The sequence below is a fragment of the Amphibalanus amphitrite genome, unplaced genomic scaffold (assembly GCF_019059575.1).
Source record: "Amphibalanus amphitrite isolate SeventyFive unplaced genomic scaffold, NRLGWU_Aamphi_draft 000649F_arrow, whole genome shotgun sequence".
Lineage (NCBI taxonomy): Eukaryota > Metazoa > Arthropoda > Thecostraca > Balanomorpha > Balanidae > Amphibalanus > Amphibalanus amphitrite.
The window spans coordinates 186,679-329,427 of record NW_024882143.1 but is presented as its reverse complement, the minus strand read 5'-3'; the positions used below and the strand labels follow the sequence as shown (position 1 = coordinate 329,427).

General features: G+C 50.9%; 6 protein-coding genes across 12 annotated transcripts in view; 3 read left to right on the top strand and 3 right to left on the bottom strand.

Annotated features, from left to right (window-relative positions):
- Positions 1–14,638, bottom strand: part of LOC122363965 (NGFI-A-binding protein homolog) — a 53,885-nt gene extending 39,247 nt beyond the window's left edge. Inside the window, exon 1 of the mRNA XM_043333843.1 lies at positions 14,472–14,638. Coding sequence (XP_043189778.1) covers positions 14,472–14,616 — 145 coding nt within the window. The 5' untranslated portion in view covers positions 14,617–14,638. The remainder of the gene's footprint in view (positions 1–14,471) is intronic.
- A 30,465-nt stretch (positions 14,639–45,103) lies between these two features.
- LOC122363967 (probable 26S proteasome non-ATPase regulatory subunit 3) lies at positions 45,104–68,422 on the bottom strand. 2 transcript variants are annotated; one of them, XM_043333851.1, is made up of 10 exons: positions 68,183–68,422; positions 62,437–62,575; positions 60,141–60,331; positions 59,594–59,750; positions 58,707–58,827; positions 54,689–54,983; positions 54,196–54,310; positions 52,542–52,765; positions 50,017–50,223; positions 45,104–45,525 (listed from the first exon to the last, which is right to left on the bottom strand). In XM_043333851.1, the coding sequence occupies exons 2-10, from the start codon at positions 62,534–62,536 to the stop codon at positions 45,445–45,447; spliced, it is 1,491 nt and encodes a 496-aa protein (XP_043189786.1). In that variant the 5' UTR covers positions 62,537–62,575; positions 68,183–68,422; the 3' UTR covers positions 45,104–45,444. The 2 variants fall into 2 exon arrangements, with proteins under 2 accessions (XP_043189786.1, XP_043189787.1); XM_043333852.1 differs by lacking the exon at positions 68,183–68,422 and adding an exon at positions 68,021–68,045.
- Positions 68,423–68,642: 220 nt separating this feature from the next.
- LOC122363966 (25S rRNA (cytosine-C(5))-methyltransferase nop2-like) lies at positions 68,643–75,672 on the top strand. 6 transcript variants are annotated; one of them, XM_043333847.1, is made up of 2 exons: positions 68,643–68,758; positions 73,506–75,672. In XM_043333847.1, the coding sequence occupies exon 2, from the start codon at positions 73,532–73,534 to the stop codon at positions 75,596–75,598; it is 2,067 nt and encodes a 688-aa protein (XP_043189782.1). In that variant the 5' UTR covers positions 68,643–68,758; positions 73,506–73,531; the 3' UTR covers positions 75,599–75,672. The 6 variants fall into 6 exon arrangements, with proteins under 6 accessions (XP_043189782.1, XP_043189783.1, XP_043189780.1 ...); XM_043333848.1 differs by lacking the exon at positions 68,643–68,758 and adding an exon at positions 68,766–68,815; XM_043333845.1 differs by lacking the exon at positions 68,643–68,758 and adding an exon at positions 71,945–72,132.
- An 8,400-nt stretch (positions 75,673–84,072) lies between these two features.
- LOC122363956 (HAUS augmin-like complex subunit 5) lies at positions 84,073–105,504 on the top strand. The gene is made up of 12 exons (XM_043333837.1): positions 84,073–84,165; positions 86,535–86,684; positions 94,742–94,865; positions 98,449–98,581; positions 99,272–99,459; positions 100,371–100,603; positions 101,416–101,596; positions 101,912–102,085; positions 102,324–102,550; positions 102,862–103,064; positions 103,269–103,401; positions 104,452–105,504. Exons 2-12 carry the CDS (start codon positions 86,545–86,547, stop codon positions 104,576–104,578), a joined length of 1,863 nt encoding a protein of 620 aa, XP_043189772.1. The 5' UTR covers positions 84,073–84,165; positions 86,535–86,544; the 3' UTR covers positions 104,579–105,504.
- LOC122363964 (ubiquitin carboxyl-terminal hydrolase 2-like) lies at positions 105,204–106,196 on the top strand. Its single transcript, XM_043333842.1, has 2 exons — positions 105,204–105,253; positions 105,716–106,196. Exons 1-2 carry the CDS (start codon positions 105,204–105,206, stop codon positions 106,194–106,196), a joined length of 531 nt encoding a protein of 176 aa, XP_043189777.1.
- Positions 106,197–107,352: 1,156 nt separating this feature from the next.
- Positions 107,353–115,620, bottom strand: LOC122363963 (zinc finger CCCH domain-containing protein 18-like). Its single transcript, XM_043333841.1, has 11 exons — positions 114,944–115,620; positions 114,132–114,309; positions 113,445–113,698; positions 112,796–112,892; positions 112,488–112,651; positions 111,941–112,069; positions 110,480–110,601; positions 109,564–109,897; positions 109,118–109,446; positions 108,691–108,905; positions 107,353–108,169 (listed from the first exon to the last, which is right to left on the bottom strand). The coding sequence occupies exons 1-11, from the start codon at positions 115,585–115,587 to the stop codon at positions 107,795–107,797; spliced, it is 2,841 nt and encodes a 946-aa protein (XP_043189776.1). The 5' UTR covers positions 115,588–115,620; the 3' UTR covers positions 107,353–107,794.
- Between the last annotated feature and the right edge of the window lie 27,129 nt (positions 115,621–142,749).

Sequence of the window (142,749 nt, the reverse complement as noted above, 5' to 3'; positions counted from 1 at the left end):
GAGACGGCGGCGTGCCGCGCGCCGCGCGCCGCCCGACTCCAATCAATCCCCCTAGATAAAACCCCAAACAAAAAACGGCGCGCGCAAAAAAGACACGCGCGTAAAAACGCGCGCGCCGACTCGCCGGCTGGCGGTGCAGGGGCGGCGCGGCGCGGGGCGAAGGTTGACGAGGGGAGGGGAGAGTTACGTGTGCGGTGCGTACATGCAAAGTGGCGGCGATACGGCCAGGTCGGACAGACGGAGCGGTCGGCCGTCTCGGTATCGGCACACGTGTGTAGGTATGTACAGTCACCAGCACTTGCTACTAATCACCTCGTTTTTGTTCAGTAGTTTGAAGACCGATCAATTCTCAGCCGCGCAAGATACGTCAAACGCAGTGGCGCGGGAACTTCTTCAAGACTGGGGGGGGGGGGCTCAACCGTAATAGAGATCAACCTAGGGTACCCCCAAATCTAGTTTTCTCACCGCTTTTAGGCCACTTATTTTTCAGACCTTGGCCTTTTCAACGAAAAAAAACGAAAATATTTGCAAAAAAGTGAGGTATTCCGTCTCAGCTGAGTGAAGAAACTGCCGTTTTGGCAACATGGAATAAAGGTTTTAATCTGCCAATGAGTTGCCGAGCCAGTGAAAGAGGTGGATTTTTCACTTACATGCTTTCTTCCTTTGTGACCCACAACCCCTTATTTGGGGAGGACAAGCTGCCCCAACGGTTTCTGGCCTCATGAAAAGTTGTGGGGCACCGCCCCCACGGCCCCAGAGTTGTAGGGGCAAGCTTCCCCCTCTGCCCCCTCCCCCGGTTCCCGCGCCTATGTATGAATCTATGAAATTATGTTGGTAGATTTCCGATTTCGATTCCTCCAGCTGGGGGGGGGGCTCAAATACATTACAAGCCCCCCCCCAGCCGAGAAGTTGGAGGGGCTCAGCCCTCGCTAGCCCCCCCCCCCCCCCCCCGGGTTCCTGCGCCACTGGTCAAACAATCCGTTTGGTCCACCGCTTTTCGAATATCTAACTTGTTTTTGTATATTCGAAGCATTTTTGGATGGGGAGCCAAAAAACCTCTTTTCTGCCCTAAAGTGTGCCCCAAGAAGTCGTACTCTGATCCACAGACCACTAGTGCCATCTCTTGTCAGCCGAACAAGCCGCAGAAGTAAATAATGTCACGTGACCTTTGCACGCGCTACAATTACTACGCAGCTGTAGTGGGGGAAGCGGGGCAGAGGCGTGGAGAGGGACGCGATCGGTCGGCTGGGGTCAGGTCGCCGAGGTCAGAGGTCATCCGCCGGAGGGTGTTTGAGCGGTTGGGCCGTGTGGGCTGGGGCCTGCGGAGTGGGGAGCGCCGGGACCTGTCTGGAAACAAGCCCTACAACGCTGTGACAGTCGAGAATATTGTGAGGAGAGAGAGAGAGAGAGAGAGAGAGAGAGAGAGAGGGAGGGAGAGAGGAGAGAGAGGATAGAGAGAGGGAGAGAGAGAAAGAGAGAGAAAGAGAGAGAAAGAGAGAGAAAGAGAGAGAAAGAGAGAGAAAGAGAGAGAAAGAGAAAGAGAGAGAAAGAGAGAGAAAGAGAGAGGGAAAGAGAGAAAGAGAGAGGGAGAGAGAGAGAGAGAGAAAGAGGGAGAGAGAGAGAGAGAAAGAGAGAGAGAGAGAGAGAGAGAGAGGGAGAGAGAGAGCGAGAGACAGAGAGAGAGCGAGAGGGAGAGAGAGAGCGAGAGAGAGTGAGAGAGAGAGCGAGAGCGAGAGAGCAAGAGAGAAAGCGAGAGCGAGAGCGAGAGCGAGCGAGAGAGAGAGAGAGAGAGAGAGAGAGAGAGAGAGAGAGAGAGAGAGAGAGAGAGAGAGAGAGAGAGAGAGAGAGAGAGAGAGAGAGAGAGAGAGAGAGAGAGAGAGAGAGAGAGAGAGAGAGAGAGAGAGAGAGAGAGAGAGAGAGAGAGAGAGAGAGAGATCTGAAAAGGAAAACCAGAGAGGGTAAAATGAGAAAGAGGGCAATGGGTAAATCATTGAGAGGGAGCGAGAGAGGAAATATTTAGTTGTGTCAGCTTGTTTCACATGCAAAATGTAAATTTGCTTTCCATCATTACAGCTTCGGATTGGAAATTAAATCTTAGCATCCTTATGATAAACCCACGTTGACGGGATGCAGTAGCGGCGGAACACCTTCAATTAACCCTATTAATGGCGTCCTAAAGTTTTGTCGTTTTCCGATATTTAGCGTTTCTGATGTCACTGAGCATGAAACGCAACGGCAAATTAGCTAAACAGAACCTGCTGTCATCCTGAAACATGAGTACCATGTTAATTATGTAGTCCCTGACCGGTTTTCGGTCCTATATATTCGGTCCTATATATCGGATATATCGTGAGGAAACTATGAAACTCCAATCTATGATTCACTTCTGACGCCACTTTGACTTCATTTGAAATGAGACCCGACACCAAATTTGGACACAACTTCGGCTAGCTATGAAGGAACATATGTACAAGGTTTCGCTTCTCTATCCCCACGCATTGCAACGATATCGTCGGAAAAGTAAAGAAGCCCCCCCCCCACCCCCCACCCCCCAGCGGCTGGCGGATAGCGCGGAGGCCCAGCGGCCGCCTGGTTAAAGTGACCATCCCACCTAACATTAGTTTTGAGTTGACATAGCGTAAATGGGGTCCCTGGCTTGCACTTACCGGTTTGAGCACTTACAAGATCGAGAAATGCCTCAAATCGAAAAATCTAGTTTCAAAGTTGCAGCACTTGGATTCAGAGGGGCTAATGCATTAGAATGCCCCATCTGAATGTGTGACGTCAGCGCAGATCTAACGATTTTAAATCTTTTACTAAAACGTTTGGTAGCACGCGGTGGTATATGCTGCTTTGCGCGCAACAAGTGCCGCACTTTCAAATAAAGTCGCTATGGAACAGCGGAGATCCGAAAAAGTAAGCAAAAGTAAAAATCTAATAGGTATCTTGAAAACCGGTGAATATTTTTCGATGAAATTCGGTAGACATTCGTTTTCGCTATTTCTGAACCGAGCGACATTACTTTCATGCCAATTCATTAACTTTTTGAAGGTGAGAGGGTCCCTTTAACCTTCCAGGCGGTGGGGGGGGGGCATTTTTTTGCCCCCCCCTTTAGTTTTTTCGGTATATCTCGAGAACCGCTGCGCCGATCGTCACCAAACTTTCAGTATTCTCCCGGGAGCAGCTAGCGCACATGGTGACCAAAATTTTTTTTCCAAAGGCTATGATAGGTTGGCCGCTAATGACGTCAGAGTGACGTCATTTTTGTCGTTTTCGACCCAAAAAAAGGTTTCGCGGGAAGAGCTGTCAGGCCTACAGCCTTAGAGATACAGAAAAATGTTTCAGACATAAAAGGTGTGGAATTAAAAGGGCTACAAAACTGCTATTTCGGTTTTTCGAATTTTTTGGATTTTGACCCTCAAAAATCAAAAAATAGATTTTTTGAATATAATAGCCAAAAAATCCAAAAAGTTTTTTGATTTTCGAAAAAACCGGAATATATGTGATAGCCCCTATCGCCTTCTATCTACATACCAAATTTGACATCGATACCTCTTTTTTGGCCAAGTTATAGCGAAAAAACTGTTCAAAATTGATGACGTCAAATTTTCAAACTTAATTTTTAGCAATTCTAGACCTCGTAGCGCAAAACAAAGACCACCATTAGACTCCTCGTGACGAGCTGCATCGAATCGATACCCATTTTATGCAAAAATATCAACTTTGAAATTTGACCTTTTTTGACCAGACCTTGACCTGACCTCCACCAGAAAGTGACCTAAACCGTATCTGATGGTCTTACAACCAACACCATTGAGTTGTAAATGAAAAACTGGCCATAAAACATGCATCGCATAACCCTAGTAAAGTTGGGCTCATGTGGTGACCCTTGGTGACCTTTGGTGACCTGACCTGTGACCTGACCTGGTATGACCAGTGACCTCTAATAGCAACATATGTACTAGACAACTGACGCCTTATCGCTGATTTTCGACAAAATGCGTTTTACTCGGTGTTTAGCGCTTTCCCTAGAAGCCCCGTGAACGGTGAAACATTTTATCTTTGACCTGACCTGTGACGTCATCGGTGACCCCGAGGTCAATGAAATTTGGAGTCCCTCGACAAATGTGACAGGGCTATCGAACGCCGTTTGAATTTTCCGGATCCGTCCAGTAGTTTCGGAGATACGGGGGGGGGGGCAAAAAAGTGCCCCCCCCCCCCCCACCGCGCGGAAGGTGGCTGGTAGGCCCACCGCCTGCCGGGTTAAAGGTAGTGTGCCAGCTTTCCTGGACCGTATGGAGTTAATGGCCCAGATAAGGAGAACCGGATTTTTAGAACTTATCCATACCTTCAAAACTCATGGAAACGTCTTAAATTCTTTAAATTTTGAGTACCCCAGTGCGAAATTCGCCCCGACGGGTTGTCGGTCGTACCCCAACCACATTTCACACCACTATGAACAATAAATGCACACACTGAAATCGCTATTATCGATATGCTCATCCAATCAAGTTTCGATAAACCCGTTCATCATCAGCTCCTGCGGTTTCGAACACGCCTGTTAGGTGGTGCGGTAGACCGCGCCCAAAGCCAGGGCCCCGGTAACGTGAGGTAGCCGAGTCAGGGCAGCGTGCGCTGACCCAAGCCGGAGCCGCGCGTCCTCCCGGTGTCATGTGATAGCCCGGGGCTGCCCGCGGGGATGCGGTAGACCGCGCCCAAAGCTGCGGCCCCGGCTTGGGTCAGCGCACGCTGCCCCGACTCGGCTACCTCACGTTACCGGGGCCCTGGCTTTGGGCGCGGCTTCTGCTCATACTTTGTGGTGCGGTGGTGGTGCGTCGGGCTGCGCGCTCTGACTTCGGCCAAGAAAAATGCGTCAGCTGATCATTGTCATTTCTGCCACTTGCGTGTGGTGAAATGGGGTCATAACTTATGAGACGGCTTTTTCATATCAATTATTTTACATAAAATAATATTTCAAATCATAAATAATGTTCGACAGCCAAATAAAAGAAACAATACCAATACAGGCTTACAGTTTAAGGCTCGACATTGTGTTGTCTACGATTAGACAGCTGATAACTCATTCCCGTGCGTCGTATGGTCGTAACACTATAATGACCTTTGCTTATTGTCACATGTGCGCCGCATTCGCGATTGTTGCCGACGCCTGTTTGCAGGTGAGCCCACTACAGTTGTTATACATATCTAAAAACCGATAAACTTTTAGGCGAAAAAGGCACTATTCCAGGCCCATTTTTGATTTTTTTGCGACTATATTAGGTAAAAACAGAAGCTTCTTATCCTAGGAAAAATAAAATGGGAAATCTTTCAAAAGTGGCACACTACCTTTAAGTCCAGTCCTTCTTGGGTTTGCCGGACTACAGATTCTTGCGATCGGTTTTATCCAATATCCATGCTGCAGGCCTTTCACATCATTGGTCAGCATGAAAGAAACATGACCTGATAATATCCCTCGCAGATTGTACGGCAGTATCACACATTTCGTTCGAGACCTACAGCTTCGTTTGTGTCCCACAATGTTTCCACGATAGCATCCCTATTCCCTGGTCAGTTTTTGAGTCGTGGAGTGATGCAGTGCGCTGCTGCGAATACAAAGCGGGAGTCCAGCTGAAAAAAAACGGCAGCGGATCGGACCACCCAGGGTACAAGCCGCTCCTGACATCCTGCCCATCGTAATGAACATTTGCAGCTGCAAAATGGACCATAAGAATTTCTTCGTGTGCTTTAATCTGACACAGTCGTGTAATAGTCTTTTTTTTTTTGCTTTGACGCTTTACCATTTCTGAGGTGTGGACATTCCGATGACAGACGAGTCTTCCTAGATATACAAAGAGTGATGGGATATCCAGCAATACCAAGGTCATTGGTTGCAATCTTTACTTCTGGAACCTGCTCCAGATTGCTCTTTCTGCACCATCGATAACGGAGTAACTAGCACGTTACATAGAATACCGGAGAGCGGCCAGTGCGAGTTTCGCTAGTGCGTCTGGCCATACAATGTTTAATGTACCTACATACATACCATATTCCGGGGATTGTCGCACAAAGGGGAGTCGGGGTTTCAGCCAGTGGCGCGTCATCGGAGCCGACCGCGAGACCTGCACGGAGGCCGCCGCCCTGCTGAGGTTTGCCCCCCCCCCCGGCCTCCGACAGCGAGACGGCTGGCAAAAAAGGCCGGCTCCCCCTCCCCCTGCCGCGGCTCCGGCCATTCAAATCCAGCCATTGTCCATCCAGAGTTCGAATATGCAGACGAGCCGGTGGCACCGAACAAAAAACCAATAATGCCGACCAAAAAACCATACAACCGAGGAAAAAATGCGTGAAGATAAACCAAGCTGTGATCTGTTTTTTGCTCTCCAGGTGTGCTGCCGTGCCGTGAGAGGGTGTGATTTTTATTTTCCGTTCAAATCGCGATATAAAAAACCGATTTGCCTGCTGCCGGGCCGGGGCGGCTCAAAGCGAGCACGCTTGGTCGGAGTGGACGCCTGTGGGGGGGGGGGGGGGGCACCAACGGGGCATGAGACGCCGTCAGCCACCGCGGGGGCACCGCCGGGGCATGAGACGCCGACAGCCACCGCGGGGGCACCGCCGGGGCATGAGACGCCGACAGCCACCGCGGGGGCACCGCCGGGGCAGACGCCGTCAGCCAGCGGCGGGGGCAGCGCCGGGCCCGGGCAGACGCCATCACCCATCAGCTATAGCGGCGGGGGCACCACCGGGGCATGAGACGCCGTCAGCTATCGGCGGGGGCAGCGCCGGGCAGACGCCGTCAGCTAGCGGAGCATCAGGAGCGGGCTGGGGACTTTTGATGTGGGTGACCTAAGATAAGGTTATTTTTCGTTCTTTCCATTAAAAGTCATTGAGAGAAAATTGAGCTGCGCTTCTTTTGGACGAAAGCCATGCTAAATGCTCAAACATCAGGGAACAGATATGTATAAATAACATATTGAATCGAAAAATTGCACCAGTGACCTCTCCTCAGGCCCATCTCCGGTCACGAACTGCCTCCGCAGCGATTTTTTGGCAACAACTTTTGATGGAGACATGCTAGAGCAATGAAATGACCTTGGATGTGTTCATCTAAACAATATGTATGTACGGATCAACTGGTATGGAACATGACCTATTCCAGTCAGATCATTACCTTGACCCTAGTTGAGCTTTCATGAAATGATTCCTTGGACCGAGTTACAATTCATTCGACGCGTCTTGGCGAGAGGAATACGATGCCGCTAAAGTACATGTCGCAGGCATATACGATCCTCCGGGATAGGTGCCTAATCTACCATACCGTTAGAAAGAGAAAATGTAATTCAGGTGGTAGATGTGCATCGAAAACGTGATGAAGACCGCTGTCTTTCTCTGCAAAAACTGAGACATCCTTAGTAGGTACCTCCCGGATATCTAGCATTATCAAAAATACTTTCGCTTCATTTATGCCATTTTAATTGCAAAGCTCATTTTCGGTCGTCGAAACTTGTACAGACATTCCTACAAGTTTTTCAGACCTTCCAAAACTTGTACAGACTCTATCCGTAGTGTCCGTAGTGGTGGCGATGCTCATGGCCTATCCTAATGGGCAGGTATGATTGATGTGAAAGGGATAAGGCAATGCAACATCGACATAGGTTCATTTTTTTCTGAAGTTGTCTTGCTGATGAAGGAAAAACTGATATCGTCAGTCATCTGTAACAACTAACAAGTGTGCAAGCTCCCCCTACCTGACATTAGTTAGTTGTCGGACTTTCGTCCCCGTCTTGAGTTGAGATGTTAGCTTCACAACGTTTCGGTCAGTTACTTCTCCGGCCGTCGTCAGGTGTTCTTTGGCCCTTAGAAGGACCTGGACGTTAATGGCATTGCGCCGTACGCGCAGGGAGTGCAAGACTCATAGCAGGGAGTGCCGCGACTCATTGCGAGAATATTGTATTTCTGATGGGATAAAGTGAAGGCGTCCGGTTGGCGTTCTTTGTGTGACAGCGGCTGGCGCCGGCGACACAACTGAGACGCACCTGGCGCGGTAGCTACTAATTGCGCAATCGGCACGGCCGGAAAAAAAAATGGAGGGGCGTCTGCAGGAAATACCCACTGCGACCAACGACTTTTAAAGACTAGAAACCGAGCACAAAAGTAGGGGAATGAAAATTATCGCGTGCCTTTTTTCAGCCGACCATGTAGCTGCTGTGCTGCCTGAGAGCACAGGGCCAGGGAGCTGGCATGCAGTGTGAGCTGGTGCCCATTTCCTTCTGTGCCGGCCAGGGTAAGACAGTCCCGTGCAACTAGTGCCATGCAAGCAGGTGGGCAACCTGGGCGTTATCTTCGACGGCACCCTGTCCTGGGACGCGCATGTGTCCGAGCTCAGTCGCCGGTGCACGGGTCTCCTAATTGGCCTCTCCCATGTCCGCCACTATCTCCCCGACGGTGTCACCAAGACACTAGTGGTGGCTCTCGTCATGTCACGGATCCAGTACTGTCTCTCCGTATTCGGTAATGGTAGCCAAAAGAACTTCGATCGCATTCAGAAAATTCTTAACTTTGCCGCTAGAGTCATTTTCGGTCGCCGTAAATTTGATCATGTCTCCCATCTCCGGGACCAACTCGGCTGGATGGCACCTAAAACAATGGCTGAATACCATACCCTTATCACGGCGCACAAGGCCATCCAGAGAGGTGAACCCGAGGAGATTGCGACCCTATTTTCCAAAAATTCCCAAACACGAGCAAGGTCTACTCGCCAAGACCACCTCTACCACTTACCGCGACCCCGACTAGAGACCGGAAAACGTAGATTCGCCTACCGTGCCGCGGCGCTCCTAAATACTCTCCCCCTCGAGCTAACGCAGTTGCCTCCAGCCAGATTTGCCCGTGCTGTAAAAAAGGAGCTTAAGCCTAGCCAGAGTAGCCATAGTAGCTAGCCTCATGACTCTTGGACTATGAAAGGCAAACGAGTCTGTGTGTATGGTTATGAACGCGGCTTCGTGCGGGTTACTCCAAGTATGTGCGTGTTCGGCGTTCGCGTTGTGCATTTTCGTATCCGTAAGTGTGTGCGTTTTCTGGTATAGGTATTTCTTGTGTTATCTTCAACCAGCTCGGACTCGGAGTGTAATCGCCACGCCGATTGTGGATTGCTCTTGATCGTCAATACATACATACATACATACATACTCTTGTCCCTTGTATATGGCCAGTGACAGTACAAGATGGATAGGCTTGCACCTACATGGAAGTGAACAATAAGACTCACTGTTGGTATCAAACTTCAGCCGACGTTGGGTGGGACAGCTTCAACAGCGCTAAGGCTAAGGGAAAACTAAAACAGTGGTACCTAATGGGACGGGCTCAAATGGAAAACTTAAACCGAGAGACGGAACGGGTTCAGTGTGAGAACTACATACGAGCAGAGAGATGGGACGGGTTCAATAGAGGTAGAACATGTGGGTTGGGTTCAGTGGCGCTAAGAGATAGCTAGAACAGACGGTTTGGGTTCAGTGGGATTTTAGAATCTTTAGGATTTATGTGTTGACAAAAACAACGGAGCATCTATGATCTCGCTGGATTTCAAGAAAAAAATAGACTCGTTGTTATGATACCAGTAGCTTTTTCGACAAAATAAAGAGCTGGAACTTATCATCGCATCGAATCCGAGATCAGGATTCATGGGATGAGATACCAGATCCATGTTCTCGGGTCCATGCACATTGCACGTGTCGGGTATTTTCTCACACCAGATTACAATGTGCATTGACAGCCGTGAAAATAATGAAACAGCGCAGTGGCCCGATATCTTATTATCGTCAATCTATCGAGAGCACACCCTGTAACGATTTATTTCAAGGAGCGCGTCGCACCAACGTTCCGGGTCTGGTGTCGAGGGGCCTTTCGGGGTAGGCAGGTACGTAGGGGAGGATGGGGTAATTTTGCCGGCAGTAGGTATAATTTGGCCGCCCCCACCTTTACGATACCTGACACAAGTGAAGGAAATAATTCTAGCCTCTATTCATGTGTCATTGATGGAACTCATCCGTGGAAGGTTTTCAAAAATATCCCCTTCATAATTTTCTTCAAAATCAATAACCCATGAATTTGATTAGAAAATGGTAACTTTTACTTCCGTTCGAAAAATTGTATAGCATGTATAATTCGCGCTGCAGACAGATTTCGACGTTGTGGTCCCATTGCTTATGATGTTTGGCGTTTGCAAGGGTAATTTCATGTAATTCCGTATAACCGTACGACTTAAATAGACAAAACTTTTCAGAATAACAATGTGGGGTAATTTGGCCGGTACTAGTGGAGTAGCTTTGACGGTGCTCTTAGGATCGCTATGCTGGGACGGCCGACTTGATAAGGTCGTCGTGCCGAGCTGGTTGGGTTTATAGCCGTTGGCGGTCACATTGCGGCACAGTCTGCCTCCTAGGGGCTCATCAAGAACTGCGCAATGCAACACGACGAAGATGCTAGGGATCTGCTCAAACCAAACTGATAGTCACATCTCCAGCTCGCAATTACTATCGACAACTTGTTTGCAGGCATCGGAAGGTTAACCCGCGCGGGGCTGGGGTCTCCAGCCGAACGCGCGGGGCTGGGGGGGGGGGGGTAAATTTTACCCCCCCCCCCTGTTATCTCCCAAACTAATGGTCCGATTTGGAAAATTCAAACGCCAATCGAAAGATCTCATCACGAACAACTAAAAACATGTACTTAATTTTAAGTTTGAGGTCAAGGTCAAGGTCAGGTCAAGGGTACAAATTGCAAGTTCCTTCAGTATCGGCCTTGCACCGTAGTTGCCGAAGAATGGAGTCATGGATTGAGACTGATCGCCCAAAACGTGTTCTTAGGCTACCAAGACAATATTCGTTGCATACAATATCATTCAGAGGTCAAGGTCAAGGTCAGGTCAGGTCAGGTCAGGTCACCAAAAACAAAATATAGAAAAGGGCATGTGCGACACATGTTTTATGGGTCATTTTACTCATAGAATTCAATAGGCACACTCAATAAGTGATATGGACCACCTCTGGATGAATTTCAGGTCGAGGTCAGGTCAAGGTCAGGTCAAGTGAGGTCAAATTTTGAAGTTGGTTGTTAAGGCCTAAAAAGGTGTCTATCTGATGCAGTTTTTCACGGCGAATCGAATGGTGCTATTTTCGTTTCCGTACGAGGTCTAGAACTTCCAAAAAAGTCATTTTTCAAAATTTTTGTGTGTCGTGACGTCATACAATTTTGAATAACTCCCACATTTTTGAACCGATTCTTCTAAAACTTGGTATGTAGGTGCACATAGACCACTTCTCTGACATATATTCCGGTTTTTTTCGATACACTCAAAATTTTGGATTTTATAGCTATTTTCCCAAAAAAGTCAGTTTTTTGAAAAAATTTGGGCTAAAATAAAATTTTTTCAAAAAACCGAGATAGCCATTTGATAGGCAAAGTAGAATTACGTATATCCTTTTTTGTTACGTCTTGATTCCTTTAAAAATGAAGATGTTAGCGGCGTTTGAACTTTTGCCGTTTTTGAGGCGAAAATGCCGAACATGACGTCACTAAAACGTCAATTTCTCAAAAAATTTCCGACGGATTTCGCTCAAATTTTCAGGGAACGTGTCAAATTGATGTAAGAAAAGGTACTGAAAGTTTGGCGGCACTGCGCGCCGCCGTTTTTGAGATATTGCAAAAATTCGCGAGGGGGGGTAAAATTTACCCCCCCCCCCAGCCCCGCGCGGGTTAAGAGATGTGTGTTTTTGAGTCTGAGTTGAGTTATTTCATTGATTGCCAATAATTTTAATTTGAAATTAGTCGATTATGTCCTTACTAGAATAAAAAGTTAATGTTTTCTCAAACAGTGCCCTCTCACTATTCACTAATTATTAGTTGCATTGTGAAAACATTTTTTATAGCAAATGTTTGATTGAGCAGTGTAACCGAAGGTTTGTTGTCAATAGTTAAAGCACTATTCTTTAGAATTGTGTTTCTATTGAAAAACAAATCTGAGTTCCCTGACAATTTGGCAAATATGCAAAGGAAGCGCATTTTCAGTTGTGCAGGAAAATGCTGACCTAAAACCTGAGTCAAAATCTTTCGATTCAAAGTCCGACACCGAGTCAGCCTAAAAATGCGCTTAGGACACATGTCATTGCTGACGCTGAAGCTGACTCGCCCGTAACATAAAATACCTACAGGCCTAAAATTAATTAGGACACCGGCCAAATTGCCCCACCCCACCGGCCAAATAACCCTGCTAGCAGGGCCATAGGCGGCGCCAGAGATTTTCGGTTGGGGGGGGGGGGCAAAATCAACTTTTGTGTTAAATCTTGCCTTTCCCCAGTAGCTACTCACTCGTTTTATATATCATTCGACGCGCAATGGTGCGAGGAATCCGATGGTGACAAAGTTTTCCACTTCAGCTTGGAGCCCTCGGATAACAGTGTGAACCATCGGGGTCTCTGTCGAATCCCTAAGGACCCTACGTAGGGACATAAGAAACATGTGTTACGGCCCTCAAAGGGACACGTGAGTTGTGACCCCTCAGATGCCGGCTTGGGGTTAGCAAAGTCTGTCGCCTCAAAAGTTCGGCTGAGCTATTAGAGGCCAGTTAACCTTCCAGGCGGTGGGGGGACATTTTTTTGCCCCCCCCCCCTTTAGTTTTTTCGATATATCTCGAGAACCGCTGCGCCGATCGTCACCAAACTTTCAGTACCCTCCTGTGAATAGCTATTGCACATTGTGACCAAAACATTTTCCAAAGGCTATGATAGGTTGGACGCTAATGACGTCAGAGTGACGTCATTTTTGCCATTTTCAACCCAAAAAAAGGTTTCGCGAGAAGAGCTGTCAGGCCTACAGCCTTAGAGATACAGAAAAATGTTTTACACACAAAAGGTGTAAAATTTAGAGGCCTACCAAACTGCTATCTAGGATTTTTGAAATTTTTGGATTTTGACCACCAAAAATTAAAAAAATAGATTTTTTAAATATAATAGCCGAAAAGTCCAAAAAAATTTGAATTTCGAAAAACCGGATAATATGTAATAGTACCTACCGCCTTCTATCTACATACCAAATTTGAGATCTATACCTCTTTTTTTGGCCAAGTTATAGCGAAAAAAACTTCAAAATTGATGACGTCAAATTTTCAAACTCAATTTTGAGCAATTCTAGACCTCGTAGCGCAAATAAAGACCACCATTAGGCTTCCCGTGACGAGCTGCATTGAATCAATACCCATTTTATGCAAAAATATCAACTTCGAAATTTGACATTTTTTTACCTGACCTTCACCTGACCTCCACCAGAAAGTGACCTAAACCGTACCTGATGGTCTTATAACCAACACCATTGAGTTGGAAATGAAAAACTGGCCATAAAACATGCATCGCACAACCTTAGTAAGGTTGGGTTCATGTGGTGACCCTTGGTGACCTTTGGTGACCTGACCTGTGACCTGACCTGGTATGACCAGTGACTTCTAATGGCAACATATGTACTAGACAACTGACGCCCTATCGCTGATTTTCGACAAAATGCGTTTTACTCGGTTTTATAACGCTTTCCCTAGAAGCCCCGTGAACGGTGAAACATTTTATCGTTGACCTGACCTGTGACGTCATCGGTGACCCCGAGGTCAATGAAATTTGGTTTCCCTCGACAAATTTGACAGGGCTATCGAACGCCGTTTGAATTTTTTGGATCCGTCCAGTAGTTACGGAGATACGGGGGGGGGGGGCAAAAAAATGCCCCCCGCGCGTAAGGCATGGCCGGGAGGCCCACCGCCTGCCGGGTTCAGGTTCTCAGAAATTTTCGAAGGCATCCTCAAAGATCCGTGTGGCCCTTCAGAGGTCTACGTATGTATAAGATCCTCAAAGATCCCTGTACGGGCTCTCAGAAAACATGGCCACCAGTCGAACTCTCCGAGGCCGGTTTGGGCCCTCTGAAAGCTTCTTAGAGCTCAATAGAGCTCCTTAGGAGCCTGTGTGAAAAGCAAGCTCATGAGCCCTGCGACACTTGAACAGTACCTACTTGAGCCTGTCGCAGACATTTGACGAGAATTGAGAAAGGTCCCGAAGATTTCGTGTCACGCTTTGAACGAAAATTATCTGTCAGCACTCCAAAGCTTATGAAAATCAGCTATAAAATGTAATAAAGAACCAACTAGGAACAGGGAATGAATCACAGCATTGATCTTTCCGAGTCTGGAGTCGGAGTCTTGAAGATTTTGGCGACTGCGACTCCGACTCTGGTTTGAACTGCACGCTCCAACCGAGTCTGACCTCACAGGCATTCTCAGAAAGGTACCATTGTCCCGACCCCTAAATCTGATCGGATCTGTATCGATCTCAGGGGTGCCCGGTCCGAGGTTGGGGGGGGGGGGGGGCAAGCGGGGCTGGCCTCATCTTTCCCTACCTGTGGTAGTTTACGACATAGCCGCACGCACGGCGCACCAGTAGGCCTACCTTGTCCGTATCTGTTTCGGCTGAAGACCACGCCGCGGCCGGTGGGCGCCGGGCTGGCTGCCAGGCTGGCCGGCGACACGGACGGGCTGACCGCCGCCGGCTGGTGGGACGGTGGGACGGGGGCACCGCCGTCCCTCCTCTCCATGGCTGGAGACGGCCCGCGGCGCCGCGGCGACTCAGCCGGGGCCGTCACACGGGGCTCGACCGTCACAAGGGGCCCGGCCGTCACACGGGGTCCGGCCGGGGTCTGACCGTCACACGGGGTCCGGCCGGGGCCGTCACACACGGGGTCCGGCCGGGGCCGTCACACCGTCACACACGGGGTCCGGCCGTCACACACGGGGCCCGGCCGGGGTCTGACCGTCACACAGGGCCGGGCAGCAGCGACCCGGCCCGCCCAGCCGGTGTCTGCTGGTGTGCCCCTGACCCGGCTCGTCCAGTCGGTCGGTATCTGCAGTAGTGGGATCCGCAGAGCGGGCCCGCCGCGGCCGCCGCCGTCTCTCCGCCGGTCCCGGTCGGCGGCCCCCGTCCACTGATGGTTACGCGTTCCTCCGGTGTCGGTCGGCCGGTGGGCAGCTGCCTGACCCTCCACCAGACGTGACAGCGGCAGCACACCGGGCTGCTGGAGGACGGGCACAACAATCAGCGCACCAATCACCAGCGCACCAATCACCAGCGCACCAGCGCACCAGTCACCAGCGCACCGTCAGCCGCGGACGCCCGGGCGCCGCGCTGGCCGCGCCCGCCGTCCTCTGCTCTGTGCTCCCGGTGCACGTGCCGCCTCAGCTGGGTGGACTGCGGAGCCACTCACCACCCCGCTGACCTGCAACGCAATGCAACGCGCCCACCGCCTGATCCCGGCGCTCCGCCGCTCGGCGGGGAAAAACGGCAAAAAACGGTGCGCCGCCGGCAGCGCCACACTGCGGCTTGCAGGCGAGTTCAAGGCCGAGGCATGCAACACACCGACGGGGAGAGCGGGGAAGGAGCGAGAGGGAGAGCGGGGAGGAGAAGCTACCAGGCGCCGGCGGCGGCGGCTTGCGCTGGGTCAATAACAAAGGTTTGATGAACGAAGTCAAAGAATGAAAATGCATTTATTTATGTACTTAGATGAGGATGAACTATGGAATGTTTCATGAATCGGGGATGTTAGATTGGATTAGGTGCAGGTGTTGATCAGATCAGGTAGGCACATACCTACCTATATCGCAAGATAACACCACCAATAACTGGGAATCCGGTTTTAAGCATGCGAACGCAAACATTGTCGGAGCCGCAAGCACTCGAGCTACGCATGCTGAGAATACTCCGCTCAAGCTCCATAAGCGTAATCTCATTCAGCTCAAGCTTGTGTGATCTCTCACACAAGTGTTATCTCATTCTCACTAGTCACTACCCCGCCAACACGGGTAATACTTCGTCGATATTTGCTTTTAAGCTGACGTTCTCATGTGGAGACCTTGTTGGTGACATTTTTTAGTGTTGTGTGACTCATTTGAGCCCTGCAGGAATTTTTCTCGTCATTTATTCTCGTTTTAAGTGTTTTTTTAAATGTGAACCATATCATTATCAATCCGAATGATGCCGCTCGAGGCCCGGTTGGAACTTTGAAGCGCAGACGGTGAGAAGCGTCGGTGAGATGATGTCTCCAAAATCATCTCACCGAAGTCTTAGTGCAACACGTTTCCCCAAAGAGCATTTAAATCGGATCCTGAGTGATGGTTGTTATGCTTTTTGCGTTTGACATGTTTGTGGGTACCTAAAGTAAGTACAAGCATGTCACTTTTTGTCAGCATGGGTAAACGTTTCTGGAACACCCTGTATAAAAGAAGCTGGGGAAGCAAAACCGGCACCAAACAAAAGGTCTCAACGAGACAATCCCAAGTCACCTTAGATTATTGACCACAATTACATAACTCAATTGTAACTCAATAAACACAATTAACTCCATTAACACAATAAATTCTCAAGGGTTCAGAACTCAATGTGTCAAGTTTCAGTTGAGTGCGCCTTGCCCCGGTCTACCCTGCCTTAACCCGCGCCCGGCTGGGGGTCCTGGATTTCCACGCCCTGCTGAAGGGGGGGGGGGGTGTTTGAACACCCCCCCCCCCCTGTAACTCGGCTCCTGGGCCACGTAGCGATACGCGGAAGGCGGTGTTCGAAAGAGCGTCAAAATAATGACGAAATCACTCCGGTCATTTTTTGGTCAGGTCAAAGGTCAGGTCCCCAGAGGTCATTGAAGGCAAAATTTCGCCGATTTCCAGGTCCAATGTCGAAAACTTCCAAGAAGCCAACGCATAACTCGGGAACCAATAGAGGTATAGCGCCGCGGAAAAACGCATTCGATAGCCCTATTAACGCCCTTTCTGGGTAATTCTCTCAGATTTGACCTAACTTCAACGGTTTTGCCTGCAGGGGGCAAAAACTGCAAAAATAGCCGATTTTTTCGGAAACAGTTTTTCTGCAATAACTTTTGACCCAAGCCCTGTACGAGCTTACTTTTACCGGCATCGTGTTCCTCTCGTCAAGACGCATCGAATGAACTATAACTTGACCTTGAAAGGTCAACTTGAAAATTTGACCTCAGGTCAATGTCATGACCTAACCGGAAAGGGTCATGTTGCATATCAGTCGATCCGTATCGTCGAGCTGAACACATCTAAGGCGTTTTCATCGCTCTAGCATGCCTCTATCAAAAGTTATTTGCGAAAAACTGTTAGATACCATTCGTGACCTAAGATGACCTCAGGGCATAAACAAGGGTCACGGACACCATTTTCATGTTCAGTGTGTCTAAACCACTTGTAATTCGGTGTTTGGGAGTGATTATAATGTCTTTCGTCCAAAAGAGGCGCATTTCAATTTTCTCCCATTGACTTATATAATGGGGAGGTCGCAAAATTGACCTGACCTTAGGTCATCGATATCAAAATTCTGAGATATACATTTTGTACATGCTATTGTTGTTATCAATCGCTGAACATTTCAAAGCAATCGGTCACTCAGTGTAGCTATGGCAGACATGGAAACTTTTGATGAGGTGAGGTCACTTCAAGTGACCTGGTGACCTGACCTTGAATGACCTTGGTCTAAAATTTTCACAACATGTGTAGAATTGATGTATGATAAGGTGTAACAAAAACGGCGGCGCTCCGCGCCGCCGTTTTTGAGATATTCGCGAAAACCCACAAGGGGGGGGTGTTCAAACACCCCCCAGCAGGGCGCGGGTTAACCCGCGCGCCCTGCTGGAGGGGGGGGGGGCTGGATAGTAGGTACCCCTCTGTGGCTTGCCCACGACTTACCAGTCGTCTTTTAGTTTTATGCAATTGTTGTAAAAAGTTTAGAGCCAATCCTTTCCAGGCTAGGTCACCAGGTCACGTAAAATGACCTCACCTCATAAAAAATGATTGTGGTCGTCATAGAAACACTGTCTGAATGCTCGTTCTAAAACTTATAGCGACTGTGATGGCATTGGTGCTTTATATAAAACGTCAATGCCGGCATTTTGACATCGGTGATGAAGCGTTAGGTCAATTTTGTGACCCCGTCATTATCAGTGAATGCACAACGGGAGAAAATGAACTGCGCTTCTTTTTGACAAAGTTCATACTAAGCACTCTCAAACATCGGGCAACAGGTAGGTAGGTAGGGGAGACCCGGGAGGTATGGGCCCCCTGGAGGTATGGGCCATCGCAGTTTTGAAGAAGTGTTGCGTATTTGTACACATTTGACCGCGTAAATTGGTAGCAGCCATTCCGTTATACAAACCACATTATTTTCAAAATTTTCCTCAGTCTTTTTTGGCAATGAGCGGTGAAAAAGCGTTTTTGCCCTCATCGAGTAAAATACGGTACATACAGAAAATTCGTGATAAATTTGAACCACGCTCGTTTTATGATGTCAGAACAACGCTAACATGAAGTTTAAAGCATGCAAATTAAGACTGGATAGACAATTTGAAGCTTTCTTGCAAGATTATGAGCTGAGATGCTACGCAAATTCTGGCGTCCTTACCGGGAGGTTTGGGCCACCCACCCCCCTTGAGCCTAATTCAATAAAAAGATGTTTTCATTGAGTGTCATCTTCAATAAGTTTTATTTTTGTCGCGCAAGGTCGAAAATTTAATTTCAAATTTCATTGGAAAAGAAAAATATTTATTTTATTTCATGGTGTATGATAGAGTTTGCCAAAATACATATGTGCCTAAGTGACCTCCATGAAGTAAGCTGTTAGCCGGTTATGTGGTTCCTGGGCTCTGAGAGAGATCAAGGTAGATACCAGTTACGAGTATTGTTCTCATTGTCGAGAAAAAAATGTGAAACATGGCACCGGCCCATACCTCCCGGGCATGGCCCATACCTCCCGGTGTATTTTGATGGATCGAAAAAGCCCATTATTTATTGGAAGTTATCTCGAGACAAACTAGTTGATCCCATATGCCTAATATCAGGCACACTTTGCAGGCGAAAGGCAATTTTACGTGCACAGAGTGAAAAACCGGGTCTAGCCACTGCCCACTGGAAGAAAATTGCCTTTTCACAAAACCGGTCCATACCTCCCGGGTCTCCCCTATATATGTAAGATAAGTGTAACAGATAACAGGTAACCCCTCACCGTCGCGCTCAGGGCCCCGACCCATCGCCGCGGTCCCTCCCCCCCCCCACCCCAACTCCGCCGCAATGTTGCCGACTGCACGGGGAGAGGGGTGTGACCTCTGACTGCCCGGGGAGGGGGCGTGGTCTCCGACTGCCCGGGGAGGGTCGCCCCGGGGAGGGGGCGTGGTCTCCGACTGCACGGGGAGGAGGGCGTGGTCTCCGACTGCCCGGGGAGGGTCGCCCCGGGGAGGGGGGTGTGACCTCCGACTGCCCGGGGAGGGTCACCCCGGGGAGAGGGCGTGGTCTCCGACTGCCCGGGGAGGGGGCGTGGTCTCCGACTGCCCGGGGAGGGTCGCCCCGGGGAGGGGGTGTGACCTCCGACTGCCCGGGGAGGTCGCCCCGGGGAGGGGGTGTGACCTCCGACTGCACGGGGAGGGGGTGTGACCTCTGACTGCCCGGGGAGGGTCGCCCCGGGGAGGGGGCGTGGTCTCCGACTGCCCGGGGAGGGGGCGTGGTCTCCGACTGCCCGGGGAGGGTCGCCCCGGGGAGGGGGTGTGACCTCCGACTGCCCGGGGAGGTCGCCCCGGGGAGGGGGTGTGACCTCCGACTGCCCGGGGAGGGTCGCCCGGGGAGAGGGCGTGGTCTCCGACTGCCCGGGGAGGGGGCGTGGTCTCCGACTGCCCGGGGAGGGGGTGTGACCTCTGACTGCCCGGGGAGGGCCGCCCCGGGGAGGGGGCGTGGTCTCCGACTGCCCGGGGAGGGGGTGTGACCTCTGACTGCCCGGGGAGGGCCGCCCCGGGGAGGGGGCGTGGTCTCCGACTGCCCGGGGAGGGGGCGTGGTCTCCGACTGCCCGGGGAGGGTCGCCCCGGGGAGGGGGTGTGACCTCCGACTGCCCGGGGAGGTCGCCCCGGGGAGGGGGTGTGACCTCCGACTGCCCGGGGAGGGTCGCCCGGGGAGAGGGCGTGGTCTCCGACTGCCCGGGGAGGGGGCGTGGTCTCCGACTGCCCGGGGAGGGGGCGTGGTCTCCGACTGCGCGGGGAGAGGGGTGTGTGACCTCCGACTGCCCGGGGAGGGTCGCCCGGGGAGGGGGCGTGGTCTCCGACTGCCCGGGGAGGGGGCGTGGTCTCCGACTGCTCGGGGATGGGGCGTGGTCTCCGACTGCCCGGGGAGGGCCGCTGCCTTGGCCCCCTGTCGTCGGCGGACATTTGCTTTTGTTTTCCGTCGGGCAGTAGGCCTAGGCGGCCGGCCGCCATTTTGTTCCAGAGTCGCCGTCACCTCTGAGCGGAGGGACAGGCCGGGGAGGGGAAGGGAGGGGGGCGGCCGACCGTCCGCGGCGAGGACAGAGAAATAATGGACAGGGAAACAGAGAAACACTGGACAGAGAAACAGAGAAACACTGGACAGGGAAACAGAGAAACATTGGACAGGGGAACAGAGAAACACTGGACAGAGAGCCACTGAACAGAGAATCATACCTAAATACACTGAACTTGGAAACAGAAGAACCTGCAAACTGCACAGGGAAATGGGGGAGACCGGGGCAAAGCGGCCACCCCAAATGTTTGTCTTTATGCCGCGACGCTTCATTTTCAAACTTGGAAATATTCTTCCTAAATCCTATGTCAACATGATTCCCATTTAATTACCTTTCATTTCAACTTCGTTTTATGTCTAAAGGCGTTCACAAGTAGGAGATATTGGCAAAACTTTACAACTTATGCATATGGGCAGAGCGGACAACATCGATTTCTTGGCCTCGATATGAGCAACAGGATAGTTATTAGTTACTCCATGTATGACTTGAATTGTTGATGGTGCCAAGGTTTGACGAGGATCAACGTTTATTTTGTCATCTTGCCACCCGTAGAAAAACAATGCAAGAACATTCATGAAAAAGCAGTGCATTTTTTAAAACCAGTATAGGAACCCTATATAGGTACTAACCGAAAAGTGGCCAGAATAAACGCTTGACGAGGAAAAGTTGAAAGTTACTGGAAAAGTTGTGAACCGATTTTATTTCTTTGCAATAGAAGCTGCGCGATTAAATTATTGACAGGTAGCCATAATTTCACATCAATATTATGTTTACGGCGCCAGTTATTGGCGAAAAACAGGAGGGGTGGGCGAAATCCCCCCCCCCCACTGGGCGTGTTAATTCTCAACTCGGTGAGTTAAGAAAGGTAGGTACGCTATATGTTGTTTGAAAGTCATTTTTCCCAGGAAATTAGGTATGTATGGTTACTTTTTCGGATTATCATCTGGGATAATAATAGGGGAGAGGCGGGAGAATTGGGACTTATTTCTCAGGCCATGTTCATTGAGGTATTATTTGGAAAGTTTTGAAGCCAAGCTGCTTTGCGCAGCACCAATACAAGGTCGACCATTTCTCTGCATTATGCCATCATAAAATAGCGAGCCTGTGTAATGATGTAGTTATATGTGGACCAAAACAAAAACACTCATTTTCAGGAGAATAGGGACACATGCAAGGAGACAAGGGACAGACACGAAGCTGAATTGGGACATATAAGAATTGGGTATTGGGATGACTTTATCTCGAATTATTTGTCGTGTCTATGTCTAGACAATTATTTGATACATTGGAACTTATCTTCACACTGTCTGCTTCGTTTAAGGCCGGGATTGTCTCTCACGATTACGATGTTCCCATAAAATGTACATTTTCCTACCAGAGTTAGACTTTCTGGTCTTCGCTTTGATGTATTTGTGGTCAAGTGTGCAGCTGCAACCCCATCCAAAACACGAAGGTAAAAACACATCTTTTACACCACTTTACCGTTTTTACCATTTGGTGTCCCTATTCTCCCACAACACCGCCATACCAAATCACGCATTTTTTTGTCATTTATCAGTTACAGAGCGTGTTCATTCAAACTAGCAATCGCATAAGGACGGTGTTAAGCTAACATCGTAATATGTTGAAAGAAAAATTGTTTGTCATATGCAAGGCACAGACAACTCAGAATAGCGCTCGAAAAAACAAGTTTTTTGGTGCTCAGCCAGCACAGCCCAAACGATGGCCACAAAAGGGCTGCTGAGGCTTCCCATCGTTGCACGACACATATAATCAAAAGGTAAAGGCAATAATCGTGCAAAGATGCTGTCCATTTTTTAGATATTGGCATGTCCCTATTCTCCTGCGTCCCAATTCTCCCGCCTCTCCCTATCTAACTCAGAAGTCCATATATTTCGGATGATGTTGTTCACCCTTGTTCACCCCTTGTTAGTCTATACAAGGAAGAATACTCATTCATGTTGCAAAAGCACGATCAATTAGTAAGTCTAATGGTAGGTAGGTAACATGTTTTTCAATGGTTAGGTTTTACAATGAATGAATAAATGTTAATGACAACATTCCCTAGCGGAAAAGGCAGAATCAAAACACCAAAAATAACATTGTTTGGAAACTATAGCTTTGTGATTATATGGTCAGAGATATGGTACTCTACAAAGAATTTGACACTGAAAATCCAGTTGAGAAGACAGGTAGGGGAAGTTAAGGTGGGGCATAATGGCCTAATGGGGTACCGGGGCAATATGAGAAAGTGCATTTTATTCTAATCAGGTGTTGCTATCTGGAATCACTTCTGGCAATTTGAACTTCGCTCGTTTGCCGCCCTTTTCTGGTGGACGCCGGCGGGAGGTGGCGTTGCCGAGGGTCGTGAGTACTGAGCAAGGTTTTTTCATGGTGCTTATGTATGTATTTTTCAACATTTGTTTGGTAACCTACTAGGTGAAAATCAGCTTGAGTAGGTTTTTGATAGTCAGTGAAAGCAATGACTATCGTCCTAGCCAACCTTTCGCTGCAATAGAAAGCTGCCGGCTGCTTTGATAAACATGAACGATAGGTACGTAATGCTAATGTCCTTCGGGGGGTAAAACGGGTTTCCGGTAGATGCGATATGGAATGTACCCCATTTTACCACATTTACCTCATTTACGTGCCCAGGAGTGCTTTTTGTTACACTGTTAAAACTAGTGTCTAGTCGCCTTTATTGGCCCTCTCACGTTTCATTAACCCGCGCACCGACGGGGGGGGGGGCGGTTATCCACCCCCCCCCTCCTGAGGATTTTTGTAAATAGCGGGAAAACCGCGGCGCGTAGCGCCGCAAAATTTGGCATGACTATTTTCTAATCAATTTTACACATAGTGTGCAAGTTTGAACCTCCTAAATTTTAAGGTCAGGTCACCAGGTCACTTTGAATGACCCAACCTCAAGTCACTTTTTTGCAACTTTGGCACCGTGCCAGAGCTACAGTGGATGTCGGAGGCCTTTGAAAGTTGCAGGATGTTATTAAGTCATTGGTAGCTACAATTTGTTGATCTCGGAATTACGATATCGATGACCTAAGGTCAGGTCAATTTCTCGACAACCCCATTTTAAGTCAATGAGGGAAAATCAACTCCATGTTTTTTTCCACTAAAACGCGTCGGAATGGCCCCATATACCATACATGACTTCATATACGATCAACCTTCACTACCTTGAGGCCTGTTTTGCTGTTGGCCAGTTGCAAGGTCATGTGACGTCATCAAAGGTCACCAACGGTTTTTTGCCCATAACTCCTTACAGGAACGAGATACAGCCGCGCGGATGGTCTCATTGTGTTCAGCTAATCAAGGCGCATCGAATGATATGCATGATGACCTCGAGATCACGTGACCCGAGGTCAACCTTTGACCTTGACCTTTCGAGGTCAACATATATATGATTCGATGCGGATTGACGAGAGGATCACGATGATGCCCTTAGTTGTGTTCCTGAGCTCAAACTGCATGTGATAGTTACCTACCTTTTTTGTTGAAAAAAATAACTTTGAAATTTGACCTGATTTTTACCTGAAAGTGGCCTGTGACCCTGACCTAAGTTTAATTCAACTCAAAATGACCTCGAATGATATAAACGACACCAAATTTGAAGTCTATGACCTAGATGGACCGTAACCATGTGCCAAGTGACCGATTCATGATATAAGATTTCCGTGACCTGTGATGACCTGACCCTGACCTGAAAATCAAAGTACAAGTTTGGTACCCTCAGGGTACCTATCTAAAGCATCTATTCACAAGTGCGTAAACAAAAAATGAGCCTTATCTGACTTGTAAGCCGGCGGACAGAGCCCAGAATGTGAACAGGCCAAACATCGATAATTTTTAATTTGGTCTGACCTGTGACGTCACCGGTGACCTCGAGGTCAATAAAATTTGGTTTCGTTCGTCCGACAGTTTTTCCAGGGCTATCAGACGCCGTTGGAATTTTGACGATCGGCCCAGAAGGTTCGGAGTTAGGAGGAGGGGCTATGAATAACCCCCCCCCCCCCTCCCAATAGGGCGTGTTATACGCAGACCCCAGTGGGGCGCGGGTTAACAATTCGATCAAATAGGTTCCCAATGCTCCAATGTTCCGTCATGGAAGGGACTGCCTACTAGCTGCTTTCTATATGCATATAGTGTAGGTACAGTCCACAGCAGAAGTAATGTGTGGTTTCAGTCATGGGTATGTTCTGCTTCTGAGGTTTAGGAACGATTAGCCAGACTGCAACGAAACTTTGAATGTAGCTTACATGTATCCTCACCCTTGCAGCTGCAACTTTATCTACTGGCGTCTTCTTTTCGATCACTCCTTCGCCCCGGTGGGGGGTAGGCATATGTTACCACCCTGTCGCGTTTTTCGCGTGTGAATAAAAAACCGCGGCGCATAGCGCCGCGCCGCTTGGGGTAACTTTTTGCACATCAATGTTGGACAATGTGTGAAATTTTTGACCCCAGGTCATGTCAGGTCAGGTCACCAGGTCAAGTTAACTGACCAAGCCTAAAAAAGTTTGCAATCATGTCCAGCCTGCAGTGTTTGTCAGAAAGGTTTTAAACTTGGTGGATTGCATGATGTTATGGGCGCCTACTTATTTGTATATCTCGGATTTTTTATATCCGTGACCTAAGATCAGGTCAGTGGCGTGACCTTACCATTATAAGTCAATGGAGAAAAATGAAAATGCCTCTAGATCCGTGTGTACGCATAGAAACAGTCCAAATATTTCAGAATCACAATGATTTGGACCACCCGTGACGACCAGGGTGTCGTTTTTGCTGATAGCCTCTAGAAAGGTCATCCGAGGTCATTTGAGGCTACAAACAGATTTTTGCCAATAACTCGATTGGAAAGAGATAGAACGCTGGGGATGGTCTCATTGTCTTTGTCTTGTCGAGACGCATCGACTGATATGCAACATGACCTTTTCCGGTCAGGTCATGACCTTGACCTGAGGTCAAATTTTCAAGTTGACCTTGCAAGGTCAAATTATAGTTCATTCGATGCCTCTCGGCGAGAGGAACACGATTCTGGCAATAGAAATGTCGTGGCTTTTTTTTAGTCAAAAGTTATTGTCGAAAAACACTTTTCGTAAAAACAGCTATTTTTGGAGTTTTTGCCCTCTGAAGGCTAAACCGTTGAACTGAGGTCAATTTTGATAAATGACCTTATCGAAAGAAGAGTTCAAGAGCTATCGATTGCTTTTCCATGCGTTTTTATAGCTATCATACTTCCTGAGATAAATGCATGTTTTCGGAAAAATATAATGACATTTGGCAAATTTTGACCTTTGATGACCTCCAGTGACCCCAATATTGCTCTAAGATTAAAAATGACAGAAATACTTTCAAACGTACGCATTGAGAGCTATCGATTGCTTCTTACCGCGTCTTTCTAGCCCTCTTAGTTTTTGAGTTAGAGGTGGGTGGTAACATATGCCCCCTCCCCCCCACTAGGGCGAAGTTGGCTGAGACCGCCACTGGGGCGCGGGTTAAAAAATCGCCAGTCAAACCCGTCCGTTGATATTGGTAAAACCGCACATTACTTTAGCAGTGGGCTGTACCTGATCTGTCAAATTAACAAACATTTTTTAAAACATTTAAATGAATTCATGAATCATTCGAAGATATTTGCTGTAAAAGACTTTGATCAAAGTTTGATCAAAGTGGTCAATGTCAAGGACTTGGTTAGACTTGGTCAAGGTTTGGTCATTGGTGTATTCGCCAGATGAGCCGTTGTGAGAACGGCTTCTATATGACATGTAGGTGTAGGTAGGTACAGGGACCCGCAGTTGCTTCTGTACACACTAGTATTTCAGCGTATTCTTTGCCTGTCACACCGTTGGAGGCGAATTGGGAAATGATTGTGTGCTTATTAAAACCACCATCTGAAGTGCTTTAAACTGATGTGCTGCTCTCCTAATCCGGTGAACTTTTTATGGCTATATCAGCAAAACATTGTTTTCAGCGCTTTTTCCTGCCCCATTCCTTCTGAAACCTGGAACCGCTTATTCCATTTACTCCTGCCATCTGACGATGGTCGTGCTGACTACTAGTTCCGGCGCTAGTTACTGCTCCAGTTTTGCACCCGGCACAAACCCAGGCGGCACCGGGCCGTGGCTCGACCATGGGGAGGGTCGGACCGAGCCGACTGCCTGGGGCGCGGTTAGATCGGACGCCCTGCTGGGGAAGGGGACGGGAGTGAGGGGGAGTGGAGGAGGTGGTCACGTGGTCCGTCCAAGCTCGCAGACGACCTGTCCTGCGCCCAGCCATGTTCCGCGATCCAAAATGGCACGAGAGCTGTGGAATGCCTGGAGGAGACGCTGCGAAAGCGAACTTCAGCATGGCACTAATTTACCATATTCTGCGGAGATAAATTAATATTATCTTAATGCAGAAAAAAATTGTGTGCCCAAGCTGTATAAGCTGTATCTCTTTAAAAGTTGTAAATATAATTATTTTTAGCCTTTAGGGACTTAGTATAGGTTTCGTATACACAGTGAATTGTGTTACAATAAGCCGTTTCGCTGTTATGGTTACTAACTGAAGAGTTATCTTTTTTTCTCACAGGGAATGACAATACAATAACAATACGAATAAAACCAGACGTTTCGCACAAAAAAAGTGCCTCCGTCAGTGGCAAGAAATAAGTAATTAGGCATACATGTTTTCTTTCGATAAAATCGATGAAGTAGTTATCTTTATTTTTTAAAAGATATATTTTCAGCAGTTTTTAAAGCACATCATGGAAGCTTATAAACATTTGTGTATTTTATCGGCAACCCGGCTGGCCAGACCGAGACGGTGCCGCATTTAGTTCTCATCGATGTTAAACCTATACACTTCTTTTTCTCCACTGACGAAGGCATGTTGTTGTCCGAAACGTTTGATTTTATTCGTATTGTTTTTATATTGTCATTGTCCGTGAGAAAAACATACTCATATGGACTGGCATACTGACTGGTCTCAGTTCATATAGAAATTGTTCCACATTCATCAACACAGATAAAATGAATATAAGCCCTCACCACACATATAAATAGAGGCAAGTAGACCGCGCCCCCTGTTTTTCACCAATAAATCGCGGCAAAGCGAAGGATTGTGACGATTCTTTGGTGCCCTGGAGTTAATCAAATTTACAACTTCCCGGAAAATTAAATAGCCCTTATCATTTTTGCATCTTGTCTGAGAATTTTAAATCCCTGAACCAAATTACCTTTAACCTGTGATTATTTTTCTCAAGATCGTGTCAGGCCAGAATAGCAATTGAAAGTCAGCGCACATCTTCTGTGCGTTTCCATAGTCGTTTCTTGATTAGCAACGTGACAAAATGTGAAATATACCATCTAATGTTTGTCTCATTGGTTGTTGTGGGTGCCAAGGTCACGTGAAACTCAGGTTAAGGTCATTTACTTGAAATGATCTCGATTAACTTCCTTAAATTTACACCTTTTTACTGTGGTTTTTAGGAAGTGTTGGTTTGAAATTTAGCACCCATTTTAGCATTTGAAAACTAGGCATACTTAGGTATCAGTTATAGTGCCTATGCAATATGTTGCAAGGCTGTAAGTGCTGGTTAACATTCTATGGATAGCCGGCAGAACGACTAATGGGTGATCTGGCGTGACCCGTCCTACCCCAAATGCTTTGATACATCATCTTTGATCAAAGCAAGTGCAAATTCGGAGTCAGAAGCAAGCCAAGTCCCAGCAAACTTCACTCGTAGAAATTCTAGCAGGACCCAATTTTCCGTGCTTTTGGGTTATTAAAACCTGATCTGGGAGGTCAACCAGTGACCTAGGATCTCAGCATTGACCAGGACATAAAAATAACTGGCTTTTTCTCGTCAGCGATGACCAGGACTCTCAAATCATCGGATTTCTCTCGTCACGAGCAGCTCGCTCTTTTTTAATTTTCAGCGAAGCTCTGGCTCTTTTTATCAAGGGCCGAATGGCTGAGGGTTTCTACGCCCCTCCGCTACATGTAAGACGCTGAAAAGAAATGCCTAAATAGGTGAGGGTTAAATATCGATTGGTTTTTAAGTGCCCAAGCCCGAAGCACTTTAATTTACTTCGATAGCAGTTTTTAAGACCAACGAGCTCGAATACTATGTATAACTTCTTGAACAATGTAAGCACCACATAAAATGAATCGTGAGAGAAGCGGCTCAAGATTAAGGAGCTATGAGACACTTAATAAAAAACGGGATAGATTAGAAACTGCACCTAACTTGCACTGGTTTTTAAACCTTTTCATTGCAGACTGGTAGATTAAATTTTAGGATTGATTTCAGCTGATGCTCAAATGGAGCTATTCATTCGTTCATTCATGCGACCATCCAATTCCATTAAAAAAGAAGCCAGTGACAAAATTGTTCATTTTAGATAAGTGTGAAATACAAACTCAATAAAAGTTTAATGATACGGCAAATTTGACAGATCTTTATAATGAACAGACGAATAACTTTAACAAATCAAGGCTGAGAGCCCCAAATAGGGGAGAGTGAGGTAAGATGAGCCAAGGGGCAAGTTTAGCCGCCCCATGTTTCTCAGCTCCTATGGCGCTAATTGACTTGAGCTTCCATGTGCCGTTCGTTTACGATGCTGCAGTCTTTCACGTTGAGACGGCAACGTTCTCACGCTCAGCACCCGGTAACATTTGGTATCGCCCCTGATAACTAAGACATGTTTTGCCTTTAAAATGAGATGGTTGTTATCTGCGGTGCATGATTATTTTCCTTAGCGGGTGTCATTAATCGAAAATGGCCACGGGTGGGGCAAGATGAGCCATTTTCACCTAGGGGAAGATGAGCCGGAATAAGGATAAGCCATTGTTGTCTCCGCTGGCGAAAACCAAACTGAGCTGCGCTTGTTTCTGCTGAATAAAAATGGTAGGATATTGTTTTTCTTTGTTGATTACACAAGTTGTAAGTGATTTGCAGATTATCTGAAGGATAAAATGATTTCTTCCGTGATAGAAAACTTGACGAGTTATTGGAAGGCTTAAAACAGTCACTTTTTGATGGAGGAAAAAAAACTTTGCCATAAGTATGTATGCCATGGAGTAAATAAAAGAGCCCACTCTTCGCCGCGCCCGGGAAAAGAAGACGTTCGCTTTTTCTATCCATGCTCAACTTTCCCCACGACGTGTCTCAACTTACTCCGCCCATGGGGTAAGATGAGCAACGTGCAAGATGATTTTTGACGTAGCCTTTCAGTACAAAAATAAGCGGTATGAAACATTTCTGGCCACCATTACATGCGCAATGACCACTCTGTCCGTCCAACCCGTAAACGCCGAAAAATGATCAGTAAGTTAGCCTGTAGCTTATGAAAAACAAAAAGAGGCTCAACTTACCTCATTCTTCCCTACGTTACACAATTGAGGGCATTTTTTAGGCCATCACAGTATTTGTCAACAATTGTTGTTTGGGGGACTGGGGAGGGTGGTTACTGGCTCATAAACTGTCCCCCCCCCAAAAAAAAAGAAAACGAAACCGATCATCCGCGAAAAGAACTATTGAGCTCGAACCAAGGTGACGAATCGATTTATAGGTATGCAGGATGACTAACGATGACACTTTTTGACTTCTTGTGTCAAATAAATTCCATCATCTGGATAGCACGTCAATATTCTATTTGACATTTTACAACAAACGTATACTATTTGGCGCGACTAGCCTCATAAATGTCCTGAAACTAAAACCGTTTCTTCGCAATTAACTTGGACCACGTCATCCCAGCTTATGCACGACAAAAATAAAATAATGCTTCAGGATCACTGGCCTGAATTCCAATGCTTAAAGTTTACTCAAAACCGGTGTGGCACTCTTCGCTACATCTCGTGACGGCCACCATTGTGTTGCATTTTTTCGGTAAGCTATAAGTTAATAAGGAAATGATTGGTGAGTGGGTTGAAAATAGCCCTCATCCTCCACCCTCCCCCTCCTTTTTCTGGAAACATAAGTAACCGAAAGATCTGGCGATGGTTTATCCACCTCTTCTGCCGCCGCGCTGCGAGGCCTCGATTCGTTCGGTATGTGGCTTACTGAGCGGTCCTCCCCGGAGGCAAGGTGAAAGGTCATGGCCTGTATCAGAAATTTATACGTTGCTGAATATGTTTTATAGTTCTTCCAAGGCCTTGGACACCGTTTTATTTATATCGGATAAGCATTGCACTTTCTTGTCAATCAATACATTTAAAGAAAACTTGATCATAATCTTATACTGCGGCAATTGTAGTTCTGCTTACGGTTGCCTCTTTATGATACGGGCCACCACTACCTCCACTGCGCTGGAGCTCTGGCGTTCTACCCCTCCCCGCTACGGACCGGCCCTCGGGCTAGGTGTGTTAGTACTGAGCGCAAACCTGTAGTAGTCACGTGACTTTCATTCACGTAGCGGGAACGGAAGCTATAGGCGATACCAAGGACGGGCTCTGGGGAGGCAACCGGCGCGGAAAAATAGCACGATTGTAGTTTTGGAAGAATATCTGGTGCGGTAAGAGGAATTATACAAAACATAAGTGCTAGGAGCAAACATGTGTTATTCCTCCATACTTTGCGCTACATTTTCTTTCTCCAATGGCCAGCACTTAGCAAATAATAGCGCAATTCTAAATTGGTAATATATGTGTACAGTAGCAACTGCGGGTCCCTGTACCTATGTGTATTGTACATATATCGAGTGGCAGTAGCGGCGGAATACCTTCAAGTAAGGGGGGGGGGCACTGCCGACTTTTGGTCCCATTCTTTCTATGCAACGCCCATAGGGCTTATGTTAAAATGCCAAAATCAAAGGGGGCACGGTGCCCCGGTGGCCGGTGCCCTCCCCGTTCCGCCGCCTATGCATAGGCTTGGAGATGTGCGGTACAGCATAACTTCAGGCGCAAACAGTCGTGACATCTAGCGGCAGTGTATAACATAGGCTTGGAGATGTGCGGTACAGCATAACTTCAGGCGCAAACAGTGATGACATCTAGCGGCAGCGGTATAACATAGGCGAGTGGAGCCCGTGGTGCCGCAGATAGACCACTGGCCAGTCTGGGAGTGAGCCGTGACGTCATCCCCGTCCGGGCACGGACAGTACGGGCTACGGCCGGAGCTGCAGACGGGGCAGACAGACCAGTTTTTGCCGCCCGGCGCCCGCCACGGTGGGGGAGTTTTTACCAGTCTGCCGCCCAGACAAATTGACACACAAAAAGCGGGATACAGTGCGGCGCGCGGCGGTTTTTGGTCGCGTCTTTCGTGACATTGTCTGACCTCGCGGCTCCAGTCCGGTGTCGGTGGTTTTTAGTGGCTGATGGGCACCACCGACAACTGCGCCAGTGACACGGGCACCAACTGCACCACCGACAGGGGCACCAGCTGCACCACCGACCGGGGCACCAGCGGCACCGACACTGACAGACGGCAGCCAGGCCGCCACCGTCGAACGTACCTTCTCGTAAATGGGGAGGGGGTAGGTCAGGTACCCAAAGCCCGCTTATACGAACGAATATTTATCAGTTGCCTGTACTTCTATAAAAGGTGGCCTAGCAAACCTCGACCGATAAGGGTATCTAGGCATCAGACATCAACATTACATCTAGTTTCAAACTCGCTTTTCCTCTACCACAGTGTCTTAACCCGCGCCCTGATTAGTGGTGTCAATTTCAGAAAACGTATGTCCAAAGTCTGTCCAATGTCCAATGCTTACGTCGATTGTCCGTCCAAAAATGTCCAAGCCAGCCATTTGTCCAAAGATGTCCGACACCTACGCAATAGTTTACACTCAACACTGTTATTCAATTTGCTTTTCATGTACCGTTACAAGCTCAAAAGTGTTAATCATATCGAAAGCTGAGCTTTCTAATAGCCAATCAATGTTAAACACGACTACTTTTTAAAAATGTTGAGGTGTAGCAAGCGATGGTCCAAAGTTGTCCAAAGCCTGCTGCCATTGTCCAACCGAATTCCGAATTGGACATTGGACAAAATCGGAATTCCAAAGATTCAAGTTCCGATTGACACCACTAGCCCTGATGGGGGGGGGGGCATTTTGGCCCCCATTGGTTTTTATTAACCCGCGCCGTGCTGGGGGGGGGCGTTTTTACGCCCCCCCCCTCAGGTTTTTCGCGAATATCTCAAAAACGGCGGCGCGCAGCGCCGCCGTTTTTGGTACACGTGTTCCTACATCATTTCCGCACATGTTGTGAAAATTTCAGACCTAGGCCGTTCAAGGTCAGGTCACCAGGTCACGTCAAGTGACCTTACCTCAGAAAAAGTTCAAAGGCTCGCTATAGCTACACCGACTGAACGATCACTTTGAAACTTTCAGCGATTGATATGAGTAACAGTATGTATAAAATGTATATCTCAGATTTTTGATATCTGTGACCTAAGGTCAGGTCAATTTTGCGACCTCTCCATTATAAGTCAATGGGAGAAAATTGAAATGCGCCTCTTTTGGACGAATATCGTTCAAAACGCTCTCAAACATCGGTTCATAGGTAAACATGACACACTGAATAGGAAAAATGCACCTGTGACCCCTCTGTGTGCCCCTGAGGTCATCTCAGGTCATGAACGGTCGCCAGCAGTTTTTTGGCTATAACTTTTGATAGAGACGTGCTAGAGCGGTGAAAACACGTCAGATGTGTTCAGCTCGACGATACGGATCGACTGATATGCAACATGACCCTTTTCGGTCAGGTCATGACCTTGACCTGAGGTCAAATTTTCAAAATGACCTTTCAAGGTCAACGAATAGTTCATTCGACGCGTCTCGAGGTGAGGAACACGATGCTGGCAAAAGTAATGTCATGGCGCTTATGAGTCAAAAGTTATTGACGAAAAAACGTTTTTCGTAAAAACGGCTATTTTTGGAGTTTTTGCCCTCTGGAGGCTAAAGCGTTGACCTGAGGTCAAATCTGAGAACATTACTCAGAAAGGTCTGTAAAAGGGCTATCGAATGCGCTTTTCCGCGGCGCTGTAGCTCTATCGGTTCCCGAGATAGCCGTTGGCAGTTTCCAAAATGTTGAAATAGTCAACATTTTACCTTTGGTGACCTCTGGTGACCTGACCTTTGACCTGACCCAAAAAATGACCGAAGTGTTTTCGTCCTTATTTTTGACGCTCTTTCGATTGCCGCTTACCGCGTGTCGCTACGTGGCCCAGGAGCCGAGTTAGACGGGGGGGCGTGAAAACGCCCCCCCCCCCCAGCACTCGGCGGAAAGTTCAGGCCACCAGCACGGCGCGGGTTAAATAGCGCAAATTTTCAGTACCTTCCCGGGCATCAACCTGACACCTTCACACAAAATTTCATGTCACAGGTCACCTTGGGTCAGGAGTTATTGAGGTCAAACTGAGGTCATGTTCGAGTAAAAATGAGCAAAAAACATGACATATTGAAACGCTCACCAAATCTACAGTTTACAAGCCATTTTAAAGTTCTTTATGTGGTTGTGTAGAGAAAAGACGGCGCTACGAAACTGCTATCTCAGATTTTCAAAATTTTGGGATTTTTAACCCTTAAAAAATGATATTTTAAAGAAAAACTAAAAAAAATTCATTTCTACGAATTTCGAAAAAAAAACGGAATATAGGTATGTGATAGTCCCTGCGCTCTTCGATATACATACCAAATTTTAGATCGATATCTCATTTTTTGGCCAAGTTATAGGGAAAAAAACTGTTCCAAATGGATGGCGTCAAATTTTTGAACTAAATTTTTAGCAATTCTAGACCACGTAGCGCAAAAGAAAGACCACCATTGAACTCCCCGTGACGAGCTGCATCGAATCGATAGGACCCATTTTATGCAAAAATATCAACGTTGAAATTTGACCTAATTTGACCTGACCTTGACCTGACCTTCACCAAAACATAATATCAACTGACCCCAAGGGCTGCCTGCAGAGGCGGATCCAGCTCACAGTTTTTTTTTGGGGGGGGGGCAAACCATAACAATTTATCGATTCTTTCCATGCCTCGTCCATACCTGCGTAATGTTTTATGCCGTTTGGGAGGGGCAAATACCCATTTTGCCCACCCCCTGGATCCGTCACTGGCTGCCTGTCCCACATAATCGCATTTGGCATATAAAATGGGCCATAAAACATGCATCACATGCTATTTTTATATTGTGAGTTTTGACCCTCAGTGACCTGACCTCTGTAACCTGACCTGGTATCAGTGACCTCAAATAGCAAAATATGTGTTTGACGAGCATTTCCCCATCGATGATTTCCAATCAAATGCATATTACTCGATTTTACCACGCATTTCTTGAAATGCCTGTAAACGGTGAAAATTCGACCTTTGACCTGACCTGTGACGTCATCGGTTGGACCGAGGTCAATGAAATTGGGTCAGAAGGTAGTTCCCAGTTGGGGCTATCCAACGCCGTTTGCCGCTTGTCGCTATGTTGCGTGGTTCTCGAGATCTTAACCCTATTCCTGGCGGGCTCCGCCGGGACAAGAAACTGGCGGGGGGGGGGGCGATTCGGCCCCCCTTCAGATCTAAAAAAAAAACTACACATCGCAGCGACAAACGGCAAACGGCATTTGATAGGTCGTTTAAAGATCTGCAACTTTTACATAAAATATTTTCAGGTCAGGTCAATATTGAGGTCACCAGAGGTCATCAACGATAAAATGTTTTGGAATTAGTTACCTATACCGGGTGGCCCAAAAAAAACGTTCCGAACTTTGGAGGCCTATATCTCAAATTCGAGTGCAAATAACGAGCCAAAATTTTCATCAAGTTTGCGTCACTTCTTTGCGCATTGGTATGCTAAATTATAACACTGTACCATCATTTTCAAGCCAGCAATCTTATGTTGAATCAAGTAAGACGTTTTTGCTTTTTTTGCCGTTGTTGAACGGAAGTAATGATTGGCTTGGACGTACCATGTTAGAAAACAAAAAAAATAGAACGGCTTGAATGATACCAGCGGGTGTGTTGCTATTTTATATATTTTTGTCACACTTATGTGCCAAATATTCAAATACTAAGCAAAAGTTGTGTTAATGGATGCCATTCGTTTCAACACAAGTCCTGTTTCGAGGCGAAGGAGTGGCACGGTGCATGGGTTACTGCTGATCGCCCTCCCTTCAAGAAGATCAAATAGTAAATCGACCGAATAAGGAAAAAAGCTAGAGGGAATGTGTCACCCTGAGGCCTGAACCACCAATGAGACTAGTTGCCAGTAGCAGTCATGGCTGTAGGCCGTGGTGCCGAGATGGAAGCGGCCCGTTCACTCACATTTTTGGTAAACATCAGAGCAAAAAAGTGATTTTTACATGGCATGCTAGAAACACGAACCGTTTAACCCATTTATGCCCAGGAATATTGAACATCATGAAAATCGACGAAATCAAAATATGTCATGCTCCTACCAGGGCCTTGCATGGAATCGAAAATAATTTTTGCCTGCAGCAAAAGTTTTTCGAGAAAAACGTAAAAAACATGCGTTGCGAAATCGCAACGAAGGGCACACCGGGCGCCATCAGCGTTGCGAAAACGCAACGACGGGCACATCAGACGGACATAAAGTACACTGAACTGCCGTATATGCTAATATGTTTTGACAAAATGTCAATCAACTGTTGACAACTATTGCTTGAAAATGCTGAACCAACATCCGCCATGCTCTATAACCCGCCTAAGAGCCTAAGTGAGGGAGCATAACTTCATGATTCGCGAACGGGGAGATGGCAACACGGTCATTATCAACCATTTACGTTGTCCATTGCTGTTCATTTAAAGTTGTGGCCGACACGTATCCAGGGTGATGCTTTCTTTTTGGAAGCTAGACAGAGCCATTACCCCCACCTATCAGACCCCACACTGAATACAATTAAACGGAGGATTGGGAGTAAACCAGTGCCTCAGGTATGCGCGTATATCCGCAATCATTGTTAACCACCCTCCTAGGAGTTAAGTTAAATTCCATTGCAGGTTAGTCGTACCCACTCCCAGCAAAAAGAAAAAAGGACCGATCCGGCTCTAACAAATTAACCGCGTAAGGCGTAGCGCATAACAACAAATCGACTCCCAGTTTATCATGTTTACACCTAATCCAAAATTTTCATGGCCCCACTCTCAGCGACCTTCACGTGTAACCTCTTTCTCGAGACAATGCCAGGACAGAATGGTGATTCGACGTCAATCCGTCCTTTCCATCTTCAGGATAGTCGAATCCTCCTCCACGCCTCAACCCCCTGTTCCGGGCTGGACCGGCAACGTATATCGCAATCGGGCAGCTCACATAGGAGCGCGCCTGTAGCCGGGTGCAGTGAGTGCTTGGGAGGGGGGAAGCGGGTGGGCGATGGATGGCCTGCCCACTGGCCATGGGCTCAGTCTCCAGTCTACGATTAACCGTGTCCAGTCAGACATATGTCTCCCCTAATTCCAATAATCCTGCTAGCTCTAAAAATGGTCTGATTAGATAAAAAGCATATCAAAGTAAGAAAACAAGCGTATACTCCACATCAAGCTTTTTATGAATCTATGCTAGTTATGAATCCTAAAAATCACTTTTCCCAGGTCCACCCTCATTTCCCCTGCCGAAAGGCTCAGCTACCCCCATGGAGGGGGCCTATCCCACTATTTGCCGACCCTCAGTTATCTTTTCTAACGTAAATAGTCAGCAGATTCTATCCAGAGAATGGCGATGCCTATCTGTCGCCTGATACCAGAATACATCCCCGTTACTCATTATATATGCACAATGTAGGTATGTACATAGTAGATCCAATTTCCAAAGGACCTTATTATCTCTCAGCTCCGTTAGCATCGCCGACTGTTTGATGCATGGGTCCTTTCCCTATACCATGCGATTTTCAGATGCATGGGAACACATTGCTTAGTGAACGAACAGCCCGAGGCCGATAATCTGCGAGAGAAAAAAGGAGTGTTTGTGGCTGTTTGAGCCAGCAAATATGAAATGTGTCGCAACATTTTACGTGCGAACGCACCTTGCACTAAACATACCTATACACATGGCATAGGCGGCGGAGCGGGGGGGGGGAGGGGGCACCGGGGCACCGTGCTCCCCTTGATTTTGCCATTTTAACATTATCCATATAGGCGTTGCATGGAAATGGAAAGAATGGGACCACAAGTCGGCAGTGCCCCCCCCCCCCCCTTAATTGATGATGTTCCGCCGCTACATCCTCAGGGCTACAAAATGAGAGAGAGAGAGAGAGAGAGGGGGAGAGAGAGAGAGAGAGAGAGAGAGAGGGAGAGAGGGAGGGAGAGAGTTGTGGAACGAGGAGGAGAGGGAGGAAGATGGGGGAGAGAAAGAGAGAACCCACAGCGTATCACGAGTGAAGTCTATTGTTGATATTCATACTTCCGCTACCCTGTCAATGTGCCCATCGTTGCGTTTTCGCAACACCGCTGTCTTTCCGATGTGCCCTTCGTTGCGTTCCCGCAACGCGACCGTAGTCATATTTGAAAATAGTCACAAACCCTTTTTGTAGCATTATTTCTTGACAAAATGCATATGTAAGCTATTGTAGGGACTCTGCAGAATATGTTTACACAATTTTCATTACGATTTTATTAAGCAATTAGCCTACGTATCTTGGTTTTCGTGACGTCATCACTCAGAAAACCTTTGACTTCCCTCTGGGAGCTCTAGGCAGTAACTTACCGGCCGCACAGACTTGTAACTGCGTAGCATCATGCGCACAACCATGCCACACACGCTGAAACTTATCTCATCGGTTAGTCTCTTTTACACACTTCTCAAGCTTCGATCACGTCGACGCTTGCTTGCGTTGCGAAAACGCAACGAAGGGCGTAAATGGGTTAAAAAGTAATTGACCGAATAACATAAAAACCATACCATTCACTGAAAATATATGTCGCATTGAATACTCGAAGTTTCAATGTTGTATCTTTATCACTTTCTGAGAAATATTGATTTAAAATTGGGAACGTTTTTTTCTGGGCCACCCGGTAACTTTTAAACTAAGAAACATAGAGACATAAAACCAATACATTTTTTGTTGCTCTCGCCGAGGCGATGCGAAATAAGCATGTGATGACCTTCACAGGTCAATTTGAAATTTGACCTGAGGTCAAGGTCAGGTCATTCATCAATGAGGTTGTGGGGTATGGTCATGCTGCATACCAAACGACGCGCCTTGACCAGGCGAGCAGTTTGGTACCACTTACAAGTCTTTAGCATCATCATGTCGTGATTTATTGACAGAAAAACGATTTATGACGTCACATGATCTCAAATGACCTTTGCCGGTGTCCCTGTCAATTAGCGGCACCAGGATCATCACCGATGAGATAATCTTCCATAATACTGAAAGAATTGGGTGGTTTTGACTCGTTTACACGAATCAGGAGGCGTTTCAATATTTTTCCATAGGCTTGCAATGTAAAGGTCACGAGTCTGGCCTGACCTCAGGTCACAGATATGAAAATTCTGAGATATACAAATTGCACATACTGGTACCCTAACTAAAACCTGAAGAGAAGAAATTGATCGGTCAAAAACTCTAGCTCTGGCGTGATTGCAAACTTTTCTGAGGTGGGGTCACCAAACCGCCTCTGGTGACCTGACCTGACCTGACCCGGCAACTTTTTTTGTCAAAATGTACGCAATGAATGTTTAGAAAAAGCCACCAAGTATGAGCTTTCAGTCTTGCGGCGTTTGGCAATGGCACAAGAAAAACCTGAAGGGAGGGCCTTAAAGGCCCCCCGCCAGGAATAGGGTTAGGGGGGGGGGGCGCAAAATGGCCACCCCCATCAGACCGCGTTGCCCGGCAGACCGCTGCCCCCATCAGGCGCGGGTTTAACCCTCGCCCGCACATGGGGGGGGGGTGGTTGCCCCCCCCCAGGTAGTCTTTCTGCTCTGCACTCAACATTTTTAGAGCTAGATGGCTGATTTTTCGTATAGCTGCTCCTCTATCCTTTTTTGATGTCCACTGAAAATTTCAAGTTTCTGTGATTTTTTGTTTCGGAGATATGACCTTGTTTTTCAGGTCATGTCATGACCCAAATGGCCAATTCTCAACATCCTGCGCTGGCTATGGGCCTTGTGAGCTTTTGACACCTTGATTTCGGACTTTTTTGCCAGTCTTACCTCCCAACTATCATGGAACATGCTGTTCGACGATGTACAAAAATCTGGTCGGGTAGTGTGATAAAGAGGTTCTAGCTGGCTTGGCACCAGAAAACAGCATCGTCATCGGTATATGGTAAGCAGCGCACTTGATATCCAACGGTGACCCAAAATAGCAACATTTTTTAGTTTGACCTGACCTGGAAGGTCAATGACTGACCTGAGAAGGTAAAACTGGGTATCATTGGATTCGTCTCTTCCCAAAGAATCTTTTTGGTCTTTACCGCTAAGCTCTATCTCAACAGGAACGAAATGGCGCGGGGGGGGTGGCAACCCCCCCCCCCCCCATGTGCGTTCTAGGATGGGAAAATGGCATGTGCGGGCGAGGGTTAAAAGGTACGCTTCATCATATGATACGGGGCAAGGCGAGCTGTCACAATTAAAAATCAATTTATCTCTAACGCTGCCATATTTCCCAAATATTGCGTGTGAACGTAGCAAATTGTAACCATACTACGCTCCTGCCCGGCGGCTGGTTCCAAATTCCAAATGTCATGTCCGGCCTGCACCCCAAAAAGGGTTGCCGACTCTTGGTTTAAGCCTCGCCGGTATCGGGGGGGGGGGGGGGTCAAACGGACCCCCCTAGGGTTTTCGCAAATTACTCGCGTAAAAAGCGGCCGATCGCGACGAAACTTTCATTGCCCTCGATTTGATCAATTCTACACCTACCCTGAAAACTTCATGACCCTGACCCAAATGACCTTTGACCTGTGACCTACTTTTCGAGACCATGTTTGACGGGAATCGCAATTCGGCGTATATGTCGGCTCGCATTAGCCGCGCGTTTGCATTCTTTTCGTGGTTGCAAGCGTTCACAGATATGAAATGATGTTGGTCCCATGCATTGGGCTGGGTGTCAAGGTCACCTGAAGGTCAGGTCAGGTCATTGACCTTGAATGACCTCGGTTCACTTTTTCGAGTTGTACATGTTTCTAGGGCAGTTTTTGGAGTTGAATTCGAATTTTTGAACCATATGAACATTTACGAAATAGTTTTAGTGCCTTCGTAACACGTTACGAAGCTGTCAGAGGCGGTTGGCACCTACTACGAATACCCGGCGGCCGGCAGGACCCCTACTGGTTGACCTGACCCGACCTGGCCTAAATGCATGAAGACATCATCGGCAGTGATCAAAACTAACATAATATTCGTGATCAGCACCCCAAAAAAAAAAACTCATAGCAGCCACACTTTACGACGTTCTACCAGGTCCCGATTCCCCGACTTTTCGGTCATTGACCTGACCTTCCCGACTATTCAGTCATTGGTCAACCAATGACCTAGGACATTAAGATTGGGTATCATCGGCTTCCTCTCGTCACGGGCAACACGCTCGTTTTTTTCCGCGAATCTCTAGCTCGATCAGAGGCGAAACGGCAAGGGGGGACCCAACGGACCCCCCCCCCCCCCCTTATACGTTCGCGGCTGGAAAAACACCAATACGGGCGCGGGTTGCGGCCTGCGGTGCCATTTCGGGCGATCCGTTCCGGTTCGGATGTGTCCGCAGGTGCTGCGCGTTGCACCGCTGCACAGTGGGGATTTTTCCGATCTAGCGCCTATTAATTCAAAAAATATTTTTTGGATTTTTGTTTATTTTTTGTGTCAGTAGGGCTAAGAAATGTCTGAATTTTTCATATATGGCATTGTTTTATCTGTATGTCCACAGCAAAACTAGGAAAAATGCGCCCAAAGTTCACACTCATGCGTGATTACTCAATGGGCTCAGCAAGGCCCGAAAGTATAGCTCAATTTCATTGTCCTGTCCTGTTGGTTTTAATCTTGCGAGGTCTTAAAGTTGCATATCGTCTGAAAGGCACCTTTATTAGGAATGGAATGGCAAACAGAAAGTATGCCACAACCTTACTAAGGTCACAAAAATGCCGTTTACAAAAAACCCTTACAGGCACCATATTGAAGGAATGGTAGGGGAGAGCGGGGTCAAATGTAACACGGGGCAATTGTAACAGTGTTAATAACTCATAAACTTACCAATAGAATGAGCTGATGTTAAGACCGAAAATGTGTAATTCTATACTGCCTTTCCCAACGGAGTTTGAAGCGAGAGTGCCGGGTATGTCGATGGCTGTGCACAGTAATGTGTTTTTGAGAGCATTTTGTAAATTCTTATACCGTTATATTTGATAAGCTCATTCCCGCCATTGAAATGATATCGACTTCAGACTTTGTGTTAGCGTTGGCAGGCTTGTTGTCCATAAATTGAAAGCATTAAATGCTGTATATGCAACATCTTTTTTGCGCCAGTTTCGTCTAAAATATGTCAAGGCGCGATGGGGACAATTGTAACATTTTTGCAGGGGTCAAATGTAACAGGTTATAGGTCAGTGACCATTATGTCAAAGTCGTCAAATTTTCAAGGGAGATGAAACTTTGCTAGAATTAAGAGAACTGTAAGTTTTGTCGCAATCGGCAGCTTTTTACGCGATTTATTTGCGAAAAACCGAGGGAGAGGAGGTCTATCCAACCTCATGTATAAGTGCGACGTTTTAAGCCTTTTTTCCTCAGAAGAACCGTACCTACCAAGTCTGGGAAGATGAACAAGTGTTCAATGCTTTTGTTAAATCAAAGTTTTGGAAAAAATTGTGTTGCTGTAGCCTGTAAGTTAACATGTTACAATTGTCCCCGGGTGGTGTTACTTTTTACCCCGTATCTGGGGTGAATTGTAACAGCTGAATTGACTTTTTCGGACCACAATTTTGACCCGAAAAAAGAAGTTATTTCGCAAATGTTTTAACTTCATTTTAAAGACAAAACATCATAGTTTCTGAAAATAAAGGAAAGAGCTTTATAACTGCAAACGTGTTTGCACCAGATGATAAAATGCAAAAAATGTTACAATCGACCCCGTTCTCCCCTATTCTAAATAAATGTAGGAAATCAACAATGTTCTCCACACTTTTCCACTCCGAAATATATCCTATCGAATTCGCCACTTTCTTCTGCACAAGACAACGCCTAGTTTGGCTGCCGAAACTTGCCTGAACACGGAATATTCACATTAGAGTATCTTAACACCCCACTCGAGGAGCGCTAGGGCAAAGAGCACGATATAGGAACGTTCCGGACATAGGCGAATAATTTTACTTCGTGATTTATATGATGCATATTTTCTGAGACACATTCATTAGGAATAGGATGACAAGCGTAAATTATAAATACCGTAACCTTATTAACCATCGCACTTGTGGGGAGGGGGAGGGGGAAGGGGTCGGATAAAACCTCATGGTTTTCCGCAAATTACTCGCGCAAAAAGCGGCCGATCGCGCCGAAACTTTCGGTACCCTCGAGATCATCAATTTTACATCTAACCTAAAAATTTCATGACTCTGACCCAACTGACCTTTGACCTGTGGCATATTTCTCGAGACCATGTTTGGCCGGAATCGCGATTCGGCGTATGCCAGCTCACATTATCCGCGGTTTCCAGTCTTTTTTTTGGTTTTAAACGTTCAAATATGTGAAATGATGTTGGTGCCATGCATAATGGTGGGAGTCAAGGTCACGTGAAGGTCAAGACAAGGTCATTGACCTTTTGATGACCTTGGTTCACTTTTTCGAGTTTTACTTGTTTCTTGGGTAGTTTTTGGTGCTGATTTCGATTTTAGCAGCCATTTGAATATTTACGAAGTAGTTCTAGTGCCTTCTTTCCATGTTACGAAGCTATCAGTAGTAGGTGACACTTCTATGGATGGCCGGCAGGACGCCTACTAATTGATCTAACCTGACCTGACTCGACCTGGCCTAAATGCATAAAGACATCGTCTGTGATCAAAACTAACATGAAATTCGTGATCAGCACCCCAAAATACCCCGTAACACCCTAACTTTGCGAAGTTTCAAGAGGTCTCGATTTCCCAACTTTAGTTGGGTCATTAAACTGACTTGGAAAGTCAGCTTATGACCTTGGACTTTGAAATTGGATATATTCGGCCTAATTTCGTCATAGGCAGCACGCTTGACTTTTCCGCGAAGCTCTAGCTTGATCAGGGGCCAAACGGCTGAGCGGGGGTCCAATTGAACCCCCTTTACTATGTTGATTATGCACATTTACAGGTAAAATTCTCACCAGGACACACCAGCCAACATCTGTGCACAATCTGGCTACAATTCTACCTATGGTTTGCCCTCTACGAATAAATACGTGCTAGATCGGAAAAATCCCCACTGTGCGCTGCCCTGGTGTGACCGGTGTCGGGACGGCTGGGTCGGCGTCGCCGGCAGCACTGTGCCGCTGACCGCCGATCCGGGTCACACCGTCAGCACCAAACGCCAGTCGGCGCTCCTCCGCGGCTTCTTCTCTGAAGCCTCCCGGCCGGAGGCTCGGTTTGCTGCTTTTTCCGCCTTGCAAAGCTAATTTTGCCAGCATCAGAGTCGCAAGTAATGACAAAAACAGCTGTGGAGCGTTCATTTACTTCGGCAAGCTGCTACGTGGGCGCGCAAGAAACTGTAATCCCGCGACAGATTCTCGGTCATCGGAGCCGGCGATCGATATGCTGCGGAGGCCGGGACGGTCGGCTTCTGTTCAGGGCGACCCAGAGCGACCCACTGCCTACCCAGAGCGACCCACTACCTACCCAGTGCGACCCACTACCTACCCAGAGCGACCCACTACCTACCCAGAGCGACCCACTACCTACCCAGAGCGACCCACTACCTACCCAGAGCGACCCACTAACTACCCAGAGCGACCCACTACCTACCCAGAGCGAGCGCTGTCTACCCGGAGCTCCCAACCGAGTCACACGTTTGTGCCCTAGGCAGCCGTGTCGGAACGCTCGGGACCAACACTAGGGCGTACAATGCATCCAGCGTGCACCTTGCTACGCTACCAGTACCTCGGCTGGTCGCTGGCGGAGCTGGCCCCGTCCGTGGCACGTCTGCCGTTATCTTACTCTGTCTCCCTCTCCCGTGCCCCTTCTCTCTCCCGTGGTCCCAGCCTATCTCCCGTGACCCTACCCTCTCCCGTGGTCCCAGCCTATCTCCCGTGGTCCTACTTTGTCTCCCGTGGTCCCAGCCTATCTCCCGTGGTCTCAGCCTATCTCCCGTGGTCCCAGCCTATCTCCCGTGGTCCTTGCCTATCTCCCGTGGTCCTACTTTGTCTCCCGTGGTCCCAGCCTATCTCCCGTGGTCCTACTTTGTCTCCCGTGGTCCCAGCCTATCTCCCGTGGTCCTACTTTGTCTCCCGTGGTCCCAGTCTATCTCCCGTGGTCCTACTTTGTCTCCCGTGGTTGCGGTCCATCTCCCGTGGTCCCAGTGCGTCTCCAGTGGTCGTGCTCTGTCTGCCGTAGCCCCAGTTCGCGTAGTCTTACTCTGTCTCCAGAGGAGGACCATGTATTGAAAGGACACTAACCATAAGCGTGTGATGTACACGGACTGGCGCCCTGATCAGGACCTCTGTGAGGCTGACAGGCTTTGGTTCCGGCGGAGACAACAGCGTTCTTCTCTAAGTGCCCATGCCGACAGAGGCCGACGGCCGGTAAGCAGCTACTGAAGTACTTGGCGTACCTATCGGATAGCCTAAATGGAGGTGGCAAGCAGGCAACCCATTAAACGGTTATGAAAAATCACGCGACTTTAATATTTATTTGCTCGCAAGGATAGAGATGGTTACTTACATCGCATATAGCGCGCACATTGGAGAAAAACTAAACCAGAAAACCGGCGCAGTGTTCCCGCCGCCGAATGGAGCCCAGTTCGGCGGGCGGGGCCGCGGACAGGCCGAGTCTGTCCCCGGTCCCGGTACCTCGGTCGGTCTCCGCTCAGTGGCGGCGGCTCCGGCTCCGGCTCCGGCTCCGGCCCGGCCCGGGGGCTCTGGCCGGCGGCGAGGGGCGCTGCCGAGCGGCGGCGGCGGCGGCGCGGCGGCTGGCCGCGGGGTGGCCGGCGGGGCGGGGCGCGGCGGGCCTCCTCACAGGAAGCCGTCCTCCTCGTCCTCCTCGGCCATCTCGTTGACCAGCTCCAGATCCTGCTGCTCCCGCTCGCGGCGCTCCTGCCGACGACACAGGGCAGAAGGCAGGGTCAGCGGCGCTCCTAGATGGGTGAGGGGCGCTCCTACAGCCACAATCCACATAGCCTTGCGGCAGGTCCACCACAGTATCTGACAGTGCCCAACAAGAGTAGGGCTATTGGCTGACAGGGAAGCCCAATTGCCATCAGTTAGTAATCGGTTTTCAACACCGATCTGCTCTTCGTCAGAGAGCCAATGGTGTGAATTGCCCAGCCCGTGCCATCGCTACTGAGTAGCACACCAACAGTCCCTGGTGAAGTTACCTGTAGACACAGACACACAAGGAAAATGTGGCACTCGCGGTACATACTACACATCCAGCAAGACCAATCGCGACTAAGAAGCAAAAAGAAGTCACAAGATGCTGACTGATTCTCCACAACCATATTTCGAAAAAAAACAACCACAAAACAAATCAAACAAGCCGAAACCAAGGGACGGTAAGGAAAATTCATATGAATGACACTGTTTGCTATTCATAGGGTCCAAGTCAGCACTTTTCGGAGTTCGTTTGCGGGACCGTGTATTTTATCTGCAACTTTTCCTCGTGGCGACCAGCGACTGGGGCGCAGGTGTGCAGGCGTGCCTATTGGTGCACGGATACCAGTGAGCCCAGTTTTGGCGTGCATGAACAATGTTGGCGAGGAGAGTCCACCGAGGGCGGACAGCACACCGACGGAGCTCAGTGCGCCACTCTCGGCAGCACACGGCTCCAAACACACCCACCGGTGCGGGCCGGCCTCGGCACGCCGTCCGCCGGCCGGAAGTTGCAGCCCGCCGCCCTCGGCAGCCGGCGCGGCACGAACGGCGCGCCGAGACGAAAAACGGCGCGCCGCGGCAAAAAGCGGCCTTGTACCGGCGGCGCACGCCCGACGAAAACAGACGTGCGTGCTGCGTGCGCTGCGAGGCCGGCAGCGCTGGCGCACCGAGGTCGCCGAGTCGCCGCGGCCCCGAGGTCCCACCGCCGACCGCGGGGTCCCACCGCCGACCGCGGGGTCCCACCGCCGACCCTGAGGTCCAATACACCCCAGCCCGAGGTATGAGATCCGACACGGCCAGAGCCGCCACTCTGTGTGACCCGTCCGTCCGCGTCCAGCAGCGCCACTGCGCGGCCGCCCGCCTCCGCATTACCGAGCCTCACTTCCTCGGCGGGCACACGGTCAAACCGTGGAAAAACGCGGAACCAGGCCAGTTTGGCAGCCAATGGGGAGTTTCAGCTGATCGCGCTCCGCACAGGCGCCGCCGCCGAAGCTGGCGGGTGACGCAAAGGCGCCCAGCGTGGAGGTGGGTATCCGCGCAGGAGCAGACCCCGCTGCCGTCAATTGACAGGCGCTCTTGCCCGCAACCAGCGCGCTTCGTGCAGAGCAGCGAGCGGCCGCCGGCCTGGCACCGAGTTCCAGGGGCGCAGCAGCCAGCGGGCCGGTGCGGGAGTGGCCCGAGAGCTGACTTATAGCGGAACAAAAACGATACGGCGTTCACAGCCGCGCCCTTGACGCTGTCAGCATTAAAACAATGTCCGATCCGCTAGGACAACAATCGTGAACCAATTTCCCACCCATTCACCACTGAGCGGGATATAGCCAGAACAATTTCGCCCAATATACTATTCGTAGGTGGAACTGTAGAGATACAGTTCTAGTAACACTAATTGCTAAAGAGAGGCGGCTCGGAGACGTGGGATCGGATCAGTTTACGGACACCCCACGCCGTCTCATCCATCGCTGTGTTGGTGCGTGCATGTGTAAGCGATGACAGAGTGTAGAGCGATTAGACGCCAGGAGAAAGGCGGCCGACACTGAAGGGCGGGGACGGTGTCGCGGAGACGGGACGGGGAGTGTTGAGTTGAGAGGGCACAGCGAGTCCACTGGACTGGAGGGGGAGGTCACAGCCGGTGGGCCCCAGGACGGGACGGGGTCCGAGAAGGCCACAGTAGGTGGAAGAACAACGGTAAAAAGTGGCCGGCACCGGCCAGCGCACGGGAACACCCTCAAAAATCGCCGACAGAGCCCCACCGGTCGACGCACTTTCCACATACGAGCGGCGCGCACGCTTCCAGAGCACGACAGTGCGTCCGATGGGCGCGATGAGGCACGGGCGGGGGAGGCGGAGCCGGACAGCCGCCCGATAGCTCACGGCGAGCGGCGCGCCGCGCCGTCCCAGCTGCGGCAGCGCGCCCGGTGGCGGGTCGGCCGGCGGGTCACCGGCGCCGAGCCGCCGGCCGTGACGGGCCGTAACCGACGACTCGGCTGTGTGCGCCGGCGGACTGCACCGGCACCGGGCCACGGCGACGGCCGGCCGCCGCTCCGCCCACGCGCCGCACAAAAACCCACCCTCCGACTGCTGGAAATCGCCCGCCGGGCACCTGTAATCATCCCCAGACCGCACAACTCCGGCGCCTGGCTAGTTTATGACGGAGATTGGGGTTTTAGGGCGGCCGAATAACATTGTTAGCGGCACCGCGCGGCAGCCCGTCGGTGGCCACGGTCCGGTACGCGCCCTGTGGACACCGACACCTCACCGGGCCAGCTGAGCCGCGGTCATCCCCGGCACACTGTCCTCAGTCCCCGTGTGTACCCGGACCGCGGCCGAGTCGCCCTCCCCGGGAGGCGGGCCGTCAGTGTACCCGCCGAGCCCGCTGTAAGCCGCTCCGCGACCCGACTCTGAGCTAGCCAGTCCGCCCATCGACCGCCACCGCAGGCCTCAATTTTCCCTCCAGCGCCGCACGCAGCCGCAAAAAGCGACCGGCCGCGTTTTTGACGAGCGCGTCCGTTTTTGGCGCGTTGGCCGCCATCGGTGGATCAATAGGGCGCTGTGCGTGCCCGTCGAGCCGCCGCTCTGACGGAGCTGCTCCGAGAGCCAGACTGGTGGACGGCCACCCCTCACGGAGCTGCTGTGAGAAGCCAAACTGGCGGGATGGTAGACCCACGGGATAGGGGTTCCTAAAACTACGTTGGAGACGACAATAAACCATGATATCTGAGCGTGGAAACAAAAGTAGAACATTGCCGTCAATCACTAAGCTCTTGTGCAGCCGGAAATATTATAACAAACAATGGTGAGCTGCCGTGTTGATGTCATTTGATCAGCAATAGGGCTGAGAGCAGAACCCCGGGGCCGCTAACGTCAGCGGCCCCGGGGAGGGAGCCAATGTCGACATCCCTAACTGCTCCAAACTATCCCGGCGTCCGGTGCACCGTGGTGCCACTGAGGCGGCGCGCGATCACCGGCCGGGAGGGTACCTACCGACGGAGGGCCGGGGGACGGGAGGGAACCGGGTTCCGACGCAGGGCCGGGAGTCGGGAGGGTACCCACGGAGGGCCGGGGGTAGGGAGGGTACCGACGGAGGGCCGGGAGCGGTACCGATAAAGGGCCGGGGGACGGGAGGGCACCACTACCAACAGAGAGCCTCCCGAGCCGCTAAGTTGGCGCAGTCAGCGGTCAGTGTGACGTGTGACCCGCTCAGTCGGCGGTCAGTGTGACGTGTGACCCGCTCAGTCGGCGGTCAGTGTGACGTGTGACCCGCTCAGTCGGCGGTCAGTGTGACGTGTGACCCGCTCAGTCGGCGGTCAGCGTGACGTGTGACCCGCTCAGTCGGCGGTCAGTGTGACGTGTGACCCGCTCAGTCAGCGCACCGTGGGGACTTTTGCGATCCTAGCACGACATAAGTGACAAATACGAGCATTTTGATTTCCAATTTCTTTATATCCTTTCTACGCAGAATTGTTCAGTGTATCCGAATCCGACCTTAAATCGCTTTAAAAATGATGACTTATACATCAAAATACGTCACAAAGTGAAGGGTTGCGCTGACTAGCACCGTGCTCCTAGGATAAGGCGAAAAATTACATGACAACGAAACGCCTGCTCACTGGTTTAATCAAGCACCAATTCTATGTTGCGACATGTTTTTATAATCTGTATTCTATCAGGAATATAGACATATGCATGAAAAGTTCGAAAAATAATCTAAAGGTATGATTTTTGAATGAAATACGAAAAATGTTAATATGCCACTTGTCTCGGATATTTGACTCGGCAAATCATAGCCTTACAAAGTTTGATACGCGGTGGTACGTGTGGAAACACATATCAAAATATTCTCCCATAAATGCTGCATTGGAATCAACTCTTATCTTTTGCCCAATTTTGCCCAAACAGCTACTACGAGACATCAAAGCAGAAGATGTCACGTGGCTCCCAGTGCTCCGCCGCGCTGCCCGGCGCCGCGGCGGTCAGCTGACTGCGGCGTACCGCCGCAGGAGTAATGTCGTGCTAGGAGGGGCAAAGTCCCCACAGTGCAGCGGTCAGTGTGACGTGTGAGCCACAGGTCACAGGTCACAGGCTGTGACCCGCTCCGGACCTGTGACCGGCTCAGACGGCAGCCGGTGGTCGGACACACCGTCAGACCTGCGGAGGGCGCCGGCTGAGCTCTGTGACCGCCGGCCCCAGCCCGTCCGCGGTGGCGCCACCTACCTCGGCCGACTCCAGATCCTTGCTGTAGCTCTTGGGCGGGAAGCGCATGTCCTTGACGCTCTGGTTGTGCATGTTGAGGCAGAACTTGATGCGCTGGTGGAAGGCCAGCTGCGGCTCGCGCGTGCAGTAGATGTCGACCAGCTCCTTACTGCGCACGAAGCCGGCGTCGTGGTCGATGGTGGCCTCGATGACACCGTCACGGATCGACTGGGGCGGGGGGGGGGGGGCAGGCGGTCACACTCGGGGTCCGCGGGGTACCGGTTCGGGGCCGGGGCGGCCGACACAGCCCCTATTGACGCCGACACAGCAAACACCAAACGCGACAGAACACCGCAACCGACAGAAAGTCGTACAACTAGGGACGCACGCGAGTGAAAAAGGGCAGAACACTTTGAAAGGAAGTCTTCAAAAGACTGCACATCTACGCTTTAACCCTCGCCGGCACAGGCCATTTTGCGTCCTTCGACGGCACAAGGGGTTGGTACGACCCCCCCCCTCGCGTTTGGCCCCTGATCGAGCTAGAGCTTCGCGGAAAAAACGAGCGTGTTGCCCGTCACGAGAGGAAGCCGATGATATCCAATTTTAAGGTCCTAGGTCATCGGGTGACCTTCCAGGTCAGGTCAATGGCCCGAAAACCGGGAAAATCGGGACCTGTTGTCGTAAAGTGTGGCTGCTATGTGGTTTTCCGGGGTGCTGATCACGAATATCGTGTTAGTTTTGATCAGAGATGATGTTTTTAAGCATTTAGACCAGGTCGGGTCAGGTCAGGTCAGGTCAACCGGTAGGGGTTGTGACGGGTATTCGTAGTACGTGTCAACCGCCTCTGACAGCTTCGTAACATGTTACGAAGGCACCAAAACTACTTCGTAAATGTTCAAATGGTTCCTAAATTCGATTTCAGCTCCAAAAACTAGCCTAGAAACATGTAAAACTCGAAAAAGTGAACCGAGGTCACCCGAGGTCACCAAAGGTCAATGACCTGACCTGACCTTCAGGTGACCTTGACACCCACCCTAATAATGTATGGGAGCAACATCAAATCACATGTTTGAACGTTTGAAACCACGAAAAGCTTGCAAACGCGCGGCTAATGCGAGCCGACATACGCCGAATCGCGATTTCGGCCAAACATGGTCACGGAAGAGAAGTCACAGGTCAAAGGTCATTGGGGTCAGGGTCATGACATTTTCAGGGAACGTGTAAAATTAATCAATGCGAGGGTACTGAAAGTTTCGTCGCGATCGGCCGCTTTTTACGCGTTATTCGCGAAAAACCTTAGGGGGCATCAACCCCTATGCCGGCGAGGGTTAAAGGAAGGGTGCCACCTTCCGAAATTTTTGTTCTATGAATCTATTTTACTTATTTGAATTTTTAGACGTGGTTAGCGCGTCCACAATATACAAAAAACCGAAACATTGCATTTAATACATTGGCAAAAAAAAGATCGTTGTTTATATCACCACTACAACTCAAGGTCGTTTGATGTGGCAGCTAGGACGGCTGGCATATCCTGTTGTCATGGCAACATATCATTCTGCCATTTGCATTGATGGCGCAACTGAGACAAAAAGATGAACAAATAAAAAGGAAGAAGATAACATGATTTGAACTAAGTTGTAGGTAACCAAGTAGGTAACTGTTGGCCATATTATAAGTCGAGTAAATAAGTCGAGTAAAGGTTTTTCCTTTACAATGCTTAAGAGATCTATGGAACCCTTCACCCTTCATGCAACTTACTAGAAAAACTTCCCAATCAAAATTTTAAAACTCAAGTGTATACCATAAAGAAAAAATATACCCTTTCAAAATGATAAAACATGCTTCAAAAGTATAACTTTTATACATACCTTTGCTGATTTCATGTTTTATAAAATACCCTTAACACGACGAGGAAATAGTGCTGAAGATTTTTGCCTGCCCGAATGCTGGCAGCAAAACTCGCAAATGATAACTTCACGTGCGGATTCAATGCTGACCGTCTCGAGCATAGGTAAGTGAAGCCGGTTTTTAGGTTCATGTGAGGCTAATCTTGTAAAAACTGCGTTGTGTCCAAAAGGTGGCACCCTTCCTTTAACGAGTGTAAAAAAGCAATTAGATAATTAAGTAAAAACATCACACATTTTTTAATAGTAAAGGAGTGTTGTGTACGCAGAAATGAGGCGGTGGACAGTCCGCCCGCTGCCGCCGCCCCTGACTGAATGCTCTCGCCTGACTACGACAGGAGTGGGCCGCACGGCTGCCCCCCACTGGGGACCGACCGCGCGGCTGCCCCCACTGGACAGCGGCCGCGCGGCGCGCCCACTGGACAGCGGGCCGCCCGGCTGCCCCTGTGGACAGCGGCCGCCCGGCGCGCCCACTGGACAGCGGGCCGCGCGGCTGCCCCTGGCTGGACAGCGGCCGCCCGGCTGCCCCTGGCTGGACAGCGGCCGCCCGGCGCGCCCACTGGACAGCGGCCGCGCGGCTGCCCCCACTGGGGACCGGCCGCGCGGCTGCGCCTGGCTGGACAGCGGCCGCGCGGCGCCCACCTTGGCCACGATGAACTCGGCGTCCTCGGCCGAGTCGAGCAGCAGCTTCCTGGCCACGTCCTCCAGGCTGATGCGCGAGTAGCTGACGCTCAGCGAGCGGATCGCCGTCTTGATGACGTTGGTGCGCAGCCGGTAGATGAGCGTGAGCGTGTGGTCGCGCTGGAAGCGCGCCCCGTGCTGCTGCAGCGTGGCGTTGAACTGCTGCAGGTTACCGTTACGCACCGCTGCGGAAACAGCACAATTACCGTTACGGACCGCTGCGGAAACAGCACAACTACCGTCACGGACCGCTGGGGAAACCGAACAATTACCGTTACGGACCGCTGCGGAAACAGCATAATTACCGTTACGGACCGCTGCGGAAACAACACAATTACCGTTACGCACCGCTGCGGAAACAGCACAATTACCGTTACGCACCGCTGCGGAAACAGCACAATTACCGTTACGGACCGCTGGGGAAACAGCACAATTACCGTTTACGGACCGCTGGGGAAACAGCATAATTACTATTGGTGCCAATCGGAATTTCTTTTCTTGGAATTCCAATTTTTGTCCAATTCCAATTTGGAATTTGGACGGAATTCTTAACATTTTTTGGAAATTAATCGGAACACAAGGCCTTTAAAATTTTAAATTTTAAAACGGAGGCCTTTAAAACGCTTTTAAACACTTTTAAAATTTACGCAAAAAAATGCAAAAATCTTTAAAAATTGGAATAGCCCCCGCTTTGGACAAAATTGGAAATTTACTTGGCAATTTCTTGGAATTGGATCGGAATTGGAATTGAAATTTCATGAAATTGGCACCACTAATAATTACCGTTTACGGACCGCTGCGGAAACAACACAATTACCGTTACGCACCGCTGCGGAAACAGCACAATTACCGTTACGCACCGCTGCGGAAACAGCACAATTACCGTTTACGGACCGCTGGGGAAACAGCACAATTACTGTTTACGGACCGCTGGGGAAACAGCATAATTACCGTTTACGCACCGCTGCGGAAACAGCACAATTACCGTTACGCACCGCTGCGGAAACAGCACAATTACCGTTTACGGACCGCTGGGGAAACAGCACAATTACCGTTTACGGACCGCTGGGACAATTACGGACCGCTGGGGACAGAACGGGTTATCGTTACGCCTCACTCTGTTAGTGTGGGACTCATGATGTCAGTGTGGGACTCACTGTGTCAGTGTGGGACTCATTGTGTCAGTGTGGGACTCACTGTGTCAGTGTGGGACTCATTGTGTCAGTGTGGGACTCACTCTGTGTCAGTGTGGGACTCACTGTGTCAGTGTGGGACTCACTCTGTGTCAGTGTGGGACTGTCAGTGTGGGACTCACGGTGTGTCAGTGTGGGACTGTCAGTGTGGTACTCACTGTGTCAGTGAGGGACTCACTCTGTGTCAGTGTGGGACTCATTGTGTCACTGTGGAACTCAGTGTGTCACTGTGAGACTCATTGTGTTACTGTGGGACTCACTGTGTCACTGTGGGGCTCACTGTGTCACTGTGGGGCTCACTGTGTCACTGTGGGACTCACTATGAGTCCGTGTGGGACTCATTCTGTGTCAGTGTGGGACTCACTCTGTGTCAGTGTGGGACTCATTCTGTGTCAGTGTCGGACTGTCAGTGTGGGACTCACTCTGCGTCAGCTGGAAGTAGGGCGCCAGCGGCCGGCGCAGCTCTGGTTTTCGGAACGTCTGCCGCTGCGGAATGTCACCCATCAGCAGCTCGACCGTCACCGCCAGCTTCTGCACCTGTGGACCGAGGCGGGCGGCGGTGTCACACCGGGACAGCCCGCAGAGCCGGGACGCGGCCCGCAGAGCCGGGACGCGGACGTGTCCCCGGGACACTGCCCGCAGAGCCGGGACGCGGCCGTGTCACCGGGACAGCCCGCTGAGCCGGGACGCGGCCGTGTCACCGGGACAGCCCGCTGAGCCGGGACGCGGCCGTGTCACCGGGACAGCCCGCAGAGCCGGGACGCGGCCGTGTCACCCCGACAGCCCGCAGAGCCGGGACGCGGCCGTGTCACCGGGACAGCCCGCAGAGCCGGGACGCGGCCGTGTCACCGGGACACTGCCCGGAGAGCCGGGACGCGGCCAGCGGCGCGCTGCACCCGCCCTGACGGCACCCACCGTCTGTTTGAAGCCGACGGCCGAGGTCTGCGGCGCCTTGCGGAGCGCCTGCAGCAGGTGCTTGTGCGCCTCCGAGTAGTCGAGCTGCGCCGCCTGGATGCGGCCCAGGTAGTAGAGGTAGCGCGCCCACTCGTTGTTGGACGCCGACTCGGGGAACACAGACTTGGAGACCAGTTTGTCGGCCTGCTCGTACAAGTTGCCGTGCAGATAGGCGCGCAGCAGGCAGTTGATGAGCACCGCCTGGCCCTCGTAGTCGTTACGGAGCGTGGCCGTGCGCAGGCGCGCGTGCAGCACCCTGACGGGACGGAGTCACAGTCACAGTCACTGCACTGGCGTCCCTCGGGCCGCCGCTGGCACGGGGACCGGCACTGTCCGCGGCAGTCAGTAACACACTGCAGCAGTCAGTAACACACTGTCCACGGCAGTCAGTAACACACTGTCCGCACCAGTCAGTAACACGCTGCACCAATCAGTAACACACTGTCCGCGGCAGTCAGTAACACACTGCGGCAGTCAGTAACATACTGCGGCAGTCAGTAACACACTGCAGCAGTCAGTAACACACTGCAGCAGTCAGTAACACACTGTCCGCGGCAGTCAGTGACACACTGCAGCAGTCAGTAACACACTGTCCGCGGCAGTCAGTAACACACTGCAGCAGTCAGTAACACACTGTCCGCGGCAGTCTGTAACACACTGTAGCAGTCAGTAACACACTGTCCACGGCAGTCAGTAACACACTGTCCGCGGGAGTCAGTAACACACTGTCCGCGGCAGTCAGTAACACACTGTCCGCGGCAGTCAGTAACACTGTCCGTGGCAGTCAGTAACACACTGTCCGCGGGAGTCAGTAACACACTGTCCGCGGCAGTCAGTAACACTGTCCGTGGCAGTCAGTAACACACTGTCCACGGCAGTCAGTAACACACTGTCCGCGGCAGTCAGTAACACTGTCCGCGGCAGTCAGTAACACACTGTCCGCGGCAGTCAGTAACACACTGTCCGCGGCAGTCAGTAACACTGTCCGCGGCAGTCAGTAACACACTGTCCGCGGCAGTCAGTAACACACTGTCCGCTGTCAGTAACACACTGCAGCAGTCAGTAACACACTGCAGCAGTCAGTAACACACTGTCCGCGGCAGTCAGTGTCACACTGCAGCAGTCAGTAACACACTGCAGCAGTCAGTAACACACTGCAGCAGTCAGTAACACACTGCAGCAGTCAGTAACACACTGTCCGCACCAGTCAGTAACACCCTGCAGCAGTCAGTAACACACTGTCCGCACCAGTCAGTAACACACTGTCCGCACCGGTCAGTAACACACTGCACCAGTCAGTAACACACTGTACGCACCAGTCAGTAACACAATGTCCGCGGCAGTCAGTAACACACTGTCCGCAGCAGCCAGTAACACACTGCAGCTGTCAGTAACATACTGTCCGCATCAGTCAGTAACACACTGCATCAGTCAGTAACACACTGTCCGCACCAATCAGTAACACGCTGCAGCTGCCAATTAAACACTGTCTGCGGCAGTCAGTAACACACTGCAGCAGTCAGTAACACACTGTCCGCGGCAGTCAGTAACACACTGCAGCAGTCAGTAACACACTGTCCGCACCAGTCAGTAACACACTGCACCAGTCAGTAACACACTATCCGCGGCAGTCAATAACACACTGCATCAGTCAGTAACACACTGCAGCAGTCAGTAACACACTGTCCGCGGCAGTCAGTAACACACTGCGGCAGTCAGTAACACACTGTCCGCGGCAGTCAGTAACACACTGCAGCAGTCAGTAACACACTGTCCGCGGCAGTCAGTAACACACTGCAGCAGTCAGTAACACACTGTCCGCAGCAGTCAGTAACACACTGCAGCAGTCAGTAACACACTGCAGCAGTCAGTAACACAGTGTCCGCGGCAGTCAGTAACACGCTGTCCGCAACAGTCAGTAACACACTGTCCGCGGCAGTCAGTAACACACTGCAGCAGTCAGAAACACACTGTCCGCAGCAGCCAGTAACACACTGCAGCAGTCAGTATCACACTGCAGCAGTCAGTAACACACTGTCCGCACCAGTCAGTAACACACTGCAGCAGTCAGTAACACACTGTCCACGGCAGTCAGTAACACACTGTCCACGGCAGTCAGTAACACACTGTCCACGGCAGTCAGTAACACACTGTCCACGGCAGTCAGTAACACACTGTCCACGGCAGTCAGTAACACACTGTCCACGGCAGTCAGTAACACACTGCAGCAGTCAGTAACACACTGTCCACGGCAGTCAGTAACACACTGCAGCAGTCAGTATCACACTGCAGCAGTCAGTAACACACTGTCCGCACCAGTCAGTAACACACTGTCCGCACCAGTCAGTAACACACTGCAGCAGTCAGTAACACACTGCAGCAGTCAGTAACACACTGTCCACGGCAGTCAGTAACACACTGTCCACGGCAGCCAGTAACACACTGTCTGCGGCAGTCAGTAACACACTGTCCACGGCAGTCAGTAACACACTGTCCACGGCAGTCAGTAACACACTGCAGCAGTCAGTAACACACTGCAGCAGTCAGTAACACACTGTCCACGGCAGTCAGTAACACACTGTCCACGGCAATCAGTAACACACTGCAGCAGTCAGTGACACACTGTCCGCGGCAGCAGTAACACGCTGCAGCAGCCAATAACACGCTGCAGCTACTCAGATGAGTTGCTCGGGTGACTGAACAGTGAACACTTAACCCTCGCCCATGTAGGGGGGGTTGGTGCAACCCCCCCCCCCTGAGGTTTTTCGGAAATAGTGCAAAAACGGCGGCGCGCAGCGCCGCCAAATTTTGGGTACCTTATGGGGCAAACCTTGCGCATCTTTTGATAAAAAAAATTTGACCGGGTCATGTCAGGTCACGGAGTTATGACGTCACAAAGGGAACAGCCTCCGGCCGGATTTTCACAAACTGAGTGCCAACGCCCGAGGTTTCCTGCCGGTGGTACGGACATCGGTTGATGGATCGTGATGAAACTTCCCATGCATGTTGGGGCAAGTATTGGCTATCATATGGTATAAGAAACTTGACCGGGTCAGGTCAGGTCACGGAGCTATGACGTCACAAGAGGAACAGCGTCCGGTACTATTTTTGAAAAGCGCCCGAACCACTATTTTGCTAATTCTTGTCACCTCAATGGGAATATGCAGCAATATTAGCTTCTATAGGGAGCAAATGGACCTTCCAAATCCAAAAATACAATCAGATTTCAAAAATTTAAATTTTGATTTTTCGAATTTCTGCCGCCGACTGTGACCTTGCCGACTTCCGGCGCTCCCAACGCGCCATTTTTAGAGCTAGGGAAACGAAATACATACCAAACAATAGAGAATTGATCAAGGAACACGATAGTAAAGGTTTCAAGTCGATATCTCCCACCGTTTTGCCGCAATCGCCGCGGAAAGTTGAAAAAAGTATATTTTTCCGAAAATTTGACCTTTGACCGGTCAAAAGTAGGTCAAATGTTGACCTAGGACCAAAAAATATACCACCAATCGCGAGATCTCGGCGAGAGCAATCCGTTGGTATTTTCCGCTAAGCTCTACGACGCTCCGTTTTCAAACGCCAAGGGGGGGGGGGTCGCACCAACCCCCCCCCCCCCTGCATGGGCGAAGGTGGCAGATCGCCGTTTACGGGCGAGGGTTAAAACTCAGCATAAAAGCTGCACACACTACACAGTGTAGACAAACAAAAACATGTCCCGCGCCGTAAGCCCAGTCGGCAGTCGGGCCGAGTTCACGACGGTGGACGCACAGGATGGTTGGGTTTTAGGGACGTCCCGTCATTAGCATGCCATTACTAGCCTGCGTCATACGTCATCAACGTGTCTGCCTGCGCACAGGCCCCAGAAAACAAACCGGCGGCGTCCGCAGTCCACAGCAGAGCGGCGTCCACAGCCCAGTTCACCGGACAGCGGGCGGCGGGATGGGCGGCGGGCCGCGCTATGTCCCGCCTCACTCACCCCTTGATGCGGTTCACCTGTCCGGTGGCCTCGTAGCTGCGCATGTAGTAGAAGTAGCAGCGCGCCGCCATCAGGTCCAGTGTGCGCCGGTTCAGCCCGCTCAGCTTGGCCATCAGCTGCTCTGTAACGGCACCACCCAGTCAGCAGCCGCTCTGTGCTCACTGTCACAGCAGTGCTCACCGTCACACCACGGCCCAGTCATCAGCGGCCCAATGTCACAGCACGGACCCTGGCCTGTCCCGTTTGTCTCCGGTCCGGGCGCCTCCCCGTCCACCAAAGCAGGCGCCGGCCGCCTCCCCTGTCCCGTCTGCCTCACCGTCCCCCGGTCCCGTGTGCACCAGTGTCCCCCTGTCCCGCCTGCCACAGTATCCCCCGGTCCCGCTCCCCTGTCCCGCCTGCCACAGTGTCCCCCTGTCCCGCCTGCCCCAGTGTCCCCCTGTACCACCTGCCCCAGTGTCCCCCTGTCCCGCCTGTCCCAGTGTCCCCCTGTCCCGCCTGCCCCAGTGTCCCCCTGTCCCGCTCCCCTGTCCCGTGTGCCCCAGTGTCCCCCTGTCCCGCTGTCCCGTCTGCCCCAGTGTCACCCTGTCCCCCCTGCCCCAGTGTCCCCCTGTCCCGTCTGCCCCAGTGTCCCCCTGTCCCACCTGCCCCAGTGTCCCCCTGTACCACCTGCCCCAGTGTCCCCCTGTACCGCCTGCCCCAGTGTCCCCCTGTCCCGCCTGCCCCAGTGTCCCCCTGTCCCGCCTGCCCCAGTGTCCCCCTGTCCCGCCTGCCCCAGTGTCCCCCTGACCCGCCTGCCTCAGTGTCCCCCTGTCCCGTCTGCCCCAGTGTCCCCCTGTCCCGCTCCCGTGTCCCGCCTGCCCCAGTGTCCCCCTGTCCCGGCTGCCCACCTGAGCAGGTGACGGCCTCCTGGTTGCGGTTCGAGTCCAGCAGCCGCAGCAGCACCAACAGGTGGAAGTAGGCGTCCTGCTCGGGCAGCAGCGGGCTCTGGGACGCCTTGTTGCTGCGCATTCGGAACGTGGACGTCGGCTCCTCGGGATCGGAGGGCTGCGGGCGGCGGGTCAGCGGCAGGGGGAGAGGGCGGCAAGTCAGCGGCGTAATGGACCGGGCGAGAGGCCGGGTGGTCTCGCGGTGGGCCCCGCACAGCCGCAGTCAGTCAGCCAGGAGCCGACTGACTCACGCCGACTGAGCACGCCGGGCAACACGGGGGCAGAGACACTGGACAATCAGCGACATCAGCGAACACAATCAGTGACATCACAAATTATGCACCACAGTTACAGGCTTTTTACGATTCGATGGCAGCTTTCCCACGAAAGACCGTGCTTGCAGAAAAGATAGCTGATATATTACGGCGGACACACCCCCGGCCAGAGTCGACAGTCGGGTACCCGAGGCGGCGCGTCACCGTCCCCGCCCCGTGCCGGCGGCTCATACCTCCTCCACAAAGGCCAGCAGCGTGTCGCGCTCCTGGGCAGAGTGCGTGTACGAGGTGTGCAGCAGCCGCTTCAGGACGAGCGCGTTCAGCCGGCGCCGCGTGGCCGGCAGGGCGCGCAGCACGCGCAGCGCGAACCGCGGCTCCTTGCTGCTCACTGACTTCTCGATCTGTTTGGCCTGCTCGCGGATATCTGCCGAGACCGAGGCCGGACGGTGAGGTGCCGCGCGCGGCACCGCCCGGGAAAGGGGGGGGGGTTGCCCGGGGGACAGACTGGGGGGGGGACGCCCGGGGGGACAGACTGGGGGGACTGCCCGGAGGACATTGAAATAGGGTGTGTGGGACTGCCCGGAAGACATTAACATACTATTATACACCTGACATTTGAGGGCTGTTCGGCTGCGCAGCAAAAATGAAATATGCTGCAGCACGCATGGGGCTACGTCGTCCGTTAGTCCCGCCCACACCACTACGTCATCACATGTAGGACGTCACAGGCTGACCGCACGTGCTGCACGTGTGCACATACAGGGGTCGTTTCCAGTCTCCAGATCTCAAGAACGACTGAACCGATTGCGCTCAAATTTGGTACACCGTTTGGGACCGGTTAGCAGGGTGCCGTGCACAAGTCAGTTGGAAGTGCCCCCTCGCAATTCCGCACAAGCAAGGCTCGCCCTCTTGCTCACTCGTTGGTCGCCCCAAAAGGCGTTTTACTGGTGGGTTTCATTAATCATTATCACTTTTCAGTGGTATATTGCTCTTAACCATATTTGAACGCAGTTTAACCATTGTTTGAACGACATTAACCAGTCCACACGCGCCACGGTTTGATGGTTTAGGATGGTCAAGGTGGTACGAACCCGCGGTTCGTACCACCTTGATTTTGATCAATTCATTATTTTTCACAATTTTTCCATGAGAGGTAATACATTTTTCTTGCCAATAAGCGTTGTTTCAACTCGCTCCGGCTGACGGTCACCTAAAAATAACATTAAAGGGACCCTCCCACCTTCAAAAAAGTTTATGAATTGGCATGAAAGTGATGTCGCTCGGTTCAGAAAGAGCGAAAACGAATATCTACCAAATTTCACCGAAAAATATTCATCGGTTTTCAAGATATTAGACTTTTACTTTCGTTTACTTTTTGGGATCTCCGCTGTTCCTAGCGACTTTATTTGGAAGCAATAGTTTGTTTGGCAGCTGAAAGTGCGGCACTTGTTGCGCGCAAAGCAGCATATACCACCGCGTGCTACAAAACGTTTTAGTCAAACATTTAAAAATCGTTAGATATCTGCGCTGACGTCACACATTCAGAGGGGTATTCCTATGCATTAGCCCCTCTGAATCAAAATGCTGCAATTTTGAAATTCAATATTTCCGATTTAAGGCATTTCTCGATGTTGTGAGTGCCGAAACCGGTAATTGTGAGTCAGGGACCCCATTTTGGCTATCTCAACTCAAATCTAATGTTAAGGTGGGAGGGTCCCTTTAACTCCAAAATTCGTACAAAACATCAATTTTTTTTCTTCAAATAAGTGCCCTCGGGGTGCACGTGGCACGTGCCATCCTCTGCATCACACACCATTCGACAGCCTGTTTAATTTTCTACAGCATACTATTTTCCCCGTGCCGATCAGGCGCGCGGTTACCGAAATATTGCACCGGCATCGGACCCGTATCAGCCAAATTTAGCCGTTTTCGCCCGATTTTTACATGTAAGGTGTACGACGCGAATTTACACTTTTTGGGCACGTGCCACGCGCTCACTATCGATCCGACAGAGCTCAAACCCTTCAAAAGGACGTTACGCATCCTTGGTCTATACCTTGCGCAAGTATCAGCGCGCTAGGCGCAACGGTCTAGCCTGTACCCCACGCAACGTATCACCATGGCTTCAACCACAGATGTGAGCAGCACCCACCTCAAATAGAACAGTACCTAATATAAATTTGTGTAATATTGTTAAAATCGGGAAAATTTTATGTGATTATTTTAATTTTGGTGACCTCCAGCGATGACCAGATGGAAAATGAGCTAATTCCGAAAGCTGTCATAGCGAGTTATCTGTTGCTTCTCTGCGCCTTCCTGGCATTGTTGGTTTCCAAGATAACGCCGTGTGGTCAATCGCCTCGCCTCCCCCCCCCCCCCCCCCAGGTGGATTTGGCTGAGATCCCCGACCGGACGCAAGCTAAAGCAACAACATATCTAAATATATTGTGTGGGGCTGGTGACGTGTCGACAAATGAAACAGCTATACCTATCTCAGAGTGTTTGATGGTAAAATGGCACGGTGCTTACCTTCCAGTGTGAGAATGTTGACATCTTTCTTCTCTGGCTCTGGCTCGGTCGCCTCCTCCGGCGATTTGGCGTCCTTCATCTCCACGTCTTCGACCGCCATTTTGGCTCGGCCCGCGAACGACGGTGGGCAATCAGAACTCTGGCGAACGGAGCGACATAAACCAACAGATGTCATAAACGGACCCAATCAGCTCGTCAAAGTGGTCAGAAAAAGTAGGCATAAGCAATAAGCACTGACCCTTGCCCACACATTGGGGAGGAGGTGGCTGCCCCCTCCCCCTCCCAGTAGTCTTTATGCACTATAGTAAACATCTGTAGAGGTAATGGTTTGATTTTTTTCATGGAGCTATTTTTCTACCTTTTTGCATTGGCCACTGAAAATTTGCAAGTTTCTGTGGTATTTGCATCCGGGGATATGACCTTGCTCCTCAGGTCACGACATGACCCAAATGACCAATGCCCAATATCCCGCGTTGGCTTTGGGTCTTGTTCACTGACCATGATTTCAGATTTTGTTTGCCACTCGTACCTACCTCCTAACTGTCATGGAACATCGACGATGTAGGTACAGATGTTAGGGTCAGGGTCAAGGTCAACCTAGGTCATCTAAGAACATTGTGTTTATGTTTAAGGCATTCCGAAAATAGTTTTTGTGAAATTTACTCGACTGCATTTTCGGTAAAATCTCCCCAATTCATGATCTGATGTAGGTAATCAGGACACACAAACCAATCGATGAACACATCAGTATACAGACAGACAAAGATATACAAACGCGTAGATCAAGCGAGCGCGTTCTTTTTAAACATCACTGAAAGTTACGGTAATATTTTGCTCCAGTGCCTCCAGTTCACGGTGAGGCTTTGTTTGCATTGGACAATAACCCAGCGTGTGGGAAGTGACATCCAAGTGACTTGTTTATCCCGCGCCCCACTGGGGTCTGTGTATAACACGCCCCACTGGGGGGGGGGGGGGGCTATTCATAGCCCCCTCCCTAACTCCGAAACTACTGGGCCGATCGTCAAAATTCAAACGGCATCTGATAGCCCCGGAAAAAATGTCGAGCGAAACCTAATTTCATTGGCCTCGAGGTCATCGATGACGTCACAGGTTAGGTAAAAGTAAAAATTATCGATATTTGGCTTGTTCACTTTTTGGGCTCTGGCCTCCGGCTTACAAGTCAGATCAGGCTGATTTTTTGTTTACACACTCGTGAACAGATGCTTTAGATACCCTGAGGGTACGAAACTTGTACTTTGATTTTCAGGTCAGGGTCAGGTCATCAAAGGTCACGGAAATCTTATGTCCATAAGTCGGTCACGTGACACATGTTTTATGGTCCATTTAGGCCATAAATTTCGAAATCGGTGTGGTGTCGCCTGTGTTATTTGAGGCCATTTTCATCTGAATATAGCTGAGGTTAGGTCACTTTCAGGTCAAAAAAGGTAAAATTTCAAAGTTAAAATTTTTCAACAAAAACATGTCTATCAGATGCAGTTTGAGCTCAGGAACACGATGGTGCTATTGATATTGGTGTACGATGTCAAATTCGTGCAGAAAAATTGATTTGAAAAAAATTAAAATTGTGAAATTTTTGCTATAATGCGTATAACTTGGTCATTTTTGAAGATATCTGGCTAAAACTTGCTAGAGTTAGTCATAAGCATGTGTTCTATCATATATATTCCGGTTTTTCGAAAAGTAAAAAAGTTTTGAAAAAAATACAAATAAAAATTTTGAATTTTAATATAGGTATATAATTTTCGAAATCTTCAAAATTTTGAAAATTCGATATGGCAGTTTGATAGCGCAGCTCATTCTGAGTCCTCTCATGCAAAGAAATTGGATCTAGCTCAAAAACTGAGCTCTTAGGAGCGATTCCCATGGTTCAATGTTTTGCGTCGAAATCGGCCGAACATAACGTCACTCTGACGTCATTTCCGGCCGACCTATGATAAATACGAAGTTCAAATTTTGACACAAGGTGTCGAAATGATGCAGCCGAAGGTAATGAAAATTTGGCGGCGATACGTCAAGCGTTTTAGAAGTTATTGCAGAAAAACGGGAAGGGGCTATGAAAAGCCCCCCCCCCCCCAGTGGGGCGCGGGTTAGGGTCCGTTTGGTCTGACAAAACCATTTCAAAGATGGAGGGATGATAGGAATTAGGGGAGACATTGGACTGGGCAGGCAACCTAGTGAGTCACCAGGGCTGAGGCCGTCCCAAACGACAGGCCGACCAGCCCCCCTCCCCCCCCCCGTACGTACCTGGCTACGGGTACGAGTGAAGTTACGAGTAAGTGAGATAAAGTTGCCTGCCCAGCCCGGACCGAGGGTTTCGGCGTGGATGTGAAGGATTTGAATGTCCTGAGGATGGAGTCAAAAGTGGGGGCCGGTCTTATATTGCCAAATAGTCGGATCCTCACGAAAACCAACCACGAGCACCTTAGTAGCACGTGCTACAGTGTGTCCGGGCCCTCGTAACACATCAAGCAGCGCGCCGCTGGGCAGCCCAGGTCGCTACACTGTGGACAGTCGCGCTCGGGGCGCACTGTAGGCGTTTGGACTGGTCTAGCCTCACAATCCCAAAAAACTTTCGCTTTTATGAAAACAAAAAGCATACCAATTGATGGCAAAATGTCAACACCTTACATACAAGACAGTTATTTGGTCATGCAACATCTTGGTATGAGGAAAAGGGACATCAAACACAAAGTTTTTTGTTTTGTTGACGGTGGACAAGTCATCATTAATGGATGTTTGAAGAGTCAAAGTATATGCCATGGGGATCCTAAGTGTGTTAGTTATCCTCGTCAATGTTTTTATGAGTTGTTCTGTGACATGTTACGATCAATCCTGCTCGAAGAAAAATGAGATGAGACGAGACGCATTATCAAGCAACATGAGAGATCAGCATATCATCGCGTCATCAGGGGTGGAATGGACAAACGTGCCAAGTTGGGGTAGCATGGGCGCAGCAAATCTGCCACCGTCCCAGCAGTGACCTTGACCTCCGCTGTCTTTGCGGCTACAGCCAAGTCGCCGTGAAATTGGGAAAGCTCGTGCTACCCCAACTCAGCACAGATATCCATCCCTGTGCGTCATCTCATATTTTTTAAACTAACATCGATCACTAACGTAATGACATGATGTGGAGATGGAATTAAATTGATGAAATACTAGGACTTACTCCACAAGGAGATCGAATGGGTCGGAGCGCTTTCAATATGTATTATACATATCGTCGTCAGCGAATCAATAACGGGTCGAATCGAGTCGGGTATCGAAGAGGTTCGGGAGCTGCGCGGCAGAGCGATCACATACTATTCGAATTATGCATTAAAGAGAATAAAAAACACGTGAGAACAATCATGATACACTAGCTGCTAAAATGAATTAAAATGGGGTGCTAAAATGCATAAATGGCACGTATAAAAATACAATAAAGGGGGGGGGGGGGGAAACAGGATACCTATGGTGATAAAGACTGAGTAGAAAAGACTATACAAAAATGAGTGCAAAAACTGTAAAAGGACGAGTACAAATATAAATACATACAAAGGCCGAACTAGACGTAAACACTACTGACAAAAAACGGCGGATTATCGGCAGCCAGCGGTCATGCAGCAGGGCACCCGAGTTCCTGTTCACGTTTGCGTCATTCGGCGACACCAGGACGGCTTCACGCCGACCAACAGTCCGAATATAGGCCGATTCCAGGAGAAGTCGCATCTGGTGATGACTGGCTCGATTCAAGATCTTGATGGCATCGAAAGCAGGTGAGCAGTCTCTATGGGTACTGAAGGCCGATGTATTGGCTCTCGAGCGGACTGCTCCAGTCCAGCTCTCCCGGTGTTCTCGGAGTCTCGTGCCCAGCTCACGATCTGTCTCGCCTGTCTGTCTCTCGATCTGGAGCTCCTGGCGGCCAACTGTGGTGGCAGGGTCCATGCTTTCTGCCGATACGCGGACGACTACCTGGTCTTGTTCGAGGGCAGTGACGACATCCTCAGCACGTGGGTCAACCAGCTGAACAGCAAGGACTCCAGCATCAATGTCACCACTGACTTGGAAGTAAACCGACAGCTACCGTATCTTGACATCTGCATCACTAGAAGAGACGACAAGTTCTGCACCAAGGTCTACAGGAAGTCCTGCAACACCAACCAAGTGCCTGCCTTCAGCTCCTACACCGAGACCCGCTACCTGAGAGCGGCCATTCGATCTGACTGCACTCGAGCGATCCGATACTGTTCGTCCATGAGAGACCGCCAGCAGGAGCTTGACTTCATCCGCCAGAAGTTTCATCATCATGGCTACCCACGATCATTCATCGACTCGGCCATTCAGAAGACTCGGACCGATCTCAGACTGAAGGCAAGGGCCCTACCAGCGCCACCTAGCGCGAACTCACACCCGGCGCCTGTCCGAGTCTCTGTTCCGTTTGCCGGCCCCCTGTTCTACCAACTCAAACGGGAGGCCAGCAAGATCGGGATCCAGCTCGTCTCCAAGCCTTCAGTCACCATCGGCTCGCTGCTCTGCAGCAAGGCTAAGCACCATCTGCCTAAGCTACAACAGAGCAACGTCATCTATCGGATCGAGTGCTCCTGCCAAGTGGACGGTGACCCAATGGTCTATATCGGCGAGACAGATCGTGAGCTGGGCACGAGACTCCGAGAACACCGGGAGAGCTGGACTGGAGCAGTCCGCTCGAGAGCCAATACATCGGCCTTCAGTACCCATAGAGACTGCTCACCTGCTTTCGATGCCATCAAGATCTTGAATCGAGCCAGTCATCACCAGATGCGACTTCTCCTGGAATCGGCCTATATTCGGACTGTTGGTCGGCGTGAAGCCGTCCTGGTGTCGCCGAATGACGCAAACGTGAACAGGAACTCGGGTGCCCTGCTGCATGACCGCTGGCTGCCGATAATCCGCCGTTTTTGTCAGTAGTGTTTACGTCTAGTTCGGCCTTTGTATGTATTTATATTTGTACTCGTCCTTTTACAGTTTTTGCACTCATTTTTGTATAGTCTTTTCTACTCAGTCTTTATCACCATAGGTATCCTGTTTCCCCCCCCCCTTTATTGTATTTTTATACGTGCCATTTATGCATTTTAGCACCCCATTTTAATTCATTTTAGCAGCTAGTGTATCATGATTGTTCTCACGTGTTTTTTATTCTCTTTAATGCATAATTCGAATAGTATGTGATCGCTCTGCCGCGCAGCTCCCGAACCTCTTCGATACCCGACTCGATTCGACCCGTTATTGATTCGCTGACGACGATATGTATAATACATATTGAAAGCGCTCCGACCCATTCGATCTCCTTGTGGAGTAAGTCCTAGTATTTCATCAATCGATCACTAAGTTAGTTAGACCAATCTTTTGAGTACCCCTTGGTCCCGCTCTAAATTGTGTCACAATACGCACTGGAATGTTACTGAACTGGTCAGACAGTATAAAGGTGCGCAAATGTGCGCCTCAGCGGCTATGCAACATTTTGCAATACACTACTCGCCAAGATCCCGTGCCCCACTGGAGAGCTGTTATTCATAGCCCCCTCCTAACTCCAAAACTACTGTACCGATTGTCAAAATTCAAACGCCGTCTCTGCAGAGTGCAGTGTATGATAAAAATGGCTTTGCTATCCTTAAAGTAACCATTAGAGCCCTACCAATAAATTTCGAAAAGTGACGCCCTTGGTCACGCTAGTGTAGCTTGACCTTAAAAATCAATTCAAACTTACCTCACAGCAAAAGCCGGTATTGGTATAGTTACGATGAAACTCCCAAACACGCACAAGACAAAAGTACACAATTTTCCGTCCGAATATCTAATTTTTAGTTTAATATTCGCGAATATCAACCTGCTGCTCAATTGATATACGTAATTTACACACACAACACACCACAACACCCACGGTCCAAGACCCTATATACCACGGTCATATATACACATCCCTACATGCACAAAAACCGCTGAATCGAAACTGCAACTCAACTCAAGATTTAAGCCATGGAGTACAATGAAAATTCTAGATTAAATTTAATTCGGTCATAAGAAACAAAGATAGGTTAGTTTTTCGTGAATTCTATTGGAGGAAGATAAAGAATTATTTCCTTTACGGCAACCCAATTGGTCATTCTGAAATGACGTCAGTAGAATTTCGAGAATACTGAATAAAACTTTGGTTTTAACTTTGCGGCAAATGATGAGGCATATTTGGAGCAGGAACCTTGGTAGGGAAATCCCTTTATCGCCTTTATCCTGGACACCGTTCACCTGCGACATATGACAATTTCTGCCTCTGGAACTTCTAAAGGTACAGCAAGAGAAGAGCTTGCCACATCTCGGCATTAACAATGACAATTTCTTAATGGTTTGTGTCTCTGCAGACTGCAACCTCATCAGTCCGAAGAGTTTTTGCCGGAGCTGGAAACTATCTCGTTTTAAGTATAAGTCATAACATTACATAACTTCTTGTTTTTTTTTGCCATTTCAGCTCATTATTATTGCATTTTTCATCGCTAGTGTATTCTTATCCTTATGCATCCATGATCCTTGCTTGCACAACGATGAATGAACAAACTAGGCGTGCGGTGCTAGTAAAATATAGTTTTTTTACATTCACAACAAAAAATACCAGCATCTGCGATGCTGGGCTCCGCATCGCGGGACCGCAGGTTGTTTGAGCAAGCACCCCTGTAACGCCGCAAAAAAAAGCCCGCCGCCAAACGAGAGGATGAGCCTTGCACGTGCAGACCGGAATGGGTGTGCTACGAACTGACATGCACTGCACTCTAGGCCCGGGCAGCGCTTGTCGAACAGCACTGCGGATCCGAAGGTTGGGACTTTAATTGTGAAAAACCGCCCGCCCGCCGCAAAACGCAAAACCGCAAAACTCGCAAAACGCACGCTCAAAACGCCAACGCAAAAGCCGCAAAAAAACAATCGTCCGCAGGCACAAAACCGCAGAAAAAAACGCAAAAAAAGCCGCAAAAACGCCCGTCCGCCGCAAAACGCAACCACCGCAAAAAAACGCAAATACCACCGCCACAAAAAATCGCCCGCATCGCTCGCCGCCAAAGGCCAAACGCCGCAAAACGCGGCCGCCCGCCTAAAACCGCAACACCGCAAATAACGCCCGGCCGCCGGCGACCGCAAAACCCCGCAAAAAACGGCCGCCCGCCGCAAACTACAAAACGCCGCAAAAAACGGCCGCCCGCCGCAAACCGCCGCTAAAACGGCCGCCCGCCGCCAAACGCAAACACCGCAAAACACCCGCATCGCCCGCCCGCCCGCCGCCAAACACAAAAAACGCAAACACCGCCGCAAAAAACGCCCGCAACGCACGCCCGCCCGCCGCCAACCGCAAAACGCCGCAAAAAACGGCCGCCCGCCGCCAAACAAAAACACCGCAAAAAACGCAAAAACGGCCGCCCGCCGTCAAACGCAAACACCGAAGAAACGCAAACACCGCCGCAAAAACGCCCGCCGTAGGCAAAACGCAAACACTGAAGCATTAAGACAAATATGGCGCCCTGCGGCAAATGTGGTGCATTCATATCTACCGTTTAAGCAGCCATCCCTTAATTACAGCGCATCCTAATCGTCCAATTTTCGACAAAGTTACGCACATTCTGCACTTTGTGGCAAAAATGGCGCTTTGAGACAAACGTGGCGCACTGCAACAAACGTGCCGCATTCGTTCATGTCGCTTAACAATTCATCAACCCACCAAATTCTAGTCCAATCGGACTTAAACTGACAAAGTTATGTACATTTGAATATTTCACTATAAAATATATCCGCAACGGAGGTGCCCAAATTTGCACGTGTGCCACGTGATCGCCGGTGGTGTAAGCAGGACTTGTCCCCTCACTGATTGCACCATTTCAGTGTTCCTGGCTTGTGCTGTTTTCGTGCTATAAGGCCACAAATCGGCAAACACACGATAATCTGGGAGGTACGCGACTCAAACACGTGGCCACGTGGCACGTGCCGGATCTCTGATAGCTTCACCGTTCACGCCACGTGATGACCCATCGACGTGGCCATCAGCATGTAAAAGATGACCCCGGCCGGTGTCACCGTCTCTGAACAGTGGACGGCTAAACTCGAAAAACGGGAAAATTTAAGGAAATTTCACCTTCCGAATATATAATTTCCCCAGAATTTTCAATTTTTCATTTTACAAAAAAATCCGAGATAGCAGTTTTGTAGCCCCCTTCATTCTGTGCCTAAACCCATTTTCAGATCGACCCTATCATAAAAACTGACGGCCTGACGGCTATTTCCCCCACTCCTTGCATTTCACAATGCTAGTATATTTAGGCACCAAAATTGACCCCGTGCCACGGCACGTGCAATAGCACGTGCGACACGTGACCACTAGTGCGACAAGCTGGACTCATCTGCTCACCGGCTGCACTGATTTGGTGTCGCTAGTTGAAGTCGTTTCCACGCCATAGGACCCCGAGTAGGCCAATGTCGGATTCTCCCGGAGGTTACCCCATCAAACACGTTTGCACGTGTCACGTGCTTTTCAATCGCCCCATATCTGACCCATACCATGTGGTAGCCGATACCCCGGGGCACAACATATTGGAACATTTTCAAAATCTAACGTAGAAATTTTTGACAAAATCGATTTGAAAATAATATTTCGAAATCGCCATAGGCTCAACATTGGGTAACTGTTCGTGACGATTACCCGAAATTTTGTCAATTATATTTTAAATAATTACCACCGTCAGTTGGGGTGTCAGCCCGAGATCCGACCCTAAAAATATCAGCAAATATAATTGACGACATTTTTCGCAAATCGCATTTTAAATTTTCCCCATGTTAACCCTATGGGAAAATGCACGTGCCGATTACCCCAAAACGGGCCCATTATACCCATTATATTTCATAATGAAGCATAACAACATGTTCTATGGTCTTTTCTCAACAAGTCCTGGAAGTTAAAACAAAATCGTATCATATAATTTTGTGCAATGAACGAATGAAAATGTCTCTGCAAAAACGTCCATAGACTTAACATGGGGAGCGAAAAAAGTTCAACTTCAAACTCGTGCAACTCAAGTTAACGAATTCTGACGGGTATACGGCGCACACGGGCGTGTACCTGAACGTGTCGGTCATAAAATGGTGTGCAGCAAACCATACCTTGATCGGCGATTTTTTCCGCTATTCGCGATCGCGCAAAAAGTGTCCAAAACCCCATTGACTTAACATGGGCGAAAATTGAAACGCACGTGCCACGTGCCACGAGGTTTTAAGCGAGTAGCGACCGGTGCCAACAGGTAGATCGCCTGCGGGAGCCCATACACTGAAATTTTTACGAAAATCGAGCCACAAGTTTAGGCCCCTACCAAGTTGCCCCAATTCGCGGCCAGACATGCAAAACATAGCCCGGAGAAGGACCGCTCCGGTTGTTTTTCAATAGAAAAACACAATTCTAACGAATAGTGTTTGTCTTTTCAAACAACCTGCGGTTACCTCTAAGACAGCTACCATATGCTGCTGAACATGACGCGTCTGTTACAGTTACTTCTCAGGGGAAAACACCTAGCGTGGTGCACGTGGGTGTGGTGTAAGTCAATATACCCTGGGTGTGTGTGTGCAAGACGTGGATAACTAACAAGTAATCCATGGTGCAAGATTCTTACAGATAGGTGTGTGCGGACTGCGGTGAGTTTGAGTTGGTTTGAGTTAGGTAACCTAACTAAGGTTGTTATTGGGTAGTTATTTGCAGTAAGAGAAATGAAATCCTGGATTGAACCAAAACTAGCAAGGTTTGTGCTGGTCTGAACACCGTCAAGGGAAAAAGTTTACTTTTAAGATGGGGGTTTTTAAGTAGGTACTGGAATAGTAGTTTTGTAGCTTGAGCTGAGTCTACTACAAATCAGTTGGGGAAACAACGAGGTAAAGATCCAAAAATTGATCGGTCAACAAATAAACGTGTTGTCTTTTACAGTACACAAGGGGCGGCAATAATAGACATATTTTCATAATAATATCTTGAGCTCGGGCAGTCACTTGTTTTCCCATAAACTGCTGAAAACGAAATGTCACATGCACGAAAGTGCCCCACTCTCCCCTAAGCCATTGTTTCAAGCAACTGCCCCCATACCAACTTTGAAAACAATTCTCCGCCCATGCCTCTGGGTTTGGTTAGGCATGGTCTGGGGTACGAGAAAGGGCACTGGAGTGGAAGGAGTGTGCTAATTGTCATCTTGTTTTTTATAACCATTACCTCCTGTCTGGCATACCATAGTTGATACAGCCACTCACTCCTTTCTATTATGTCATCTTTCTGGTTCATGTTTGAACTGAAATTCTGTCAACATCTGTGAATGTCTGCATGGTCTTCACTCACATGCCATATTCGGGCCTGTTTCGCTGTTGGATAAGTTGGCATCTACAGTCATGTTTTCTTCTCTAAGTTCTTGCACTGAATCAAGGAAGGTATCGTCGGAGGTCGAGTTTCCGCAGCAAAGCACGTGCAGATGCTCAATACCAATTCCTTGACTGTAAGCCCCACCCCAGCCCCGGCTTGTGTCCAGATACACCAATTGGAATCGGCGCGTCTCCAAGTGGTTTCCCTACTCAATCCTCTCCCCAATAGTTTGGCTGCGGAAGCTTATTTGGCTGTGTTTAGCTTAACATGGATGAAAATCCTTGATCCATGCATAAACCAAATCCGCTAAAGCACCAGACTACTCACCGAGCACTCCAAGGGTCAGTCATGAGTCAGTCGCCGACTGAACTCTGGAGATAGCGATTAGCGAGCCGCCAGCTATATCCACCCCGAGGCACCGGTTCGCCATCTTAGCCCACCGAGACGGGCTGTGACGGGCAGGCTGTCTCGGTGGGTTTATATAGCGAGTCGACAACTAGCCCAGGAGTCGAGTTCGACGGGTGTGTGTGTGGGGGGGGGGGGTTAAACACTCCATCCCGGCATTGGCCAGGTGCGGGCTATTATAAACTGCAATCGGCAGCAGCACAGCTCACGTATTCAAACTTCTGTTGCCCAGTATGACGTTTTCTTTTTCTTTTTCCAGGTTGAGATTGTAAGAAGGAGTTAGCAATGGGCAGAAAAGCCAAGTATGGTGAGTTGGCGGGTTCTGGGAGGCGCCCAAAAGTAAAGCCCAAACATCAGCTCGCCCCTGCACCTCTTAAGCCAGCCTCTCTTCAAAAGAAGGTGAAGGTGAACAAGGAAATCGTTTCTCCTGTTTCAAAGAAAAATTTGAAGAGTGGCATTAAAACACACTCAGCTACCAAGAAGGAGAACAAGAAAGCACAGCCACCACCTGACAGTGAGGAGGACGAGGATGATAATGTTTCCGAGGAGGAGCCCTCCGAGGACGATGACTCGGGTGACGATGATGACCAGCTGCCAGCGCAGCCGTTCACAGATGACAACGACGAGTGGCTCAAGCCCAAACCGTCACTGCTCAACTCCGATGACTCTGACGATTCCGATGGCGCGCTGGCCGACGACTTTGGTGGTGACGAGGCTTCGGACGCCGACGCCGACGAAGATAGTGATGGCGGGGATGGGGACGGCGATAGTGATGAGTATGGGGACAGTGACGACGAGAGCGGCGAAGACGAGGCCGGCCTGCTGCCAGTTGAGCGTGCCGCTAAACGGCTGATGAAAGAGGAGAAGAAAGAGCGTCGTTTGGCGCAAAAGGAACTCGACAGCTCCGTCAAGATCAACGTGGCGGAGGAGGACCGGTTCGTGCTGCCGTCGGCCGAGGAGCAGGAGCGCGAGGCCGGCCTGCCCGCCGACCTGCAGGCGCTCAAGACGCGCATTCATGACATCGTGCACGTGCTGTCCGATTTTGCAGCGCGGCGCCAGGCGGACCGACCGCGCCAGGACTACGTGACGCAGCTGCGGCGCGACTTGTGTCTCTACTACAGCTACAATGAGTTCCTGATGGAGCGGCTGATGGACCTGTTCCACCTGTCGGAGCTGCTGGACGCGCTGGAGGCCAACGAGATCCAACGGCCGGTCACCATTCGCACCAACACGTTGAAGACGCGCCGGCGCGACTTGGCGCCGAGCCTGATCGACCGCGGCGTCAACCTGGACCCGATCGGGCCGTGGTCCAAGGTTGGACTGGTGGTGTACAGCTCCCAGGTGCCGATCGGCGCCACGCCAGAGTACCTGGCCGGCCACTACATGTTGCAGGGCGCCTCCAGCATGATGCCGGTGCTGGCGCTGGCGCCGCAGCACGGCGAGACGGTGCTGGACATGTGCGCCGCACCCGGCGGCAAGACCACTTACATCGCCGCGCTCATGAAGAACACGGGTATGGTGTACGCCAATGACGCCAACGAGGCGCGCGTCAAGGCCGTTGTGGGCAATCTGCACCGGATGGGCGTCACTAATGCCGTCATCTCGTGCACGGACGGCCGCGAGATGCCCAAAATCCGACCGGCCGGCTTCGACCGCGTCCTGCTGGACGCACCTTGTTCGGGCACGGGCGTCATCGCAAAGGACCCGGCCGTGAAGACCTCCAAGGACGAGAAGGACATCCAGCGGTGTGCGCAGCTGCAGCGCCAGTTGCTCCTCGCCGCCATCGACTCGGTAAACGCCAAAAGCAAGACGGGAGGGTACGTCACCTACTCCACGTGCTCGATCCTCGTGGAGGAGAACGAGGCGGTCATCGAGTACGCGCTCAACAAGCGCAACGTCAAACTTGTCCCCACCAGCCTCACCGTCGGCAAGGAGGGGTTCGCCAAGTTCAAGGCCAAGCGGTTCCACCCAAGCATGACGCATACGCGCCGATTCTACCCGCACACGCACAACATGGACGGTTTCTTTGTGGCCAAGCTGAAGAAGTTCTCGAACACGATCCCGGGCACCGAGCCGGCGGCCGAGGAGCAGCCCCCCGGGCCGGCGCCGGCCCCGCCCCAGAAGAGGAAGGCGGACGTAGACGCCAACGACGACGAGGGATTCGACGAGGATGACAAAGCAGCGGCGCCCTCGCCGCAGAAGAAGAAGAGGAAGGCTCCGCAGGGACAGCAAAAGTCACCGCGCAGTAAACATGTCGGTGGTAAGCCGGGAGCCAAAGGCAAAAAGTGGCAAAAGTCGGTAAACCCCAAGGCGCGCAATCCGAAAAAGAAAGGGCTCAACAAAAAGCCGTAAGAGTTATGTGGAACCTTGTGTAATGTGCTGTTTTGGGAGGGGAATACATTGACAATATACTGTGGTGTCACAAATAGTGTGGACGGCTTACTCGCGAGTTCTGTAGCTGAAGCAAGATAAACTGTAAGCTCCTCTGGCGAAAAAAAAAAAACTAGCCAGAACACGTATTATTGGTCTCACGATACGGGCTCAGGCGATCTGTAGTTTTGGTGCGGTGAATACCCTTGACGAGCAACCCCGCCGTCAGACTCGGGCCGAGTACACCCCTCATCCCCAACCAAACCCACTACCGAGGGTACCGAGGGTACCGAGTTGTGGCGAGGGTACTGGTATTCACCGCATCCGAACTAAATGTCGCCTGGGCCCTGAACTTGAGACCAATAGTACTTACCTATCTGCCTCATATATATTTGTAAGTGCTCAGACCAGTTTTTTTTTAACCAAACAATTTCAATGTTATGTCACGATATCGGCCGCATCCGGAAGACCGGGGGCACGGCCCCGCTGTGGGTGTCACGTGGTTCGCGACATGTCTGTTCCTATTACATCGTCAATGCTTGCGGTCCAGCTGTTCATTTCATACTCGGCCCTCGTCATTTGGTAACTAGGTAGGTACCTACTCTTAACCCAGTAAACATGCCGACGCCGGCCCAAACATCTGGGTAACGTCGGCATCTCGGCATCGGCATGCCGACGTCGGTCCAACCTCGGCACGGCGTCGGCTGGACGTCGGGTACGTCCGCATATACCGACGTCCAGCCGAGGTCCAGCCGACGTCGGGCCGAGATCGTTTGCCGAGGCTGAGCTTTGTGTGCGCCGTATCGAGGGATGATGTCGGTAAGCCGAAGTCCAGCCTTAAGATCTCATCGAGAGATGGCGCTGATGTCCAACACCTAAAATGGGGACCCGTATTGCGGTATGTCTACACACATTTCGTTAGTTCTAAAATGGACGATTACGCACCGAATTTAACTGACAAAAGGTGTAGACCACGTACGGCAAAACAAAGACCACCATTGAACTCCCCGTGACCAGCTGCATCGATTCGATACCCATTTTATGCAAAAATATTAATTTTGAAATTTGACCTAATTTGACCTGACCTTGACCTGACCTTGACTTGACCAAAACGTGACCTAAGCTGGCCCCAAAGGCTGCCTGACCCACATAATCGCATTTGTCATGTAAAATGGACCATAAAACATGTATCACACCGCACACGATACTTTCATATTGTGACCCCCCAGTGACCTGACCTCTGTGACCTGACCTGGGTCAGTGACCTCAAATAGCAAAATATGTGTTTGAAGAACATTTCCTTATCGATGATTTTCAATGAAATGCATTTTACTCGATTTTACAACGCATTTCTTGAAATGCCTGTAAACGGTGAAAATTGGACCTTTGACCTGACCTGTGACGTCATCGGTTTGACCTAGGTCAATAACCCCGCGTTCGATGTCTCTCGGACGACGAAGATTCTACGCCGTCCGGCCAATCCCGTCAAAGGTCAGCGGGGGCTCGGCTGCAGTTCTGGAACGTGATTGGCGGGACGGCGTAGGATCTTTGCCGTCCGAGAGACATCGAACGCGGGGTAAAATTGGGTTACAAGGTAGTTCCCTGATAGGGCTATCCAATACCGTTTGCCGCTTGTCGCTAGGTTGCGTGGTTCTCGAGATCTTAGGGGGGCAAAATGCCCCCCCCCCAACAGGGCGCGTTGCTAGGCAGAGCCGGGAGCCCAACGGGGCGCGTGTAACCCTCGCCGGCACGGGGGGAGGGTTGATGCAACCTTCCTAAGGGTTTTCGCGAATAACCCGCGTAAAAAGCGGCCGATCGTAGCGTTGTCAGCGTGGCCACGGACCTTTTTGGTATGTTCTGGCGTTACCCTTTTTCCATTGAAAAAACGTACAAAATTAAAGTTTACTTGAACCCAAATAAAATTGGCGCAATGTGTACCGCCACCTTCAGCCTCAAAACGTTCCTTGTTTCATGCTCTATCAATATCAGTCGGCTAATCGTGCATTTCTTAAAAACTGAGGTGGTACCTGGGGGGTAGAAGCACCCAAAGTCGGGTCTCTTTAGCATTGGGTTGGTGGTGAAATTCTATGATTTGGGACTTTGCTGGCTTCCTCGTCTTACATTATATCAGTGGGTACGCCACCTTCAAGCTATACTGATAGAGCTATCAATTCTAAAACTACTGGTGCTTGTTTCGGCATCATTCGACAAATACCCAACTGGTACCTTGGGGGTAAAAAAACTTCCGACTGGAAAATATAGAGGATGGTCATGGGTTCAAATCTCATCGCCGACGGAGTTTTTGCGTGTTGGGGTATTAATATGACCGAACGCGTTTACCACCGATATCTTAAGAGCCAATGATCCCTACCAAGTCCCGCGAGGTGACATTCGATAGGACTCTCCAAGACCTTTCCAAGGCGTACTTAATTTAAAGACACACTCGTCTTCAAAGAAGCAATGGCGCCCATAGTGCTGAAGGTGTCACAACAGTGGAAGAAAATCCTCAGAAAATAAGACATTTGCGATGAATATTGGAAATATTGAAAGACAATATTGTTAAAAATGTTTTTAGGACTCTGTTGATGGTATTTCAACTCGATTGGTACCACTTTATTCGCCATGACGTCTTTTATTTTCATGGCCATCACTACATCCCCCAATTACGGAACGGCTGTGCGTGGGTGCGGTTATTTTTTCTCATCTTAGTTTGCTATTTTGGCGCGATTTTGACAATTTCTGGCGCATTCCATTTATTTACTTTAGCGGCCATAGGGCAATGGTTTACTAACGGGGGATGTGATGAATTGCAGCCAAGGCCCTAAAATTGCAGCTGCAATACTTGGAATATAAAGAAGAAGTGAAGAAAATATGATACCTATTATTTTTTTATAATGACAGAAGTGACGTGGAAGAGAAAACATTTTGTGCAGCATGTGAAAACAAGGAAATAGAAGGAAAGAAGGGCTGCTTCTTTTCATGCGCCCGAAACCAGCCACCTCATCATCATCAATGGTAATGATAGGTTAAGTGTATGTTAAAAAAGAATAGGAGGAGCTGCTGCAAAGGTCTTTGTGATGCCTCAAAGCAGTTAAGCCAAGTCAGGCATGGTCTTGCAGACTGAACGTTCAAGTTACGAGACCCCATCATACCGCTCCAGTCACAGTGGCTGGTGTTTGAGCTTGTCAAATACCTAAATGTTTTGCTCAGAAATTGTTTGCTTAGTGTATTGGTTTCTTGATTTTCACCAGATAAAGATACAAGGTTGGCTGATTTGGTTTTAGTTATCCATATTAAAGTGCACTGTTTGTGACAAGATTATGGAAATTGTAACCTCAATAATGAAATTTCATGCTGTCAAAGCTATCATCTGAGATGTTGCCTTGAGTTTGAAATCAGGCAAACATGGATTGAAGCTGTTTTCTAAAAAAAAACTACTTTTTAGTAACTTTCACCTCATAATTTGTATTTATTCAATCTTAGAATGGGAGCAAGGCTGAATCACAATTATCTTTTGGGAAATGCTCTACAAAACTGCATTGCTTTTATTTCTGTGGCATAATTTTGTACCTAATTCAAAGACTTTCTCTGGTGTAGTTTGTAAGATTGTTTGAACTTCTACTTTCTGACCTGTTTGGTACCAATAAATCCTGCAACCTTTTTGGCTTATTTACCCATCTCTCTTGCCATTTCTACATATTTCATGTTAGTCTATTGCATAAATATTGTGTAGTTAACATACTTCATGATATACAAATGAATGGTACCTATAGAGGCTCGATGTGGGTAAATGAGAACCAATGAACCTATATTTTTTACAATGGCATCAAGTCCTCTTGTCACTGCCATGGATATCACAGTAGATTTTGCTGAACTGCGCAAGAGAATCCTGTGCAAGGAAATATTTTGCATGATTTAGCTTAACAGCATAATTTTTATGTTCCCAGTTGCATTGGAGCTCTGCTGGAGTTTGCCGATGACATGATGCTGAAGGGCTGAAGCTGGTAGCTCTGGCAGGAGTCCAGTGTCCACCAGCTCAAGATCCGACGCCGCCGCGTCGCCGCCGTGCGGCACTCCGCGGAGACGGGGACGGCGGTCATGATTGAAGACACCGCATTTCCCGCCTGGACTGTCCGGTCGGAGACTAGTAATCCCTCCGGTGAGCCGCACACCGTGGAGCTACTGCACCGCGCGTGTCCACCCGCAACGCAGTGTCAGCAACGGTGCCGTGAGTGCGACATCTGCGTGCATATGACGCAGTGCGACTGTCACGACTCGCGGCTCAGTGTTAACTGTCAGTGTGACAGTGCGGCTCGCGCTCGTTTTAGCGAGGTGCTCTGTTGTATATAACCACCTTGATGGAGACCTATGTGCTGCCGCTTGAGTTTCAATGTACAGTTTTATGCATCAAACTAGCGTAAGTAAATGGCTGCCAGAGGTCAATTTGAAGCGCAATTAGTACGCATAACCCAGCTGGGTTGAGCGAGTCATGTGACTAGTCCCGATGAACGTACTGTTTCGATGTCGTCAGTCGTAGACTTTTGTAAACCTTCGTTTCGGAGCTCTTTGTTGTGTTGTTCGGGATCACAGTTCTTTGAGCAGTTTGCTTTATGCGTCGTACGCTGACAGAACGCTGGTCGTACACAAGTCATGTGTTTCCTTTCGCCCCTAATGGGTTACTGCGGTACCTATGCAGTTGGAATGTGTCTCGAGACACTAACTGGTCGCACTTGGTTGTGAAAATGACACTAGCTGCCAGCTGGTCGCACTTGGTTTCAAGCTGCGCTTGGAAATCGTGCAATTTTATTTGCATTTTGCAATGCAATTTTATTGCTGTTACCGTATTGGTAGCTAGTGTCAGAAGTTGGCCATTTGATGCGTTGTCACTTGTCAGACGCTGTTGCCTTAGTACTGACAAATTGATGGGCCGCGTTTGTGTTCCTTAAGAAACGGATCTCAATATAAGGTGATTCAGAGGTAGGAACCTGAATGCATTCGTTCAGACTTTTCATTTTATGGGGATGCACTGTTTCATGAGAAAGAACGAGCATGGCTCTGGTTGAGAGAAGCGCAATCGATATTTGTTATCGTGTTTGTAGACTGTGGCCACATTTACATCACTATTCAACTCCACGCACCAGCATTATTTAAACTGCTTGAACCTATACTTCATTTCGCTAAATTTCGGGGTCGTCAACCTACGGTCCGTGGCCGTTACGTTTGGCCAATAACTAGATTTTATACATATTAACTGGTTCATATAATCACAGCGTGATGCCCCGGACAATTTTTATTTGATTCACTGATAATGAATGTATCCCAGTACCGCACAAACTGAGACTAAAACTGGACAACTCGCTTTTCGAGGTTCAAGTTCATTATCTTCAGATGTTATGGCATGGTAAGCTAAGCATTTAATGTTCGAAGAAAATGGCCAAGCAGTGCTAAGCGGGTATTATGAGCTTTCAATTATTTCAATATTTGTTTAGGCTATTATTGTTGTGGTATCTCCAGTCAATTTCACGCGGAATATATAGTATTATCATACAATCGCGGTAACTACATATTTTCTGCCGGTTACTGTTATTATCATTGATTCGTAATATTTCGCTACGAGCGTGGCTCGATTAACATTGTTATTATATTGGCATTCCATATTTAAGAATAAAAATCTTTCAATGCATTCCAATTCCATCAAAATGTCAATATGCAAAAAAGCTCTAAAATTGCAGCAGTTTTGTGAATCAAAAATAGCTGTAAAATAGGCCTGTATAACTTCAACAACAGTGCGCCGAAAAACGTCTAAAAACGCGTAAACAAAAACTAAGATGTAAAAAAATAACTGCACCCCTGTGCGTGCGGCCCGGGTGTTCCGTTATTACGGAAGGCGCCCAGCCGGTGGCCGCGCTGACAACGCTACGTCGCGACGAAACTTGCAGTACCCTCGCATCGATCAGTTTTACACCTACCCTGAAACTTTTATGACCCTGACCCAAATGACCTTTGACCTGTGACCTCTTTTCCGGGACCAAATCGCGATTCGGCGTACGTCGGCACGAGCGTGTCGGCTCGCATTAGCCGCACGTTTGCAAGCTTTTCGTGGTTTCAAACGTTCAAACATGTGATTTGATGTTGCTCCCATGCATTAGGGTGGGTGTCAAGGTCACCTGAAGGCCAGGTCAGGTCACTGATCTGGTGATATCGGTTCACTTTTTCGAGTTTTACATGTTTCTAGTCTAGTTTTTGGAGCTGAATTCGAATTTAGCAATCATTTGAATATTTACGAAGTAGTTTTGGTGCCTTCGTAACATGTTCCGAAGCTCTCAGAGGCGGATGACAGGTAGGTAGGTATTACGAATGCCCGTCACGACCCCTACTGGTTGACCTGACCTGACCTGACCTGACCCGACCTGGTCTAAATGCTTAAAGACATCATCTCTGATCAAAACTAACACGATAATCGTGATAAGCACCCCGGAAAACCCCATAGCAGCCACACTTTACGACTTTCTAACAGGTCCCGATTTTCCTGATTTTTGGGTCATTGAACTGACCTGGAAGGTCACCCGATGACCTTGGACCTTAAAATTGGGTATCATCGGCTTTCTCTCGTGACGGGCAACACGCTCGTTTTTTCCGCGAAGCTCTAGCTCCATCAAGGGCCAAACGCGGGGGGGGTCGTACCACCCCCCCCCCTTGTGCCGTCGAAGGACTCAAAATGGCCTGTGCCGGCGAGTTTTAAAAGCATCCGTCAGTATCGTGTTAGGAAGTACGGTCCGTACTTCCTAACACGATACTGACTCATTTAAAATTTCACTTTTTCCCCATTGCGATAAGTGATTAACCTTCCAGGCGGTGGGGGGCATTTTTTGCCCCCCTTTAGTTTTTTCGATATATCTCGAGAATCGCTGCGCCGATCGTCACCAAACTTTCAGTACCCTTCCGGGAGTAGCTAGCGCACATGGTGACCAAAAATGTTTCCAAAGGCTATGATAGGTTGGCCGCTAATGACGTCAGAGTGACGTCATTTTTGCCATTTTCAACCCAAAAAAAGGTTTCGCGGGAAGAGCTGTCAGGCCTACAGCTTTAGAGATACAGAAAAATGTTCCGACATAAAAGGTGTGGAATCAAGAGGGCTACAAAACTGCTATTTCGGTTTTTCGAATTTTTTTGATTTTGACCCCCAAAAATAAAAAATAGATTTTTTGAAAATAATAGCCGAAAAATCCAAAAAGTTTTTTGAATTTCGAAAAAAACGGAATATATGTGATAGTCCCTACCGCCTTCTATCTACATACCAAATTTGAGATCAATATCTCTTTTTTTGGCCAAGTTATAGCGAAAAAACTGTTCAAAATTGATGACGTCAAATTTTCAAACTCAATTTTTAGCAATTCTAGACCTCGTAGCGCAAAACAAAGGCCACCATTAGACTCCCCGTGACGAGCTGCATCGAATCGATACCCATTTTATGCAAAAATATCAATTTTGAAATTTGACCTTTTTTGACCTGACCTTGACCTGACCTCCACCAGAAAGTGACCTAAACCGCACCTGATGGTCTTATAACCAATACCATTGAGCTGGAAATGAAAAACTGGCCATAAAACATGCATCGCACAACCTTAGAAAAGTTGGGTTCATGTGGTGACCCTTGGTGACCTTTGGTGACCTGACCTGTGACCTGACCTGGTATGACCAGTGACCTCTAATAGCAACATATGTACTAGACAACTGACGCCTTATCGCTGATTTTCGACAAAATGCGTTTTACTCGGTGTTATGGCGCTTTCCCTAGAAGCCCCGTGAACGATGGAACATTTTATCTTTGACCTGACCTGTGACGTCATCGGTGACCCCGAGGTCAATGAAATTTGGTTTCCCTCGACGAATTTGACAGTGCTATCGAACGCCGTTTGAATTTTCCGGATCCGTCCAGTAGTTTCGGAGATACGAGGGGGGGGGGGGGGCAAAAAATGCCCCCCCCCCACCGCGCTGAAGGTGGCTGGGAGGCCCACCGCCTGCCCAAAAGAAACCGAGGCTGCGGTGTCCCCATACGCAGGATTCTGGACTCTGGAGGCTATCGGGCGGATGTCGGGCTAAAAGCTTTAGTTCTCAATTAAATAGAGTACAATAATTTCTTTTAATACTTTGTTACACCAAAGATTCTCACAGATATAGGAACAATTTGTACGGGATTCCAAAAAACATAGATATACAAAAAAATGTTATATTTTATATGTTAGATCCGTTACAATATTTTAGCTGCCCTAACTTGTAAATGTAACGTATGCGTCGTTATTGAAAAAGTGCTTTACCATAGTATTCTATGGCTGACAAATATTCTGCTTCTGTCAGCCAAAACAAGCAAATCAGAGGCTTCGCCATTTCTTGGTGTAGTGAAATCGTTGAAATCGAAAACATGCTGGCTGTTGCTGCTGATCATCTGCTGGTCATAAAAAGACGGGGACAGAACACGACAGCGTAAAGAGGCGGTAAATTCAATTTTTCATTTGTGAGAAAAGCGGTCTCAGTCTAGGATTTTCAGGGTATATGAGGTGTTAGATTTTCGGAGTTGTGGGATTTTCCAAAACATTTTCTTGTCACCGAGCGATCAAAACAAGAGGCCGTGTTTGATTAATGTATTACTAATTTACTTACCTTACTTAGGTAGGTAGGTACCTACTTACTTATGATGCATCATGCATGATAATTTTGAAGGTCCTTAGGCTATGAAAAAATAATATGTTAAGTTGAGGGAGGAGGTCTTTTTATCCAGATCAAGATGCAGTGGTTTACTTCTTGAAATTATTTTTGCTAATTGACAGCAGTGCATCATCCGTCATTGCATGGTGGTCGTCATAAACAAAAATTTCAAGTAAACCACAGCATCTGGATGAAATTGCCTCCTCTTTCAACGAAACATATTCTTTTTTCATCAAAATTGTGTTTTCAATCAATATTGATCATTTTCGGATGCTGCGAATTGAAGTTCCAACTTCAGTCCACAAAAAGGGTAGGTATATGTCAACGTTGGACTACCTACCATACAAACAATATTCTTCTTGCACCAGGTGGCAGCACTTCTTTTCCAAAATCAGTGCTCGTATTTCCAAAATTGTGATTTCCTCGCTGAGGAGTGAGATCGGCTTTGTCGTTGCCAAAAATAGCTGATAGCGTTGTCATTTTTTTTGCACATGGTTGCTAAAAATGGCATGTACTTAAAATGACAACGATTTACCAAACCTCCCCCCCCCGTCTGTGCTGTTACTCTTATCAATCGCTGAAAGTTTCAAGGCGATCATTCAGTAATCAGTCAGTGTAGCTATGACGAGGATTGAAACTTTTTCTGAGGTGAGGTCACGTCTTGATGTGACCTGGGCCCTGTTTCACCGGTGATAGCAGCACGCTGCTATTACATGTGTCAAATTGGGTTTCCATGGAAACTCTGAGGTTTGTTGAAAAATCAGTAAACATTTATACTAAATGTTGAAACTTGCTTTATAAAATCATCAATCACTGCAGAAGAGGCCTCATGAATAGATGTATTGTTATTGTTTTAATAGAAATGATTCCTTAATTTAGTTTTTTATGTACTTGGCCTAGATTTACATATCAGTTAATTCAATTCAATTCAATTCATGTATTCACGTTAAATCCGCGCACGCGGCTTTTCACTAACGCATGTCAACAGATAAAAAGATGGACGGATGAAGTAAACACACACTCATACATGCATAAAACAGTCCAGTCTATCGCTGATCATGCAGTAAATAACGAGTCACTGCCGTCTTTAAACGAGTCCGCCCGTCATACGTTGCGATAGAATCGTTGTACGAGTTGACACCGCTGTGCACCAGCTGTCTGCGGCCTGCCTCTGTTCGAATGCGTGGTAGTCGCAAACGACCAGAATGACGAGTGCCGTGACCATGGTCGAGGGTCTCGAGCGTACAATCGACACTGGTTGGCTGACCAGACACTATCACTCTATGCACGCTACATATCCGATGGTACAGGGCCAGATTTGCTGCGCTTAGCCAGTTCAGATCGCGAAGTATGTCGGTCACATGGCTGTACTTTCGGCGACCACTAATAACGCGCGCACAAAAATTGAGTACTTTCTGTATACGGCTGAGCTCAGTGGTGCCGCATGTCCCGTAGATGGCTATGCAATAGCGCACCACGGACATGACAAGTGAGATGACAATCGGTTTGAGCGAGTTGGGCGGCAGCACATGTCTGGCGTGACTGAGTGCGGGTAGTGATCCTGTGCACTTGGACACTACGTGTGTGACATGTTCATGGTATGACAGGTGTTTGTCCATCACAAGTCCCAGGTTTCTGACGGTCGCCGACTCACAAACAGTAGCACCGGCAAACCTAATGCTGATGGGCTGCAGGCCTCTCAGCATCTGGCGCGTACCGAGTACAATCATCTGCGATTTGGATGCATTCACTTTCATGTCATTCGTGCAAAACCACGTAAACAGGTCAGACAGTGCCTCCTCCATTCTCGAGATCAGAGAAGTCAGATCGTCCTTCCTTCCAGATATCAGCAGCTGAGTGTCGTCAGCGTATTGTACTATAGTAACGTCACTAACTATAGTAACGTTAGGTAACCAGGCACTAGTTTGGGTCACTCCTTAGATAATCCAGGGCTGCTGACTGACCTCAGGGTAATCATGAGATCATCAGTCGGTCGACAGAAAGTCATAACGGCACTTCAGTTATTGGGGACCACTAATCATCCCCTGACTTTTTTTGGCAATATTTCATTTATGCTCTATCTGGCAAATCAGATATGAGACCCCTACCTAGATGGTGTCATGCCTCATGCCTCTGCGACATGCTATCAGTCTATGTATCAATCAGTCCATCATTTTTTGCTCACCTGAGAATCGATCTGTGCGGTCGGCAGGGCAGCGGCCATGCCGGCGGCGGCGGCGGCGGCGGCGGCGCGCACCACGTCGCACGACCTGCACGTGTGGCTGATGAACGAGATGGAGTACGACGCCAGCGGCGCAGACGGCGGCTACCGGACCATCCCCTCGCCCGAGAACCTCGCCGAGTGAGTCTGCCGGCCGGCCCTCTGCCAACGCCGGCGGCGCCACATGCGCAGCTCCCGGGCTGAGCCTAGCGGTGCCTTCTCCCAGCGTCCCTCCCGGGCTGAGCCTAGCGGTGCCTTCAGCCCAGCGTAGTGCGAGCGTATATTCCAATGCAGGCTAATTGTCGGTGCCCATAGAGTTTGTTTGTCCTGATGTGTATTTGATGTGACATGTTTCCAATAATCCCAGCGTGTCAAACTGTCATCTTCAGAACACGGCAACGGCGCCAGTGTGACACTTGTACTGAGCCTCCCAGCCTTTCCGTTAGAACACTTCACGGATAGGTTGGCTTTTCAGGATCCAGCCCGGCCCATATCCAGCAAGTCATATCCAATATTACTTTACCAATATATCCAGGCCATGGATGAAGGAGTTTTTCATCATAGACCATCATAGACCATCATTGACCATCATAGACCATCATAAGTTAATCTTAAACGTGAATATTGAATGAAGAAATAGTATGCAGTGCTCTAGCGAGGAACATCTTGATATATGTAGTTAGGATTTTAAATGACCTTTTCCTCGATAATTAATTGGAAATTCAATAAAAAGTAAATATTATATTGTTTGGCAAATTTTCGAACAACAGTTCATTCTCAAGCCACATGAAACAATTGTTTCATGTTTCATGTTTTCATGTTTCATGTTTCATGTTTCATGTTTCATGAAACAATTGTTTCATGTGGCTTGAGAATGAACTGTTGTTCGAAAATTTGCCAAACAATATAATATTTACTTTTTATTGAATTTCCAATTAATTATCGAGGAAAAGGTCATTTAAAATCCTAACTACATATGAATATTGAATGCTATAATTTTATCCGCTCTGATTCGTGTTCAACCTTCAATTCCGAAATCCGGTAATTCCGAAACACGTAAGCGGATACGGTAAAGCCCTATCCGCTTACGTGCCCATTGCGTTAACCCGCGAGTTGCTGGGGGGGGGGGGCGCTAAACGCCCCCACTTTGTTTGCCGGGCCATAGCATAAAAACGGCGCGCCGCAGGCGCGCCAAAATTTGGGTTCCTGTAGGGAATTGATTGAAGTTTATTGTGACAAAGTTTCAAAAAAATCGGTCGGAAATTTTTTGAGATATCGAGGTTTTAGTGACGTCATGATTTCTGAGTTTTCGACCAAAAACGGCATATGTTCAAAAAATCATATAAAATCACAGAATAGACATACAGACATACCGTAAACGCCATTAGACTGCCAATACCATGGACAATCAAATGGCTATCTTCGATTATTGATTATCGTTCTGCATTTTCCAAAATCTTGAACTGAATCTTGGCAATTTCTCGCGACTACTTCACGACCATGATACATACATTTCTTAAATTGAACTTTTTGAGCCAAACACGTACACATACGTGTTGTATTGACGCTCAATGCACTCAGATCAACCAGCAGCACAGAGCAACCAGCAGCACACCCGCGCACAACGCTCTCGCCGAGCCCACTGACCCAAGCTGACCGCCCCTCCCGAGCCGCCAATCGCCCCGGGCCGCAGTCACCGCACCAGCGCACGATCCTGACACGGGCGCGCCCAGGCCCGGCTGTTTTGGGGTGCATCGCCAACTATTTCACACCCCTCCCTGACCATCAGGGTCACAACACCACCGCTTGGGCGGGCGGCGGACACGCTGACTCCGCCTTAAAACAGGGACTGCCAATTCAGTCAGCCCAACTGATGACTGCGGTACTGACACACCCGAAGTTTCCGCCCGCGACACCGGCGGCTCCAACTGACCCACACCCACCGGCGTCATGGGCGCGGGTACATCAACATACAGTGGCAAGTCGGCGTCCTCGTCATGGCTCTCACTGCACCGTAGCGCCTGATCCACACAACGTCGCAGATCTTTTACATGTCGCGGAATACCATCTACCGTCACTACCTGTTGGGATACAATACCAGTGATAGTCCCCCGCCTCGACGGCTCTGTGCACCGCATGCCGCCCCGTCTCACCCATACAATGTCCCCCACATTCAGCCCGACAGCCCCTCCAGGTGGGGGAGCTTCCGCTGCATTCGGCTCGGAATCGCATTCCGGCGCAGCTAACTCGCCACTCCCCGGCTGCACACAGTCTCGCACCACATAACGATACACACGGCCAGCGGGGCTATCGTCAGCATCTCCACCGTCACGCGGAGCCACATTATACAAATGTACTGCTTCGGCGACTGAGCACTGCTTTCTCGCGGCAATGACTTTAATTGTGCGGTGGTTGCGCTCAACGACACCGTTGCCGCTCGGTACATGGGCAGCTCTGAACCGCAGCGTCACATTCCACCGTGCAGCGAAAGACGCGAAATGACGGGCGCGGAACGCAGTATCATTATCGCACAAAATCTCCACAGGTGCACCCCGCTCATAAAACACCTCTTCCAGCTTCTGCACAACACTAGCTGAGTCCTCACGGCGGAGCAGTCGCCACAAACAGTACCGCGAAGGTCCACAGTCCACAATGGTCAGATAAGACTGACCACTAAAATGAGTCACATCAATGGCTAGTCGTCGCCAGGTTTCCGGCACCTCCAGCGTCCCATGTCGCCACTTCACTGGCGCCGGGTCGATTGCACGGCACACGTCACAGTTCTCCACAGCAGCCCGCGCCCGAGCTCGTGTGACCGCCGGCCCGATACACCGCCGCGCGAAATATAACGTTCGACGGACGCCGGGGTGACCGGCGCTGACGTGCACCTCGTCAACAGTGACAGCGCGCTCACCATGCTCTGCCACCATCCCCTCACCGACATTCACCGCCGCCGCAGCACCGGCAGCCGGCACAGCCGCGGCCGCTGCACCCACACAGTCCGCTGTCTCAGCACCGGCAGCCGGCCCAGCCGCGGCCGCTGCACCCACACAGTCCGCTGTCTCAGCACCGGCAGCCGGCCCAGCCGCGGCCGCCGCCGCGGCACCGGCAGCCGGCACAGCCACGGCCGCCGCACCCACACAGTCCGCTGTCTCAGCACCGGCAGCCGGCCCAGCCGCGGCCGCCGCCCTCACACAGTCCGCCGCGACAGCCGGCCCAGCCACGGCCGCTGCACCCACACAGTCCGCCGGCCAGCCGGCCGCCGCCGGGCCGCCGTATATGCCGGAGTCCGCGTCCCCGGCCGACTCAGCCCCGCCGCTCAGCCACACCCTGGGCACACGCGTCAGAGCGTCCGCGTGATTTTCCGCTGAACGGACCAGCACCACGGACAGATTGAGGCCGAACTCGGCAGCCAACTGGCAGATTGTGTCCACACGGCGTCTGATAAGCATTTCACTGTGCGCCCTCGTACGGAGGCGAGCACGGCCAGTCAGTGCATTGCTCACCCATCTGTGCACAGAGGTCGAGTCCGTTCGCAGCTCGATCACGCGCATGTTCCATGCCACAGCCAGGTTCACACCTCGGATTGCAGCATCCAGTTCTGCCATGTTGATATGTGCGGACTCGTTTTTGCGCAGCCAGCATGCATCTTCGATGACGCTGCCGTCCGGCAGCTCCACGACGACGCCCGCGGCCAGCGAACTAGCGTCAGTCCACACCACGACCCGCTCACCCTCCACACACCACACTCCACGAGCAGGATCATCAGTGGCCAGCCGGGTCGAGATAGCGTCCATCAGCTCAGAGATAGTCGAGTCTTCGATGACGTCATCCCAGCCGATTGTCGCCTCGTTCACCCGGCGCTTCAACCACGCCACCGCGGGACGCAGTGGCGTCCCGCGGTGCCGCAGACCGGCAGATGGGCGACGAGACGCCCGCACCACGAGAACACAGCCCGCCGCGTCACACGGGCCGGCGGGTCACCAACCGCGTTATCCCGCGACCAGCGGAGCGTGTCACCACCGTCACCCCCCGGTCGCACCCGCAAACCCAGTAGACGGGCCCCGTCAGCTGCCCGCTCTGGCGGCTTACATTCTAGCCCGTACTCAGCAAAGTGCTCAATTACCCTGTCCGCACTAGCGACATCCTCATCAACAAGCAAATCATCAACGTAGGGAAGCACCGCTCGCTGAACACTCGGGTCCTGCTCTAACACAGTGCGAACCACAGCCTTCATCACTTCGGGACTGACGTTAAGTCCGAAACCTAAGCGCGTCAAGCAGTACCGCCGCCCCTTCACAACCACAGTTTGAAAGGGCCACAGCTACTGATGGACATGGAGCTGTAGATACGCCTTCCGCAGATCGACCACCGCCACTTTCGTGCCATGACGCCGCCACTTTCGCAACACGTCCGCACACACATCACTGTCTGCGGTATGGGCGGTTACAAAGTCATTAAGTTCTCGAAAGTCCATGACAGGACGCACTTTTGATTTGTTTTTCTGCTGGACGGCTAAGAGCGGTACCAGCCCTCTCGGGGGTCCATGCTGCTGCTCGTCATGAGGCACCAGCCAGCCCCTCTCGATCCAATCGTCCAGCTCCGCGTCGTACTCGTCTCTCGCCGCCGGCGGCACCGCGTACTCAGCAACCGAATTACTGAGACAATCAGGAATCCGTCCACCGTCCCACTTCCACGCCACTGTCCAGCGCCGCGACTCCGAGTCAAACTGCACACTAAAGTCCGGTGCATCCACCACCAATGGTGCCCGAGCGCCAGCAGCACAAAACCGGGCCTCGCTCGGCGACAGCACGGTCACCCCTCCCAGCGCACCAATCCCAGACATGCCGAGCACCATGTCAGCACCGAGCGGCCGCTGGTCCACCACCAACGCCTCCAGCACGGCGCGCCGGCCAGTCGGCGTCTCAACCTCCACACTGCCGACCCCGCGGCAGAGAAGGGATCCACCGCTGATAGTAGTGACATCGACCCGCCGCGGACGCCACCGAGCACAAAACGGCGCACAGATGATGGTGTCCGTGCTGCCCGTGTCGATCAGTGCCCGGCAGATCCTGCCGTCCACCCTCAGCTGCATGACTGGTAGAGCGCCGCTCAGGGCTGCCTCGGAGAGGACACCGGCGCTGGCGCGTCCTCCCCTGCTTCGTTTCCCCTCAGACGGCGAGGACAGGTGGCAGCGAGGTGTCCCGGCTGCCCACAGGTCCAGCAGCACCGCGGCCCGATCAGTCTCCGATCCCGCGGCGGCTGCCGCCCTGGTGTTGGCTGATTTCGCTGCGCCGCGGCAGCGGATGCAGAGGCACGCTCGTCACTGAGAAGCGCTCGAGCCCTCGTTAGCACGCTGGCCAAATCCAGTCCTTCAGCCCGAGACCCTGCTCGGAGCGCCTGGCGCACGGCTTCCGGCAGGCCGGCCACGAAGGCGCAGCACAGTCCACGCTCCGGCATGCCGCCGAATAGCGCCGCCAGACGTCTGAGGTCCGCTAAAAATACATCTGCGGCCTCGCCCGGTCGCAGACGACGCACAGAGAATGCTTCATAGGCTGCGTGCTCGTCCATTGCGAATGCGGTGAACAAGGCGTCACGCACTGCGTCCAGGGAGCCGCGACTAGCATCCGGAAGCTGTGACCAGACAGCGAATGCGCCACCAGTGAGCCGAAGCGGCAAAACGGACATCACAGGCACACCGCGCAGCTGGCACAGAAGCTCAGTCCGCTGAAGCCACTCCACAACGTCCGGCGTCCCGCTGAACTCGGGAATTAGGCGTGCATCGAATGGTGGTCCTGCGGTAACGGCTGATGCCACAGACGGCGGCGTCGGGGCCCCGGGCGACATCACAGGGGTCGCCCCCAAAGCAGGAACGCACGCCGTCCCACCAGAAGTCGCGATGGCAGCGACGGTGCTTCTCGAAGATGACATAGCTGTAGATGTCGCACCGCAGCTCATGTTGCCGAAATAGCTTGTTGTATTGACGCTCAATGCACTCAGATCAACCAGCAGCACAGAGCAACCAGCAGCACACCCGCGCACAACGCTCTCGCCGAGCCCACTGACCCAAGCTGACCGCCCTTCCCGAGCCGCCAATCGCCCCGGGCCGCAGTCACCGCACCAGCGCACGATCCTGACACGGGCGCGCCCAGGCCCGGCTGTTTTGGGGTGCATCGCCAACTATTTCACAATACGATAAAATGAATGTCACCATCGGGTTCTACGCCCCAAATTACCCACAAAACATGTGTCGCAGGCTGCGAATATCAGTTTTGATTTTCGGGGATATGTGCCTACCCGGTTGACCTGACCTTGACCCTGACCTATGCTTGACTGACCCCTACATGGAGCTGACACTCTTGTAGGCCTTATATGATGGATTGTGCACCGTTTTGGCAACGTTTATGACGAGAGGCGCCCATTGCGAAGCCCTGAAGTTCATGCTACTGAAAGCCCGATTTCAGGTGTTTGACCTGACCTTGACCCGACCTGTGACCTCAAAATTCAACTTTAGAGTACTCATCTGAAGCGTCTCGTCGCGCTCTTTCGTTTGCCGCCTCGTGCGTTTCGCTGCGCCTATTGGTTCTCGAGTTATCGGCTGGGGGCGTTTAACGCCCCCCCCCCCCCAGCAAACGGAGGGTGGCGAAATACCCCAGCAACTGCCGGGTTAACCCTCGCCGGCCGAGGGGGGGGGGGGCGGGTGCCGCCCCCCCATAGGGTTTTTTTCGCGATAGCTCCGAACACGCTGGCGATAGAGAGCTAAAACTTGGCATACCTGACCTTTGATCCAAGCCGCATCTTTTGACACCAACCGCATTTTTGGGTCAGGTCAGGTCACTGACCTATGACGTCATAAGTGAACCTCTGCACGGTCTTCAGATGTCGCAACTTCGCAACGCCCTCACTCCCAGAGGAGATGTCACAGGGAAATGAAACTTGCAGGATCTAGTATCCATTATGAGTCCCACAACTTTTATATCTCGGATTTTTCCTTAAGGTCATATGAGGTCAGGTCATTTTCGTGACCTCACCATTATAAGTCAATGGGGAAAAATGAAAACTGCTATTCTGGCGCCGGGAACGATCTCCAACTATCTCAAGCACACAGAATCGTGATTTTATGCACTCCTTGCAAGGTTAGATGCGTCACTTTTGCAATGTTGACCTTGCGTGACGTCATTTATGACGTCATCAAGGTCATATTAGTTTTTCGTCAATAACTCTTGATCAAATTGAGCTAGCGAGTCGGGAAAGCCACCAATGGACTCAGGAAGACCTGCCGAATCGAATGATATGCGACATGACCCCTTTCGACCAACTTCGTGACCTGGGGGTGCTGACCTGACCTTGACCTGAGGTCAACACCCCAAGTTGACCTGACCCGGACAAAAAGTATATCATTCGACGCGCCTGAGCGAGACGAACACGATGCTGCCAAAATCGGCGCTCTGCGACCGTTTTTTGCGAAGTTATTCACCAAAAACTGAACCGTACCTTGGGGCACTTGACCTGACCTCAGAGGTCACCGGTTGACCTAGGACCTTAAAATCGGGTACCAATCTCTGCGTCTCGTAACGGCGCACACGCTCGTTTTTTCCGCGACGCGCTAGCTCCACCAGGGGCGAAACGGCGAGGGGGGGGGTCGTACCCGCCCCCCCCCCCCTCGGCCGGCGCGTATGTAGAAAACCAATAGGTCCGGCGAGGGTTAATGCTCCGTATGTGAAGCGGTCTTTAGGCAAAACATTCCGGCAGGCGGCTATTTTTCTGTTGGTAAAACTGGCCTCTGTTCTATTTTTTCCAAATTTGAGATCCAATCCTGTCCGGTCCATGGATCAATGGATAACGGAAATCGGCCCATGAAGCGCTCTCCTTTCCGTGCCGGCCGAACCCCCGCCGCCCTACCCTCCCCGAACCCCCGCCGCCCTACCCTCCCCGAACCCCTGCCGCCCTACCCTCCCCGAACGTCGGCCGTCCTGCTGTCCCGTCTGTCCCGGGACCTGTGCCGTGCTGCCGTCCCGCCGTCCGGTGACCTCTGACGCCCCGCGGCCGCCCGGTGACCTCTGACGCCCCGCGGCCGCCCGGTGACCTCTGACGCCCCGCGGCCGCCCGGTGACCTCTGACGCCCCGCGGCCGCCCGGTGACCTCTGACGCCCCGCGGCCGTCCGGTGACCTCTGACGCCCCGCGGTTGGTCCTTCAGGCTGTGCGTGGGCGAGCTGCCGGACGTGTGGAAGTACCTGATGGAGCACGTGTACGGACCGCACAGCATCCACGCCGTCAAGGGCAACCTGCAGCTGTGTCGCGGCCGGCACGGAAAACGGCTGGTCAGTGCCGCCCCGACGGCCGGGATCGGGGGGGGGGGGGGGGAGAGGAGGGCCGGACGGGAACACACGGGTGGGGCGACTGGGGGGGGGGGGGCATGACACAACTTTTCGACAAACTGGCGCATAACTCGTAATAGAGTACAGCACCGCAGAAAAGTGCATTGATCAATATTGATGATCAATGATCAATATTGATGATCAATGATCAATATTGATCGAAAACATAGTTTTGATGAAATAAGAAATTGTTAAAGGGACCCTCCCACCTTCAAAAAAGTTAATGAATTGGCATGAAAGTGATGTCGCTCGGTTCAGAAAGAGCAAAAACGAATATCTACCAAATTTCATCGAAAAATATTCACCGGTTTTCAAGATATTAGACTTTTACTTTTGTTTACTTTGTGGGATCTCCGCTGTACCTAGCGACTTTATTTGAAAGTGCGGCATTTGTTGCGCGCAAAGCAGCATATACCACCGCGTGCTACAAAACGTTTTAGTCAAACATTTAACGGACGTTCGAAAGCCTGATGACGTCATCAGATTCCCGTAATGGTTAAGAGATAGGGACCACGCTGGTCCCACCCTGCAAGTAAAGGGAAGACATTTCTTGAACACCATAAAGCTGCAGGGGTTGCGACCAGGATAAATAGTGGTTTCTGAGCCTGGCCGCAAACTTGGCTATCTCAACTCAAAACTAATGTTAAGGTGGGAGGGTCCCTTTAAGTTGAAAGAGGAGGCGATTTCATCCAGATGCATTGGTTTACTCGTACTTCTTGAAATTATTTTTGTTTATGACGACCGCCATGTAATGACGGATGATACGCGGCCGTCAATTAGCAAAAATAATTGTTAAACCACCGCATTTGGATAAAACGACCTCTCTCAACTGAACCCGCGCCCCACTGGGATCTGTGTGTTACGCGCCCTACTGGGGGGGGGGGCTATTCATAGCCCCCTCCTAACTCCGAAACTACTGGGCCGATCGTCAAAATTCAAACGGCATCTGATAGACCCGGAAAAACTGTTTAAAGAAACCAAATTTCATTGACCTCCAGGTCACCGATGACGTCACAGGTCAGGTCAAAGTAAAAATTATCGATGTTTGGCTTGTTCACATTTTGGGCTCTGGCTGCCGTCTTACAAGTCAGATCATGCTGATTTTTGGTTTACACACTCGTGAACAGATGCTTTAGATACCCTGAGGGTACAAAACTTGCACTTTGATTTTCAGGTCCGGTCAGGTCATCACAGGTCACGGAAATCTTATATCATAAGTCGGTCACGTGACACATGTTTTATGGTCCATTTAGGCCATAGATTTCGAATTCGGTGTCGCCTGCCTTTGTCATTTGAGGCCATTTCATCTGAATATAGCTGAGGTCAGGTCACTTTCAGGTCAAAAAAGATCAAATTTTAAAGGTGAATTTTTTCAACAAGAACATGCCTATCGGATGCAGTTTGAGCTCAGGAACACGATGGTGCTATTTATATTGGTGTAGGTACGTCAAATTCGTACTAAAAAATTGATTTGAAAATTTTCAAATTGTGATTTTTGCTATAATGCGTATAACATGGCCATTTTTGAAGATATTTGGCTAAAACTTGCTAGAGTAAGTAATAAGCATGTGTTCTATCATTTATATTTCTTTTTTTTTCGAAAAGTCAAAAGCTTTTGAAAAAAATACCTAAAAATACAAATTTTGAATTTTAATATGAATTATTTTCAAAAATTTCACAATTTTAAAAATCCGAGATAGCAGTTTGATAAAGCAGTCCATTTTGAGTCCTCTCATACAAAGAAATTAAATCTAGCTAAAAAACTGAGCTCTTGGGGGCGATTCCCGTGGTTCAAGGTTTTGCGTCGAAATCGGCCGAACATGACGTCACTCTGACGTCATTTCCGGCCGACCTATGATAGATACCAAGTTCAAATTTTGACACAAGGTGTCAAATTGATGCAGCCGAAGGTACTGAAAGTTAGACGGCGATACGTCAAGCCGTTTAAAAGTTATTGCAGAAAAATGGGAGGGGGGCTATGAATAGCCCCCCCCCCCCAGTGGGGCGCGGGTTAACATAGGTATTATTTTTTTCATCAACATCATATTTTCGATCAATATCGATCATTTTCGGATGCTTCAATTTTAAGTTCCAACTTCATGCCACAAAACAAACTACCATACAAACAACGGGCATACTAAAGCTGGCTTCTTCTTCTTGCACCAGTGTCCTTTTTCATAAAGATTCTACAATCCGATTGTAGTTTGTACATTGGTAGTTTTCAAAGTACTCTTTAGTTTATATATACTGTTATTCTTATCAATCGCTGAAAGTTTCAAAGTGATCGTTCAGTCGGTGTAGCTATAGCGAGTCTTTGAACTTTTTCTGAGGAAAGGTCACTTGACGGGATCTGGTGACCTGACCTTAAACGACCCGGGTCTGAACTTTTCACAACATCTGTGGAAAAAATGTATGTATAGGTGTGCGCCGCCGTTTTTGAGATATTCGCGAAAAACCTGGGGGTGGGGCGTAAAATCGCCCCCCCCCCCCACAGGACGGCGCGGGTTACGTAAGATAGATAAAACAAAATGTCAATTAGGTGGGAGGGATGGCAGGCAGGCAAACAATAATGTACACAGCATACAGACACACACACACGCACACACCACTCATATATGCACGACGTAAAACTACCGCATTACCAGCGACTTGGCAGCGCAGACGGGCCCAGCGTTTGGGTCTCGATTGAGGCGGTTGAGAAGCGTCACAGCTCGATAACTAAAAGACCGCTGTCCGGTCATGGTGCTGTCCGGTCATGGTTGGGAAAGCCGGCGGCCGAAGACGTTCGTCCTGTCTGGTGGGCCGGTCACAGCGCGCGCGTCAGAAAAGCACTGGAAGAGTGAGGCCAGTTCGGACGGTTCTCCACTCATAAGTACATAATGCGAGCAGCACTTGCTTCAAGGTATACAAATCACACATTTGCCGCAGCACCGTAAAACCCAACTGATTTCATGCTCGAGAGATGTGATCAAATTTTCTAAGACCGGTCACTACACGCGCTGCAAAATTGACAACCTTGAGCATCCGAGTATCGTTCGCAGATGATCCGTTCCCATAAACCGTGATACAGTAAGACACTCGGGAGATCACCAAACTATGAACTATTGAGAGCAGAGCCCTCTGCGGGAGGAAATGTTTTTTTTTTTTTGAAATGTCTCAGGTGACGGAAACCGATCAGGATGCCAGTGCAATTGTGAACGATATCGGTCACGTCAACGTGTGCTTCCCAAGTCAGATGTTTGTCAAAAATAACGCCGAGATGTTTTGCAGAGCGTCTCTCCTGAACGGTCTCCGCCGCTTTTGAGATATTCGCAAACCAAAAACTCAAGGGGTTGTTCAACCACAGAGCGCGGGTTAAAGCTGCCGAACAGCGGCCTTGCTTCTTTTGTTTGCTCTATTATCACACAAAGTACTAATTATGCCTTGTTTTCTTGCCCCCAGTCGTTTTATTCAATAATTACGCCATGTCTAATGCCATGATGTTATCGTTCCTGTGTACCAGCTGACACCGTTTCTTGCTTTTCAGGTGTCCTCTCCTGAGGAGAAATCTCTGCAGAAGAAAAAGGAACGGCTCACAAAGAGTCTTCGCCAGGTCAACTCCAGTGTTGAGTATCTAGAGAGCGAAATCATGAAGCTGGAGGAAGAAATCATCAGCAAAAGTAAGTGTAGTGACTTAAGCTGTTCGGTTTTTTGCTTTACCGTCTTAATGCCAGACGGAAAATCCTTTCTTAGCAAGACTGGAACGAAATTAGTAAGGTACGATTTTGCTACCGTTCTCTTACCCTCCAAATTTTGGTTTAACTTAACTTTGACTCGGCTCCTTGCGAACTGTCTAGCATATGCTATTTTTTGTTACACACAACTGTTGTAAGGCAATGTCAGGAGTGTCAGGCTGGAGTCGCTATTCGTTCTGCCGACGACCGGTGGCGGGGTACCACCAGTCCTTGCACCAGTCGTTTATATAGCCTTGCACCAGTCCAGATACCGCCCGAGTATCTGACCTGGGGGCGGGGCGGGGGTACCACCAGACCAGATACCGGCCGAGTATCTGACCCGGTGGCGGGGTACCACCAGACCAGATACCGCCCGAGTATCTGACCCGGGGGCGGGGTACCACCAGGCCAGATACCGCCCGAGTATCTGACCCGGGGGTGGGGTACCACCAGGCCAGATACCGCCGGAGTATCTGACCCGGGGGCGGGGTACCACCAGACCAGATACCGCCCGAGTATCTGACCCGGGGGTGGGGTACCACCAGGCCAGATACCGCCCGAGTATCTGACCCGGGGGGGGGGGGATCCGGTGGCCGTGACGGTGCGCGGTTGCTGAGAGTGTGCCGCCGCCGGCAGGCTCGGCGGTGCTGGAGCGGCGCGAGGCGTGCCGCCGCGAGCAGCGACTGGCCGCCGCGCACCGGCTGCACTCGGCGCGCTGTCAGCGCGAGCTCAGCGGAACGGCGGCGCTGACCGGCCGGCTGGCACAGCTGGCCGGCGAGCGCACGGACGGCGGCCGGCCGGCCGACACACACACCGTCTGTATGGTGAGACATACACACCGTCACCGACACACCGTCTGTATGGTGAGACATACACGCTGTCTGTATGGTGAGGCACACAGCCATACACACCGTCTGTATGGTGAGACACACACCGACACGCACACCGTCTGCACTGTGAGGCACACACACACCGCCTGTATGGTGAAACACACGGACGTACACATTGTATGGTGAGACACACACCGGCTTACACATTGTATGGTGAAACGCACACCGACTTACACATTGTATGGTGACACGCACATATCGACATACAAACTGTCTGTATGGTGAGACACACCTCCTGTATGGTAAACACACACCGACTTATACTATACACTGTTTGTACCTACTTTGTATGGTGAGAAACACATGCCGACGTACATATTGTCTTGTGTGTATGGTCACATGGTGAGACACACACCGGCGTACACATTGTATGGTGAGACACGCTGTCTGTAGGGTGAGACACACCATTTGTATGGTGAGACACACTGTATGGTGAGAATATATACTGTATGGCAAGGCACACCGTCTGTATGATGAGGCACACTGTATGGCGAGACACACAATCTATATGGCGTCCGTATGGTGGCATACACTGTATGATGATCAGACACATTGTTTGTATGGTGAGACACTGTGTATAGAAAGACACAGTGTATGGCGAGACATCTGGTGAGCACGGTCTGTGTTGTGAGACACACTGATGTGGTTTGTGGCTACTCACACGGATTGATCATCACTTGTCCCTCCCTCTCTCAGACCTGTCCTTCCTCTTTCATTAATTCTCCCTGTTTCTCTCCAGTCTCCTCGCTCTCCCCTCTTTCTGACCGCTCTCTCCCTCTCCCCACGCCGCGTATTTTCCGTTCTGACCGGCGGCGCTCTCTCTCCGTCGGCCGGCCGCGCTGCAGCGTCAGATCAGTGAGGCCACGGAGCTGCTGGCGGGCCACATCGACCGGTGTCTGGAGCGCGCGCCCACGGCCGACTCTCTGGCGCGCGCTGAGCGCTCCATCCAGGCCACGGTGGCGCGCCACGCGGCGGCCGACATCCTGCGCAGCCTGGCCGGCCTGCAGCAGCGCGCCGGACTCCAGCTGGCGCGCAAACTGCACGCGGACGCCGAGCCGCCGACCGCCGGCCAGACCAGGTGACCAGCCGGCGCAGGGGCGGGCTGAGGGCTCACAGAGACCAGGTGATCAGCCGGCGCAGGGGTGGGCTCAGAGATCTGCCGAGACAGGGCTCACAGAGACCAGGTGACCAGCCGGCGCAGGGGTGGGCTCACAGAGACCAGGTGACCAGCCGGCGCAGGGGCGGGCCGCTCACAGAGACCAGGTGACCAGCCGGTGCACAGCCAGCCGGCGCAGGGGCGGGCTCACAGAGACCAGGTGGCCAGCCGGCGCAGGGGTGGTCACAGAGACCAGGTGACCAGCCGGTGCACAGCCAGCCGGCGCAGGGGTGCGCTCACAGAGAACTGCCCAGACAGGGCTCACAGAGACCAGGTGACCAGCCGGCGCAGGGGTGGGCTCAGAGAACTGCCCAGACCAGGTGACCGCGGGCTCACAGAGAACTGCACAGACCAGGTGGCCAGCCGGCGCAGGGTGGGCTCACAGAGACCAGGTGATCAGCCGGCGCGGGGGTGGGCTCACAGAAACCAGGTGACCAGCCGGCGCGGGGGTGGGCTCACAGAGACCAGGTGACCAGCCGGCTCACAGAGACCAGGTGGCCAGCCGGCGCAGGGGTGGGCCGCTCACAGAGACCAGGTGACCAGCCGGCGCAGGGTGGGCTCACAGAGACCAGGTGGCCAGCCGGCGCAGGGGCGGGCTCCAGAGAACTGAGGGCAGCGTTTGGGTGGAGGAGGGACTCGTCCGTGGAGAATAGATGCCTTGTCTAGTTACATTGCCGTCCGTACGCTGCTAGTGTACCGTCTGTTCACTGACCCCCCCCCCCCCCCGCCCGCAGCTGTGCGCCGGCCGCCGGCAGCGGTGACCCGGTGACGCAGAAGATCCAGCGCTCGGTGGACGAGCTGCACGCGCTGCACGTCACCTGGCGGGTCACCGAGGTCACCGCCGAGCGCGAGGCGCGCCGGCTGCGCCACCAGCTGCTGCAGCTGACGGAGCAGCTGGCCAGCTGCGGCCACCAGGTCAGACACCGGACGGCCAGCCGCCGACCGCTGCGCACTAATGTTTCCTTTTTTGCTTGGAAATAAAACTAAATACCTTCAGTGATTTTTTTTTTGTAATTTACATGGCAACGGATTAGAATCTAAGACTGGGCATTAACATTTTTTTTAGTATCTCGCTGCCTTGGCGTCTGACACCTCTGTGGTCCGGCCGGCGCGGCGCCGTCCGATGTACCCCCAGTCGGTGTATTTGTGTGGCAGTGTTTACCGCGTCTGTCCGTGTTGGCTGAGGACCGCTCGGCCGGTGTTGGTCACGCCGTGCTGCGGTCTGCGCAGGAGGAGGCTCCGGTGGACTGGCCGGCGCACCTGGCCGCCGCCGAGGCGCGCGGCCGCGCGGCCGCCCTGGAGACGGCGGCGCGCCAGCTCGGCGCCGAGGTGGAGGCGCTGGGAGCCGCGCGCTCCGCACTCGAGCAACGCTACGCCGCCATCCAGCGTAACCAGCAGCTGATCGTGAGTGGGGCCGGCCGGCCGCGCTCCGTGCCAGCCGCTCCGCCGGCCGGCCGCGCTCCGTGCGGTGGTGTCGCGGTACTGCCCATTGCGAATCCATGTGTAACTCTAAACAGGGACACGCGATCGTAAACTGCGCTGATGTAATCTAGCTGCCAATTTGTCGCGTCCGTGAGCCGCGGCTGCGGCCACCCCGGTGCACGCTGACCGACCCTCCCCCCCGCCCTTCCGGGCCGTCCAGGAGCGCAACAAGAGCCACATCCAGCTGCTGATATCGCTGGCGGGCGACTCTGTGGCGCTGAGCCGGCAGGCGCAGCAGCGCGCGGCGGCGGCGGCTCAGCGCCAGCTGCGCCCGCTGCTCTCCCAGCTGGAGGAGGCGCAGCGCCGCGCCGCCGCACAGACGGCCGCAGAGGTCGACTCGGCCGGCCGCCGCCTGCTGGCAGACATACGCTGGGTCGTCGTGGACGGGTGAGGGCGCCGCGCCGCGGACAGGGGCGCGGCTGACTGGGTGCTCGGGGCGCAGGGAGGGCTGTGGGGTGTTCAGGGCACCAGGGTTGTCCGCAGCACAGATCATCTACGGGTCACAGATGCTTTCCCAGGTAACCGACTCTGACTCACAAGCCGTAAGGACGGAAGGTTGTAGTTTTACTCTTACAAACGTACGTTTTCAATTTTGGCTCTCCAACAGAAATGTTCTGTCAAAGGGAGCGGTTGTGTCCTCTGAAATGCCGCCGCTGGGTACGGCCGGCTGTGACGGTCTGTGTGCGTTCCGCCGGCAGCCGTCCGCTGCTGTCTGTGCAGCTGCCCCTGTACCGGCCGCCGCCGGCGCTCCTCTCTCGCCGCCTGCGCTGCGCCGAGGCCGAGCTGCTGGAGCTGCTGCAGGCGCTGTGGCAGCAGCAGCGCGCCGACCGCCGCGCCGCCGCGCTCCGCCGGCTGCGCCACACGCTGGCGAACACCGCCGTGCCGGCCGACCGACTAGAAGGTGAGTGTGGGGGTCCCGGCTCTGTGGGAGTCCCTGGTCCGGGCTCTGCGGGCGGGTGTGGGGGTCCCGGACGAACCGGGGGCAGTGATCAACCAAGTGTAGAGTGCTGCCGCCGGGTGCAGAGTCAGACTGTGACTGTGAATGTCTGGCTGAGTCAGACTGTGAATGACTGTGACTGACTGTGACTGTCTGACTGTCTGGCAGAGTGCTGCCGCCGGGTGCAGAGTCAGACGGAGCACGAGCGCAGCACCCTGCTGCCGCAGCTGGAGCGGCTGTTTGTCAACATGTCGCAGATGGGCGCCGCGCTGAGGGAGGCCCGCGGCGCGCTCCACAACTGGTCAGTTAGACTGCGGCTGTACGGAGTTAACGCACACTGTGTACAGGTGTACAGCCGTACGTATATACAGTCGCACATATGGTGACGGGGCAATGGGGAAACAGGTCTAGAACACGTTTTTAATCAGTTTGTGAGATGCTGTTTGTTTTATCTGTGAACAAGCGATTCAGCCAGGATCAATTTATCGAGTTCTAACACAATGACCTATCTGATAAGGATATTATTTGCTGTTGTATTGTGTTTATTCCAGTTGTATTGTTTATTTCGTGAGGGCGTGTCTGTCCATTCCAACCATTTCGGCGGCGGCCGCCGATGTATGTGCTCTCCCCCCGTGTCCCCTCCCGCGTCCCATCTCGGAATTTGTGCCCCGTCTCAGGAAGGCATTACACCCTGATCATTGGGTCATTCCGTACCCGTGGGCATAGTGGCACGTGCCAGACTCTGGCACGTGCCGGCCTCTGGCAGCCAGACTGAGGTGATATATTGCTTTTGTCCGAGCATCCTCTGCTTTTTGGAACTGTTCAGCCACTAAAGCACTACAACTATCTGTACAGCGTAAACTCAGGGGGCGATCGGACCCCTCCATACGAGGCAGCAGCTCTGTGTTGTGAGGACGTGCCCCCCGCCTAAAGCCCCAATTAACAATAAAAGAGGATGAGAAGGATATTGTGTCCCCGCCCACCGTGTCCCGCCGCCGCCGGTGTGCCCCACATCCCGGCCCGGTGTGTGCCCCTACCCCTCCCCCTTCCCCCGCCCCGGTGTGTGCCCTACCCCTCCCCCTTCCCCCGGCCCTGTGTGTGCCCTACCCCTCCCCCTTCCCCCGGCCCGGTGTGTGCCCCTACCCCTCCCCCTTCCCCCGGCCCGGTGTGTGCCCCTACCCCTCCCCTTCCCCCGGCCCGGTGTGTGCCGTCCCGGTGTGGAGCTGTGACGCCGCCGGTGTGCCCCCCTTCCCCCTTCCCTGTGTGGAGCTGTGACGCCGCCGGTGTGTCCCCCCCCCCCCCCGTCTCGTCCCGGTGTGGAGCTGTGACGCCGCCGGTGTCGTGTCGCCAGGACGGACCAGCCGGCCCGCTCCGCCGTTCAGCAGGTGCGGCACGCCGGGCACAGCCTGCGTCAGTGGGAGCAGCGCTACGTGGCCGCGCTGGCCGCCGGCCGCGGCCCGCACCGGCCCGCCGCCTGAGCCGTGTGGTCCGGCCCGCCGCCTGAGCCGTGTGGTCCGGCCCGCACCGGCCCACCGCCTGAGCCGTGTGGTCCGGCCCGCACCGGCCCACCGCCTGAGCCGTGTGGTCCGGCCCGCACCGGCCCACCGCCTGAGCCGTGTGGTCCGGCCCGCACCGGCCCACCGCCTGAGCCGTGTGGTCCAGCCCGCCGCCTGAGCCGTGTGGTCCGGCCCGCGCCGGCCCGCAGACTGAGCCGTGTGGTCCGGCCCACACCGGACCGCCTGAGCCGTGTGGTCCGGCCCACACCGGCCCGCCGCCTGAGCCGTGTGGTTTGGCCCGCCGCCTGAGCCGTGTGGTCTGGCACGCGCCGGCCCGCCGCCTGAGCCGGCCGCTGCCGCTCAGCGCCGCCTGCTACCGAGCGGTGCCGAGCTGTGGTGCTGTGGCACCCGCAGCAGTGCCCGGCGCAGGACACACGCAGAGCGCGCTGCCGCCCACACCGCTCTGCTCAGCTCCCGCGGGAGGGACCGCCAGGAACCTCTGTGACTCTGGAGACGGTCCCCGTCCGGCACTGGCGACTGGAGAGGCCAGGCGCCCGACTTTCAGCGCCGCCTCACCGGAGACCGTGGGCACTGCCGCGCCAAAACCATGCGCTCCGTTCGCCGTAACCTTCTTGGGCTGGGTACGCTCCTTCGCATGTACAGGTCTCGCGGGTTTTAGCGGTAGGTTTTGCACCTAGAAAATTTAGTGTACTTCAGGCTATATCTTCGTCGTCCTAAGCTTCTAAGTGTTGAAGATGCGATCAACTTGTTGGGTAACAAGCCGGCCATGATCGTGTAAAATGGCTTCATCGTAGATCGATTAGTTTCTGAGATATAACCGGAAATGATAGCTGCTGGATAGCTGCTGGAGGGACTTCACGAGGACGTGAACCGGGTGACGAGCCGGCCAAAGCCGATCACGACCGACATCGACGACTCACTGAGCGCCAGTCAAAAAGTCAATGGAGGCCTGGAAACGTTTCTTGCGCCTGGAAAACTCCAGTTTGTTGACCTGTTCGTGGGCCAGCTCAAGGCTACCCTGCGGTGCACGGTATGTGGCCACGCATCGGTTACCTTCGACCCGTTCTGGGAACTGAGTCTGCCAATCCCGTCACGAAGTGGCCAGGTGCGCCTACAGGCCTGTTTTGACCCGTTCACCAAAGAGGAGGTGCTCGATGGCGACGAAAAACCGACCTGCTCAAAGTGCCAGAAGCGCCAAAAGTGCACCAGGAGCCTCTCGATCCAGAAGTTCCCTCGTATCTTGGTGGTCCACCTGAAGCGGTTCTTGCCGCAGGAGAGGTTCCGCGGGAAGCTGAACACCACTGTCGACTTTTCGGTGAACGGCCTGGACCTGTCGCCCTACTCGGCCGAACAGACGCCCTGCCGGTACAGCTTATACGGCGTGGCGAACCACTCTGGCACGCTGCTCTCAGGACATTACACCGCTTACTGCCGACACCCGTACACGGCAGAGTGGTACGAGTACAACGACTCGCGGGTCCACGTGATGGATCAGAGAGACGTCAACAGCGGAAAGGCATACGTGCTGTTCTTTGAGCTGGCCGGCTCGGAACACCGCTCCGGCTCGACCCACGTCTAGTCATCAAGTCACGGGAGAGGAGCCTGCGATCGTCACCCGCTCGGGTCCTGTGTAGTCACACCGGCCGGCGCACTTTCTGCTCGGACAATTCTAGCCAGCGGCCTATTGTGATTTGTGATATTGGGTGTAAGGTGTTGTGAAAACCAGAACAGTCTTGGGATCTCACTGAAAACATTGGCAATAATAAACTACCATGTAAGCCTAAAAAAAAACTGGAAATGTAAAAGTGCAAAACCTACCGCTTAATCTCGCGAGACCTGTACGCCGCGTATTATCACACAGTTCTATTCGCCGAGTTTGCTGCCAATCTGCTCTCCTTTGTAACCGATCGCTAATACACATCCCGGGCAGCCGCTCCGCTGGTTTTACGGAGCGTCCTACCGTCTGACTGAAGGGGCAGACCGGTCCATCCGCGTCCACCAGGGGTCCCTCGCCAGCTGTCAGCGAGCACTCCCAACACCATCATATCGCTTAGGTCTGTCATACCAAGACAATGCAGGCCATCAGAGAACTTGATCAGCACATTTTCCCGATTTCGTGACCAAATGCTGAATTCGGCGCACAAATCGTGAACTCTCATGACGCGGCTACAGTGTCGCGGAAACGCATCTCTTCCGCTGATGTGTGCTCAAATTAAATGCATCTGGACTCTAGGGACCAAAAGGCATTAATTTAGGCTTTTACGTTTTTCTTTAACAAGTTTGACATCGAACATTTGCCAGAATCGTTTCTCGCGAAGAGACCTCAAATGAACTATATGTTTACATCGGTCAAGAACGTCTCGTAAAAGCGATTTACGCAGAACCCTGGCATCAAAATTGAACGTCACTCTGACGTCACGCCCCAGCAAAACGCGCTGGTGTATGATAACGGTTTCAAGGATATTGTAGGAAAAACAACGGCCCGGCGTGGGTCCAAGGGGCGACCAAGACCCTAGTAACGACCATCGGAACGGTTCGCCGCAGCTGCCACCGGCCGGCGGTCTCTGCCACCGGACACCGCGCCGCGGAGCCCGCCCGGACCTCCACAGCCACACCGCGCCGCGGAGCCCGCCCAGACCTCCACCGAGCCCGCCCAGAGACACACCGCGCCGCGGAGCCCGCCCAGAGACACACCGCGCCGCTGAGCCCGCCCAGACCTCCACAGACACACCGGCCACTGTCCACCGGGAACTCTATTCACGATAAAATGCAGCCAACAGGATACAGCGAGCGATGTGTTGGTCTACAATAGCCCCCATCCCCCCTCCCCCCGAATGTGCAGTCCCTGGTTCGTGTATGTGCCCTCCGTACTTGAGAACACGGAGTTCACACTAAATCGCGCCGGACAAGCCGGGGTGCCGGGTACGATCGATGAAATCAGAGCGGCCCGGCGTCCGTCTCTGGCGCCTCCGCTGGACGACAGTCGCTGGACAGCTCGGCCCGGCCGGCGCCGGTACACCGTCCGTTACTGGGACCCGGCCGGCGCCCACAGCTCGGCCCGACCGGCGCCGGTACACCGGCCGGGGCCCCGCTGTCACCCGGGCCGGCGACCAGCGCTCCGCTCCCCGCCCACACACACAGACACACAAACACCTCCCCTGAGGCCGGCCAGCGGCGCTACACCTTCTTGGGCACGTCCAGCTTGGTGCGCTTCTTGGAGATGGCGTCCTCGACGGCCTTGAGCTGCTTCATCAGCTCGTCGCGCCGCGAGGTGGACGGCTTTTTGGTGACGGGCCGCGGCACCGGCGTGGGCCGGGCGGTGGCGGCGGCGGCGGCCGGGCCGGCGGCCACCGCCGGCACCTTGGCGGGCCGCGCCCCGGCCGCCGGCTGGTCGGCGGCGCGCTTGCGGGCGCTGCCGGCCGGCGGCGCGGCCGACTCGGGCTCCGAGTCGTCCGTGTCGTGCAGGCCGAGCCGGTCCACCACCCGCTGGCTGGGCTGTACCGACGACGGGCCGCGCAGCGTCAGCTTTATCTGCTTCTTCTTGCCCGCGTCCTGGAGCACACAGACGGACACACGGATAGCAGGGGTCAGTTGGTGACTGGGTGCGGGGGAAGGGGGGCTGGGCGTCCTGACACACGGATAGCAGCAGGGGTCAGTTGGTGGCTGGGTGCGGGGGGGGGGGGGCTGGGCGTCTTGCCACAAACATACACACAGACAGACAGACAGACAGACAAATGGTCAGCTGATGGTCAGGATGTCCCGCCACTTGCATTAGAGCACATAAAGGATTCTTCATGGCTCCGAGTGGAAGATAAGGATATCTTTTCTAGGCGGGTTACTGGAAAACCGAGCGACGAAGGAGCGAGGTTTTTTCTGTAACACGCGAGGAAAAGATATCCAATCTTCCACGAGCGGAATGGAGCTGCCAAAACCCTGCCAATGCCTCGTATATCAGGAGCTCAACAGCTTCTGGTAAAGGTGTCATCCCGGTTCTTCCTCCCCAGACCCTTAGATCCCGGACGCGGTCAGACCCGATGTGCGTCCCTCAGACCCGGTACGCGTCCGTGACTCACCGCCAGTGCGTCGATGGGCCGCCGGTTTTGCTGCGGCTCGTAGCCGGCCGGGGCGGCGCGGGCGGCCGCCGGCGGCGACCTCACGGCTGGGGACGCCGCGGCCGGCGGCGGCGGAGGGGGCGGAGGCGGCGGTGTGGGCGGAGCGGCGGCGGGCGGCGACACGGAGCCCCGTTGGCCGGCGGCCGGCGGTTTGCGTCCCGCTGCAGGCCGCCGTCCTGGAAGGTATACAAACGGGATTAGTCTCTGTGGGTACAGACAGCCTCGGTGCGCGCGGAACAGGGTGAGTGGGCAAACGGTGAAGTACAACATTATAATATGTGTCAATATCTTCTAATAAAACAAGTGATGGCTTGTACCAGAAATTACAGAAAGTCCCCCACGCCCGGCGGTATTCTGCGCGGAGCCGGCTGCGCCGCCGGACGCTCACCTTTCCTGTAGCTCGGTGACGGCGTCCGGGACGCGGAGCGGCTCGAGCCAGACGACGAGCGGGACGAGCGAGACGAGATGCTCGTGCTCAGCGAGCGCGAGCGGGAGCGGCGCCAGCCGCGTCCCCGTGTCCGCGACCGGGAGCGGGAGCGGGAGCGGGACGGCGAGCGGGACAGGGACGAGTCCGAGTCGGACGAGTCGGACAGCGAGCGAGACCGGCGGCGGCGCGGCGCCGGCGCCGCCTTCCGGCCGGCCGGCGCCGGCGCGCGGCCCGGCCGGCTCGGCGCCCTCTCCGGCTTGTCCCGGGACTGGGCGGCGGCGCGCGCCGCGCTGCGGCCGGCGTCCGGCGCCGCCGCCGGCCGGGAGCCGCTCTTGGTGTCGGCGCGGCCCGGCCGGCCGGCGCTCTCGGGCGCCGGGCGCGCCGCCGGCCGGTGCCGGCCCGCTCGCGACTCGTCGCCCCTGCCGGGCGGCGCCGGCCGCGACTCGCGGCCCTCCGCCTCCCTGTGCGGCGCTGACCGCGGCTCGGGCTCGCGGCCCGGCGCCCTGGCCGCGCGGGCCGCAGGTGGCGGCGGCGGCGGTGGTGGCGGTGGTGGTGGCGGCGGTGGGCGCGCCTCGCGGCCGGCGCGCAGCGAAGGGTCGCGCCCGGTGCGCGAGTCGAACTCGCCGGCGGCTGCGGGCCGCTCGCGCTCCTTGTCGCGGTGCCGGGCCGCGCCAGAGTCCGCCGACAGCATGGCGCCCATCGTGTGCGACGGGTACCGGCCGCCGCGGCCGGCCGACGACACTGCCGACGGCGGGTCAGTGTCAGGCGGACGGGGTCAGGTCACACTGTATGGGACGGGGTCAGGTCACACTGTATGGGGCGGGGTCAGGTCACTGTTTGGGGCGGGGCAGTTCATACCAACGGGGTCACATCGGTCGCACCGGCCGCTGGGCGGTGTTCTTGATTTTTTTTCCATTATAGTCCAGTCCAGGTCTGATGGGCTCAACCCCGGCGGATCACCAGCGTGCCACAAACAGAGCCCAGGCTATAGTGGTTCCGACAGCATATTGCTGCCCAAGGTATGACAATGTAACCCGTAACCACCCTTCCTCCCCTCTCAGTCCGCCCCTCCTCCCCTTTCAGCCCACCCCTCCTCCCCTCTCAGTCCGCCCCTCCTCCCCTCCCTGTGAGTCCGCCTATGCTCCCCGCTCAGTCAGTTCAGTTGCAACTCCATCCCCAGCGGCAGAGACTAGTCTGTTAACTCACCCCTGCGCCGGCCGAGACCAGTCGTGTGTGCACTCACCCCTGCGCCGGCCGAGACCAGTGACTGTGTATATCAACTCACCCCTGCGCCGGCCGGGACCAGTCTGTGTATCAACTCACCCCTGCGCCGGCCGGGTCGCGGCGAGCGCGAACCGCTGCTGCCGGATCGGCTGCGAGACGAGCTGCGACTGCTGCCCGACCGGCTGGCGGACGAGAACGAGCTGGACCGACTGCGGGACGAGCTGCCGGAGCGGGAACAGCGGCGTGGGAACACTGGGCCGCGGGCGGCGGTACACACAGCGGTACAGACAACGGTATACACCAGGTATACACAGCGGTACAGACGGCGTACAGACAACGGTATACACAGCGGTACAGACGGCGTACAGACAACGGTACAGACAGCGGTACACACAGCGGTACAACTACAGACAGACGGGGACAAAAGGCACCATTATTAAAGTTGTCAATCGGGTACCCAATTCATAGTGGATTGTTACGATTACCAAACAGATTCAGATTCGGCAATGGATAGTTTAGGCCTAACATTGGAATACATTGGCAGAAGGTAAAACTTTTGGGAAAGGTTAGTCGTGATCGAAACGATTTGACTTAAGCTCCTAGAAACCCTCACCATGGGCAGATCCAAGAATTTCTTCGGTCCGGGGCTAGGACGTGTCATGGGGCGCCATGTAACGATGGCGGATCGCTTTTAGCGCTTTGGTGGAAAGCGCACGAGGCACGAGAAGCATCAATACCTTTAACGCCGTTCAGCTAAAGATATCAACTTTCTCTTGATTTTACTTTTTAACCTTCGGTTCAATCCTACCGCTCATCTCGTGTCGTATTCATTGGTGCGCTTGAAGCCACCCGCCATCGTTAAATGAACAGACTATAGTGGCGCCGAAACCTACCACTGGGACACCCAAGAATAGGCATACAGCGAACGAGGAAGGAGCAAACACTGACAACAAACAGCGGACGATGAGGAAACACTGACAAACAGAGGAAGAGGAAGGAGCAAACACTGACAACAAACAGCGGACGAGGAAGGAGCAAACACTGACAACAAACAGCGGACGACGAGGGGGAAACACTAACAAACAGCGGACGAGGAAGGAGCAAACACTGACAAACAGCGGACGAGGAAGGAACAAACACTGACATATAGCGGATGATGAAGGAACAAGCACTGACAAACAGCGGACGCGGAAGGAACAAACACTGACAAACAGCGGACGAGGAAGGAACCAACAATGACAAACAGCGGACGAGGAAGGAACAAACACTGACATACAGCGGACAAGGAAGGAACAAACACTGACAGTGACAACATACATCGGACGGGGGAGGAACAAACACTAAAAAAAGGATGAGGGAGAGCGAACACTGACAACATACAACGGAAGAGGAAGGAACAAACACTGACATACAGCGGACGGGGGAGGAACAAACACTGACAAACAGCGGACGGGGGAGGAGCAAACACTGACAAACAGCGGACGGGGGAGGAGCAAACACTGACAAACAGCGGACGGGGGAGGAGCAAACACTGCGGTCGATGGAGGAGGCAGCACTCACAAGGAGCGCGCCGACGAGCCGGACGAGTAGCTGCGCCGCCGCCGGCCGCCCTTGGGCGACTTGGCGCGCATCCACGGGTCGACGAACTCGTCGCCCTTGCCTCGGCGCGCGGTGGCCACCTCCCGGTACCTGTGCACAGGGGACGGAGCGGACGGGGCCGGGGCGCCGGTCAGACGCGCGGCGGACCGGACGGGGCGGGCGGCACCGGGGCGCCGGTCACACACGGCCGCACCAACACACCGCACTGCCCCTTCTGGTTACCAATAGCCGCTTTAGAGGTGAAATCACGCCGTACTTTCACGGTGATGTGGACCATTTATGAGCATCACAACACTGGGATAGGTATCATACAATCCTCTCCGCAGTTACTTCAGTCTTAAAAATACTGCAAAGACAAGGAACGGCACAAAGGCCGTAACCGGTTTGACAGAAGCTGCAACAGAAATAGTGCGCATAAACAGAAATACGTCAGAAACTCTCTGCGCATCACCCAAGACGACGCTCCCGCCCGTTGCCGCTGTGGGCGGCCGTGGGCCGGCCGACTGACCGTTCCGCCTTCCAGCTGCGCTCCGGCGGCGGTGACGCTCCGAAGCGGCGCTCCTCGCTGAGCCGGTCGCGGGAGGCGGGCCGGCGGCGCGGCGGGCCCGCCGGGTAGCCCGGGTGCGGCGGCGCCACGCGGCCGCGGAACGGAGCGCGGCCCGGCCGCGGCGGCTCGGCCGGCGGGTAGCCCGGAGCCGGGCCGTACGGGCCGGGCGGCGGCCGGCCGCGGAACATGGGCGGCCCGCCGGCCAGGTAGGGCGCGCCCAGCGGCGGCAGCTCGGGCCGCGGCGGCCGGCCCGGCAGCAGCCGCCGCGGCGGGTACGGCGGCGCCGGCGCCACCCGGTACACCTCCGGCGGCGGCGAGCGGCGCCGCGGCTCGTACGGGTCGTACGGATCGTACGGATCGACGAACCTGCCCGGCGACAGACGGTGGCGGTCAGACGGGCGGAGGGGAGGGGCCAGACGAGGGAGGGGGAGGCGCCACACTCCCAGTCCACGGCTGACCAGCCGCAACGGCGCCCGACGGCAACAAAGGCCATACCTATGTCTGAACATCGAAAGGACAACATGCCGATCCCAACGGACAGAGAAATCATTCGGCTACGTCAGCGGGCTGTCACTGACATGTAAAAGCAAGCCAAGACAGTTACTGATTAATTCGCCAGCGCTGCGGCTCCCGTTCAAAGCAAGTAGTGGAGCGCGGCGCGGCAGAGTCGCCCGGTGCGGCCGCCTGTCGGCAGCAGTGCCCGCCACTCACCTGGTGCAGTTCAGACCGGCTGACCACCGCCCGGCGGCGGCGTCCTCTCTCTCTCGCGCGCGCGCACGTCTCGCCTCGGCGGCGCCTAGCGGTCCTAACCAACGGGACACTGTCCCACTGTGAGTTACTCTGGCTACTCGCGGTCACCGGACAAAGAATGACTGGTCGGTCGGGCGGGCGCGCGCGCTGGGCCGGCGGCCGGCTCACCCCCGGCGGCGGTACGCGTCCTCCTTGACGGTGGGGCTCGCCGGACGCGTGTAATAGTCGTTCTCCTTGTCGAACTCGGCCTGCGCCAGGCTCAGGTTCATCTTCTTCTCCTCGAAATCGACGTCTGTCTGGCGCCGCTTGGAGGCCTTTCGGACGCGCTCTTTGGCCTCCCTCATGGCGCGCTCCCAGGCGGTCTCGAAGCCGGGCCCCGGCCGGGGCGCCGGCTCCGGCGGCGGCGGCGGCGGCGGCGCGCGCTGCAACACAGATTGCCGGTCACCGAGCGGTCGCAGACGGCACGGCGCTCCCAGGGCCGCCGACCAGCCGACAACCGGCCACTCAGACAGGCCGACAACGCAGCCACAGTCGGCTGAAACGCTAAATACATCCTATGCTGTCCACATGGTAGACCGTAGACAGAGTAACATTTCTTTGGACCTGCTACACTTGGCAAATGATAAGAAAAGCTGGAAAAGTTCTATGAAAAATCACGCTATTCAGCAGCTAAAATGCTAGGAGAGGGAGTTATTTGCCCGAGTCTGCCACTCAACTACCCAACATAGCAGTAACATTGACGACATGGCCTATTATCTACAATGCTCACTGGCTAACCTGTCACCCACAATATAGTTAAAGTTTTAGCCAATGAATTGATATTTGTCATTCCTTTGGAAGCATACTAATTACTACCTTATCTTCATCATCTTTATCCTTATTCTTATCCTCGGCTTTTTCTTTGTCCTTATCCTTTTCTTCTTCTTTCTTCTTCTGCTCCTCTTCCTCGTCTGATGGTTTGGGCGGCGGAGGCGGCTTGGCCGGCGCAAACATGTTGTAGTTGCCCTTGTCTGTCACACCAGGGTGGATAAATCTGCAGATGAAAAAAAAGATACTGACACTAGTTGGCGATAGAAAAAAAATCACGCGGCGTTTGAATAAGCCCTCAGCCGAGCGCCCATGACTGAGGGGCCGCCTCGTGCGTTTCACTGCGCCTATTGGTTTTCGAGCTATCGGCTGGGGGCGTTTAACGCCCCCCCCCCCTCCTCAGCAAACGGCGGGTGGCGAAATGCCCCAGCAACTGCCGGGATACAGCCGTTTCCTTCTTATAAACTATAAAAAGAAGATGCCAAGGACATTTTTTTTTTTTTGCAGCAAAAAGAAAGCTATTTGAATAGTATGAGTTAATAATTTTGATTTCAAAATCCAAGTTATGCTGTAATTCGAAGCTTGTTGCGGGTTTCCAATAAAAATACGTCTTGATGAGACCGAGAAACTTTGTTCCTTATGTTGCGACGCCAAAAAAATCGATCCATAACCCCTGTTTCGACTGAAACAGACAAAAAAGCTCACAGATAGTAGAAATTAATGTAGTGGGTATACAAAGTTTCATGTCAATCGCAGCATCAGCCCACCCTTCCGCCCGCCCACCGCCAGCCATCCCGCGCCCGTCAGTGGCCCGGCCCGGCCCCGCCCCGCGCCGGCTGCACGGCGGCGCGCAATCTCACCGGCAGCTGATGCCCCACGTGCACTGGCCCTTGTTGAAGAAGCGGCAGATGGACTTGGGCTCGTTGCGCAGGTTCTTGTCCTCGTCGTCCGAGATCTCGCCCTCCTCCAGCGAGTCGTCGTCGTCGAGCCGCGCGCCGCCCGACGGCCCACTCCGGCCGGCGGGGACCTCATCGTCGTCGGCGCACTCGCCGTCCTCCCCGTCCCCGTCCCCGTCCCCGTCCCCGTCCCCGTCTCCGTCTCCGTCCCGGCCCGTGTCCGCGGCGTCGGTCGGCAGCGCCTCGCACTCGCCGGCCGGCTCGGGCGCCTCGGCCTCAAAGTCCAGGTCATTGTCGATGGTGAGGTTCAGCGTCTCCTGTGTCAGCGGCGTGGAGCGGCGCGCCGGCGGCGCCGGCGGCGCGGCCGGGCTCTGCGGCGGCGACTCGGGCGGCGAGCCGGGCGTCTGCGGCGCCGGCGGCGGCGACTCGGGCGGCGTGGCGGCCGCCGGCGTGGCGGGCGGCGACTCGGGCACGGCCGCCGGCCCGATCGGGCTGCTGGCCGCGCTCCGGGCACTGTCGTCGGCGGCCGCCGGCGAGAGCGCGCCCAGCAGACTCTCCGTGGCCTCACGCGCCTCCTCGACACCCTCGCTGACGCTACTGTCGTCCATGCCACCAACCGAGCCTGCCGCAGTGCGAGAAGGGTCTCAGATATTGGGGGCAGGTGCATAACCTGTTGGATTGGGTTCAAAGAGACTAGCATAGTTCTGGAGACACTAAGTTGCTATATTTTGGTAAGGTACAAGACACATTCTGCAGGATGTTCTTGTTTGAGATATCAATTTTATATTTGGCTTGAATTTTCCCCCTCAATATCCTGGCTAAACAACACTACTTTTATAGAATACTGCCTTATCAGAATTATCCTCAAAACATAGACATCTGGCAGAATCATATAAACTTAGCGATGATCTGGCAGTGATGAGGTGCAACTGTGTGTGCTGCCCGTACTGCTGCCAGATGTGGGCTCCACTAACAAAATTCTGAGACTGATACAGCAGCAATGTTGGAACCGTGAATTTTGGTCCTGGTCCCGGAGAATAAAATTTCGCATTCTTTGCATTTTTAGCGGAGCATTTTGCTTCAACAGCACCTGCTTCACCTGTAATGTTTATAAAAGGAAGGAAACAATTGTGTCAATGTCCTGAAGGAACAGCAGGCAGCCCTTGAAAAGCAATTTGCAGATCTCAAAGCCAGGGATAAAAAAGTGTCAGGATCATGGACCAGTCACTGAAGGAAAATGAGATCTGCAAAAGACCATACGCCATGGTAAATGGTCATGCGAAGAAGTTGTCAGAAAGGTAAGTGACAAAATCTTAACGCTCCCCAAAACTGGCATGCAGGGGGCAAGTAAGGTAGCTGCCCAGGGCCACTGGGCAAACATCGGTAAATGTCAAGATAAAGTCCTTAAAAGATTTTAAGGACAATTTTTTTTACAATATCATATTATTTGACATCCTGAATCAAAAATTGATACTTACATGTCTCAAAAATAAAAGGAAATAACATAATCAAACCTGACCTAATCTTACCTACTTACCTACAAGTTACAACCATCAAACCTTCCTACCAACTTACAACCTAAAATTTATGCTGTTTCATATCTGTATCAAAAGCACCACAACTGTAGATTGAACCTTATCTTGACATATACCCAAACATCAAGTACCTACAACATACCTAATAGGAGTTAGAAAGGTCAAATATGTCAAGAGCTCGATGAGAACGGTTCCCTACAGACCAAGTGCCAAGTCGCCTCTAAATTCCTATCAAATTAAAGTGACCATCCCACCTTAACATTAGTTTTGAGTTGAGATAGCCAAATTGGTGGCCATGGCCTGAAAATAACGGTTTGGGCATTCAAAACATCGAAAAATACTTTAATTCTGAGATATCAAATTTCAAACTTGCAGTTTTCGGATTCTAAGGGGCTAATGCATTGGACTGCCCCCTTAGAATTTGTGACGTCAGCGGAGATTAACGATTTTTAAATATTTCACTAAAACGTTTGGTAGCACGCAGTGGTATATGCTGCTTTGCACGCAACAAATGCCACACTTTCAAATAACGTCGCTAGGAACAGCGGAGATCCCAAAAAGTAAACAAAAGTAAAAGTGTAATATCTTGAAAACCTGTGCATATTTTTCGATGAAATTTGGTAGGTATATATTCATTTTCGCTCTTTCTGAACCGAGCGACATCACTTTCATGCCAATTCATTATCTTTTTTGAAGGTGGGAGGGTCCCTTCTTTAAGGTAAGGTAAGGTAAGAAGGTCATAACGGCATGGGGCGTTTTACCTACCCTGGGCGTTTTACACGGTTCGGCGCTACCTACTCATTATTCCTTCGAATTTTCATTTTTATTTTACAAAGCTGAAGCAGCGCGTGAAATCCCTTATCAAAACGTTCAGATAAAAGCCAATACTGCTAACACACACTTACACAGGGACAGGGGCTCACCTGAAATATTTGAATGATAACAGTCCCACGCACAAGGGGGAAAAGCTCAAAAAATTGAGCGCTCAAAAAATTGAGCGGGCCCCATTATGAAGGAATAGGCGAAACGATGGTATTTTACAATGCGCTTAGCGTCACACTACGGCAAATATCGTATCCAAATAAGGTATCAATGGCAAGAGAGAGCAACAAGGTTTCTTCTCGAACACTCGCCGTGATAATTTATATCGGTATTTTTGGAAAGAAAATGCCCTAAAAACGCTCAACTTTTTGAGCGCCACTTGTCGTTCGGGACCGCGATACTCAATAAATTGAGCGCCACGACAGACAACAGTCAGCTGGCGCTCAAAAAATTGAGTGCCGGCCAGCATCTACACTCAATTTTTTGAGCGTTCTCCGTGACAGGTGAAGCCGGTACTGGCTGCCATTTTTGATGTTATGTTCGTTGAAATACGTTAAACTGAGTTGAAACAGAAATGCAGGAAGTTGAATGCTACGTGGTACCTAAACTTTTCACAAACCCATGGCATCGTGTCACATTTTCCACTAGTAGTTTTATCGGTCTTTCGGATTCGGCACACCTCAAATAATTATACAAGGCTTGAATAGTCCGTATGAATACTGTAATTGATATTCTCTGACTGTACTGGGAGAAGGGAATACGTGAATACAGAGATATCCACCCACCCTTGAATATTGGAGAATTATAGCAGGAAAAACTGTATTGCCACGGTTACAACTTACAAGGCCATCGGCCGCAAACAAACAAAAATACTATATGTGGGTTAGATACACAAACATCATCAAGTGTGGAACACAGAGACGAGCAAAACAACATCACATTATCGCATGCCAGCCCGACCACATTGGAACCGGGTCCGGGTGACCTGCGACCGGAACCTGCGTCTTGCCAGCATACATCACAAAAGCAGGAGGCAGTGTCGTACTGCTTTGATCCAAAATATGCCATATAACAAATGATATAAACGACCTAAGCTCGGACTAAGCTTATCATTATCAAATCCTTAACATGTAAAAGACGAATGGAAACATCGAGTCTCAGACCAGCAGTAGCAACGATCACAGTAGCAACATCACAAAGAACACGCGGCATTATCAGACAGCCGTTTTGTTATCGGGCTACAGGCGGCGACGGCGTGGTTGCAGACCAGCTGCGAGGTAGCGGCGTGCGGGCAAAAGGCGCGGGCACACCTCCATGTGGCCGTGCGGACAGTGCGCGGTCGGCGTCGCATAGTGGGCGGCATCGGGCTGTCCCGGGCCGTCGAAGCCGCACAGGTTGTCGGCGCATGTGGGCGCGCGCGGTCACCACGGCCAGCTGCTCACCGCCAGCACAGACTGCGCAGCGTCGCCGCTCCGACGGCCAGAACACGCAGACAACCCTTCTTGCAGTCGCACAACACGTCGCCAAACTCATTCACCTGCTCCACCATGTTGTTGATGTCACCGAGTCGTTCGAGTTGTGGCTCGTGCCGTCGAGCATGACCTGCCCGATCGGACACGGGTCAGCGGCTTCTGCTCCAGCGAAGTCTTCATCTTAGTGACGTCTTGCTGATCTCCACAAAGGCTGAGCAGATGACCTTACCCACAGAGACGGCCGACGTCCTCGCCAGCGACCGCTTGGTTGTGCAGACCTGCCAGAAAAAGAAAAGCTGTTTGGTGATCTCAAACGATTTTTTTCTTTATGCAGTGGAACAAAACGGAAAATATGTCATACAACAGGAACTAAAAAAAAAGATGCAGCCTAGGTCGTCTAAGAAATGGGTGCAACATTGATAAAATTCTTCATTGAATGAATTCTGCAAATGCTTTTGATAAAATGTGTGGTGATTATAAGGAGACCACTTTACTATAAAATTGCTCAGGATTCCCTATCTGGACCTGTCAAAAAATCATGACTGCACACCAACAATGAGCATTAAATCCAAAACCTCTACCAGGTACCTAGGGATAATTAAATTCTGATTCAGGAAAATATTTCACATCATACAAATAAAAACCTTTACTATATTGAAACTGAAAATGTGATGCTGATCCAGTGACCTAAGGGTCTCAAAGTATAATAATGAATTAATCAATTATAAATTTGGTGGTGACTACCGACTGGCGTCTGGCGGCCTAGACCTTGAGGCTTGAAAGTGGCCTTCCTTTTCCGTTGACTCCGATCCTCCAGATGGAAATGATATAAAGGATCATTTTTATCTTATTTCATATGAGCGAGCCAGTCAGCAAAGTGTCTATCCTGTTTCAGCATTCACCCACACAATAGTTGACTGTCAGTCTGTCATGCTGTCAGTGTTGTGAAGTAGGTAATGAAGGAGTTGAGTTTTGTTGATTATAAATTGTGATGTTATGTAATGAAATATTCATTTATTGATGGCGGCAATCAGTTTCTTGTTCTGTTCCCTGAATCAGTTCCCTGAGCTCCCCTGAGGAAGTGTGCCGTCATACGATTTAGGCGACGATTCCATGACTTCGAGCCCGGGGCATACACACTGGCTGGTGACACAATTCCCTGCGTTACGTCATGTAGTGACCTGGGTGTTATCATCGACAACGAGATGAAATTCCATGAACACTGTGCCAGCATAGCAGCGAAGGCTGGAGGAGTTGCTCACAATTTCTTGAAATCGACCAGGTGTCGCTCGCCTGACTTTATGACTCATATACTGAAATCTCACATTCGCCCCATTCTCGAGTACGCGTCACCGATCTGGAACAGTGGCTATGTACAGGATCTCAAAAGATTAGAGTCTGTTCAAAGGCTCTGGACTCGCAATGTGATTGGGCTCCGCAATATGGAATATGGTGATCGCCTAAAGGAACTTGACCTATTCTCTGTGAAGGGACGCCTCCTTCGAGCCGATATTATCAAATGCTGGAAGATTTTTCACGGCCACAGTCAGATATCCCCGGAGATCCTCTGGGATCTGGAGGCCGACAACAGAACGCGCGGCCATAGTAGAAAGATAAAAACGTGTCGGAGTCTCATAGATGCAAGGTCACGGTTTTTCACCCACAGAGTCGTGCGCGATTGGAATGCCCTCCCAGATTGGCTGGTGAACGAGGAGTCCCTGGTGCAGTTTAAAAAGGGACTGAAAGCCGCACTGGGAAGTAGATTGTTCGAACACACAAGATAAGAGAAGGCAAACGATTCACATCTCATCCTTCATCCCCCCCCCCAGGTAAGCGCCCCACCCTTCCCAAGTTGGGGCGGGGGTTATACGCGCCTGGGCTACCTATCATATTCCGCCCTTACCCCCTAGGTAGCTGCTGCCCGCCCTTCTCGAGCTGGACCGGGTGGACTAACCTAGGCTACCTATCCTGACCTTTCCTTCCGAGAACGTATCACATTTCGGTACCCTCTTTTCTCATTTACATAATTGATCATCTTGTCTAGGATTCTGGCACTTAAAACACGCACCAGTTTTCTTTTTTCCAGTGTTTTACCAAATGCAGACGCACCATTCCAATTCCTTGCCTGAGGTCCAGCCATCTGCCCACCCAAGGAATTGGCGCGTCTCTGCACGCAATAGGTTTCCACTCCTTCCTTTACGAGCCGAGGTTGTGGAAACCTAACAGGTGAGTTTAACAGGTGAGTAAAGGACTGGAAAATGAATGTGAAAACTATGGAAACATATTGGCAGAGTATTGTCACTTACTATCAGGACATATGGATAGAGAATACATTCAAATTAATAAGAAATGCCAAATATCAAGGTACTTAATCACTGATAGCAGTGGACTATCATATGTTTTAATGTCATTTATATGAAAATTAAGACTGAAACTACCTTTTACCTCATCATAACTAATGAAAAATTGTGTGAAGAAAACATTCACAGCCTCTTTGAAGCACTTAGACCACTAAAAAACAAAAATTTTCACGTAAATATGTTGTGTCTCCTTCCTTCAAAACATCATATCGGATGGCGCCACTTTCGTCGACAGTTACTTATCTGCACGCAAATCGAGGAAAACGTGAATTGATTGACGTTTACGTGTTTCCAAATTTAAAATCACAGAATATTCAAACTTTTCAGTGTACCTATTAACATCTAGGTACAACTAAAACGATAAAAACTTACCCTCAACACAAGGACGACGACAACCACGCGACCGGAGACGTCGCGACGAAATAAACAAACGGCGCCGCCAAATGAAAAATATTCTCCGATAAGGGTAATGTGAAATTGAATCGCAATCATTTTGGGTAGTATGAAAAATGCTCTTTCCAACAGAACCCTAGTAAAAAACGTGAATGGACAAAAAATAACTTTTATTTCGACATAAATATTGGCCTGTTTTTAAGTCATCCTGGTATGCCGTAAGATTTCGACCTAGAAATTGGTGTTCCCCCAATCATTGAAGCTTGAGCAGTGAAAAATATGAAAGCCTAATCTGTTTTGCATCATTAGTGATTCTCCTAGGGTGTTGCCATTTCTCCCTAGGTGTTGCGAGTTGCTTTTGCAAAACGTGTTCCTGAAACGGCTCAATTTTTTGAGCCCTCAGCATTACGCCTATGGGAGCCTCTGACGTCACACGCTCAATATTTTGAGCGCTCAATAATTTGAGCTTTTCCCCCTTGTGCGTGGGACTGATAATATTTGCCAAGGCTCTATATACTATCAATGTAGGTAAAATAAATATGACTAAAACGTCCAATATTCAACATTAGACGAAAGCGGCACACATGTGCGTCAGTTTGCGTCAGTCCAATGATCGGCGCAAGGCGTGCTAAAGTGACAACGCTACTTTACTGCTTCTCTTTTTGCTATTCTATGACACAAAGACTCCTACAAAAAATATGTAATAAAATGCAACCAGTCGATTAGCTAAACACAGTTTTGCTATTAATTCTCAATGTAATGACTTTAAATGACCTAAGTGACCTCAAAAAGTCCCCTCACAGCTTTCGCCAATAGGAGCTATTGCCTAATGCCTATTATACTACAACTTATGAGCCTCTGCCAGATGATGGAGCCGAAACCGTAAGTTACGCCTTTTCACCGGCCCACAGTGGCCCTTTTTCAGAATTAGCACGCATAAATTCAAAATATTTTTTTCTTCTTTTGAGTAACAAGCAGTCTAATCGTGTGCAAAACATTCCAAACTATCCGATGGTGCCATTTTTACCTCCTAAAAAATAATTATCTTTGGTAAAACTGACCGCAAAATCGAAGTTTGTCGAGAGGCGCGCGGACACCACCGGCGGACCCTAAAAAGTAGGGTGAGATGAACATCAATTTGTAAGGCTTTCGGTGAGAAAATATTAAAAATTAGTGGCATGGCTGTGAAGCTGAGTTTACGTAGAAGCCCTAGAAACCACAATTTTCATTGTATAAACTTAAATAGACCACTTTTGCCGAATATTGTGGACACAATAACAGGACAATTATTAACTGGAGATGGCGGCATACATATGAAGCTTTATGTTAAGTAACACACTCTGGGACATATCGTATTATACATCGTTCGAATCGCCGATCTCTTCTGACCATGTCCACCAAAGGGCATCGCGCCATTTTGCGCCATTTTGCTTCTACGGTGAATAACGTGAGCCAGTTCAGTCCGCGAGCGGCTGTGGCTCCTATTCGATACGACTAAGCTCATTGACCTGGCTCGAAGCTGGTGTCACCTGGTGGGCGCCTAAATGTGGCTTGACTTTTGCCATAAGATGTGCTTATTGAAATGTCATATAGGCATAACGCTGTGCTCAAGAAAAACTGTCCGATTTCTTGTCGCGTTTGATGTCCAAGCCGCACAAGTCCCGTGGTCGGCTTAAGATCTAACGTCAAAAGCGCCTATGTGTTTGTATTGTTCGCGTCGCGCTGACCTTAGTTGCTGCCCGGCCGGGGCCGATTACGGTGGCTGGCAACAGCATGTGCGTGAAGTTGGCGTCGGATTCGGATTCGTATTCAGCGTCGAGTACCGAATCACTTGAAAACGTCATATCTGGTCAATTCGGGGACGGGGAGCACGAATATGACATTAATTTTGCCCTAGCAGGTATCCCTTATCCCTTAATCGTCCCTTAAACGACGGGGCGCGCCAAAAGTGCCTCAGGGGCTCTTCCGATCACGAAAATAATGGTCCCAGGCGATTCCCCGGGTCGATATCTAGCCGCACCACCACTAACTTCACACGTGCCTCATATCCCTTATCCCTTAATCGTCCCTTAAATGACGGGGCGCGCCAAAAGTGCCTCAGGGGTTCTTCCGATCGCGAAAATAATGGTCCCAGGCAATTCCCCGGGTCGATATCTAGCCGCACCACCACTAACTTCACACGTGCCTCACATCCCTCATCCCTTAATCGTCCCTTAAACGACGGGGCGCGCCAAAAGTGCCTCAGGGGTTCTTCTGATCGCGAAAATAATGGTCCCAGGCGATTCCCCGGGTCGATATCTAGCCGCACCACCACTAACTTCACACGTGCCTCATATCCCTCATCCCTTAATCGTCCCTTAAACGACGGGGCGCGCCAAAAGTGCCTCAGGGGTTCTTCCGATCGCGAAAAGAATGGTCCCAGGCGATTCCCCGGGTCGATATCTAGCCGCACCACCACTAACTTCACACGTGCCTCATATCCCTTATCCCTTAATCGTCCCTTAAATGACGGGGCGCGCCAAAAGTGCCTCAAGGGTTCTTCCGATCGCGAAAAGAATGGTCCCAGGCGATTCCCCGGGTCGATATCTAGCCGCACCACCACTAACTTCACACGTGCCTCATATCCCTTATCCCTTAATCGTCCCTTAAATGACGGGGCGCGCCAAAAGTGCCTCAGGGGTTCTTCCGATCGCGAAAAGAATGGTCCCAGGCGATTCCCCGGGTCGATATCTAGCCGCACCACCACTAACTTCACACGTGCCTCATATCCCTTATCCCTTAATCGTCCCTTAAATGACGGGGCGCGCCAAAAGTGCCTCAGGGGTTCTTCCGATCGCGAAAAGAATGGTCCCAGGCGATTCCCCGGGTCGATATCTAGCCGCACCACCACTAACTTCACACGTGCCTCATATCCCTTATCCCTTAATCGTCCCTTAAATGACGGGGCGCGCTAAAAAGTGCCTCAGGGGCTCTTCCGATCGCGAAAATAATGGTCCCAGGCGATTCCCCGGGTCGATATCTAGCCGCACCACCACTAACTTCACACGTGCCTCATATCCCTTATCCCTTAATCGTCCCTTAAATGACGGGGCGCGCCAAAAGTGCCTCAGGGGCTCTTCTGATCGCGAAAATAATGGTCCCAGGCGATTCCCCGGGTCGATATCTTGCCGCACCACCACTAACTTCACACGTGCCTCATATCCCTTATCCCTTAATCGTCCCTTAAATGACGGGGCGCGCCAAAAGTGCCTCAGGGGTTCTTCCGATCGCGAAAAGAATGGTCCCAGGCGATTCCCCGGGTCGATATCTAGCCGCACCACCACTAACTTCACACGTGCCTCATATCCCTTATCCCTTAATCGTCCCTTAAATGACGGGGCGCGCCAAAAGTGCCTCAGGGGCTCTTCCGATCGCGAAAATAATGGTCCCAGGCGATTCCCCGGGTCGATATCTAGCCGCACCACCACTAACTTCACACGTGCCTCATATCCCTTATCCCTTAATCGTCCCTTAAATGACGGGGCGCGCTAAAAAGTGCCTCAGGGGCTCTTCCGATCGCGAAAATAATGGTCCCAGGCGATTCCCCGGGTCGATATCTAGCCGCACCACCACTAACTTCACACGTGCCTCATATCCCTTATCCCTTAATCGTCCCTTAAATGACGGGGCGCGCCAAAAGTGCCTCAGGGGCTCTTCCGATCGCGAAAATAATGGTCCCAGGCGATTCCCCGGGTCGATATCTTGCCGCACCACCACTAACTTCACACGTGCCTCATATCCCTTATCCCTTAATCGTCCCTTAAATGACGGGGCGCGCCAAAAGTGCCTCAGGGGTTCTTCCGATCGCGAAAATAATGGTCCCAGGCGATTCCCCGGGTCGATATCTAGCCGCACCACCACTAACTTCACACGTGCCTCATATCCCTTATCCCTTAATCGTCCCTTAAATGACGGGGCGCGCCAAAAGTGCCTCAGGGGCTCTTCCGATCGCGAAAATAATGGTCCCAGGCGATTCCCCGGGTCGATATCTAGCCGCACCACCACTAACTTCACACGTGCCTCATATCCCTTATCCCTTAATCGTCCCTTAAATGACGGGGCGCGCCAAAAGTGCCTCAGGGGTTCTTCTGATCGCGAGAGAATGAGGTGAATGAGGAGAAGAGATCGCGAGAAGAACCCCTGAGGCACTTTTGGCGCGCCCCGTCATTTAAGGGACGATTAAGGGATAAGGGATATGAGGCACGTGTGAAGTTAGTGGTGGTGCGGCTAGATATCGACCCGGGGAATCGCCTGGGACCATTCTTTTCGCGATCGGAAGAACCCCTGAGGCACTTTTGGCGCGCCCCGTCATTTAAGGGACGATTAAGGGATAAGGGATATGAGGCACGTGTGAAGTTAGTGGTGGTGCGGCTAGATATCGACCCGGGGAATCGCCTGGGACCATTATTTTCGCGATCAGAAGAACCCCTGAGGCACTTTTGGCGCGCCCCGTCATTTAAGGGACGATTAAGGGATAAGGGATATGAGGCACGTGTGAAGTTAGTGGTGGTGCGGCTAGATATCGACCCGGGGAATCGCCTGGGACCATTCTTTTCGCGATCGGAAGAACCCCTGAGGCACTTTTGGCGCGCCCCGTCATTTAAGGGACGATTAAGGGATGAGGGATATGAGGCACGTGTGAAGTTAGTGGTGGTGCGGCTAGATATCGACCCGGGGAATCGCCTGGGACCATTATTTTCGCGATCAGAAGAACCCCTGAGGCACTTTTGGCGCGCCCCGTCATTTAAGGGACGATTAAGGGATAAGGGATATGAGGCACGTGTGAAGTTAGTGGTGGTGCGGCTAGATATCGACCCGGGGAATCGCCTGGGACCATTCTTTTCGCGATCGGAAGAACCCCTGAGGCACTTTTGGCGCGCCCCGTCATTTAAGGGACGATTAAGGGATAAGGGATATGAGGCACGTGTGAAGTTAGTGGTGGTGCGGCTAGATATCGACCCGGGGAATCGCCTGGGACCATTCTTTTCGCGATCGGAAGAACCCCTGAGGCACTTTTGGCGCGCCCCGTCATTTAAGGGACGATTAAGGGATAAGGGATATGAGGCACGTGTGAAGTTAGTGGTGGTGCGGCTAGATATCGACCCGGGGAATCGCCTGGGACAATTATTTTCGCGATCAGAAGAACCCCTGAGGCACTTTTGGCGCGCCCCGTCATTTAAGGGACGATTAAGGGATGAGGGATATGAGGCACGTGTGAAGTTAGTGGTGGTGCGGCTAGATATCGACCCGGGGAATCGCCTGGGACCATTATTTTCGCGATCAGAAGAACCCCTGAGGCACTTTTGACGCGCCCCGTCGTTTAAGGGACGATTAAGGGATGAGGGATGTGAGGCACGTGTGAAGTTAGTGGTGGTGCGGCTAGATATCGACCCGGGGAATTGCCTGGGACCATTATTTTCGCGATCGGAAGAACCCCTGAGGCACTTTTGGCGCGCCCCGTCATTTAAGGGACGATTAAGGGATAAGGGATATGAGGCACGTGTGAAGTTAGTGGTGGTGCGGCTAGATATCGACCCGGGGAATCGCCTGGGACCATTATTTTCGCGATCGGAAGAACCCCTGAGGCACTTTTGGCGCGCCCCGTCATTTAAGGGACGATTAAGGGATAAGGGATATGAGGCACGTGTGAAGTTAGTGGTGGTGCGGCTAGATATCGACCCGGGGAATCGCCTGGGACCATTCTTTTCGCGATCGGAAGAACCCCTGAGGCACTTTTGGCGCGCCCCGTCATTTAAGGGACGATTAAGGGATAAGGGATATGAGGCACGTGTGAAGTTAGTGGTGGTGCGGCTAGATATCGACCCGGGGAATCGCCTGGGACCATTATTTTCGCGATCAGAAGAACCCCTGAGGCACTTTTGGCGCGCCCCGTCGTTTAAGGGACGATTAAGGGATGAGGGATGTGAGGCACGTGTGAAGTTAGTGGTGGTGCGGCTAGATATCGACCCGGGGAATTGCCTGGGACCATTATTTTCGCGATCGGAAGAGCCCCTGAGGCACTTTTGGCGCGCCCCGTCATTTAAGGGACGATTAAGGGATAAGGGATATGAGGCACGTGTGAAGTTAGTGGTGGTGCGGCTAGATATCGACCCGGGGAATCGCCTGGGACCATTATTTTCGCGATCGGAAGAGCCCCTGAGGCACTTTTTAGCGCGCCCCGTCATTTAAGGGACGATTAAGGGATAAGGGATATGAGGCACGTGTGAAGTTAGTGGTGGTGCGGCTAGATATCGACCCGGGGAATCGCCTGGGACCATTCTTTTCGCGATCGGAAGAACCCCTGAGGCACTTTTGACGCGCCCCGTCGTTTAAGGGACGATTAAGGGATGAGGGATGTGAGGCACGTGTGAAGTTAGTGGTGGTGCGGCTAGATATCGACCCGGGGAATTGCCTGGGACCATTCTTTTCGCGATCGGAAGAACCCCTGAGGCACTTTTGGCGCGCCCCGTCATTTAAGGGACGATTAAGGGATAAGGGATATGAGGCACGTGTGAAGTTAGTGGTGGTGCGGCTAGATATCGACCCGGGGAATCGCCTGGGACCATTATTTTCGCGATCGGAAGAACCCCTGAGGCACTTTTGGCGCGCCCCGTCATTTAAGGGACGATTAAGGGATAAGGGATATGAGGCACGTGTGAAGTTAGTGGTGGTGCGGCTAGATATCGACCCGGGGAATCGCCTGGGACCATTCTTTTCGCGATCGGAAGAACCCCTGAGGCACTTTTGGCGCGCCCCGTCATTTAAGGGACGATTAAGGGATAAGGGATATGAGGCACGTGTGAAGTTAGTGGTGGTGCGGCTAGATATCGACCCGGGGAATCGCCTGGGACCATTATTTTCGCGATCAGAAGAACCCCTGAGGCACTTTTGGCGCGCCCCGTCGTTTAAGGGACGATTAAGGGATGAGGGATGTGAGGCACGTGTGAAGTTAGTGGTGGTGCGGCTAGATATCGACCCGGGGAATTGCCTGGGACCATTATTTTCGCGATCGGAAGAGCCCCTGAGGCACTTTTGACGCGCCCCGTCATTTAAGGGACGATTAAGGGATAAGGGATGTGAGGCACGTGTGAAGTTAGTGGTGGTGCGGCTAGATATCGACCCGGGGAATTGCCTGGGACCATTATTTTCGCGATCGGAAGAGCCCCTGAGGCACTTTTGGCGCGCCCCGTCATTTAAGGGACGATTAAGGGATAAGGGATATGAGGCACGTGTGAAGTTAGTGGTGGTGCGGCTAGATATCGACCCGGGGAATCGCCTGGGACCATTATTTTCGCGATCGGAAGAGCCCCTGAGGCACTTTTTAGCGCGCCCCGTCATTTAAGGGACGATTAAGGGATAAGGGATATGAGGCACGTGTGAAGTTAGTGGTGGTGCGGCTAGATATCGACCCGGGGAATCGCCTGGGACCATTCTTTTCGCGATCGGAAGAACCCCTGAGGCACTTTTGGCGCGCCCCGTCATTTAAGGGACGATTAAGGGATAAGGGATATGAGGCACGTGTGAAGTTAGTGGTGGTGCGGCTAGATATCGACCCGGGGAATCGCCTGGGACCATTCTTTTCGCGATCGGAAGAACCCCTGAGGCACTTTTGGCGCGCCCCGTCATTTAAGGGACGATTAAGGGATAAGGGATATGAGGCACGTGTGAAGTTAGTGGTGGTGCGGCTAGATATCGACCCGGGGAATCGCCTGGGACCATTATTTTCGTGATCGGAAGAGCCCCTGAGGCACTTTTGGCGCGCCCCGTCGTTTAAGGGACGATTAAGGGATAAGGGATACCTGCTAGGGCAAAATTAATGTCATATTCGTGCTCCCCGTCCCCGAATTGACCAGATATGACGTTTTCAAGTGATTCGGTACTCGACGCTGAATACGAATCCGAATCTGACGCCAACTTCACGCACATGGCAACAGCGCATATTTACGTCTGGACAACGAGTTGCGGGGAAAAGTGCTGATTGTGTTGCAGTTTTAGGAGCCGGTGATTAGGCTGGATTTTTGGGTTACTTTTTCGTTCCGATTCATGTATCTCATAGTGTTTGGCTTTTGAATATTTTAGTTCTTTCAGATAAATATTACTTGCCTTACAACTTTTGTAAAAACGTTTCATTTTTTTATAAGCCGACGTTCAGAGTCCTAAAAATACATCAGCACTACAATCATTGTAAACAAAAAATGGAGCACCACTTGGCTCTGTTCCAAGGCCATTTTTTTAGTTTATCTGGTGGTTTTCTTGCTCTTGTACGTCGTTTTGTTGGATGTTTTAAATCCCTTAAGATGACTTATATCATATTTAAGAAGCATGTTGACTGAAAACAATCTGAAGTATCCAGGAGGCTGACAGAGGTCCTGACTACTGAGCAATATCAATATCAAGTTGAACAAGTTATGAAATTTTGGTTGATAAACGCAAGTTGATCGGGCTCATATATCAGCAAGAAAAAGTAAAATTAAAAGAGCTTATTGTCCAAAAACAAGCTATAATATTGCAGACCTTGGAGCAATACTGAAGAGCATGCTGAGCAGGATCTGGGATCATGCCAGAAAATGTTGACTGATGAGTGCATATTGATGTATTGGTATGAATATTGAATGATAACTTACAACAGCAAGATAAATTAGTGCTAACTATCAAGTTAAAATCTAGAATGAATGGACTTGGGCAGTTTTACTATGCTTAGATGCTATGCAGATTGTAATGTGCATCAGGTACTCGGTGTCTGGCAAATGAAACATGCGATCATTCCATTGCTACTGGAGGAGAAAGCTTGGATCACTAAATCCACTTTATGTTGATTTTGATGTTAATCATCATCACTGTATTTCTTGAAAAAAGGATTGTAGTAAAATTGTAAATGTGACAATCCATGCAACGATGTGATCATATTATGTGTTCATAGTCATTCGTGATAGTCATTATTGGTCCAATATACAATGGCAAAGCTCTCAGTCTCAGCGTTTCTTCCTGTGGATGGCCAGCAGTGACTCAGAGCTTAGAAGCATTAGTTTTCTTCACAGGGCTGGGATAAAAAGTACTGAGGGTAATCTTCCACCAAGGAACACTACTTTGACATGGTATGAGATGTAGGCACAAGTAGGTAGGTGCTCAGTTCCTATAGTCAGTAGTTGTGTATGTTTAGTTGGGTTAGCTTAGATTAGATTGTTAGTTTTTTACTTTGCCAAATGTCCACAAAAATGTGACCTGAGCAATGAGCATACCTGAACCTGACTAACCTGACAGCTGACCTAACCTCAATCATCACACATATTTGCAGCCTACCCAAGACCTGCAGGGCAGTAGCACCCATGGTTATAGTAGGTACTCACCCTAACTCAATCTTACCTGCTAACCTTCAACTTGCCAAAAGTTAGCTCACATTGCCAAGCTGCATCCAGGGAAACAGTCAACTGAGGAACTGGCTCATTGGGTGGCTGGTGCGAGTCTGTGCATTTAAAGTGTTTCTTCTCTGAAGCTGCTCTGCACTGCTGTATGTCATGTTAGATGCTCAGAAAATGTGGGAAATGATTACTAAGCTGTACTTTAGTGCTTTGTTAATGCTCGAGACATGAACAAGTACAGATCCTGCAGGGTACAGCTATGAGTTAGGTGCTAGGTGAGTATGTTATGTGAATGTCTTGTTCCCTGTTTGACCGTAAGTATACAAACAAGCACAGGGTCACAGTTATATTCAATCTCCACATACAAACATACAACAAAAACGGCCATATAGCCTAACTCCGAACGCACCACAGATAACTTAGCCTTTGCAGGCACAAAAATGTTTTGATTAACAGGACAGGTTTACAATATATCCTCTGTCCTTGGGGGATCTTGCTGCCAAGTTGAGGTATGATGACTGAACTTCAGGATTGATCAACCTTTTCTTAGCCACTGCTTATATACGAGAAAGACCAAATGCTTGTTTGTTTTGATTTACAGGATATGTATACAATATATCCTCTGTCCTTGGGGGATCTTGCTGCCAAGTTGAGGTACGATGACTGAACTTCAGGATTGATCAACCTTTTCTTAGCCACTGCTTATAAACGAGAAAGACCAAATGCTTGTTTGTAAACTGCGTTGAAAATTTAATGATCCACCTTCAATCCTGACATGAAGGCACAAGTGAAATAGTTCCCTCTCCTTTTGGAATACACAAAGCAAAATATTTAATAAATTATAGTGGATGGACAAGGGCAATTAGCATACTGGCACTGTTGATGAATTACACTGACGCTTATTCGCTTCATATTTTGTAACAAAAGCGCTAAAACTGCAATATAACATCACTATATGCTTCTTGACAAAATGTAATAGTATTAAAAATTTAGCCCTGATGGCATTCATTCTTGGTGGAAACGTAATAACAAAATATTTTGTAGTAACTATTAAATTCCGGCCGAAAACAGTGCACGGTTTAAAAAAGAATCATTCCAATGACGGCCCATTCTTGCGGTCCTGAAATCGCCACTATTTCCGGCCTCTCCAACGCAACTCGTTGTCCAGACGTAAATATGCGGCAACAGCTGCAGATGCGGTCACGTGACGCCCTGAGGCGTCCTGGCGGTCAGTGCAGCGCGGTCGGCTGGCGGGCTCGCCACACTTGCGTTCGGAGCGGCCTGGGCCGGCGGGCGAGCCGTGCGAACGTGCGCCAAATCTTGGGCCGAGCGGCCTGTCGCTGTTGGGCCGAATCTCCTTGGGCAGTTCGTTTCTTTTCTTGTCTTTGCATTGGCAGGGAATACGTCCTTGATCACGTGGTGATGTCTTGCACCACTTTCAGGTAATGTGGGAATTAATGCATGCGTGCTAATTCTGAAAAAGGGCCACTGTGCGGCCGTAGGTAGGTACCTACAGAGTGACCCAGACCCGGCTGGACATTTCTGGAGCCATGGTCGGACCCGGTCTTAGTTGGAATCGGAACCAGCTGGACCCGTTCCCCAAAAGTCAATTAACCCGCGCGGGGCTGGGGGGTAAATTTAACCCCCCCCCCTCGCGAATATTTGCAATATCTCAAAAACGGCGGCGCGCAGCGCCGCCAAACTTATAGTACCTTTTCTTACATCAATTTGACACGTTCCCTGAAAATTTGAGCGAAATCCGTCGGAAAATTTTTGAGAAATTGACGTTTTAGTGACGTCATGTTCGCCATTTTCGCCTCAAAAACGGCAAAATTTCAAACGCCGCTAACATCTTCATTTTTAAAGGAATCAAGACGTAACAAAAAAGGTTATACGTAATTCCACTTTGTCTATCAAATGGCTATCTCGGTTTTTTGAAAATTTTGGATTTTGGCCATTTTTTTCTTCAAAAAACTGACTTTTTTGGGAAAATGATTATAAAATCCAAAATTTTGAGTCTATCGAAAAAACCGGAATATATGTCAGAGAAGTGGTCTATGTGCACCCACATACCAATTTTTAGAAGAATCTGTTCAAAAATGTGGGAGTTATTCAAAATTTTATGACGTCACGACATACAATTTTTTTTGAAAAATGACTTTTTTGGAAGTTCTAGATCTCGTACGGAAACAAAAATAGCACCATTCGATTCGCCGTGAAAAACTGCATCAGATAGACACCTTTTTAGGCCTTAACAACCAACTTCAAAATTTGACCTCACTTGACCTGACCTTGACCTGACCTCGACCTGAAATTCAGCCAGAGGTGGTCCATATCACTTATTGAGTGTGCCTATTGAATTCTATGAGTAAAATGACCCATAAAACATGTGTCGCACATGCCCTTTTCTATATTTTGTTTTTTGGTGACCTGACCTGACCTGACCTGACCTTGACCTTGACCTCTGAATGATATTGTATGCAACAAATATTGTCTTGGTAGCCTAAGAACACGTTTTGGGCGATCAGTCTCAGTCCATGACTCCATTCTTCGGCAACTACGGTGCAAGGCCGATACTGTAGAAACTTGCAATTTGTACCCTTGACCTGACCTTGACCTTGACCTTAAACTTTAAATTAAGTACATGTTTTTAGTTGTTCGTGATGAGAGCTTTCGATTGGCCTTTGAATTTTCCAAATCGGACCATTAGTTCGGGAGATAACAGGGGGGGGGGGTAAAATTTACCCCCCCCCCCAGCCCCGCGCGTTCGGCTGGAGACCCCAGCCCCGCGCGGGTTAATACAAACTACTTGTAGGTAGGTAGGTATCTTTAGTTGCCTGAATTTCATGCAGGACGGCGTGCCAGCTCATTAAAGGTAGTGTGCCAGCTTTCCTGGACCGTATGGAGTTAATGGCCCAGATAAGGAGAACCGGATTTTTAGAACTTATCCATACCTTCAAAACTCATGGAAACGTCTTAAATTCTTCAAATTTTGAGTACCCCAGTGCGAAATTCGCCCCGACGGGTTGTCGGTCGTACCTCAACCACATTTCACACCACTATGAACAATAAATGCACACACTGAAATCGCTATTACCAATATGCTCATCCAATCAAGTTTCGATAAACCCGTTCATCATCATCTCCTGCGGTTTCGAACACGCCTAATAGGTGGTGCGGTAGACCGCGCCCAAAGCCAGGACCCCGGTAACGTGAGGTAGCCGAGTCGGGGCAGCGTGCGCTGACCCAAGACGGGGCCGCGCGTCCTCCCGGTGTCATGTGATAGCCCGGGGCTGCCCGCAGGGATGCGGTAGGGGCATTCCACGTCAAATCAAACACCGAAATCCGTCATCCCCTTCGATTTTTCTGAAAATTTGTAGACAGACTGGGCATGGTTCAAAACTGTGTTACGTATAATATTTTCAAAATTTGATAAAGTATCGTTGAGATATAGGTCATCGAATATAGCCAAAAATGCCACACATCAATTTTTTAAATGTCTATAACTCTGGTTCCTTTTCTGGTATCAAAATGATATTAACAGGGTCTTGTAGGCAATTGATAAGGCTTTGATTTTTAATTATAAAATTAAATTGAAGTGACCTTGAAATGCATTTGACCTTGAATTAAAACAGAAAAATTTAAATAGCAAAAAACACGTTACCTTCGATTCGGGTAATTTTTACATATTATGTCCGTCACAATGTTCCTAACCATCTGTGAAAAAATTGGAGTGGGCCATTCATAACTCTCGCGGCAAACGCCGTTTTCATGCATCAACATCACGCAACCACGCGTGACCTTGAAAGACAGAGTCAAGACATGCTTGCTTGTGTTCACTTTCTGAAATGAATGATTGCTGATTAGTGATATCCCAAACTCTGCGAGAATGGAAATACATAGTCATCGTAGTCAAGCATTCAAGTTCCATAGTAAAAGTGTCTCAGGCAAACGGTATTTTGCGGTGAATTTTGAGCCGTGTGGAAATGCATCATGAAGCCAAAAATTCAATGAAAACATTATCACGCAACGATATCTTCACGTCTTTTTATCTTCACTATACGAAAGAATATACATTTTTGAGTATGTATGGGGAATTTCTAGTTAATCTAATAATAAATATGGCAGTTAGAGACCTGCTAAGAGTAACATGTCGCCGGCTGAGGCGGGATCGGCCGACGCGGGAAACGCAGCAATCACAATTTTGTGTTTACACGTTCATATTTCAATTGTTTACCAACCGATTTTCAAAATTCTTACACCATAAGATTTCCTGTACATTTCTTAGTCTTCTCACAAAATTTGACGCGAATCGAACGTAATCAGCGGTAAGGAGCGCGATGTAAAGACGGAACCGTTCCGTTCCGTCCCGGCACAGTCTACAATTCAGGCGGCGGCTAGCGGTCGGCGCCGGCTGCCGAGTCGCCGCGTCGCCGCGGCGACAGGACATATTCACTTTACACCGCTATTACTAGACCAGTTGTGAACCGATTTTCTTCTTGCTGGCACGATGAGATGTGCAATTCAATTTTGGACAGGTAGCTATAATTAATTTCGCATTAATACTATGAGATATTGGCGAAAAACAGGAGGGGTGGGGCGAAATTCACTCTTCCCCCTCCACTGCGCGTGCCAACATACGTTTGCATATGTGCCATTTTCTTCAAAACTTATGAATGGCCCACTCTAATTTTTTCACAGGTTGTTAAGAATATGGTAGGCAATAAAATATATGAAAATTAGCTAAATCGAAGGTGACGTGTTTTTTGCTATTTCAATTTTTGTGCTTAAGAACAGAGTTAAGCAAATTTCAAGGTCATATATTTAAGTAGGTGCAATTCTAAACAAATGCTTAAGAAATTACCTAAACAGTAAGGTTTATTTCATTCAAATCAAACAAGTACAACCAAAGTTATGGTCGTTCAAAAATATAAAGATGCAACATTTTGTAAAAATTTGATGCCCTATATTTAGAAGACCTGTGGTCAGAATGTGCAAAAAACATCAATGTAATGTTCGGGGCGACACAGGAACTCGCTCACAAATTTATAATGAAATCGCTGAGGGTAAGGTGCAAAACGGCCGATTTTTGTTCGATTTGACGTGGATTGCCCCGGTAGACCGCGCCCAAAGCCGCGGCCCCGGCTTGGGTCAGCGCACGCTGCCCCAACTCGGCTACCTCACGTTACCGGGGCCCTGGCTTTGGGCGCGGCTTCTGCTCATACTTTGTGGTGCGGTGGTGGTGCGTCGGGCCGCGCGCTCTGACTTCGGCCAAGATAAATGCGTCAGCTGATCATTGTCATTTCTGCCACTTGCGTGTGGTGAAATGGGGTCATAACTTAAGAGACGGCTTTTTCATATCAATTATTTTACATAAAATCATATTTCAAACCATAAATAATGTTCGACAGCCAAATAAAAGAAACAATACCAATACAGGCTTACAGTTTAAGGCTCGACATTGTGTTGTCTACGATTAGACAGCTGATAACTCATTCCCGTACGTCGTAACTCTATAATGACCTTTGCTTATTGTCACATGTGCGCCCTGCATTCGCGATTGTTGCCGACGCCTGTTTGCAGGTCAGCCCACTACAGTTGTTATACATATCGAAACACCGATAAACTTTTAGGCGAAAAAGGCACTATTCCAGGCCCATTTTTGATTTTTTTTTGCGATATTAGGTAAAAACAGAAGCTTCTTATCCTAGGAAAAATACTGGGAAATCTTTCAAAGGTGGCACACTACCTTTAAGCTCTACCAAGGTCCAGGCGGTTGTGCGAATCGAGCCTGCCGGTCGCCGGAGCTCTGAAGAAATTAACCCTCGCATGTGTGCGGCGTTTGCCAGCTTCTAATGTGTACGGGGGGGGGGGCGGTCGGTTGGACCCACCCCCCCTTGCCGTTTGGCCCCTGATCGAGCTAGAGCTTCGCGGGAAAAAACGAGCGTGTTGCCCGTGACGAGAGGAAGCCGATGATCCTACCCAATTTTAAGGTCCTAGGCCATTGGTTGGTTGACCTTCCAGGTCAGGTCAATGACCCAAAGTCGGGAAAATCGGGACCTGTTAGAAAGTCGTAAAGTGTGGCTGCTAAGGGGTTTTTCGGGGTGCTGATCACGAATATCGTGTTAGTTTTGATCACAGATGATGTCTTTAACCCGCGCCCCGTAGGGCTACCGGCGGACCCTACCACCCGTAGGGGGGCCGTTTCGGCCCCCCCCCCTAAGATCTCGGAAAGTTACCGGCCGATTTTCAAAATTCTAACGGCGTTCGATAGCCCCACCCGGGAACTACCTTGTGACCAAATTTCATTGACCTAGGTCAAACCGATGACGTCACAGGTCAGGTCAAAGGTCAGATTTTCACCGCTCACAGGCATTTCAAGAAATGTGTTGTGAAATCGAGTAAATTGGTAATTTATTGAAAACCATCGATGGAACATTGTTCGTCAAACACATACTTTGCTATCTGAGGTCACTGATACCAGGTCAGGTCACAGCGAGGTCAGGTCACCGGGGTCACAATATGAAAGTGTCGTGCAATACATGTTTTATGGTCCATTTTACATGACAAATGCGATTGTGTGGGTTAGGCAGCCTTTGGGGCCAGCCTAGGTCACGTTTTGGTGAAGATCAGGTCAAGGTCAGGTCAAATTAGGTCAAATTTTCAAGTTGATATTTTTGCATAAAATGGGTACCTATCGATTCGATGCAGCTCGTCACGGGGAGTCTAATGGTGGTCTTTGTTTTGCTCTACGAGGTCTAGAATTGCCAAAAATTGAGTTTGAAAATTTGACGTCATCATTTTTGAACAGTTTTTTTCGCTCTAACTTGGCCAAAAAGCGAGGTATTGATCTGAAATTTGGTATGTAGATAGAAGACGGTAGGTACTATCACATATATTCCGGTTTTTTCGAAACTCAAAAAGCTTTTTGGATTTTTTGGCTAATATATCCAAAAAATGCTTTTTTGGTTTTTGGGGGTCAAAACTCAAAAGTTTCAAAAATCCGAGATAGCAGTTTTGTAGCCCTGTCAATTCTATAGGTACCTTTTATGTCTTGATCATTTTTCTGTATCTTCAAAGCTGTAGGCCTGACAGGTCTTCTCTCGAAGGTCTTTTTTTCGGTCGAATATGACAGAACATGACGACATTCTGACGTCATTTGTGGCCAACCTATCACAGCCTCTGGAAAAATTTTTGGTCACAATGTGTAAAATTGATGCCCGGAGGGGTCCTGAAAGTTTGGTGGCGATATCTCTAGCCGTTTAGGAGATATCGACCGAAAAGGACAGGGGGGCCGTTTCGGCCCCCCCCTACGGGGCGCGGGGCATTAAGACCAGGTCGGGTCAGGTCAGGTCAGGTCAACCAGTAGGCGTCGTGACGGGTATTCGTAGTACGTGTCAACCGCCTCTGACAGCTTCCTTACATGTTACGAAGTCACCAAAACTATTTCGTAAATGTTCAAATGGTTGCTAAATTCGAATTCAGCTCCAAAAACTAGCCTAGAAACATGTAAAACTCGAAAAACTAAACCGAGGTCACCCGAGGTCACCAAAGGTCAATAACCTGACCTGACCTTCAGGTGACCTTGACACCCACCCTAATGTATGGGAGCAACATCAAATCACATGTTTGAACGTTTGAAACCACGAAAAGCTTGCAAACGCGCGGCTAATGCGAGCAGACATACGCGAAATCGCGATTCCGGCTAAACATGGTCTCGGGAAAGAGGTCACAGATCAAAGGTCATTTGGGTCAGGGTCATGAAATTTTCAGGGTAGGTGTAAAATTGATCAATGCGAGGGTACTGAAAGTTTCGTCGCTATCGGCCGCTTTTTACGCGAGTTATTCGCGAAAAACCATGGGGGGTCCATCCGACCCCCCTACACATGCGAGAGTTAACCCTCGCCGGACCTATTGGTTACGGAGCGAGCGAAGCGAGCGTAGTCTTTCCTTAGATTAACGGAAATTTCTGAGTATGAGCGGCCGGCCGTGGTCACGCTTTTGCGACGCTTATATCTCAGCAACCACTTGACCGATTTACACGCGGTACTTTTTGTAGGGTAGCTTCATTCCTTCTACCAAGTATTGGACTATTCCCGATGCATGTGGGTGATCCCTTATGCACGTGCCACGTGCAAAACGAAGAGGTGTCACTTTTGTAATTGTTGCAATATCTCGTTAACTACTCGGCCGATTGCGCTGAAAGTTGGCATGTAGCTAGACACCCACTAGGCAATGCATATCCATGTGCCAGAGTTGGGGTGCTGCTGCACGTGCGCACGTGCAGGGGTCGATTCCAGATCTCGAGAACGGCTGGACCGATGGCGCTCAAATTTGGTACATGGTTAGGGACCGGTTAGTAGGGTGCCGTGCAAAAGTCAGTTGGGACCCATTTTGCACGTGCGCATGTGCAGGGTGCCGCTCCCAGATCTCGAGAACGGCTGGGCCGATTGTGCTCAAATTTGGCACATCGCTAGAGACCAGTTAGTAGGGTGCCGTGCACAAGTCAGCTGGAGGTACCCCCTCGAAATTTCGCACGTGCAAGGCTCACCCTCTCGCTCGCTCCGTTAGTCGCCCCAAAAGGCGTTATACTGGTTTTATACATACGCGCCGGCCGAGGGGGGCGGGTACGACCCCCCTCGCCGTTTCGCCCCTGGTGGAGCTAGCGCGTCCCGAAAAAACGATCGTGTGCGCCGTTACGAGACGCAGAGATTGGTACCCGATTCTAAGGTTCTAGGTTAACCCTCGCCCGCACATGCCATTTTCCCATCCTAGAACGCACATGGGGGGGGGGGGTGGTTGCCACCCCCCCCCCGCGCCATTTCGTTCCTGTTGGAGATAGAGCTTAGCAGTAAAGACCAAAAAGATTCTTTGGGAAGAGACGAATCCAATGATACCCAGTTTTACCTTCTCAGGTCAGTCATTGACCTTCCAGGTCAGGTCAAACTAAAAAATTTTGCTGTTTTGGGTCACTGTTGGATGTCAAGTGCGCTGCTTATCAAATACCGATGACGATGCTGTTTTCTGGTGCCAAGCCAGCTAGAACCTCTTTTTCACACTATCCGACCAGAATTTTGCTGCTGAGGTCATTTCAGGTCAAGTTAGGTCAAGGTCAATTATATGTGTTTGTATGTCTGTGTGTGTCTGTGTGTATACTGATGTGTGCACCGATTGTTTTTGGGTCCATATCACATGAAATCATGATCTGAGAAGCTTTTACCAAAAATGCAGTCAAAAAACTTCACAAAAAGTAAATTCAGCTTGCCTAAAACGCAATAATCTTAGATGACCTAGGTTGACCTTGACCCTGACCTTGACCCCTGTACATCGTCGAACAACATGTTCCATGATAGGTGGGAGGTGAGACTGGCAAAAAAGGCCGAAATCAGGGTGTCAAAAGCTCACAAGGCCCATGGCAAACGCAAGATGTTGAGAATTGGCCATTTGGGTCATGACATGACCTGAAAAACAAGGTCATATCTCCGAAACCAAAAATCACAGAAACTTGAAATTTTCAGTGGACATCAAGAAAGGACCCAGCCAGCAATTTTGTTCCGGGCCCAAGCAGGCTCAAGTGCGGATTGCCCGAGATTTTTAGTCGGGCTAAAGTCGGCTAGGGCTTGGGCTAAAGTCGGCGTATGACACAAAAACGCCGACTAAAGCCCATGCTCTGCCGGAGGTATGCCCGCTCTGCGTGCTCCGGACAGCCGTAGTTTAGCCCTAGTTGAGCGACGATTGGCGTTAGCCCGATTTAAGCCCGAGCAGTGAATCCATTTATATAATGGAGGTTACTCTGGGCCCGAGCGGGCTGAACTCCGGCAAGCCCACTCTGTGTGCGGGTGCCCTGTCTATCCCGACTCAAGCCATAGAAGTGAATGGGGTTTATACATTGCAAACTGCTGTGGCTTTGCTCGGGTTCGGCTCGAGTGACGGCTCCTGTTTTCTCAAGTCTCGACTTGACTTCATCTTGCTTTTGCTTCACACTGGATCAAGTGGCAAGGAGCAGCCAATGCACTTTCAGCAGGTTGTGTGGTTTCAATGCATATTTAAAATTGTTACGGTCACTCATATGCTCTGTTAACCGGTCATCGAGCATTGCGAAAGGAAAGTAGTGATTGACTTTGATGGAATGTATATTTCAAACGACTACAGACACTCAAATGAAACACAAATACATAAAACAGTGGACTGCAAACTGCAACAATAATATGGCATGAGTCATGAAAAAGCGCCATCAAAACTACAAAACAATCAAAGGCCCGCTAGCCTCCCTCCCCGTTCATAATACTTAGTTGAACACTCAACCGAAAGCATAAAGTAAGGACAGCAAGTAATCGCTCATAAGACATAAAGCAATTAGCAAACAATCGTTTATAAGGAACTTCTTTCTGGTGAATGGGAGCTTTGGAGGCGTCTGGCTCCTCCACACACACACACATCTGCAGTAGGTGGTCGGCCAGCTTTCGGCGCAGTTTCCGTATATGTAGGTAGGTATACCTACACTGAAAAAAATTTTACTCAGGCCAGGCATTACTCAGTAATAACTCATGAAGAAACTCAGTGAATACGATAGTGGTGCTCACTTATTGGCTGATCTAACTCACATCACCAGGGTGACTTCGTTATGCGTGAGTTCTGAGTGGTTAGTTTCGTGAATTCGAACTGAGTCGGAAATGAGTTTTGCTTGGGCAAATCTAGTTTCCTGCGCAATGCATGAGTTCTCGCGAATTCACGTGCAGTTGTGCGTGAGGTACCCCCGGCTTGAAGATGCGCGCATGCGCGGGAGGGTGAGTTTCCTGCGTGATGCGTGAGTTCGCGTGATGAGTATTATAGCCGTTGCGTTCGAAAACCGCGGCGCGCGCTTCAGTCCGTTGTGGCGCGGTGACTCGCGTAGTTCACGTTGAATTGTTGAGGCTATTGTGAAATTGTGCAGGAGAGTGCAGGAGCGGGGAAGGCGTGCAGCGAAGGATGGGACGGGTAAGTTATGTGTGAAGAGCTCGGTGATTGTCGATGAAGCTTTTATCAATCGCATGCGCCGCGGAGAACAGGGAGGTGAACTAACTGATGGACCAGCAGACATTCCCCGCCGGCGTCAGGAGGTCGGTGCCAACCGTGAACGGCGGAGCAGATCGATCGAGAAACTGAGGGATACCTACCCGGCATAGTTCGAAAAAGAAGAGGTGAGTTATGTTATATTTAAATTAAAAAAACATGTTTGTGGGATAATGTTGTCCTTATCCTAAAAGAACGTTCATTTGACCCTTTTTACTTCTTTAAACAAGAACTCCGTCACGACCCGATGTTTTTTTTTTTTTGGGGGGGGGGGGCGAAGGTTGTTTGAAGTCGATTCTTTCCATGCAGCAGCCATAGGCACAATGTTAAAAATGTAAGATATTGGGGGACACGTCCCCCGTGCCCTTCCCCCCCCCCCCCCGGTGGTGGAGCCCATGGTCTTAATTCCGCTCGCTGAACCGTTTAAGATTCTTTTGTCTCGTTTGTGCTTATTATTTTTCCGACTGTTATTATTTTTTCTGACTGTTTTTTTTTTAATGCCTACACACATATTTTCGTACACTATTCGATTTCAGCGAGCATTTTCAACCTTTCTTACATATTAGATTATTTGATACCGCGGCGAGACGCGTTTGGACGTGACATACCTAATTATTTCCATTACTGTTAAGCAGGGCTGCGGAGTCGATGGATTTTCGGCGACTCCGACTCCGACTCCGACTCCGGCTTTCAAAAACCAGCTCCGACTCCGACTCCGACTCCGGGCAGAATTGTCGA

Excerpts from the sequence above, each read along its gene's own strand:
- LOC122363967 (XM_043333851.1), bottom strand. The coding sequence starts at position 62,536 with ATGGCGGTCGAAGACGTGGAGATGAAGGACGCCAAATCGCCGGAGGAG. Across the intron at positions 59,751-60,140 it reads TGCTGGCCTTTGTGGAGGAG|CCCTCCGATCCCGAGGAGCC; the intron begins GTATGAGCCGCC and ends CGCCGCCCGCAG. Across the intron at positions 45,526-50,016 it reads AGGATCTGGAGTCGGCCGAG|GAGCGCCGCGAGCGGGAGCA; the intron begins GTAGGTGGCGCC and ends TGTCGTCGGCAG.
- LOC122363966 (XM_043333847.1), top strand. The coding sequence starts at position 73,532 with ATGGGCAGAAAAGCCAAGTATGGTGAGTTGGCGGGTTCTGGGAGGCGC.
- LOC122363956 (XM_043333837.1), top strand. The coding sequence starts at position 86,545 with ATGCCGGCGGCGGCGGCGGCGGCGGCGGCGCGCACCACGTCGCACGAC. Across the intron at positions 86,685-94,741 it reads TCGCCCGAGAACCTCGCCGA|GCTGTGCGTGGGCGAGCTGC; the intron begins GTGAGTCTGCCG and ends TTGGTCCTTCAG. Across the intron at positions 94,866-98,448 it reads GCCGGCACGGAAAACGGCTG|GTGTCCTCTCCTGAGGAGAA; the intron begins GTCAGTGCCGCC and ends CTTGCTTTTCAG.
- LOC122363964 (XM_043333842.1), top strand. The coding sequence starts at position 105,204 with ATGCGCTCCGTTCGCCGTAACCTTCTTGGGCTGGGTACGCTCCTTCGC. Across the intron at positions 105,254-105,715 it reads CTGGGTACGCTCCTTCGCAT|TGGCCAGGTGCGCCTACAGG; the intron begins GTACAGGTCTCG and ends CCCGTCACGAAG.
- LOC122363963 (XM_043333841.1), bottom strand. The coding sequence starts at position 115,587 with ATGGACGACAGTAGCGTCAGCGAGGGTGTCGAGGAGGCGCGTGAGGCC. Across the intron at positions 113,699-114,131 it reads ATAAAGATGATGAAGATAAG|CGCGCGCCGCCGCCGCCGCC; the intron begins GTAGTAATTAGT and ends TCTGTGTTGCAG. Across the intron at positions 112,893-113,444 it reads GACGCGTACCGCCGCCGGGG|GTTCGTCGATCCGTACGATC; the intron begins GTGAGCCGGCCG and ends GTCGCCGGGCAG.